We start from the raw sequence: 132,432 nt of genomic DNA on the forward strand, positions 1-132,432 counted from the left end.
AGTAAAATTGACGTTTCGGGCAAAAGCCCTTCATCAGGAATCCCTATAATATGGAAACAGGCTATTCAGCACAACAAGTCCACATCAGCCCTCCGAAGAGTAACCCACCCAGACCCATTCCCCTACCCTATTACTCTATATTTTCCCCTGACTAATGCACCTAACCTACACATCGCTGAACACTCAAGGGCAGTTTCGCATGGCCAATTCACCTAACCTGCACATCTTTGGATTGTGGGTGGAAACTGGAGCACCCAGAGGAAACCCATGCAGACATGGGGAGAATGTGCAAAATCCACACACAGTTACCTGAGGCTGGAATCGAACCCAGGACACAGATGCTGTGAGGCAGCAAAGCTAACCACAGATCCACCTTGCCGTCTTGAATGTTGAACCAGCATTCCTTATTGTTGGGAACATTAAATGAGAGAGATTGCGGACTACAGATGCTGGAGAGTTAGAGTCAATATGTTTGGCGCTAGAAAAACAAAGCAGGTCAGGCAGCACCTGAGAAGCAGAAGAGTTGATGCCCTGGCCACCAAACCCCCCACCAGGGGTGGAGGCAACTGGATAGGCGGCAGGCAGATGCAGGTGGGGGAGGGGGGGCGACTGTGATAGATCGGCAGGGAGGGTGGATTGGACAGGTGAGAAGGAAGATGGCTAGGCAGGATAGCTCAAGAGGGCAGCACCGGGCCGGATAGCCAGATGCAGGATGAGGTGGGGAGAGGGGAAACCTGGAAGCCAGCGAATTCGCATCGACACCTTTGACTAATTTGATAGAGTTCTTTTGAAGATGAAACATGTAAAATGGGTAATGATGGTCTTGTAGGTGTAAATGGATTTCCATAAGATGTTTGACAAGGTGCTGCATATAAGATTCCTACACAGTATGATCACAGAGGATTAAGGGTAGTACATAATGCTAGATAGAGGATTGGTTAATCAGAAAGAAGAGAATGAGGATAAATGGCTTTTTTTCTGGTTGGCAGGCTGTGATTAGTAGGTTCCCACAGGATTCTTTGGAGCCCCATCTATTTACAATCTATATTAATGAATTGAATGCAGGGATAGAATATACCAAAGCTAGATTTGCAGATGACATTAAAATAGGTAGGAAAGTAAGTTGCAAATAGGAAATAAGAAATTTACAAATCATATGGATAGTTTAGGTCCTTTGAGTTTAGGAGGTGGGAAGTAATCTTGAGGTTCTACAGGATATTGGTGAGTTGGTGAGGCCTCTTTTGGAATATGGTGTCCAGATCAGGTTGCCCAGTTATAGGAAGGGTACTATTAAGCTGGAGAGGGTTCAGAAGAGATTTATCAAGATGTTACTGGGTGCGGAAGGTTTGAGTTGTAAAGAAAGGCTGGATAAGCTGGGACTTCTTCCACTGTAGTATAGGAGGTTGAGAGATGACCTTGCAGAAGCTTAAAAAATAATGAGGCATATAGATACAGCTAATGCTAATTGTCTTTTCCAGGATGTCTTTTTAAGGTGAGAGGAGAGAGATTGAAAAAAGGCATGATGGGCAGTTTTTATTTAGAGGGTGGTTTGCATATGCAATGAACACACTGAGGATGTGGTTACCATTACAACGTTTAAAAGATATTGATAAGTGCACGAATGGGAACGGTCTGGAGTGACATGGACCAAGAGCTGGCAGGTGAAACTATTTATTTTCGGATTATCTTCAGCATGGACTAGTTGGACCAAAGGGTCTGTTTCCATGTTGTATGACTGTATGTCTCTGACCATGAATGGGCCAAAATTTGGCAGACTGAATTTAATGTGGTTAAGTTAGGTTATGTATTCTGGTCAAAGAATAAAAAATGCAACTTATTATCTAAATTTCAAAATGCATACATGCAGAAGGATCTCTCTGTTCCTTGTGTATGAACTACAAAAAGCCAGTGCAGAAGTACAGCAAGTACTCAGGAGAGAAAATGGGATTTTGGTATTTATTGCTAAAGGAAAGGTGTATAAATGCAGGGATGTGTTGTTGCATTGATGAAAATACATCTTGAATACTGTGTAGAGTTTGGGTATCCTGACGAAGCCTGTAATTGCTTTGAAGGAATTTGAGCAAAGATTCATTTGGTTAATTCCGGAGATTAAAGTCTTGTTTTATGATGAGACATTGAGCAATTTAGGTTATACTCACTAGAGTTTAGAAGAATGAAAAGAAATGAAACTGCCGAACATAAGATGCTAAAGGAGATGTAGAGCAGATGTTTCCCATTTTGGGGCAATCTAGAATGAGAAATTGGAGATTTAAGCTAAGGGCTGGCAGATTTAAAACAGGTAAGAAATTACTTCTCTCAAAGAAACATGAATCTGGAATTCACTGCAGAGTGCAGTGGATGCCAGGGCACCAAATAAATTTTAGAAGGGGATAGGGTTTTAATTAGTAAAAAGTTATGGGGAGCAAGCAGGAAAATGGAGTTGAGACCAAGATGAGGTCAGCCATTTATTTGGATTTCCAGAAAACTTTTGACAAGATGCTGCACAGAAGGCTTCTAAATAAGATATGAGCCCGTGGTGTTAAGAGCAAGATTCTGGTATGAATAGAGGATTGCTGATTGGTAGGAGGCAGAGGGAGACGATAAGGGGGTCTTTTTCATATGAAGCAATGAGTGGAGTTCTGCAGGGGTCGGTTTTGGGACCATGTTCTCATTATACATTAACGATCTGGATGAAGGAACATAGCATTGTTACTAAGTCTGCACATGATCTAAAGGTGGAGGGACAGGTAGTGCTGAGGTGGAGAGGCTGCAGAAGGGCTTGGACAAGCTGGGAGAGCGGACAAAGAAATAACACATGGAACGCAATGTGAAAATGGTGAAGTTATGCACTTTAGTGAGAAGAGTTGAGGCATAGACTATTTTCTAAATGGGCAAAGGCTTAGGAAATCTGAAGCACAGGGCCTTGGGAGACCTAGTTCAGGTTTCTGTTAAGGTTAGCGTGTGGATTCAGTTGACAGGTAGGCAAATGCATTGTCAGCATTAATTTGGATAGAGCTAGAATTCAAGAGCGTGGATATATTGGTGAGGCTGTATAAGGCTCTGGTCAGACCACATTTGGAATATTGTGAGCAGTTTTGGACCCCATATCTAAGGAAGGGTTTGCTGGCCTTGGAGGGATTCCAGAGAAGGCTTGCAAGAAGGTCCTAGTGAGAAAGTTCAAACTTTCACAGCACCAGCGTATAGTCAAACAGGATTATTTGTTGGACTACAGCCTGGTGTTTTGTGATTTTTAACTTTGGCCACCCTAGTCTAACAGCAGCACCTCCAAGTAAGTAAGGAAGTCTTGTCATATAGGATTGGTTGAGGAGTTGGTGTTTGCATGTGATAGAATTTAGGAGAATTGTAGGGGGGTTCTGATTGAAACTTACAGAATACCAAGAGGCCTGGATCGAATGAGCATGAAGATATTTTCAATGATAAGAGAGATTCTAGGACCCTCAGTAAAAGGACAATTCTTTAGAACTGAAGTTAGGAGTAATATCTTCAGCCGGATGGTGGTTAATCTATAGAACTCATTGCCACAGATGGCTATAGAGGCCAAGCCACTGAGCGTATTTAAATCAGATTAGTAAGGGAATCAAAAGTTATAGGGAAAAAGCAGGAAAATGGGGTTGAGAAACATCAATCATGTTTGAATGGCAGAGCAGTTTCGATGGGCTAAATGGCCTCATTCTGCTCCTATATCTTAAGGTCTTATAGTCGTATTAAATGGGAGAGCAGATTTGAAAGGCTGAAGTGCCTAACTGAATGCCATAACTCTTGCTGTCTCTAATTGAATTCCATTTCTAACTTCAGGGATGCCTCCATGATGGCCATGCGACGTCGCATTCAAGGACTAACTCCTGAGGAAATAAGAAATATCTCCAGGGATGAATTGCAGATGCCAACAACCATGGAAGATTTTGGAATGGCTCTAAAGAAAGTTTCTAAGTCTGTTTCTGCTGCAGACCTGGAGAAGTATGAGAAATGGATTGCAGAGTTTGGCTCATATTAATCCAAATGAAAAATATTTTAGTTATTACCAGCTAAATGTTATTGGAGTCACTCAGGTAAGACAGAAGATTGACTTCTTAAGTCACAGGCCAAAAATGAATACCTCCAGTGCCCTATTCAAAAGTCACTTGCTATAGAATCCATACTTCAGTCTATTGTTTACTTGCTTTTTAGAATTGGTTTTATTTACACAGGGGTATTGAAAAACCAAAGTGAAGCTGTTGGAGAATCTCCCCACCAGAATCCTTGATTTTAAAAAATAAATCAACCAGTTCAAAGAATTCTGTTTAATTCCAAAATTGCTTTTCTTTATTTATCGAAATTCATTTTTTGAATGGTTTTATTTGAGGTCCTCTGGAAAAAAAATGCCAGCATAAGTTACTATTTATTTAATGCTGAAGGTAGCTTAAGTGATAACTGTCTATTAATAATATGCAGATACAACTGTCAAGGGCTTCAGCATCAGATATACCCATTAATCAAAAGGGTCAAGGGGCTAAATTATCAACCTTATTTAGTTGAGTCAATTTTGTTTTGTCTTCAGTATTTAATTCTAGTTAGTAAATGAAGCAACTAAATATTAATCAGAATTCTTTGAATTCATAATTTTAATTGCATTTTGATGGCGGACATCTCATGTTTGTAATGATTAATTTCTAATAAACTCCTTCAGTATATGAAGTCACTTGCAGCATGCTATAGAATGAGTCAAATGGAAAGATGAAATTTCCTAACATTCTTAATTCTGATCTTGTTTATTTCCTTTAAGTGTCCTTTTTTCCTTTTTTTTAAATATTTTCTGCTTATCCTTTCCTTCCTTCATCCGTGTTGCTTCAATTCTTAATATGTGAAGTTACTCCGTAAAGAACAAAAGCCATAGCGCGCACACTTATGTGATGCAGTTGGAACTGTTGGCAGTATCCTTACTGTCATGTGTGCAAATTGACAATCTGTTCAACCCATTTTCTCATATTGAAGATTCAAATCCGCACAGCAAGGACTCTATCCTCGACCCTGGTTTTAAAATTAGTTAAGTACTTGACTGTAGAACACACCCCACCATTTGCTTGTGCAGCTTTTACATTGTTGCATCACTGCTCCAAAATTATCACTAGAGTTTATCAAGTCTGCTATCCTGCAGAAAATGATTTGACCATAAGAATAGCAGATTAATTGATTTTTATATTCACTTAAAATGCTGATTGATTCACACAATCCATGACTTTATAGTTTTGTACACTGTCAAATTTGAATAAATCTGAATAACTATAATGTTAGGTAATAGTGTCTGAATTATAGTAAATATTTTTTCACATTAAATATGAATGATTTTGAGTGTGAAGAAAAGTTAGATTGACACCTACCTTATTCCTGGGTTGATGTACAGTGTGCTATGATGTTGCCATTGACCTCATTAGATGTGATAACATACAGTACAATGAAATTGTAGCCTGGTTCCAGAATGGTCTGATTTCTTGGCTTCCATTATTTGAATGCATATATTGTCAAATGGAAAAACTTCATCCATGGGTTTCCACAGTTGCAACTTGAATCAATTGAATTAAATCAATTTAGTCCTTTTTCATCGTAACTTTTCTGCAGGAATTCTGATGTAATAGATGGCTCACCAAACCAAAGTTCTTCTCTTTAGTGTGTGCAGGTTGGACAAAATAATTAAATGATTTTAGGTAATATGATTTAATTTGGACAAGACTTGTAAGTAAATCACTACAAGATGAATATTTTGGGTGGTTTACTGGATATAACTTTTACCAAGTATGATTGTCAGATATACCATGCTTCTACTTAAGTGGCAAAGTTAATGCGCTGAGAATCTTGTATTTGTACTACTTGGCATTGTTGTCATTGTGTGGAGAAATGGGAAGAATGTCCATTTGCCTTTCCAATTATCTCCACTCTCTGACAGAAAACATGAAGATACAGTCCAGAATAACTACATTGTTAATGAGGCAGATAGTTGTTTAGAAAAAACTATATAAATGTTATTAATTTACCAGGACAAAATGGTTTGATTAACCAGAGCCTAAAGTTAATGTACATTATTATTTGTTTTCTGCTCATGCTGTTATTTATTTTGATCAAAAACTGAATGCAGGATAATTTTTTAATTATGTCCTTCCATGCACAAACAGATTGTGCACTAGGGATTAGCGATTATTCAAGAACACTAAACTGGCTTTATATCAAGCTTGTAAAGGGAAAAATGGGAAAAACTGATAAACCTAGAGTAAACTGAAAAAATGGGCATCATCCATTCCTATTTTTCTGCAAAAAAAATCCATCTGTGTATTTGACAGTCCATTACAGTAGGTGCTGCCAGGCTAGCTGAGTTTCTCCAGCACTGTGTGTTTTGTTGGTGTTGATTTTCTAGTCACCATTACATCTGTGCCAGTTAGATATTCATACTTCTAGCATTTAAAGTCTAAAAGACTTTCCATTTCCCCTAATTCAAATACATTGGCTCATGCTCTAAAGAGCAAGTAATTTATAGAATTTATGCAAAATTGAACATTTGTACTTCAGCTCTGGAAGTGCGTGTTACCTTGTAAGTAACTGACTTTAATAAAATGACACTGTTAAAATATTTTGATGTGCTTTCAATTCTCTGCTCAAGGTTTTTTAATGATTCCTTTATTTTGTAGCACCTAAGTCTGCTTGAAAATAATGTAGTCACAACCAGTACCCAGAAATACATAATTCTGTTGCCACTAATGCATTGAAGAAACAGATTGCGCAATCAAAATAAGTTATTCCAGTACAGTTATAACTGGCATCTATGTATGTCTACTTTGTCAGTCCCCTTAAACATCTTATATACAATTAGATCTCCTTTCACACTCCTAAACTCCAGACAGTATAGGCCTAAACTGCTCAATCTCTCTTCATAAAACAAATCTGTCAATGCAGTGAACCTCCTTCTGAATTGCCCCACTACATCCCCATTCAAGTGAGGAGGCCAGAATTGTACACAGTACTCCAGATACACAGCAACACTTCCCTACTTATTGTGAAAGGAATAGTGTATATAAATGCCAAAATTCCATTTACCTCCTTTATTACCTGCTGCATACTAATGTTGCACAAGTCATGCACAAAGACACACAGATTCTTCTGTATAGAAGCATTCTGAAGTTTCTCTCCATTTAGAAAATTAGTTGCCTTTCTATTCCTCTAACCAAAATGGATAATCTCATACTTATCTCCATTAAATTTGAATAAATTTTGGCCCATTCACCTAACCCATTCATATTTGTAAATGTCTTTATTGTCCAAACATGTGACACCTTATCAAATGTCTTCTGAAACTCCAGGTATACAAAAGCTGCAGGATCTCCATTAGCCACATTGCTTGTTACACCTTCAAAGAACTGTAGCAAATTAATCAAATATGATTTACTCTTGGTTATGGACCGGGCCAAACCCTATCAAAATATTTTAGGAAGTAACCTAAACCCTAACTTTTTCTAATTTTAAAGGTGGATGTTCCAGGTGTGATGCGACTGGTCAAACTACTTGGCTTTAAGCAAATCAGAATTTGTTTGAACATTTTATTTGAAACACAAACAAATTAAAGCAGAATTTAGAATAACTTAACTATTAAAGCTCTTAACCAGCCAGAAACAGCAATTTAACTAAGAAACTCAATGACCAAACCTTTTTGAGTGCAATGGCATTTTCAAACTACAGTCAGTGCTACTTACCCAGGGTGAAAATGGCTATCATGAGGGGCATAATTTTAAAGTGATTAGAGGAAGCTTTAGGGAAGATGTCAGAGGTAGGTTCTTTACACAGTGGTGGGTGCATGGAATGCACTGCCAGCAGTAGTAGTAGAATCAGATACATTAGGGACATTTAAGAGACTCTTTGTTGTGGTTCTGTTCGCCGAGCTGGGAATTTGTGTTGCAGATGTTTCGTCCCCTGTCTCGGTGACATCCTCAGTGCTTGGAAGCCTCCTGTGGAGCGCTTCTGTGATCTTTCCTTCGGCATTTGTAGTGGTTTGAATCTGCCGCTTCCGGTTGTCAGTTTCATGTTGCTTGTCACCTGCATTTGTGGCCACTAAGGATAGCTGGTCATGTCGTTTCAAAATGATGACAAGCAACATGAATTCGACTGGGACAACACTACTATTATAGGACAAGCCAAACAGAGAACAGCCAGGAAATTCCTAGAGGCATGGCACTCATCCACAGATTCAATCAATAAGCACATCGGCCTAGACCCAATATACCGACCACTGCAGCGGACAGCTGAAACTGACAACCGGAAGCGGCAGATTCAAACCACTACAAATGCCGAAGGAAAGATCACAGAAGCGCTTCACAGGAGGCTCCCAAGCGCTGAGGATGTCACTGAGACGGGACGAAACGTCTGCAACACAAATTCCCAGCTCGGCGAACAGAACCACAACAACGAGCACCCGAGCTACAAATCTTCTCCCAAACTTTGAAGAGACTCTTTGATAGGCAAATGGATGATAATGAAATGAAGGGTATTTGGGTTAGTTTGATCTTAGAGTAGGATAAAAGGTCGGCATAACATCGATATCTGAAAGACCTGTACTGTGCTGTACTGTTCCATTATAGTGACATTGCACAAATACCTTTGACAAAAAGGTAAATTCAAACACAGATTCTTAAAACAGGAGGGAACAACATCGAGATATCAAAGAAAAACAGTCAGGAATCATATAATGAAACATACAATCCTTCTGATACACTCACATCTTGTGAATGCTAGAACATGAAGTGAGTGAACTGGCCACACCCCTTCCATTGTTGAACAGTTTTTAAAAAAGAACAGCTCTGTAAACTCTTCGGCTCCCTGCCTTCCATTTACAACCTCTCCTCAAAAAAAACCCAAGACACAATAACTTACTTAAAGTGACAGCATTGTCATACCTTCCCCCCCCCCCCCCCAAAAAAAAATTCTTAACATACAAAGATGACTTTGTTTTAAAAGTCTTAGTCTTATTCTATTAGTACGCTAAAGTGCATATACGTTACATTGACTCTAACCATGCAAACATTCACTGCTGCATGTTATTCCAGTCGTTTACTCCTGCACCGAATGCCTGTGTTTCTTCATTCAAGTCAAAGCAACATGTTGGCAATGACATTTTCTTGTCCTGCCACCTGCATGATTTTCAAACTGAACGGCTGCAATTAAAGGTTCCACCTAAACAGTGTGGAACTTTTCTTCTTAAATTTCTCCAAATACTTTAAGAAGTTATGATCAGGCTATGCAATTATTTTAGACACATTACTGGCAATATAACCGTTGTAACATCAACACCAAGCTCAAGGTTTCCTTCTCAATCATGGGATACTTCTGTTGATGGGAATTCATTTTCCTGGAAAAATACCCAATAGGTCTATCTATCTTCTCGTCTTGTAATACCCACCAATACAGTGTACTTGCCTCGATAGCCACTTTGAATGGTTTTGCATAATTAGGTGTGGCTAACTCTGGGGCAGTGATCAACACAGCTTTCAGGCTATCAGAACAATTTCTGACAGTCTGCTGTACTTGAATAAGTCAGTGGAGCAACCACACTGCTAAAATTTGGTATGAATTTCCAATAAAACCCACTCAATCCCAGGAATCGTAGTACTGCTATTCTCAATGAATGGGAATCTCCCCAATAAAACTTTTGTTTTCACATTCTGTGGGGCCATCTGTCCATGTTTGATAACATGGCCCAGGAACACAAGTTGGGCTTTGGCGAATTCAATCAGCCAGGTTTATCACCTAGGAGAAAGTAAGAACTGCAGATGCTGGAGACCAGTGTCGAGAGTGTGGTACTAGAAAAGCACAGCAGGTCAGGCAGCATCCGAGAAGCAGGAGAATCGTCATTTCGGGCATAAGCCCTTCATCAGCCCTTTATCACATGGCCTGTTTCCTGAAGTTGATCAAATAATTCCAATAATTACTGCAAATGTTCCTTCCATGTGTAACTAAAAATCACCAGGACGTCTGTGTATACCATGCAATTGAGTAATTCAGAAATGACTTTATTGGTTAGTCTTTGAAAAATATACCAGCCACATTCCATACAAAATGGCATGACTTTACATTGGTATAGTCCATTCAGTGTTACAGAAGCTGAAGTTGTCTTTGCTCTTTTGGATAAAGGTACCTGCTGGTATCCTCTGAGTAATTCCAATTTAGAAATATAAGTTGCTTTTCCCACCTTCTCAGTACAGTCTTCCAAACATGGAATTGAATGTGAATCAGAATTAACTACATTGACTTTGCAATCATCTATACACAATCATTAGGTACTATCTGGTTTTGGCCGCATTATTGTGGGTGAGCATGTGCTTTTAATCTCTTTTGAACCTGTGCCAACTTTAATGGGTTAGGTCTATAAGGATGTTGCTTAATTGGAAAGCATTTCCTATATATGCATCATGCATAATTGGATCAGTACTTCCCAACTTATTCCCACTTATTAATAACTCTTTCAAGTCATTTTGATTTTCTTGAAGGTAACTCAATAATTTACCCCAATTTTTAAGGACTTCCTCATTGTCCAATCTATTTTGAGGAATGTCTGATTCAGAATCCTCTGAACTTGGTTCTTCACTGTGTTGTAACCAGTAGCACTTTTGCTTTCCTTCCCTATTCACATGTCACACAGATTTCTTTTTTTTCCCCTTTAGAAAAGGTACAGCAGGCAACAAACTGGCTATATAATTCAGCCAGTTCAGGAATCAGGTATCTCTCTTCCCCCCAAAAATAGAAACCAACAGCAACAGATTTCTTTCTATCTGTAGTCCTTATCAAATAATTCACCTCACTGAATCTCCTTTCATTTTGATAAGGTCCATTAAACCTTGCTTTTAAAGGTTCACCTATCACTGGAAGTTACACTAACATTTTATCTCCATTAGCAAAGTTACAAGTTTTTGATTTCGTCTGTTGCTTGTTTCATCATGTGCTGTGATACTTTTAAGTGCTGTCCAGCCAACTCCCCCCATTCTATTTAATTGTTCCCTAAAATTTGACATCCAATTCAAATATGTAGTCTCTGAATTCTGATTCACCAATTTCTCCTTAATTAATTTCAGTGGTCTTCTTACCTCATACTCAAAAACGAATTCAAATGGACTGAATTTCGTTGATTCATTTGGTACAAAAAATATTTACAAAATTTCTCTATCCCAATCATCTAGATCCTCTTGACTATAAGCCCTCAAATTGGCTTTAAAGTTTGCCACCAATCTAATGCTGCCTGCAATTCTGGATGGTAAGCAGTGGATTTGAATTGCTTTATTCCTAAACTGTCTGACTTCCTTGAATAATTTTGATGTAAAATTTCACCCTTGATCTGATTGTATCTCTGTGGATAGGCCATATCTAGTGAAAAGGTTGAGTAACTCCTCTACAATCCTTTTAGCTTTAATATTGCATAATGGAATGGCCTCATAAAAATATAGTGGACGCATTCATTATTGTCAACAAATATTGATTTCCACTTTGTTTTAGGTAGGGGTCCTATGCAATCAATTAAGACCTTTGCAAGATGTTCCTCAAATGCAGGAATGGATATTAAAGGTTTTATTACTGCCTGAGGTTTACTAATTATCTGATATGTCTGACAAAATTCAACTACACCCTTATGCAGTAAAAATGTTTTTGTATTTTGGTTTGAGTTTTTCTTAACCATAAATGACCGCCTACTAGTGATTCATTTGCCACCCACAGTACCACCTTCCTATAACCCACTGGTAATACATCTTGATGAACTTTTGCCCATTTCTCTCCTGCCTGAATATATGATGATCTCCATTTCTCATAACATTCGAGAATACACTCAGATTCTTTTGTGTACGCTTTTTGATACAATTGCTTCAGTTTTTAATCTTTCTGTTGTAACTCTCAGTTAATTTCTCTGAACTATAAATATCCACTTTGTCCTCCACCTGTTCTTGTTATTTCTCAACCATTTGACCAAACGTGTCTGATAATTGTACTTCAATGTTCTTATCTGTATTCTTTAATTTCTTCTCCTCCTCTTTCAATCGGTTTCAATTTGTGACCTTGTTATCACACACTCAGGAAAAGTCCCAGGATATACTTGCTGCAATACCTCAGTTGCCTGATCTTTCACTGGCTTTTCAACCACAGTAGGTAGCATTCCTACTGTGATTCAGCTATGTTGCCACCAAAGACAAGTTGTATTCCAAGAGCCATGAGTTTCTCCAAAACTCCTACCGCCACTTCCTTTTCACCGGCTACTCTAACATCACTCGATATAATGAAGCATTTCTTGGCTCACCGTGAATTCCACATACTAGCACTTTTTTCTGGCAGTTGTCCTTCTGAATTATACATCTCTTCATCTCTCAACATCAAAGATTGACATGATCCAATATCTCAATACTGTAACTTCTTTACCTGCTGCTCCTGGCCTATGTGCATAAACCTTACCTTCACAAGTAAAGGATTTAAGAAGATTTGGTACTTCCTTCTCAACAAGCCTCCTACCAGGTTGTACATTCTGGTGCAGCTTTTTAGCCTCTACTATGCTTTCCTTACTACTTTAACAAAATTTGCAGGCTTTCCCTGTTTTCCTACATCTGTCTTCCTAGTGCTTTTTCTAAACCACCAACACTGACTTCATGTGGCCTACTTTATTGCAGTGAAAACATCTGAGCTTTTTAACTTCTCTTTCATAAGAATATGAAAGAGAACAAAGGTAGAATATCTGGCCCTTTGATCATGCTCCACCATTCAATAAGATCATGGCTGACCTTTTTTGTGGTCTCAGCTCCACTTAGCCACCCTTTCATCATGACTGTTAATTTTTGAACAGTAAAGTAATTGTCTTTCACAGCTTTAAAAGTATTAACTAAGGAAGCCTCAACTATACTGGGCAGAGAATTCCATAGATTCACAACCTTCTGCGTGAAGAAGTTACTTCTCAATTCAATTCTTAAGTTCAATCCTGCTCCCCTTAAGTTTGAGGCCGTCTTGTCCTAGTTTCACCTACCAGTGGAAACTCCTCTCTACTTCTGTTTTATCTATTCCCTTCATAATTTTATTTGTTTCTTGAAGACTACCCTTTCCCATTTTTCTAAATTCCATTAATATAATCCCAGTCGACTCAACTCTCCTCATTATCCAACCCTCTGAACTCTGGAATCAACCCAGTGAACCTCCTCTGCACCCCTTCTGGTGCCAGTACATCCTTTCTCAAGTAGGGAGACCAAAACTACACGCAGTACTCCAGGTGTAGCCTCACTAGCACCTGATACAGCTGCAACATAACTTCTCTGCTTTTCAAGCTCAATCCCTTTAGCAGTGAAGGGCAAAATTCCATTTGTTGCCTTACTTGTTGCATCTGCAGACCAACCTTCTGTGATTCATGCACAAGGACCCTTGAGTCCCTTTGCACAGCAGCATACTGTAATTTCTTACCATTCAAGTAATAGTCCTTTTGACTCTTAATCCTACTGAAATGGATGACTTTACATTTATTAACATTGTACTCTATCTGCCTGACCTTTGCCCTCTCCTGTAAACTATCTATGTCCCTTTGCAAAGTTTTGCAGTCCTCTGCACTCTTTGCTTGACCACTTACCTTTAGTGTCATCCGCAAACTTTGACACACTACGCATGGTCCCCAACTCCAAATTATCTATGTAAATTGTGAATAATTGTCCCAATACTGATCCCTGAGGCTCACCACTAGTCACTGATTGCTAAACAGAATAGCACTCATTTATTCCCACTCTTTGCTTCCTCTCGTTCAACCAATTCTCTATCCAGATTCTGGATTAGAGTGGTGCTAGAAAAGCACAGCAGTTCAGGCAGCACCACTCTAATCCAGAATTTGGTTTCCAGAATCTGCAGTCATTGTTTTTACCTCATTGTTTTTACCCAATTCTCTATCGATGCTAATACATTGCCCATAATGCCTTGCATCTTTATCTTATGCTGCAGCCTTTTGTGCAGCACATTATAGATACACCATCTACTGGGTCCCCATTGTCCACCTTGTTTTGGAATTCTATTAAAACATTACAAAGATTAGTTAAGCATGACCTGCCCTTCATGTACCCATGCTGCATCTGCCCAATTGGACAATTTGTATCGTGATGACTTGCTATTTCTTCCTTGATAATAGACTCAAGCAACTTCCCACTACAGAAGTTAAGATTACTTGTCTATAATTCCTCATCTTTTGTCTACTTCCCTTGCTAAACAGTGGCATCACATTTGCTGTTTTCCAATCAGCTGGAACTGACGGAGAGTCCAGTGAATTTTGGAAAATTATCACAAGTGCATTTGCTATTCCTCCCACCATCTCTTTTAGCACCCCCGGATGCATTCCATCAGGTCTAGGAGACTTGTCTACCCTTAGCTCCATTAACTTGCCCAACACTATCTCTTTTGTGATAATGATTGTTTCCAAGTCCTCACCTACCTTTGTCTCTGTCAATTGCTGACATGTTATTGAGTCCTCCACAATGAAGACCGACACAAAATACCTATTTAATGCCTGGGCCATTTCCTCATACCCCATTACTAAATCCCCCTTCTCATCCTGTAAAGGACCAATGTTTACTTTAGCCACTCTTTTTGTTTTATGTATTTATAGAAACTTTTGCTATCTGTCTTTATATTCTGAGCTAGTATTTTCTCATGATCTATCTTTCTTTTCTTTATAGCTCTTTTTGTGGCTTTCTGTTGACCTTTAAAGCTTTTCCAAACTTCTAGTTTCCTGCTGATCTTGGCCACTTAATTTGTCTTCTCTTTCAATTTGTTAGCCTCCCTTATTTCCTTAGACACCCATGGCAGATTACCTCTTTTCCTCGGTCCGTCCTTGTAACTGATATATACTTTTGCTGAGCGCTTTGAAAATTCTCCACTTATCGTCAACTATCCCGCCATAAAGATTTTGCTTCCAGTCTACTTTAGCCAGCTCCTCCCTATCCCATTGTCATCTCCCTTGTTTAAGCACAGGACCCTGATATTCAATTTTATCTTTGCACTTTGTAGCTGTATTCTAAATTCAACCATATTGTGATCCCATTAATTATTCCTCTCATTGCACCGGAACAGGCACTTCGACCATCCAAGCCTGTGCCAATCCAGATCCTCTATCTAAACCTGTCGCCTATTTTCCAAGGATCTGTATCCCTCTTCTCCTTGCCCATTCATGTATCTGTCTAGATACATCTTAAATGACGCTATCGTGCCCGTCTCTACCAACTCCACTGGCAATGCGTTCCAGACATTCACCACCCTCTGCGTAAAGAGCTTTCTACACATATTTTCCTTAAACTTTTCCCCTCTCACTTTGAACTCGTGACTCCTAGTAATTGAATCCCCACTCTGGAGAAATCACTTCTTGCTATCCGCCCTGTCTATATCTCTCATGATTTTGTAGACCTCAATCAGGTGCCCTCTTAACCTCTGTCTTTCTAATGAAAATAATCCTAATTTACTCACCTCTTCGTAGCTAGCACCCTCCATACAAGACAACATTTTGCTGAACCTCCTCTGCACCCTCTCTAAAGCATGCACATCCTTCTAGTAATGTAGCAACCAGAACTGTATGCAGCATTCCAATTATGGCCAAACCTAAGTCCTATATGATTGTAATGTGACATGACAACTCTTATACTCAGTATTCCATCTGATGAAGGGAAGCATGTCTTATGTCGTCTTGACCACTCTATTGACCTGCATTGCCACCTTCAGGATACAATGGACCTCTCCAGATCCAGATCTCTCAACAATTTTCCCCAGGGCTTTTCGATTTACCATATAGTTCGCTCTATAATTGGATCTTCCTCACATTTGACTGGATTGAACTCCATCTGCCATTTCTTCACCCAACTCTCCAACCTCTCTATATTCTGATGCATTCTCTGACAGTCCCCTTCACTATGTCATCTGCAAACTTGCCAATTAGACCATGTATATCTTCCTCCAGATCATTTATATATATATCACAAATAAGTGATCCCATCATGGATCCCTGTGGACCACCATTGATCACAGTTCTCCATTTTGAGAAATTCCCTTGCATTGCTACTCCCTATCGCCTGTTGCCCAGCCAGTTCTCTATCCATCTAGCTAGTACACTCTGAACCCATACAACTTCACTTTCTCCATTAGCCTACCTTATCAAACACCTTACTGAAGACCATGTATATGACGTCTAGAGCCCTTCCATCATTAATCAACTTTTTTGTCATTTCCTCAAATAATTGTATTAAGTTGGTAAGTCATGACCTTCCCTGCACAAAACCATGCTACCTATCACTGATAAGCCCATTTTCTTCCAGAAGTGAATAGATCCTATCCCTCAGTACCTTCTCCAGCAGCTTCCCTACCACTGATGTCAGGCTAATCAGTCCATAATTACCTGGTTCATCTTTACCACCCTTCTTGAACAAGGGGGCATTAGCAATTCTCCAGTCCTCTGGGACCTCACCTGCGTTCAAGGATGATGCAAAAACATCTGTTAAGGCCCCAGCTATTTTCTCTCTCACTTCCTGCAGTAACCTGGGATAGATCCCATCCAGCCTTGGGGACTTGTCCACCTTAATGCCTTTTAGAATACCCAACACTTATGCCGACTTGACCTAGAGTAATCAAACTTCTATCCCTAACCTCAACATTCTTCATATCCTTCTCCTCAGTGAATACTGATGTAAAGTACTCATTAAGAATCTCAACCAATTTCTCTGACTCCACGCAGAACTTTCCTCTTTTGTCTGTGAGTGGGCCAACCCTTTCTCTAGTTACCCTCTTTCCCCTTATGCGAATAAAAAGCTTTGGGATTTTCCTTAACCCTGTTTGCTAAAGATATTTCATGACCCCTTTTAGTCTTCTTACTTCCTCATTTCAGATTGGTCCTACTTTTCAATATTCTTCCAAAGCTTTGTCTGATTTCAGTATGCTTCCATTTTCATCTTAGCTGGTCTCTCAATTTAACCTGTCATCCATAGTTCCCTAGTCTTGCCATTTCTATTCCTCATTTTCACAGGGACATGTCTGTCCTGAACTCCAACCTGTCTTTAAAAGCCTCCCATATATCAAATGTGGATTTACCTTCAAACAGCTGCTCCCAGTCCACATTCCCCAGCTCCTGCTGAATTTTGCTATAGTTGGCCTTCCCCCAGTTTAGCACTCTTCCTTTAGGACCACTCTCATCTTTGTCCATGAATATTCTAAAACTTACAGAATTGCGATCACTATTCCCAAAATAAACCCCTACTGAAACTTCAACCAGCTGGCTGGGCTCATTCCCGAGTTGGGTTATACATTATATATAAAAACCTCCAGGATGCTCCTGCAAATTCTGTTCCATCTAAACCTCTAAGTGAATCCCTGTCAATGTTAGGAAAATTAAAATCTCCATCACCACCACTGTGTTGCTCCTATACATTTCTATAATCTATTTACATATTTGTACCTCTATCTTACACTCTCTATTGGGAGACCTGTACTACAGCCCCAATATTGTTACCGCACTCTTCCTATTTCTGAGCTCCACCCATATTGCCTCACTGCTCAAGTCCTCCATACCCTCCTTCAGCACAGATATGATATCCTCTCTGACCAGTAATGCAACTCTTCCACCCCTTATACCTCCCTCTCTATCCCGCCTGAAGCATCCGTAACCTAGAAGTATTTAGTTGCCTATCTTGCCCTTCCCTCAATCAAGTCTCAGTAATACAATAACATCATACTTCCAGGTACTAATCCAAGCCCTGAGTTCATCTGCTTTACCACACTTCTCACATTAAAACAAATGCACCTCAGACCACCTGTCCCTTTGCGTTCATCATCTGCTTCCTGTCTACTCTTCTCCTTAGTCATGTTGACTTCATTATCTAGTTCCTTACAGGCTTTAGATGCTACCATCTTACTGCCCACTAACCTCATTTGGTTCCCATTCCCCTGCCACATTAGTTTAAATCCTCCCCAGCAGTGTTAGCAAAAGTACCCCCTACGACATTGGTTCCAGTCCTGCCCAGGTGTAGACTGTCCAATTTGTAATAGTCCCACCATCCCCAGAACCAATCCCAATATCCCAAAAATCTGAACCCCTCCCTCCTGCCTATTCTTTCATTTCTACTTTGACTAGCATGTGGCACTGGGTAGTGTTAAAGTAAAGATTTGAGACAGCCCAGGGAATCCCTTGTGGACACTGACCTGTAAAGGCTCTCTCCAGGTTCATCCCGGAGATCATACGCTTTGGAAGTCGGCAATAAAAATCCTCTTACAGTTTAGTTTAATTTTAGTCATTCCCTTTATTCACTAATGCCATCACTGTTCCAACATAAACTGATATCTATAAGCTAAACTAACTAGGTTCTAACAACCCAGGAGAGTACCCCAGCAGGCTACTCCGATGTACTGATACAAAGTGGCTTCCTTTATATAAAGTTTACAAAAACATCGCATGTTCTTAATTATTATCTTTCACCGTTATTCGTCTAATTATCATTTGGTGTCCTGTTCACACAGATTCACCGATGCTAAGGCAAATTTTCTTAATTGCCTTACAGCATCTTGTTATCACTTGGTGAGCCCAGCTGTCCCTATCTTCTGCATTCCTTGAATTCCCCCCTTTTGCTGAGCCTTCCTGCCTGTCTATTTTCTAGTGCAGTAAATGTGTTCTATATTTCAGCATTACATTTTAGTCTTAATGTTTAAAGACAAGTTTTAAGGCTGTAGACTTACTCAGTAGCACTCCTGAGATTACTACCTCTGAGATTCTACTTTTTAACTTGGCTCCTAAATCCCTAAATTCTGCTTGTAGAACCTCATCCCATTTATTACCTATATCATTGTTGCCTACATGCACCACGACAGCTGGCTGTTCACCCTCCCCTTTAGAATGTTCTGCAGCCAGTCTGAGAGATCCCTGACGCGTGTACCTGGTCAGTTCCATTACATACTGTTGAAGAAAACTATCCCTGATACATTCAATGATCTCCTCCTAAAAGCTGCCCTCATTGACCTGGTTCACCCAATCAACATGTAGGTTAAAATCCCTCATGATAATTGCCATACCATTTTTACAGGCATTAGTGATATCTTTGTTTATTGCCTGCTCCAATGTGATATTATTTGGTGGCCTATTGACTGCACCTATCAGTGATAACTTCTTAGAATTTCTATTTTCAATCTAAATGGATTCCAACTTATTCTCCATAGAACCTATATCATCTCTCACCACCGCCCTGATGTCATCCTTAAATATTAGAGCTACACCACCTCCCTTACCCCCGTCTGTCCTTCCGAATAGTCTGATGCCCTGGATATTTAACTCTCAGTCGTGACCATCTTGCAATGGCTACTAAATCATATTCTTTTATGATGATTTGTGCTGTTAACTTATCTACCTTGTTATGAATGCTATGAGCATTCCGGTAAAGTGCCCTTGTGCTAATTTTTGTACCCTCTTTATGAATTCCAACATAGAGTCATAGAGATGTACAGCACAGAAACCGACCCTTAGGTCCAATTCCCCCACGTCAATCAGATATCCCAACTTAATCTAGTCCTATTTGCCAGCACTTGGCCCATATCCCTCTAAACCCTTCCTACTCATACACCCATCTAGATGCCTTTTAAATGTTGTAATTGTACCAGCCTCCTCCACTTCTGATGGCAGCTCATTCCATACACGCATCATCCTCTACATGAAAAAGTTGCCCCTAAGATGTCTTTTATATCTTTCCCCTTTCACCTCAATTTATGTCCTCTAATTCTGGACTCCCCCACCCAGGGAAAAGACTTTGTCTATTTATCCTATTCATGCCACACATGATTTTATAAACCTCTATAAGGTCAGCCCTCATCCTCCAATGCTTCAGGGAAAACAGCCCCAGCCTATTCAACCTCTCCTTATAGCCCAAATCTTCCAACTCTGGCAACATCCTTGTAAATACTTTCTGAACCCTTTCAAGTTTCACATCATCCTTCCGATAGGAAGGAGACCAGAATTGCACACAATATTCCAAATGTGGCCTAACCAACATCCTGCACAGCCTCAACATAACCTCCCAATTCATATGCTCAATACTCTGACCAATAAAGGAAAACATACCAAACATCATCGTCACTATTCTATCTACCTGTGACTCTACTTTCAAGAAGCTATGAACCTGCACTCCAAGGTCTTTGTTTAGCAACACTTCCTAGGACCTTACCATTAAGTGTATATGTCCTGGTAAGATTTGCTTTCCCAAAATGCAGCACCTTGCATTTATTAAACTCCATCTGCCACTCCTCAGCCCATTGACCCATCTGATCAAGATCTCATTGTAATCTGAGATCACCTTCACTGTTCACTACACCTCCAATTTTGATGTCACCTGCAAATTTACTAACTATACTTCTTACGCTCACATCCAAATCATTTATATAAATGATAAAAAGTAGTGGACCCAGCACCGATCCTTGTAGCACTCCACTGGTCACAGGCCTCCAGTCTGAAAAACAACCCTCTACCACCACCCTCTGATTTATACCTTAAAGCCAGTTCTGTATCCAAATGGCTAGTTCTCCCCATATTCCATGAGATCTAATTTTGCTAATCAGTCTACCATGGGGAACCTTGTCGAATGCCTTACTGAAGTCCATATATATCATGTCCACCACTCATCAATCCTCATTGTTACTTCTTCAAAAAACTCTCTCAAATTCGTGAGATATGATTTCCCACGTTGATGAGGAAAGCCATGTTGAGTATCCCGAATCAGTCCTTGCCTTTTCAAATACATGTACATCCTGTCCCTCAGGATTCCCTCTAACAACTTGCCCACCACCAACATCAGGCTCACTGGTCCATAGTTCCCTGGCTTATCCTCATCACCTTTCTTAAATAGTGGTACTGCGTTAGCCAACCTCCAGTCTTCTGGCACGACACCTGTGACTATTGATGATACAAATATCTCAGCAAGGGACCCAGCAATCACTCCCCTAGCTTCCCACAGAGCTCTACGGGACACCTGATCAGGTCCTGGGGATTTATCCTCTGTAATATGGACATTTTTCAAGATCTCACCAGCTATTTCCCTCCATTCTATATCTTCCATGTCTTTCTCCACATTAATCACTGATGCAGAATGCTCGTTTGGTATGTTCCCCCATCTTCTGTGGCTCCACACAAAGTTAACCTTGCTGATCTTTGAAGGGCCTCATTCTGTCCCTAGTTACCCTTTTGTCCTTAATGTGTTCATCAAAACTCTGGATTCTCCTTAACCCGACTTGCCAAAGCTAACTCATGTCCCCTTTTTGCTCTCCTGATTTCCCTCTTAAGTACACTCCTACTCTGTTATACTCTTCTAACGTTTCACTCGATCTATCCTATCTATACCTGACATATGTTTCCTTATTTTTCAACCAAACCCTCAATTTCTCTCCTCATCCAGCATTCCCTATACCTACCAGCCTTTCCTTTCACCCTAACAGGAATATACTGTCTCTGGACTCATCTCATTTCTGAAGGCTTCCCATTTTCCAGAAATCCCTTTATCTGCTAACATCTGCCCCAATCAGCTTTTGAAGGATCTTGCCTAATACTGTCAAAAGTAGCCTTCCTCCAATTTAGAACTTCAACTTTTAGATCTGGTCTACTCCTTTCCATCACTATTTTAAAACTAACAGAATTATGGTCGCTGGCCTCAAAGTGCTCCTCCACTGATGCCTCAGTCAGCTGCCCTGCCTTATTTCCCAAGAGTAGGTCAAGTTTTGCACCTTCTCTAGTAGTACATCCACAAACTGAATCAGAAACCCTTAATAGTATGGCAGTCCCAGTCTGTGTTTGGAAACTTAAATTTCCCTACCATAATCACCCAATTATTCTTACAGATAACTGAAATCTCCTTCCAAATTTGTTTCTGTATTTCCCACTGACTATTAGGGGGCCTGTAATACAATTGTAATAAGGTGATCATCCTTTTCTTATTTCTCAGTTCCACTCAAATAACTTCCCTGGATGTATTTCTGGGAATATCCTCGGTAAGTGCAGCTGTAATGCTATCCTATATCAAAAATGCCAATCCCCCTCCTCTGTTGACTCCCTTTCTGTCCTTCCCATAGCATTTGTATATTGGAACATTCGACGGGTCAGTGTGGACTTGTAGGGCCGAAGGGCCTGTTTCCACACTGTAAGTAATCTAATCTAAGCTGCCAGACCTGTCCATCCTTGAACCACATTTCTGTAATTGCTATGATATCCCAGTCCCATGTTCCTAACCATGCCCTGAGTTCATCTGCCTTCCTGTTAGGCCTCTTGCATCGAAATAATTCAGTTTAGTTATCAGTCCTACTTTGATCTCTGCTTTATCACTACCTACCCTGTCTGTTTGATTCGCTTCATTTCTCAACTGTACCAGTCTTAGATTGATCTCATTCCTCACTATCTCCCTGGGTCGTGCCCACCCCTACCCCCCAAACCTTAGTAGTTTTAATCCTCCCGAGCAGTTCTTGCAAGCCTCCCTGCCAGTATATTAGTCCCCTTCCAATTCAGGTGCAATCCATCCTTCTTGGACAGGCCACTTCTACTTCAGAAGAGAGTCCAATGATCCAAAAATGTGAACCTGTCTCTCATAGACCAGCTCCGCAGCCACGCATTCATCTGCTCTATCTTCCTATTTCTACCCTCACTAGCTTGTAGCACTGGGAGTAATCCAGATCTTATTATCCTCGAGGATCTTTTTAAATTCCTGCCTAATGTTCTATAGTCTCCCTTCAGAATCTCATCCTTTCCCTTTCCTGTGTCATTGGTTCCACTGTGTACAATGATGGCCCCTCTCCCCTTTGAGAACATTCTTCACCCATTCTGAGACATCCTTGATCCTGGCACCAGGGGGTAACAGACTTTGGCTGGTAAATGGCAAATGACATTCCAAACAAGCGAGTCCCAAACAACAGCCACTATTATGACCCCAGTTGATGGTAATGCCAGAAAAGTCAGGTCCCAGATTCCAATCTCTTGGCATCCCAACACTATCAGCTTTATGGATGTCACTATCCCAACACACTACAGCAATTCAAGAAGACAGATTGCCATCACTGCCTTAAGGTGTTGTTTCTCATTTAATTGTATCCTTTCTATAGTAGGGTGACCAGAACTGCATGCAGTACTCCAAATGTAGCCTTACATTTGTCTTGTCCAGCTGCAACAAGTTTTGTGTCATCTGCAAACTTTAAAATTGTCCCTTGCAAGCAAGGTCCAAATCATTTAATATACATTGGGAAAAGCAACGGTCCCAATACCGACCCATGGGATACTCCACTACAAACCTTCCTCCGGCCTGAAACATATCCATTGACCATTATGCTCTGTTTCCTATCACTCAGCCAATTTTTTATTCACTGCTGGCCATAGAAACGTCTGTCTGTGTCTCTAACTAGAGAGTCCCCTAACACAATCGATCGCTTGGAACCCGATGTACCCCTCATTTCATTAGAGCCGGTCTTGACGCCAAAAACATGGCTGTTCGTGCTACATTTCCCAGAGAATCTATCACTCCCTACATTTTCCAAAACAGCATACTTGTTTGAAATGGGGATAGCCACAGAAGACTCCTGCACTACCTGCCTACCTCTCCTACCTTTCCTGGAGTTAGCCCATCTATGTGACTGTATCTGTTGCTTTTCTCCTTTCCTATAACTGCCATCGATCATACCCCCTTGCTCTTGGAAATTATTCATTGGTTCTAACTGTCATTCCAACCAGTCCATTCAATATGATGGGATTCGCAACCAACAACATTTATTGCAGATATAATCCTCAGTTTCGCATGAAACTCCCACATCCGACAAGAAGAGCATATCACTCTACTAAAGACCATTTTTGCTCCTTTCAATCTACAGACCCAGAAAATAGCACCATCTTATTGCTCTGCAAAACACTGCTTCAGGCTGACTTGAGCAAGAGATAGATCTCAATAAAAACATATAATCAAGAAAGAACCCACTCTACTCACTACTGTAGATTTACAGCAAGGCTACACTTAAGATTATAATTTATCTGTTTCTGTGCTCTGATCTTTCCCAAACAGATTCTCCAATTATATCTCCTGAGTTATTCTTCCTTTTTATTTTTTTCATTGTCTGCCTCTTAGTTAAACTCTTCTGCATGCATGCTAACCTGTTGTTTCCCTTTTTATTTCCCACCATACTTCCTGTCGTTTTCCCCTTCACAGGCCCCCCGACTCACTAGTTTAAAGTCCTAGTGACCACCATATTTATCCTTTTCGCTAGAACACTGGTTCCAGATCCCCTTCATAGGTTTCCTTTTTCCTTGTGGCAAGCTATCTTTATTATCTTCACTGAGATCTACTTTTCCCATATCACCTGAGGATTTCTCAGGTTTATATCCCTCACAGATTGAAATTGATATTGGAAGCCAAACTTTGATTTATGAACCATAATCTTCAGCCATTTCAGCTGTTGTTTTATCTCTCTGCTCTTCCACATGAGTTCTCATTACTTGAGGAAGTGAATTTTTAAACTTTTCTGAAATACTTGTCTCTTGAAGCGCATCATATGTTGGATCTAGTTTTAATGGCATTATCCATCTATCAAAGGCAATATCCAGACTTTGACTGGTAAATGGCAAATGACATTCCAAACAAGCAAGTCCCAAACAACAGCCACTATTATGACCCCAGCTGATGGTAATGCCAGGAAAGTCAGATCCCAGATTCCAATCTCTTGGCATCCCAACACTATCGGCTTTATGACTGTCACTATCCCAACACACTGCAGCAGTTCAAGAAGACAGATTACCATCACTGCCTCAAGGCGTTGTTTCTCATTTAATTGTATCCTTTCTATAGTAGGGTGACCAGAACTGCATGCAGTACTCCAAATGTAGCCTTACATTTGTCTTGTCCAGCTGCAACAAGTTTTGTGTCATCTGCAAACTTTAAAATTATCCCTTGCAAGCAAGGTCCAAATCATTTAATATACATTAGGAAAAGCAACGGTTCCAGTACCGACCCATAGGAAACTCCACTACAAACCTTCCTCCGGCCTGAAACATATCCAGTCACCATTATGCTCTGTTTCCTCTCACTCAGCCAATTTTATATTCACGGACCCACTGACCTTTTATACCATGACATTTAACATTGCTCATAAGTTTGTTGTGTGGCACACACTTTCCTGAAATCCATATATTACCAAATCAATAGTATCACCCTTATTGACCCTTTCTGCTTTATCTTCAAAGACCTCCAGCAAATTAGTTAAATGCAATTTTCCATTTAGAAATCCATGCCCATTCTTCCTGAGCAATCCACCTTTTCCATGTGACTGCTAGTCTATCCCAAATAATGGCTTCTAACAGCTTCTCCACTGCAGAAGTTAAACTGACCAGTCTGTAGTTGCTGGAATTATCCTTATGACCTTTCTTGAACAAGGCTGTCATGTTTGCTATTCTCCAGTCTTCCAGGGAGAACTGAAAGATTATAACCAGTGTCTCAGCAATTTCGTACTCTCACATCTTGATGCCTTACCAACAATCTTATACAAGGCTGATCTCTTATTGATTTTGAACCCTTTAGTAGCAATGTTTCCTCTTCTATCACCATGGCTTGGGCAGCATCTGTTTCTTTTGTAAAGACAAATGCAAAATATTCACTTAGTGTCTCAGCAATGTCCCTGTTTCTATGTAAATCCCCTTTTTTTGCCTCTAATCAGTCCTAGTCTCCAACTGTTTATATTCGTATAGAAGACAGGGAATCCCCTCTAAGTTCACTGCATAATTCTTCTTTGCTTCTTTTTTTTTGCTTTTTCACCTTTCCTCTAAACCTTGGTTGTCTTGTATTTTCTGCCTTATACCTGTCACAAGCACTTTGTAACATTAATTTCTACTTCTTTTGTCATGCAGGGAACTCTGGATTTATTTGTCCTACCTTTTTCATTAGAGGGAATATATTTTGACTGTATGGAACTGTCTCTTCTTTGAAATTGGCTCATTGTTCACTTACTGTATTCCTGCCAACCTTCAGTTCTAGTTAATTCTGCCCATTTCTGTTCTTGCTCAATGAAGTCAGCTGTCCACCAATTGATTTTCCTTACTCTGGATTGTTGCATTTCATTCTCCACCACCACCTTATGATACAATGACTACTATGTCCTAATGATCCTCCACTGACATATTGTTGTAGAAAGTTTCTTGAACACATTCTAGGAACATTAATCTCTCGCTGCTCCTGGCACTAGAAACATCTTAATACATAGTTGTAAAATTTAATTCCAATATATTAACTACATATAAAATTGGCATTTCCCTGTAATTTCCCTGCAGATTTGTTTCTTAATCCCTTTTCCACTAGTTAATGGTCATTGACTATGCTAAGCCATGCAATTGGACCCTTTTTATTTCATAGCTCTAGCCAAATTGACTCTGTTCTTAAAAAGACATTCTCTTTCTCCAGCACTGCAATGCCGTCCTTTACCAATATTACTACTCCTTCTTTCCTCCATTTTCTATCTTTCCTGAAAGACTTATAGCCAGGAATATTTAACACCCAGCCTTGTCCTTCCTTGAGCCAGGTCATAGAGTTATAGAGATGTACAGCATAGATACAGACCCTTCGGTCCAACCCGTCCATGCCGACCAAATATCCCAACCCAAACTAGTCCCACCTGCTAGCACCTGGTCCATATCCCTCCAAACCCTTCCTATTCATATACCCATCCAATTGCCTCTTAAATGTTGCAATTGTACCAGCCTCCACCACATCGTCTGGCAGTTCATTCCATACACGTACCACCCTCTGCGTGAAAACGTTGCCTCATAGGTCTCTTTTATATCTTTCCCCTCTCACCCTAAACCTATGCCCTCTAGTTCTGGACTCTCCAACCCCAGGGAAAAGACTTTGTCTATTTATCCTATCCATGCCCCTCATAATTTTGTAAACCTCTATAAGGTCACCCCTCAGCCTCCAACGCTCCAGGGAAAACAGCCCTAGCCTATTTAGCATCTCTCTGTAGCTCAGATCCTCCAACCCTGGCAACATCCTTGAAAATTTTTCTGACCCTTTCAAGTTTCACAACATCTTCCCAATAGGAAGGAGACCAGAATTGCACGCAATATTCCAACAGTGGCCTAACCAATGTCCTATTCGGCCGCAACATGACCTCCCAACTCCTGTATTCAATACTCTGACCAATAAAGGAAAGCATACCAAACGCCTTCTTCACTATCCTATCTATCTGTGACTCCATTTTAAGGATCTGTGAACCTGCACGCCAAGGTCTCTTTGTTCAGCAACACTCCCTAGGACCTTACCATTAAGTGTATAAGTCCTGCTAAGATTTGCTTTCCCAAAATGCAGCACCTTGCATTTATCTGAATTAAACTCCATCTGCCACTTCTCAGCCCATTGGCCCATCTGGTCCAGATCCTGTTGTAATCTGAGGTAACCTTCTTCGCTGTCCACTACACCTCCAATTTTGGTGTCATCTGCAAACTTACTAACTGTACCTCTTATGCTCGCATCCAAATCATTTATGTAAATGACAAAAACCGATCCTTGTGGCACTCCACTGGTCACAGGCCTCCAGTCTGAAAAACAACCCTCCACCACCACCCAGTGTCTTCTACCTTTGAGCCAGTTCTCTATCCAAATGGCTAGTTCTCCCTGTATTCCGTGAGATCTAACCTTGCTAATCAGTCTCCCACGGGGAACCTTGTCGAACGCCTTACTGAAGTCCATATAGATCACATCTACTGCTCTGCCCTCATCAATCTTCATTGTTACTTCTTCAAAAAACTCAATCAAGTTCGTGAGACATGATTTCCCACGCACAAAGCCATGCCGACTATCCGAATCAATCCTTGCCTTTCCAAATACATGTACATCCTGTCCCTCAGGATTCCCTCCAACAACTTGCCCACCATTGAAGTCAGGCTCACCAGTCTATCGTTCCCTGGCTTGTCTTTATCGCCCTTCTTAAACAGTGGCACCACGTTTGCCAATCTCCAGTCTTCCAGCACCTTACCTGTGACTACCGATGATACAAATATCTCAGCAAGGGGCCCAGCAGTCACTTCTCTAGCTTCCCACAGAGTTCTCAGGTGCACCTGATCAGGTCTTGGGAATTTATCCACCTTTAACCGTTTCAAGACATCCAGCGCTTCCTTCTCTGTAATCTGGACATTTTGCAAGATGTCACAATCTATTTCCCTACAGTCTATATCTTCCATATCCTTTTCCACAGTAAATATTGATGCAAAATATTCATGTAGTATCGCCCCCATTTTCTGTGGCTCCACACAAAGGCCACCTTGCTGATCTTTGAGGGGCCCTATTCTCTCCCTAGTTACCCTTTTGTCCTTAATATATTTGTGAAAACCCTTTGGATTCTCCTTAATTCAATTGCCAAAGCCAACTCATGTCTCCGTTTTGCCCTCCTGATTTCCCTCTTAAGTATACTCCTACTTCCTTTATACTCTAAGGATTCACTCGATCTATCCTCTCTATACCTGACATATGCTTCCTTCTTTTTCTTAACCAAACCCTCAATTTCTTTAGTCATCCAGCATTCCCTATACCTACCAGCCTGACAGGAATATACTTTTTTTTGGATTCTTGTTATCTCATTTCTGAAGGCTTCCCATTTTCCAGCCGTCCCTTTACCTGCGAACATCTGCCTCCAATCAGCTTTCAAAAGTTCTTGCCTAATACTGTCAAAATTGGCCTTTCTCCAATTTAAAACTTCAACTTTTAGATCTGGTCTATCCTTTTCCATCACTATTTTAAAACGAATAGAATTATGGTCACTGGCCACAAAATGCTCCCCCACTGACACCTCAGTCACCTGCCCTGCCTTATTTCCCAAGAGTAGGTCAAGTTTTGCACCTTCTCTAGTAGATACATCTACATACTGAATCAGAAAATTGTCTTGCACATACTTAAGAAATTCCTCTCCATCTAAACCTTTAACACTATGGCAGTCCCAGTCGATGTTTGAGTCTCTCTTACCACCGCAGCATCATATTTCCACAAAGTAATTTGCCCCTGTAATTCCTCAGTTATGTTTACTATGCTCTGCGTGTTGACAAACATGCATAGTTACTCTGTTTGGATTCCATTTCTTTATCCCAACTCCAAATTCACCTATTGATTTGCAATTCTTAAAACCTATTACATTTATGTAAACAGTTTTTATTTTCCACAAGTCCTGCCAAACTCACTTAATATTTACTGCATTTTCTTTTTATATTCCATATTCTCAGCAACCTAAGTAAAGCTTTTTCCCTGAATTCTACATTTTATTATAACTATCATATTTACAGCCCCTCATTTTGTATTTCTTCTAGAAATTGAGAAAATGGTGTAGGAGTCCTTGACAGGGAAATAACTGCAGACAATGTAGTACAAGAAACTGACACAATACTGACTAGATAGCGACTTTATTTCCATGATCTCAACCCTTCAGTAGAAATTTGCTTTAAACAATATAAAATGCAGGCCAGAGTCCAAACCAGAGGATAAAAATGACATTGAATTACTTTCACATCTTTGAATGGTTGTTAAGGTTTTGATGGATTTGACTGTAGATTCAGCAACAGCTTGTAGCAAAAGAATGAAACAAACACTATATAGAAAATAAATGAGGAAAGGGAACTCTTCTGCAGAATTCAGACAATGAGGTTAGATTAGGTTGTACGCTGTTGTAAATTTTTAAAATAAAAACCATTAATTTTGTTCTCAAATTGTTGCTGGCACACCACGAGTCTCAAAGTATTGTGCAGTATTGACTCAGCACTGGTGCACACTGGAACAGTACAGGATAGCAGTGATACACAACTAGGACAGCGCTTGCACGGTGTGGGACCCTGCTGACATTTGGCCAACACTTACAGTCTGTGGATTGGCAGAGACTGGAACAGGACTGACACACCTGCGACCTCCCCAAGCTCTGGATAAATTTAAAAGTCACACACAACATCAGGCTATAGTCCAACAGATTTATTTGGAAGCACTAGCTTTTGGAGAGCTGCTCCTTCATCAGGTGGTTAACCACCTGATTTTTAACTTTGTACACCTCAGTCCAACACCGGCATCTTCAAATCATAACCTCCAGATACATAACATCATCCTCCACCATTTCCGCCACCTGCAAACAGACCCCATCACCAGGCATATATTTCCTCCCCACTCCTATCTGTGTTTCAGAGCGACCATTCCCTCTGTACAGACTGAGACATCACTGGCAAAGCAAATGGTTAGCACTGTTCCGTCTGGATCAGTATTGGCATACACTGGAGCAAAGGTTTTGGCCCAAAACATTGACTTTCCTGTCCCTCAGATGTTGTCTGACCTACTGTGCTTTTCCAGCTTCATATTTATTGACTCTGGCTTCCATATCTGCAGTCCTTACTGTCTCAAGTATTAGCAACTTCCGAAACAGTACTGAAACTGTACTGGCACTGTCTAAGTTAATACTGGCATAAACTGGTACAGGTTTGGCACATTCTGAGATAGTCCAGATCAGTATTAGCACACACTGGTACATTCTTGGCAGATCCTACTCTGTCTGTGATAAAGAAGCAACACCCAGTGATTAAATTAGATTGCATTAAATTTGGAATATATTGAGTGAGGTGGGAGGGGAGCAGAAAGAAATTGCTATATTTGGATTACGAATTAACATATAAAATCAAAATGCCTCTTAACTATGCTGTAACATTGCTACATTTTCTTTTTATGTTCCTATTCTTCAAATCTCCTCACTATTGTTTCTAATATGAAGAGTATTTTCATTATTTCTCTTTGAGTCTGGATCTTGCTGTTTCTGTGTTGTTGATTGCCGTTTTGTATGAAATGGCTTAAAGGCAAATCTTGGTTCTTCTAATGGAAAATTCCTCTCCAGCAGCATAAAATGGAGGGGAGAGGGAATCAATTTTCATCATTTTAAAAACAATACTGTCATTCTTGAAGTCCTGTTCATTTCATTCTGAGAGTTTCTGTAACAGTATAAACTGGCAGTAAATCAGTAGATTATGCACCATTGAATTCAGGAAATGTTGCAGGACTTGGAGAGACCTACATTGTACCTTCACAAAATCCCAGGTCAATTGAACAGAAACCAAAAAGTACGACTGGTGTATGTTATAAGACATTGTACAATATCAATACTATCTGATGTATCTGGAAACATGTTCCTAAACTGATTCTCAGCACAGAAAACCATATTTGCCACTGATGATAAATTCTTTGAATTAAAAATCCCCCAGAAATTACACAGTTATATAAAATTACTCAGGTTCAGGTGTCTTGATACCCAACACGGATATTCCTTACTTCTGCACATATTTATCTAGCTTCCCTTGAAAAACAATATTGCATGGTTTCTTTCCTTAACCTTTCAACCACATAATCTTGGTTATTCATGGGTAAACAATTAATGATAGAATGATCTATGCTGTTAACCAAAATGAAAATACTAAGTAAGGCAAAAGGTTGGATTCATCAAACTTGTAATCAGATATCATGGTCCATGAATTAATGTACTTGAGGGATGAACTTTAATGTGTGAGTTAAAATGCTTGTAGAGCAGTCTTCAGTTGGTGAGTTAAGGTGCAATATGGATAGATTTCAGTGGGAGAATAGAGCACAAAAGGGTTGTACCCTGAATGGGATACTCTTTATCTAGAATTACAGAAGTTACCATACAGAAACCCATCATTTGGTCCAGAATAGTCTGCATCAGCATTTACTGTCCAGACAAGCTGTCCTATCTTATTTATTGAACGGTGCTCATTTCCTTTCATTCACTTTTCCTCTGTTACTAACCAATACAATATGGCAGATTCTACCTAAACCACTAGCCCTGGAAGTGGCCTCAACCTCAAAAGAGCTGACTTCAAACAGAGGATTAGGGTTCTGGAGGAGAGTTCATACACCAGAGGCTTGAAGTTTGATGGGAGATTAATTATCATGAGGGATGGGTTTTGATGAAAATACAAAAAAGATCAAGATAAAACAATTAACATACTAGACAGATGGGCTTCAAGAGAAGATTTGATGTAAAAAATGAGAGTTTAGGTATCAAGGGATTGGATATGATGTTTTTTTTCCTCTTCCCTTGGGGAATGGGACACTGTTGTGCTAAGGACTGTTGTACTCTCAGAACATATAATATGTGAAATATTTACAAACAGTGGTCTCAGAACAGAGGAATAACAAAGCAGATAATATCCCTAAAGCAAAATTGTCAGTAACCAGGAATAGTCTTCAAAACACCTCCACAAGGACAAGCAGATATACCAAAGTACAGTAAAACAAACTGAACAGTTCAAAGAAATAAGACCTCATTCTGTTACATATTGTATCCCCGTAAATGCTGAAATTAAGATCATTTGGTGAAAAGCACTGAAGTCTGATGATCTCAAGTTCCATCTTCAAATATTCATTGTCATGTAGAGCCACTGTTTGAAAAGCACAATACCATTAGTTAAACAGAGTTCTAAATTAAGTAGATCCTGATTTTTGCATCAAACAAGTAAACTATCAGCAGCTAAAATTAATAAAGTTAGAAGCAATCTAAGATGAGAAGATATTGCAGTGGCAGAAGAGAAGGACAGTGGGCACTGAGACAATCTACTCACTGGGCATGAGAAGCAGGGACCTGACTGGATGCGCTAATACAGTGAAATTTAAAAAGTGCCATTTACATTGAGATCCTGCACATCAGAGAGATAAAAATGTATGTCGCTTTGCACAGTTCTTCAAACACTGGGATCACTCTCTTGTTTGAAGAGGTTGAGAGAGGGGGGTGGATTGTAAAAGGAGCCCCCACCATAAGCAACTCCTTCAGGAGGGAGGAATTGAAGTGGTCAAGGAATTAAACTCGATTAGGGTCTTCAGACATCCAGTGAGATTGGTTGTCTCTTTTCGCAGCTGCAGAATGATCACTGGTAGATCATTTTGAAAAAAGAATTATGTTAAGAAAATAACAACCTAACAAATAGCCCTGTTAAATCTTTTTTAGCTATAAATTTGAAATAGTGTCACTGTGCATCTCAGTGAGATCCATGCCAGATGCCAGCATTGTGGTTCAGTAGAAAGTACCTCAGAATCAGCAGATTCAAGTTCCATAAGAGAAACTTGAGTTCAAATTCTAGGCTGACATTTCAGTGAAGCACTGAGGGCATGCTGCACTGTTGGGAGTCCTGTATTTTGGATAAGTTGTTAAACAAATATTGATTACTTAAAGATACAAAATCAATCAAGAAGTGCTTCTGATATGTACCTGAATGAAATTAAACAGCTGTTGGGAAACAGGGTCTGTTAGAATCTGTTGTTTGCAGATTTCCCTCACATGAGTCAAGACTATCCCAAGGTTCACCTTGTATTGTTAAACACATTGATATCTGGACACATAGTGTGTTTGTCATTTCTGTTCCCATATGCAAATGACCCTGACAGTGTTCCAGGGTCTGAGGATACTGCCCCTGGTGGGCGTGATTGGGCATATAGATCTGCATTAAACGTTGGTTAGCTGAAATTTTCTTATCTAGTCAAGTTCTTACCTGCATTAAATTCAGTGTCACCTCACCAGTCTGTCGGGTGTCACATGCTTTGAATGACCCTGTTTTTAAAACAAAATCTACAGTAAATACTACAGAGCATATCATTCTAATTATTTAATTAAGATCACCTCAGAGAACAGGTTCGCAATGACTGGTGAGGCCAGAACCAGGGGTTAGTCTGAGGATTCAGGGTCCACCATTTAGAACTGAGGCGAGGAGAAATGTTTTTATCCAGAAAGTGTTGAACCTGTAGACTCTTGGGCATGGTTGAGGCAAAAAAATTAATGTTTTCAAGAAGGGTTAGCTACAGTTCTTAGGGCTAAACGGATGATGGAATGAGAAGAAGGCATAAGAAGGAAGACATAAGGAAGTTCCAGTGAATATAAGCAGTTGAAGTTATTGGTAGAAATCTGGCAGGTGGAGTACAATGTGAGGAAACGTGAAATTGTTCACTTTGGCAAAGGTTACCCTTACAGGACAGAGTTGAGGAGGATTATTTTCTTTCAAAAGCTTGTAAAACTTCGGACTCTCCACCTCGGAAGGCAGTGTAGATTGGGTCATCAAATATTTTTAAGACGGAGATAGATAGATTCTTGGAGAAAGTGAGGACTGCAGATGCTGGAGATCAGAGCTGAAAAATGTGTTGCTGGAAAAGCGCAGCAGGTCAGGCAGCATCCAAGGAGCAGGAGAATCGACATTTCGGGCATAAGCCCTGAAGAAGGGAATCAAAGGTAGAAGGGAATGTGGAATTCAAAACACAAACAGATCAGCCATGATCTTATTGAATGGCAGAGCAGGTTTAAGGAGCGGAACGGGCTGCATCTGTTCCTATTTTGTATGTTCATATGTATGTATCCTCTGACCACCAAAACTCATGCTACATATAACTGAAGTTCTTTCTGCCTGGTACCATTCTGGTAGTATCTTTCTCTGAGGTTTAATGTATCTATAGTGAATAAAGTGCAGAGAGATGAAGTAATTCTCATGTAAAGTGGATTGGGTTCAGGAGAGAAGCTCTACAATAAGACTGAAAATACCTTGACAGTGATAATGCTTTGCAGATTGGGTAAGCAGGACTTTGCAGCAACAAGATCCCCACAAGGTGGCAGCACATTTACACTTCTTGAGAACCTGGATACTTTCAGCAACTAAACAGATTCTCAACATCCCAGGGCACATCCCAATTTCATCAGCCAAACTTTGACACCAAACCACAGCAGGAAATATTAGGCCTGGTGATCAAAAGACTTGGTTAATGAGATATATTCGAGTAAAAAATGAGGTCTGCAGATGCTGGAGATCACAGCTGCAAATGTGTTGCTGGTCAAAGCACAGCAGGTTAGGCAGCATCTCAGGAATAGATTCCTGATGAAGGGCTTATGCTCGAAACGTCGAATTCTCTATTCCTGAGATGCTGCCTAACCTGCTGTGCTTTGACCAGCAACACATTTGCAGCAGTAATGAGATATATTTTCAGTAATGATTTAAAGGAGGATGAAGATATGGAGCAATTTGGAGAAGAAATTCCTGAGCTTAGGGCCCAAGCATCTATAGGCATTACTGCTAATAATGGAATGATGGAAATAGGAGGTTGAGAGGCCAGAATTGGAGAAATGTAGAGATCTTGGAGGATTATAGAGCTATAAAAATACAGAAGGGTGAGGGCATGGAAACAAGGATGAGGATCATAAAATCAGCATATTGCAAACTGGGAACCAGCAAGGACAGAGTGTGTTGAATGAATGGTACTTTGTATAAGTTAAGATACGGACAACAGAGTTTTGGAAGACCTGAAATCTATGAAGGATGGCTGATGGGAGACTAGTTAACAGAACATTGAATATAGTCACTGGGTCAAAATCAGAACTTCTTTAACAGCACTGTGGTTATTGTCTTACCGGAAGTTTACTGTGCTCAAATTAAACAAACAAGAAGCTGGAAGAATCACAGCCATCCAGGCAGCAACAGGAGGTGAAGTCAACGTTTCTGGTATGACCTTTCATCAGTACTATACTTGAGAGTAGGGGGAGCTACAGATAAAGGGGGGAAGGTTGGGCGGGGAGAGTAGCAGAAGGGTAAGGTAGTGATAGGTGAGCGCAGGTAATGGGTACAACTGGTTGATCATAGGGAGGGATGAATCCAGTTGGTAGCTGGAAGGAAGGGTCAGTCTTTGGAATGGAAGAGAGGAGGCGAAGGTGGAAAGTGCGCCAGAGCGTAGGTGGGAAGATTATTTGAAATTTGAGCTCAAATGTTAAGCCTTCACGGATGTAGGCTGCCCAGGTGGAAGATGAGGTATTATTCTTCAAATTTGCAGTCTGATTCACTGAGGCACTGGAGGAAGCTGAGGATGGACATGTCAGAGAGGGAGTGGGAGGAGGAATTGAAATGGGCGGTGATGGGGAGGTCAAGCTGGCTGTTTCAGGACCAACGAAGATGTTCGGTGAAATGGATACTTAGTCTACATTGGGTCTCATTAATGTAGAGAAGACCACATCGGAAGCACCGGATGGAGTAGACTAGATTGGTGAAGATGAAGGCAAACTTCTATCTTGCCTGGAAGAACTGTTTGGGGCCCTGGATGGAAGTGAGGGAAGTGGCATATGAGCAGGGGTTGCATCTTTTCTGGTTTCAGGAGAAGATATGTTGCGGGAGGGGTGGTGGAGTGGTTGGTGGAAATCATACCCACTATTTATCAGTTAACGTATCAGTATCTTACCCTCCACTACTCCCAACTCCACCCCCACCCCCCTTTATCTGGAGCTCCCCTTACCCCATATCTAGTCCTGAAGAAGGGTTACACTCGAAACATTGATTTTTCCATCTCCAGATGCTGTCTGGCTTGCTGTGTTCTTCCAGCCTCCTGTTTGTCTACTTCGGATTCCAGCATCTGCAGTTTTTTTGTCTCTAACTGTGCTTAAATTAGCTGCCATGTTGTCGCCACTACAAGTAACTATGCTGCAAAAAGTAATTCATTTGCTCAAAAGCACCTTGGGATGCCCAGAACCCAATAACTGTGACTTACAAATGCAAGTCTTTCTGTTGATCTATCAGGAGGCTAAGCTGGTTTGTGCCAGGTAGTGTTGTCTAGTTTGATAGTTAATAATTACTCACTGAATGCAGTCTCCAATCGAACCATGCAACGGAGGAAGTTATCAAAATCAATTTGAAGGTACGCATCTGAGTATCGGATGACCATAAGCTGCAGTAACTGATTGTTGACCTGAAACCCTGGGGATCAAAGGGTGCAGTTTAATTACTAATCAAATTTAATTGCAAACCCAAAAACCATTCAGAATCTTACAACTGCAATTTCAGTCCAGTGCATTAGGCAAAGAAGGGAATTGGACAAAAAAAAAACAAGAAGCAGGGATCTTGTGCCCATTTTTTGCCAATGTGTTGTCACCCCAAGATTTCCATCTAACGTAATCGCTTAGCATTCTAAAGCAAAGTCCTCAATAACATCTTCTGTGGATGTGACCAAGCTATTTTTTTCTTAGGTTCCACCCCTAAATGTCTCTTATCATGAACACTGAATTTACAGCAAGGCTTCCCAAATCGTGATTTCTGAGACAAGATGTTGGGATCACATGCTCAAGTCAGCAATGGCTACAATGGAGCACAGTTTGAATATTAACAGTTGTGATGCCCTTTTGGAGGCTGACGTTTCTATCTAATGGTGGTTGTGGCCTAATGGACAGAAATTTGAGGCATGATTGCTGCTGCAAAAATAAACTGATGAAAAGGTAGACGTTTTTTGAAAAGAAAACAGTGACCCTGCCCTCCCCTCCTCTTCCACTTTGGGACAATAAAACAGGATCAAACCGAGAAAAGATTTGTGAAGCCCTGATTAGAATGTCCAGGTAATTATGTCCACATAGTATCAGATTCTAGGACTTCTACCTGTGTTTAAAGGAATCCCTTAATCAGATCTGTAATGCTGGAACCCCTTTGCCAAATCTCTGTAATGCTGAAATCTATTTGCCAGATCTGTAATGTTGGAATCTCTTTGCTGGATCCCTGTAACACTGAAATTCCTTCATTACATCCCATGCTGGAATCCCTTCACTGTTGGTGGGTGTAGTACTCCAGATTACAGTAATGCTGAAATCACATCCCGAAACGCTTGGATTTGTACTCCAGATTCCACCTGTGCTAGAACTACTATTCCAGATCATAAAGGTAATGGGATCATTTCCCCAGCTCCTCAAATTGATGGAAAAATTTCTCCATCCAGATTCCACAGGTGCCAAACTCACAGAGATCATACTTCCAAAGCTCATGTTTTACTTTCAAGCCCTGAGTTCTCTGTAATTATTTTATCAGCACATTGTATTTTATAAGAGTAACACCACAGAACACACCAGATGGCCTCCTTCTTTAAAGACCAAAATTTTCCCTTCCATGCGGTTAAAGATACCCTCCAACACATCTCATCCACGTCCCACACCTCCGGTGTTCCTGGTGTCTTGGCCAATATTTATCCCTCAATCAACATTATTAAAACAGATAATTTGGGTTTTTTTTTACAGGAACTTTCCATGCATAAATTGGTTGCTGCAATCCTTTGAAATACTGTACAATACCTTGTTAGATGTAAAACAATTTGGCACATACTGAATTGTGAAAACTATGATATGAATGCCAGTTCTTTCAGTCTTATTTTGATTTTTGACACTAGTGCTTGACCCAGTTCCTTACCTATGTTCTTTACAGCAGTCCGGAGTTCGTGAGCTGATATGGTCCCTGATTTGTCATGGTCACAGCTCAGGAAAGCACGCTGCAAAAGAAGGAAGTTGGGCAGCAAAATTAAGACCAGATGGATAAATAACAGGGAGTGACTGCAGCCTTTTATTATTACTCTTTTATTGTGTGATCGAGAAGAAGGTCAAGAACTATCCTCAGGCTTAGGCTTCGTTACAACACTGTTTATGACCAAATGCTGTCTCCATAGTAATGTGAGATATATCTGGCTGTAATCTTACTGTTACATTATAGAATGACAATTGCATAAATTCTACCACCTAATACTAGTTGGTCTACTTCACATGTTTCTCTACAGGTATTTCTCATATTCACACGACTGGACTTCAGGCTTCTACTCCTCCCCTTCAACTTCACCCACATTACTATTTATGCCCAGTGATGAGCAGCTCTGTGACATCATTGCACAGTTGCTGAAGAGTCCTGAAGTCTTACACAACAATTATTGATTCCTTTACCGTCCACAGCTTCATTCGGCTCCAGAAGATCTTGAATTCATCAAACCCAAGTCCTTCAGCATTGTCTTTCTGTGTTGAAGGTGTAGTCAAGGATTAATTCTCAATTTTGTAATCCTTTATATTATTTTCTGCTAGCACATCTCTGTTGGTTGCAAAAGGCAAAAATATCTTGTTGCAGTTTGAACTGAGATGAGGAGACGTTTCTTCACAGAGAAAGTGATATGTCTGTGGAATTCTCTTTCCTAAAGTTTTGAGGGCTAAAGGAATCAAATGATATGGGGAGAAAATGGAAACTGGGTATTAAGTTGGATGATCAGCCATGATCACATTGAACGGTGGAACAGGCTCGAAGGGCTGTAGGTCCCATTTCTCTTATTTCCTATGTGTCTATATGCTTGATACACTGGTTGCCTTGTGCTTGTGGATGAATACTCAGATATTTGGATGAAAGTTATATATTTGATAGGGAGCAATGTTTCCTCAAAATTTAAGATGATTTGATTTGGCCGTCCGGAGGACTGCTATGTGGCTCAGTGGGTACTACTTTAATCTCCAGCCTCGCACTAAAGATTTGAGCACCAAATTAAAGCTTGTATTCATGTTGTACCCAGTGAAAGTAGTATTGCTGTTTGCTACATTATATGTAGAGGTTTTTTTTTATCTTCTAGTTTTATAAGCATTCATGTACGGTATTCTATGCATGTGTAGAACATATCCAAATTCAAAGACACAGAATTTTCAGATTTGCAGTTTATAGAAATTGAACAAAAACATGCCTTAATGTATAATGCAATTTGCAGAAGCTTATGGCCTCCTAACTCTGAGTTTTTTCATTTTAATACTAAGGAGAAAATTCTTCAATGTGTAGCCAATTCTTTCACAATCACTTCAGAGTGACAACATCGGTATTTTTTATCGTCACAGTGACCCCTAAGGGTCAGGATACTTAAACTAAGTGACCCCTAATTTAATAGATATTAATTTGATGCTCATGGCAACTCATACTTTTGCAGATCAGTAAATGTTGACTGAGTTTGAAGGAGGAAATAAATCACAGGATACATTATAGAGAGACACAATACTGCGACAAGTCTCAATGTCAAAACTTTCCATCGCTACTTCCTTTCCTGTAAAACAAAGACAGGTAAATAATAAATTAAATACCCACTCCCTGAGCAGAAGAATGACAGTCAGTTTATGAAGAGTCATTACGCTTAAACAGAGAATCCATTAGTTACATATCCCTTCTATTATGGCCTGGTTTTGTTGTTTTAGGCCAGAGTTGCTCAGATCTTGCACTACGCAGGAAACAAAGGGTTCCATCAGACTTGGAAGTATTTTTATATATTTCATCCAAAGGAACAGGAGCTACCCACCCAAGGCCCACTCAAATAATTTGGATCTTCCTTAGATCTTAACATACATAGCCTATACAATTGCAAATTCTTTCACCCCACAAGCTACTAAATGCTGACCACACTGGCCGCATTTTAGAATCTGCATCCAGGACTCCCTGAGTTCTTGCAGCTTACCTGTCAATTTATCTGCAGTTAAGTCCTCAGTCATAGGTAAGGGAAAGAAACTGGGCAATTAACAACTGGAAATGGGTGTCTGCCCAGTGAACTCCAAATATACAGCATTAAAATTCAACACAGGAAGAACTCCCAATAAAACCAAAAAGTGCACGTGGTATTTAAGTACTGATGAGAACAGAAGGGTCAGGTTTTCCCTTTATAAGTTGGTGTTCTTGCATCTGTCCTGATGGTATCAGCCATGATTCAATTGGGAGCACTTTCTGAACCACACGGTCTCAGTTTCACAGACCCACTCCAGGGCTTGAGCACATTTAAAACCAAGGCTGATATTCCACTGCAGTGCTGAGTGAACATTGAGTTGTCAGATGTGCTCTCATTTGCATAAGATGTTAAACCAAGGCTATATTTTAGTCCAGCTAAGTGTAGAAGATCCCAGGACACTATTTTGAAGAAGAGCAAGTGAGTTATTTCTGGTGTCCTGATGAATATCTACTCCTTAGTTAATATTACAAGTCAAATAGCATAGAAGATAGAATGAAATGAAAAACTTTATGAAATTACAAGTATGAAGATGCAGTGCCAAATAATTGATGAAACTGTGAACTGATAAATTTCCCAATTCATGTGGACTTCATCCGAGGCTTTTTTAAAATCAAAAGTAGCTAATGAAATAATAGATTTCTGTTAATTTTCCAAAATGTCTATATCAAGAAATGACTGGACATTTATAAATCCTCTATTCAGGAAGAGAGGGAGGCAGAAAACAGGAAACAATAGGCCAGTTAGTTTGATATCTGTAATGGAGAGGATGTTACATTTGATCATTAAAAAGATCATAACTATGCACACAGAAAAATTCAATGTAATCAAGAAGATTACATGGTTTTGTGAAAGGAAAATCATGTTTAATTTATTAAAGTTCTTTGAGTGAGTAATACGTGCTGTGGTAAAGGGGAGACTGTATGTGTAATATATTTGGATTTCCAGAAGGCATTTAATAAGGTGCCACATCAAAAGTTATTACGAAAAGTAAGAGTTTGTAGTGTAGGGGATAACATTTCAGCACAGATAGGAGATTGGCTGGCTGGCTGGTTGAAAACAGAGTATGCAAGAATGGGTCTTTTTTGATTGGCAGGACAACCGGGTCTCAATGTCCTACAATTTACATCGATGACTTAGATAAAGGAGGTCAAGGTGGTAGCCACATATGCAGCTGACACAAAAAATAGGTAGGAAAATGTTTTGTGAAGATGACTTAAGGAGTTGGCAGACAAGATAAATAGATAGTTTGAGTGAGCAAAAATGATGGAATATAATGTAAGAAAATGTTAACTTGTTCTCTCTGGCAGGAAGAACAAAAAGCAGAGTATTATTTAAACAAAAAAACAACTGAGGATTTCAGAGGTGCTGAGGAATAAGCATGTTCTAGTGCATGAATTACAAAAATGTTTGTGTACAGGTATAGCAGATAATTAAGGCAGCTAATGGGATGCTATCCTATATTTTAAAAGAAGAATTGGATATAAAAATAAAGAAGTTATATCTCAGTTATTCAAGCCATTGGTGAGACCAATTCTTGAATATTGTGTACAATTTTGGTCTCCTTATTTAAAGAAGATGTGGTGTTTCAGAAAAGGTTTACTAAATTGATATCTTATCATGTCTTATGACAATGTGTGAGACAGGCTGTGCTTGTTTCCACTGGAGTTTAGAAGAGTGAGAGATCACTTGGTTGAAGTGTGTAAGATCCTGAATAGTCTTGACAAAGTGGATGTGGAAAGGATGTTTCCTCTTACAGGTCACTCCAGAACTTTAGGGGTATTGCTTTAAAATTAGGGATCGTCCTTTTAGAGCTGAGATGAGGAGGATTTTTTTTCTGTCAGAGGACTGTACAAATTTGGAACTCTGTGCTCAGAAGATGCTGGAGTTTGGATTATTAATTTTTTTTAGGCAGAGTTATATGGAATCTTGTTAGGCAGGAGAATTAAAGGGAATGTGAAATTTGAAACATAGATGAGCCACAATCCTACCGAATGGCAAAACAGACTTGAGTGGCCAAGTGGTCTAGTTCCTATTATGGATGTCTCAAATCAAATCTTTATTACATTGTTAACCATATTCGTAAATGTTGTCAAAATACAGATATCAATCTGTGATGCCAACACAACCGAAGTAAAAGAAGGAGCCGCATGAAATATAGGAAGCTTTTTCAGCTTGTCTATATTTTTAGCAATACTCAACACCGTAGGCAATGAACTCACTTTTAGCAAAGATAGTATTTAAAATGTCCTGTAGTTCATAAGCATTGATCACCAGATCCTGAAAATGAAGAGAGTAAAAAATAAGATTTAATCATTGAACATCATATCACAACTGTACATTTTCAAAATGATCAATGGTTCATTTTATTATGTGGAACTACAACACATGTCCAGGCCATTCAGCCCAACTGCTTTGTGCTAACATTTATAATCTACACTTGCTTACTCCCATCCTTTCTGATTTAACGATACTGGAAAACCAAAAAGCACACAACCACCTTCTTCTATGAACATCAAGAAGTAACATGAAAGGGAATGGCCTAAACCATTGAGTATTTTTCCAACACCTGATTGACTCTGAGCAGGACCTTTGAAATCTATATGCAGGTTAGGATTTGCCTGGGAACAACCTACCCACATTCTCATTCTGGAACCTCCTCATTCTCACTTTGTAACTTGCCGTATCCTTACTCTGGAACCTAACTGCATTCTCACAATGAAACCTTCCCATGTTCTCACTCTGGAACCTCCTCATATTCTCACTCCTGAATCTCCCATGCCCCACTCTTGGAACTCTTGTGATCTCACATCTGAACCTCACGTGTTCTTACTCCTGAACCTCACGTGTTCTCATTCATGAACCTCTCATTTTTCACTCCTGAACCTGCAGCATTCTCATTCCTGAATCACTATTTTCTTACTCCGAAAGCTCACGTGTTCTCACTTCTTCCTAAGTTACTATGAATTTTCCATGTGCTTAGAGATTATTTGATGAAAGGTACCACTCACCTTCCCTGAGATCTGTTCAAACATTGAGCGGAACTGCTTTTCCTCTTGATTTTCTTCCTGGGGGTTAACTGTTGGTTTGGGAGGCTGTAGAAACAAGTTTCTTTTCAGATTTCAATGTAAAAAAAAACAATTTTTATAACTTTACAAGTTTTAATGTAATTTTCCTCAGGATCAATAATTGTGCAAGCCAACCAATGGAGAGTGACCCAGATTGGGATCACTGCATATTTTTAGATATCAGCTATAGCTCAGAGGACTACACACTTCTCTCTAAGTCAGAAGTTTAGATTCAAGACTTGCTCTAGAGGCTTGAGCACAAAAATCCAAAAAGGCACTCCAGTGCAATACAGTGGGAATGTCACTGTGGGAGATGCTATCTACCAAATGAAACATTAAACTGAAGCTGTCCTCTATGTAAAATCACCATTAGTCTATTTAAAGAAAAGCTGAGTTTTCTCTAGTGTCATTTATTTATCAAGCATTGGCGATTAAGACTTGCTGGTTGTTGGAGCTTGCTGTATGTAAATTAGCTACTGCATTTCCTGCATGACAACAATGACTACACTTCAAAAAGCACATAGTTCGGGCTTTAAAGCACTTTGAGACAACCTGAGACAGTGAAGGGTACTACATAAATGCAAGTTCTTTCTTTCCTACAGAGATTCTAGATTTTATGACTAGGTAAAGAGGGATTAGAAGGTTAATTCATGGTCGTGAACAATTTGACCACTGGATAAGGTAAATGCTGGGATGGGTTTAAGATAAATTGGAGCTATGAATAAACACAGCTTACAAGACATTCACAATCCAAGAATGACTGAAAGGGTCATGTAAGTTTGCAGGAAGGCATGGACCACACACAGTCCTCATATGAGTAGTTCTCTCTAAAGCAAATGTAGACACATTTGACACAACTTCAATAATAGGAGTTCAAATCCAGACACATTTTTTGGTTGAACAATCAAACGACAGCTAGGAAGTGTTGGCTCCTCAAATATCCCCACCTCCTGAGATTCCCTGCATCTCAGATCTTCAGTGAATTTTCTCAATATGAAATCAAGAAACGACTGAAAGCACTGGACACGGCAAAGTCTCTGGGAATGCTTCCCTATACCTTCCTGGTAATTCTCATTAACACCTTTTGTTTCATGTGGTTCTAACATGAAAGATTGGGTGTTTGAGAGCTGCTGAGGGAAGGAGCTGGGTTGGGGTGAAGACAAACTCACCAGTTGTTGAGTTGGAGTTTGGATGAATAATTTTGATTGTTGAACTGTGGGAGCAGACCAGAGATGGAACCTTCAGTTGTTCAGAAGCTTCAGCTCTGTTGGCAGCTTGAAGATACAGGCACATACATACAAAATTTTCCCCAGAGTAGGAGAGTCCAGAATTAGACGGCATAGGTTTAAAGTGAGAGGGGCAAGATTTAAGAGGAATCCAAGAGGCAACTTTTTCACACAGAATGCGGTGCGAATATGGAACAAACTACTGAAGGAAGTGGTAGGAGAAGGAACAATTACAACACTTAAAAGACATTTGGGCAGATTCGTGAATAGGAAAGGTTTAAAGGAATATGAGCCAAATGCAGACAAATGGGACTAGTTCAGTTTAGGAACCCTGTTTGGCATGGACAAGTTGGACTAAAAGGTCTGTTTCTGTTCTGTGTGATTCTAAGTGGTCTTTGGCCTCACAAGCCTGTTCTACCATTCAAAAATGTTATGACTGATATGGTTGAGAAATTCTACATTGCCACCAATCTCGATAATGTTTGATTCTTTTGCCTAACCAGAAGCTATCTACCTCTGCTTATAATAATACTGCCCGCACTATCTTCTAAAATATAGAGTTCTAAAGTCACATCACTCTCTCAGAGAAAAAAAACTTCTCCTAAAAGTTGACCCCTAACTTGTTGGCATTGCTACAAAGCAACACGAATAAAGGAATAACCTGCTCATTTACACTTAGTTTGAGTTCCGTCAGGGCCACTTGTCTTCTGATCTTATTGCTGCCTCGGTTTAAATATGGATTTTAAAAAAGCTGAATTCCAGAGGTGAATGATTGCTCTTGACACCAAGGTAACAATCGACTGAATGTGGCATCAAGAAACCTTAGTAAAACTGGAATCACTGGGAATCAGGTGACACCCCAAAGCTGACCCATCATTACAGGGTCCAAGTTAGAAGTGCATTGAACTACCCTTTACTTAGGTGGATGAGTGCAGATCTAACAAACACAAGATGCTCATCATCATCTACGCGAAAGTAGCCCACGTATTTGGCACTTGATAATCACTTTAAACATCATTCTCTCCATCACCGATGCACAGTGGTGGCAGCAATATGCACCAGCAACACAAGACACTGCACAGCTTATAAAGCATTCTTCAACAGCACCTTCCAACCCCAAGTCCTCTATTATCTGGAAGAACAAGGGCAGCAGATACATGGAAACACCGTCATCTGCAAATTCTCCTCCCAGCACTAGCTATCCTGACTTGGAAATATATCACTGATCCTTCAGGAGGACTAAGTCAAATCCTCATAACGGCATTAAGGGTTTACCTATACCATGTGGACTGCAGTAGTTCAATTGATGACAGAACACAGCCTTTTCAAAGGCCTTGATAGCAAGGCCCCCATCCCAAAATTACTATTCACTTCAGTTGAGTTGTCACCCAATTCTATCCACTTTGGTTCTCTTATCTTTAATACATTGCCTTACAAAAATCCTCCAATGTCAGTTATCATTTCCTTTTTTAACTTTGTTGCTGTTGAAGGAGAAAATCTGAATTCAAAGGCAGAAGAGGAGGGCATACCTCCTAAATCTGAGCTACCCACTAGGAAGCAATGCTTGACTGCGAGTAGCCAGCGTAAATATCAGCCAATTCATGGGACTGTCAACTATTCACTTAGTTCACAAATCAGTATTTTAGGCCACGAGGTCCGTTCAGAGATCCTTATATCTGCATTTCTCAATTCCTTCCAAGGAGCAAAATCACAGTCAGGGGAGCAGCAATGTGTCCACTACAGACTGGGCTTTCAGTGCAGAGTGCAAACTAACACCACTGACAATAATACGCCTAGAGTGACACTGAACATTTTACTCCAAAGTGAAATAAAAAGCACTCACCTCTGGTAGATCGGCACCAATTTTATCCCCCAATTCGCTGCAAATGAAAGATAAATATTACTAAGAACATAATCACTTTGCATTAAATGTTGCACTGTAAGGAATATGATAGTGTAAACTGGCCTACAGTTGGATATATGATAAATAGAGAACAGTTGGTGATGATGCTGGTGTTTGAGGGGTGGTTAATGATAATGGGAGCAATTACTTACAAGATTTGCAATAGTTCGTGGGATAGTTAGTGATAGTGGAAGTGGTTAGTTATGAGGTTTGTGAAAGTTTAAGGGGTGGATGGTGATGATTGATTAGAGGGGAAATGATATTTGGCTTGCACGTTATGAACGAAGTGGAGAACTTTTCTTACGTTGACCTAAGCAGGAAGTGCAAACAAATGCAACAACAGCAAGTAAAAGAAAATTGGATAAATACTTGAAAATAAAATGCAGCACCACAGGAAAAGGAGTGGAGCAAGAGCTAGCACAGACACATTTGACCAAATGACTTTCTCCTGTATGATTCAAATCAACAGCAACTTGTTTTTCATCTTACAGGCTCTTTGTTTTCTTCTCTGTAAAAAGTCGAATGAGAAAATCGGCCTCTTCTTCTGGTTGAAAAGTGGTAGGTACAATAACATAGTCTCCTGGTGGAAGTTTAAACCTTTCAGAGTTCTCCCGTATGTTAATGTACGTCTTACTCTTTGCTTTTGAAGCATGAAATCGGAAGAACTCTTTCGGCAGATGGTCAATGCCACCTTCAGCCTGGAAAACAAATTTCATCCTTCAGCCTCATCATAGCAGCACAGTACTCACTGCAGAGCCATGACAAATATCACAGAGAAAGTAACATATAATTATTTGAGGCTTATCCTCCTAAAACTACATTAAAGCTCAATCCTCTATTACCTCAAATGTTCCATTGAACCCCTCTTGTAATACTGTAAGCATGCCATTGCAGAACAACTTTATACTACCTCAAATGTCTGATTGAAATCCATCACTTCATTGCCCTATCCACCACCTTGAAGTTCATCCTACTAATTCCCTAATTCTCCAAATGAAGCACAGCAGTCTAGCACACAACTTCCCCATTGAAGCCCATTTTCTGATTCCCCAAGCATTTTGATTGAGTGCTGTATAGGAGACAGCCAATGTTCAGGTAGCACCCTTGGCTCAGTATCAGAACACTATGCATTCAATTCTGAATCTGGAGACTCTCACCAACAAATTCTGCTATATTCACCTTTGCACGATAACCCTCTAATGGGTTATCTTATGGACTAACAGAAAAATAGTTAAACTTCTTCTTTAAATTTTTTGATTTCTGTGACTTTGTATTTACAAATCAGAATTAAAACATGAAATGCACCTCATAAATGGCGAATCCAATGGTCAGCAAATCAGCTCCTTCTTTCCGTAGTTTGCGTCTATTTTTTTGCATGAGAGCAACCATCATTGTGCATTCATCTTTTCCATCATCTTGCTCTTCATCAGCTTCTAGTAGCTTTACTTTATATTGTGGATTGACCCAGAAAGTGTCTGCACACAAACAGTCATAGTATATTAAAGTTTGAAACACTGAGTTCCAATTTTTTTCCTATGATAATCAATTAACTTTCCAAATTATTGCATATTTTAACTAATACAAGAACAGAATCATTTAGTCTTAGTGCCTCCTCTTGATTATGAAAGAAGAAAAACGTTGTATTTACATAGTGTTTTTCACAACCTCAGAATATTTCAAGGCACTGCACAGTCAGTTATGTTTCTTTATAGTAGGTTTGTTTAAATTTTAGATTAGTTTAGATTAGGTAGTGTTTAAGGCAGGAATTACCAACATATCAACGGATAACTCGCTAACTGCCAATGTGTAGTACACATTAAGATTTGAAAATAACCAACAGATGACAGAATTCAAGTCACAGAGTTAATCTCCTGCCACAAACTAGCTAACTAAAATTCCAGAACTGATTGCTGCCAACCCCAACCCCAATATCCTAAAGCTGGCAGCACAGGGCAGCAACATATATCATCCACAAGAGACACTGCAGAAACATGTAAATGCTCTTTAAGCGGTACCTTCTGAATCTTTGATCACTATCACCTAGAAAATGGCCATCACCACCAACAGCAGTGGTAGCAAAAAGAGGAGCCTGGGCGGGAAGAAGATGTCATGTGGGCAGAAACACTGCCAGAAACAGAAATCTGAGGAAGATTGCCTAGAGAACCCAGAGTGTAGACAGTCCCAGAATGGGTCCATGTGGCCTGGAAGGCAAAAGTGAGGACTGCAGATGCTGGAGATCAGAGTCAAGATTAGAGTGGTGCTGGAAAAGCACAGCAGGTCAGGCAGCATCCGAGGAGCAGGAAAATCGACATTTCAGGCAAAAGCCCTTCATCAGAAATGTGGCCTGGAAAGCAGCCGAGGAGCCATGGCAGGTGCTGAAGCAACTGGCAGACAGGAAGCCCCAAGAGGCAAGTGCCTGAGGGCCCCGGATTGCAAAGCAATGTGGGCAGAAAACTGAGTGAAAGGTATTAATTGACCTAAGAAACGCTCAACTAGTTTGCCAGCTCTATCATAAGTGTACCATTGCTATAACATTGTAAGCTTGTCTCATAGCTATCCAAATTAATCTACCCTTGTTAAAATCATGAATGTAGAGGCAGGTTCATCCAAGGAAAAACAGAAGACACCGTATCCATGAAGAGTGGGAGAATGATTTTTAGTTTGATTGTATGAAAGACAAGCCTGTCTCTTAAATTTACAGAAAAAAAGAGCAATGTCAAGAGGCACTTTGCAAATGCACACGTGCATTTGAGAGGGACTTTCCTACAGGAAGCAATCTGAGGTCTTAAAAGTAAATAAATTGATATGTGCATTGCAAAGACAGTTAGGCATATGTATCTCGGAGTGTCAGGCAAGTAGCCATGGTATAGAAGAAACCATAGGCATTGCTCCTGGCTAGACAGAGAGAAAGAAAGAGAGAGCGCGAGAGAAAGCACTGTTCTGCATCAATCAGGGGACACAGCGAAAAGATAACCTATGTGAAGTATCATTACCCCTCCAGATTACCAATGAAACATTTTAAACTAGATAATGGAGGCTAGGTTTAGATGTGTGGAAAATTCAAAGATCAAAGATAAAGGAGAAGATAGGATTGCAAGTTAGTGACAGAGCTGATTATTACCAGAAAATTAAAGGCAGGGATAGATTGTATGAATACTATATTGTACCAAGCAATCATATAAGTGTAGGGAAGTTTGATAGTAGAGCAGATTGAAAAGCTTTGTTACTTAAAGCACGAATCATTTCGAATAAGATTAGATTAGATTCCCTACAGTGCGGAAACAGGCCCTTCAGCCCAACCAGTCCACACTGATCCCCCGAAGAGTAAGCCACTCTGACCCATTTTCCATTTCCCTCTGACTAATGCACCTGGCACTATGGGCAATTTAGCATGGCCAATCCATCTAACCTGCACATCTTTGGACTGTGGGAGTAAACCAGAGCACCCAGAGTAAACCCATGCAGACACGGGGAGAATGTGCAAACTCCACACAGATAGTCACCTGAGGCTGGAATTGAACCTGGAACCCTGGGCTGCTGTACCACCCCATAGGTAGTTGAACTGACACGTAAATGAGTATGATCTCATGGCCATTATGGAAACATTGTTACAAAGTGATCAAAATTGGGAACTTAACATTCAGGGAAATTTGACCTTTCAGAGAGACAGGAAGGATGGAAAAGGTGGTAGGGTAGTATTATTAATAAGAGATGAAACAAGGACAGTTGTGAGATGTGATCTGGGCTCAGATAATGTACAGTCCTTTTGAGCAGAAGTAAAAAAAAACAGCACGAGAAAGAAGACAATGGTGTAGAGACCCCACTCCCGCCCCCCCCCCCCCCCCGCCCCAAAAAAATACAATAGCCACTCTATGGTAAGGCTATAATAAACAAATATAGAGAGAGGAGGAGAACTTCTTCAAGGTAGGATTCCTTGGAAGAGAATTCACAGTGAGGTTAAAATCAACTAGGCAAAAGTGAGGACTGCAGATGCTGGAGATTAGAGTCGAGACTGTGGTGCTGGAAAAGCACAGCGGGTCAGGCAGCATCCAAGAAGCACGAAAATCGACATTTCGGGCAAAAATCCTTCATCAGGAATTCACAAAATAGTGATTATAACATGATAGAATTTAATATTCAGTTCTAGAGTGAGAAACTTGGGTCAGAAACAACTGTGGTTTAACTTTAACAAGGAGAACTACAATGGGATGAGGATAGTGTTAGCTAAAGTGCACTGGGTAGATAGCAGGAATGACAGTAAACAAGCATTGACAGACATTTAAGGAGGTAATTCAAGACTCAGCAAAATATATTAAGGAGGAAAGATCCTATAAGAGGATTAAACTAACCATGGCTAGTGAAGGAAATTAAGCAGTTATTAACTTGAAAGAAGAAGCATATAAGGAGGCAAATTCCGTGATAGACTGGGATACATTCAGAATCCCGCAAATGAGGACTAAAAAGATAATAAAGATAGAGAAAGTAAACTACAAGGACAAACTATCAAAGAATATAAAAGGTGACAATAACAACATCTTTAAATATATAAAAAGGAAGAGAGATGTCAAATTGAACACTGGCCCCTTTCAAAATGAATCTGGAGCGACAGATTTTGGGAACAAGGACATGTTGGAGTAGTTAAACTGATATTTTGCATCAGTCTTTACAATGGAAGATACTTCAAACATCCCATAAATTCTAAAGAACAAAGGGAAGGAATTAAGTACCATCACGATCACCAGAGAAATAGTGATCATTAGATAAACTAATGAAGCTGAAAGCAGATAAGTCCCAAGGCCCCAGGATGTAAAAGTAGCTGCAGAGATAGTGGATGCATTAGTTGTAATTTTCCATAAATTACTGGATTCTGTAGATGTACCAGAGGATTAGAAAACTGTCAATGTGACATCCTATGCAAAAAGAAAGGGAGGCATAAAACAAGTAACTGTAGACCGATGAGCCTAACATCAATTGTTGGAAAAGTATTGGAGTGAATCATTAAGGAAGTAATAGCAGAATATTTGGAAAATCATAACCTAATCAAATAGAGCCAGCATGGCTTCTTGAAATTCATTAGTTTTTCGAGGAAGCTTCAACCAGAGTGGATAGAGGGGAACCAGTTAATGTGTTTTATTTGGACTATCAGAAGGCATTCAACAATGTACCTCACAAAAGTTGTCATAGTCCATAATGTTGGAGATAGTATATTAGCACAGATAGAAAATTGGCTAATAAGGAGGAAACAATGAATGGGGAAAGGGGGCTTTTATTCAAGTTGGCAACCTGTGGCTAGTGAAGCTCCAGGGATCAATGCTGGGACCACAACTGTTTACAATGTATATTAATGACTTGCAAGAAGAAAGTGAACAAAATGTAGCCAAATTTGCAGACAACACAAAAATAGGTGAAAAGGCAGGTTGTGAAAAGGAGAAAAACAGTTAAGAGAAAGATATTGATAGGTTAAGGAAGTGGACAAAAAGTTGGAAATTGGAATATAATGAGGGAAAATGTGAAGTTGTTCATTTTGGAAGGGAGAACAAAGGAACAGAATATTATTTAAATGGGGAAAAACTGCAGAAAGCTACAACACAAAGGAACTTGTGCATAAAATAAAGAAAGCTAGCACACAGATGCAGCAGGTAACCAGGAAGGCTAATGGAATGTTAGTCCTTATTTCAAGGGAGTTGGAGATGAGGGAAGTAACTGCTAAAAGTGCTGGTCAAAAAAAAATGGAGTACTTAAGCAGTTCTGATTGCCTTGTTCAACGAAATACATCATTTCATTGGAGGCAATTCAGAGACGATTCACTCGGATAATCCCTCATTTGGAGGAACTGTCTTATGAGCTAAGATTAAACACCTTGGGCCTCTATTTACTGGAGTTTAAAAGAATAAGAGGAGATCTCATTGGAACGTACAGGATTCTTAAGGGGGCCTAACAGGGTAAAAGCTGAGAGGATGTTTCCCGTTATGGGAGTTTAGGACCAGATTCCATAGTCTCATAATTTAAGTCTAAGATGAAGAGGAATTTCTTCAGTGAGTTGAGGATCTTTGGAACTCCATGCCTTGGAGACTGTGAGGGCAACGTCCTTGTACATATTTAAAATTGAGATGGATAGTTTTTCAATCAGTAAGGGAATCAAGGGTTTTGGGGAAAGTGCAGGAAAGTAGACATGATGAAAATGGGATCATCCATGGTCCTATTGAATCGTAGAGGCTCAAAAGGCCAAACAACGTACTCCTGTTCCTATTTGTTATATTCTTATGGACAAAGACACTGAGATAACATAGGAGAATAATAAAACAGGATGTTGGCACAGACATGTATGCATCCAGTAATCTGTTTGATACTTCAGAATTATAAATTATGGAAGAAAGTTAAATAGTAAGAAATAGATGGTGTCCTAGTTTTAACAAAAATAGAAATTGTGGAAAAAAACAGGTCCAGCAGCATCTATGGAGTTCAGTGACCCTTCTTCAGAACAGCACTGTCCTTGTTTTGCTTGTTTGTGAAAAATAATCAAATTAATCAAAGGGGAACATAGCACACTGAGTTAGAATCTTCAGCTCCCTTTGTGTTGATGCACCGGAAATGGCATTTCAGTCATAGAGATGTATCACATGGAATCAGAGCCTTCAGACCAATTTGTCCATGTTGACCAGATATCCTAACCTAATCTAGTCCGATTTGCCATCACTTGGCCTATATCCCTCTAAACCCTTCCTATTCATATACTCATCCAGATGCCTTTTAAATGTTGTAATTGTACCAGGCTCCACCACCTCCTCTGGAAGCTCATTCCAAACACACACCAACCTCTACGTGAAAAAGTTGACTCTTAGGTCCCTTTTAAATTTTTTTTCTCTCACTCTAAACCTATGCCCTCTAATTCTGGACTACTCTGCCCCAGGGAGAAAACCTTATTTACCCTATCCATCTTCCTCATGATTTTATAAACCTCTAAGGTAATCCCTCAGTCTCTAATGCTCCAGGGAAAACAGCCCCAGCTTATTCTGCCTCTCCCTATAGCTCAAACTTCCAATCCTGGCAAGATCCTTGTAAATCTTTTCTGACCCCTTTTCAGTTTCACAGCATCTTTTCTATACAAGAAAGACCAGAATTGCACACAATATTCCAAAAGTGGCTTAACCAATCTACTGTACAGCTGCAATATGACCTCCCAACTCCTATACTCAATGCTCTGACCAACAAAGGAAAGTATACCAAACATTATCTTGACTATCCTATCTACCTATGATTTCACTTTCAATGAACTATGAACGTGCACTCCAAGGTCTCTTTGTTCAGCAACTCCCCAAGTCCTTTCCATTAAGTCCTGCTCTGATTTGCCTTTTCAAAATGCAGCACGTCACATTTATTTAAATTAAACTCTATCTGCCAGTCCTCAGCTCATTGGCCCTTCTGATCACGATCCCATTGTACTCTGGGGTAACCTTCTCCGCTGTCCACTCGATATATAATCACTCACGATTCCTTTTACATATACATTTCTGGATGTAGGAATGCATTTCAGTTTCTACATATGATTTTACTTTGAATGTTTTGAACAATAAATGAACAATATTGCCAGATTTATTATTATCTTCACCTTTCACAGATCTGTGGTCAAAAGGATATTTTTTTAATATAATTCTTGCATGCGCTGTTGTTATCACAAACCAAGCCTGCCATTTTTTGTCTATCCCTAATTGCCATTAAACAGATTATCTCTCTCACCATTTCTAAGGGCAGTTAAGAACAGTCACTCTGCTGTAGGTCTAAGTCACATGTCGACCAAATGAAATGAGAATGGCTGATTTCCTTCCTGAAAGAGCATTAGTGAACCAGATAGGTTTCATGACAATGTAACTAGATTTAAATTCCAGATTGCATTGATTCCAAATTTTACCATCTGCTATCATGGATTTCAAACTCATGTCCCCAGAACATTAGCCTAGCATTTTGGAATTACCAATCAAGTAGCATTACCACGACACCACTTCCCTGAAGTAAAGCTGAGGTACAATTGTACAAATGAAATGTTTGTTTATCCTTCCACCATACATTCATTTAAATCACATAGAAACGCAAAAATTGCCAAACTTTTTCAAATGAAGATGAGGAACTTTTATTGTACCGAATGTAAAAAACAATATCACAGGGCGTACTGAGGCACATAGCATGGATATATTTAAGAGGAAGCAAGATAAACAGAAGAGGGAAAAGGAAAGAGGAAGATAAGCTGATAGGGAGAGTTGAAGAGGGGTGGGTCGAGTGTTGATGTAAAGTCATCTTCACCTACTGCAGCTTTTTGTAAGCTTCAAGTACCTTGGAAATTTCTGCAGCCTCCAGCTGTACAACCTTTGATCCAAGTCCCTTCAAAAACAGTCACTTCCCATTTGTGAAAAGAATCGTCATCCAGGGAGTCTGGGGTAAGATTACAGACTTCTACTTTATCATAATGCCTCTTAAAATCATCAAATGACATCCTATAAAAAAAGGGAGAAAATGCATGTATAAGTGATTCAATATTGCTTGGAATGCATTGCCTGGAAGAGCACTGAAAGCAGATTCGGTAAAATATTCAAAAAGAATCGATAAATATTAAAAGTAAAATTTAAGGCTTTGGGGAAAGATTGGAAGGAGTGGAATTAATTAGACATTAGACTTTCAAAGGGCTGGGAAATCATTGCTACTCTAGAAAATAGGTATATTAATGCAACTGTAAGCTATCAACATTGGTGTAACTCTTGCAATAGAAATTACAAGATTATCTGGATAATGTAAAAATACTCATTAAGATATAGGAGACTTTGAGATTGATGCAATAATTTTTCTATCACAAATAAATAGGAGGTCTAAAAAACACGCTCTGTGGAAATCACAACACAATAGAAGCTTATTTAGCCTATTTGCCTCTGTCTGGGGCTTTCTACTCTAATCCAATATTTCACCCTAAGAACTTAGCTCAAAGGATGTGGAACTTGGGGGCGGTCAGGGTAAAAGAGACAGTGTGGTTTAGCTAGTGTTTTGGAACCGTTCCTGAGAATATTCAGCAAGCCTTCTCATTTTCCAAAGGCCTACTCCATCGTGAATTCCCTTTTCTAGTCTTTCTTTTCAAAGGCCATATCAAATTCCCTAGTATTAGACTCTGACTCAACAGGTTGTAGGTTGTTCTTAACTTTTCACTCTCCCAATTCTCATCTTGTTGTGCATCCATGATCTCCAACACTCCACCAGCAGCTGTGCCTTCAGCTGTCTCAGCCCTAAGCTCTGAAACTTTCAGTCTAGACTTCTCTGCCTCACTACCCACTTGTCTCCCTGAGCACAATTTTGATCATGTGTTCTGATATCTCTTCCTGTGACCCAGTGACAAATGATGACGCCCCTATGAAGTACTCTGGGAGGTTTACTCAGTTAGTTGTGCTATGTAAACGTGGGCTGTTGTTCTATTGGTCTGCTTGGTGAAAATATTTATTTCATCATTCGTCCTCAACTTGTGTTCTCTTGTTGCCAATGCACCAATCAATGCAGGTATCACATCACTATTTATCTTTGGAAAATTTCAGAATTATGAAAATCTGTACTGATCTTCCCTTAACCTTCTTTGTTCCATTCATTTTCCTGTTATTGGCCTAATGAAGTTCTGCTTTCTGAAATCCCCCTTTCCATGGCTCCCATAAGCTTCCTATAATGAGGTGACCAGAAGTTCAATAGAATTACATGGATGTCTTGTATGAATTCAACATAAGTTTCCTTGAAAAAATATGAATAAGAGTGGACACTACAGCCCTTCAAGCCTGATCCACCATTCAATGAGCTCATGACTGATCTTCTACTTCAATACTATTTCCCTACATTATCTCTGTGTCTTTTGACGGTTTCAACATCAAGAAATTTTATCGATTTCTGCCATGAACATACTCAACAACTGAACCTTCATAGCTCTCTGGGACATAGAGTTCAAAAGATTCACCAGCTTCTGCCAGAAATCCCCTCTGACCTCAGTCCTAACTGACTTGCCCTTTATTCTGAAAGTGTGTTCCCTGGTTCTAGACATTTCCCACCCTACCCCACCCCACCCTCCAGACAAGGGAACTACCCTTCCTTCATTGACTTTGTCAATCCTTATAAGAATGTTTATACGTTTGAATGAGGTCACTTTTCATTCTTCTAAGTTACAAAGAATTAAATATCAGTTTACTTTATCTTTCCTCATAGAACAATCCCTCCATCCCAGGAATTAGATTAGTAAACCCTCGTACTAACTCTATGAATAATATTTCTGTAGGTAAGGAGACCAAAATTGCAAAAGTGTGGTCTGACCATATGATTAAAGTAAGATGTCTTTACTAATATACTCAAATATTTACCCATTTACTTATTTACTAATATATTCAAATTCTCTTTAATAAAGTCCAACATACCATTTGCCTCCTTAATTGCTTGATGTATCTGAATGTTAACTCCAAATGAACCATGAACAAGGACATCCAAGTCCCTTTGAAATTCAACATGTCCAAACTCTAAGCGTTTAGAAATTCTCCATATTTTTGTTTTTCATACTAAGATAGATAATCTCATATTTTTCTGGCCCAGTGACCTTCCTCAGAACTCACTGGACCCGAAACATTAACGCTGATTTGTCTTCACAGATGCTACAAGACTTGCTGAGTTTTTCCCAACATCAAACTTCCATTTTTTGTTTCTGATTTACAGCTTCCATTTTTATTCAGGATATAGGCTTGGCTTTCTATACTCAACATTTTAAATACATAAATCACAACAAATACTTTAGAAGACATTCATCCACAATTGCCTGCACCCAAATATAGATGCATCATCATCTTCTGGCACAGACTAGGAAATGTATGATGGGGGCAAAGTACAGGATATGGGTGAGTAGGCACCTAGAGCACACACCTCTAACATACTTCTGTTCTCTAGCACTAGATCCATCTCAAAAGTCCAGTGATTTTCATGTTTAGTCCTAGAGCTACAGTACTCCTTGCAGTTATGGTCATAGAGAGTAATACTGCATAGACACAGACTCCTCGCCATTGCAGACTCCAGTCCATGCTGACATAATCCCAAACTAAACTAGTCCCACCTGCCTGCACTTGGACCATATCCCTCCTACCATTTTTTATGCATGTACTTAACTAAATGTCTTTTAATTGTTGTAACTGTACTCGCATTCACCACTTCATCTGGAAGTTCATTCCATACACAAACGTCTGCCTGTGTAATGAAGTTGCCCCTCATATCTTTTTAAAATATTTTTCCTCTCACCTTAAAAATATGCCCGCTAGTCTTGAAATCCCCGACCCTAGGAAAAAGACACTTACCATTATACCCCTCATAATTTAATAAACCTCTATAAGGTCACCTCTCAAGCTTCTACACTCCTGTGGAAAAGTCCCAGCCCATCCAGCCTCTCCTTATGATTCAAATTCTCCATTCCTGGCAAATTCCAGGTAAATCTTTTCTGAACCCTCTCCAGTTTAATAATATCTTTCTGACAATAGGGCGACCTGAACATGACACAGTAGTCCAGAAGAGGCTTCACCAATGTTCTGTACAGCATTATGTCCCAATTCTTCTACTCAAATGTCTGAGCAAAAAAGGCAAGTGTGCTAAAGATGTGATTGCACTGGGTACGTCCAGTGAAGGATGTTACTGAAAAATTGTAGTTGTGAAGCAAGACTGGACAGGTTAGAATTATTTTCTTGAAACTAAAGAAGTTGAGGGGAAATCAAATGACCTGAAATTATGAGGTCTATTTGGAATGGATGTGTGTCAATGAATTCCAATAATGGTATTGACAAAACATGCCACCAGATGTGACTGAAACACATCAAACAATTTCCAATATTCAAAATGATAAAAGAAAGTTGAACTGCTTCTTATACGTTAGCAGTACATTACCAAAACTCGCCATCATCTTTGGCAATATTGTTCAGCCTCCGATAATCACTTGCATCCACTGTCTTCCATTCAGGAGAGCTGTAAAACAGAAAAGGGAAGTTAGCTATAATCTCACCTTATTTCTAAGCATCCCAAGGCTGTATTGTGGGGTGCTATTGTAATCACAGGTCAGATTACCAACTTTATGTTATGATCTTGTTAGGGACAGGTAACTTTTTAGTTTGAAGTAGACAAAAGGTGAGATCCAGGGAACTCACCAAGTGAATAAAACTACAGGATTTTATGGATTTGAACAAACACCAAAACTTTATAATACAAATTAGAATAGTAATACAATCTACAATACATGTACAACTTATTTCTAATTCCCAGAATTAACTTGCAGTACACATGGGTAAAAAGACTGTCATCAAATACCGGGAGAAAGTGAGGACTGCAGATGCTGGAGACCAGAGTTGAAAAGTGTGGTGCTGGAAAAACACAGCAAGCCAGGCAGCATCCGAGGAGCAGGAGAATCGATCTTTTGGGCATAAATACCCCAAAGCACACATCAAATAGCAAATGTGATCAGCACAGATCTCACATTTCTCAGTAACTTTCTGCTATACATTAATGATTCAGTGGGTCATCAAATCTCATTCAGCCTCACAAGGGAATACAATTCTTCACCTTCACCGATTTATCCCTCAAATTCCCTCTCAAGAACCCCACCATTCTGGACTGCCTCAACAACTGCTCCTGTTCTGGTATTGTCCCCTTAGATTCTGAAAACTGCACTCCAGTTTGCATTCATAGGCAGTTTTTGCCCTTAGCCAAATTCACCAAGCTAGATATGGATTTTCCCTGAGCTATGACGTTGCTCAGATGTATGAAGCAAATACTCCTTATGGGCTTTTCAACCCAATTTAGGAATATGAAGCATTATATTTATATAATATGTAACACACGAGTTATGAACCAAATATCCTGTTGATGAGTTTTGAACCCTACATAATCTTAACTCTTCAGGATTAAAACCCCAATAAATCTATAAGGTATTGGATTGTGCTGTGATGATTTGATTTTTCTTGTTCTACTCTCCAGCTTTTCCATCACCTACTTGTCACTCCAGGGGCCGTTCCATTCCACTTGACCCCAGGGATTTCTGACACGAATGAGTTGCACTCGTCGACCTCTGGAGTTCACCTTCAAAAGAAAACACATTGTGAGAAAAGACAGCCAATCAATATTCATAGTCTGCCACAATAGCACCCGAAAAGATTAATCTAACACAACTGGATGGGAGTTCAGCTTAAAAACAGGTTCATAAACATCAGTCTCTTTGATTCTATTTGAGTTCCTGGAACTCTAGGTATGAGACTGGGCTCATGGGGTTGAAACAGTTATAACTCCATGCACAAAATGTTATTTCTTGCATCATTAGATAAATCAGGGATGGGAAATTATGGCTCCAGGGCCCATCAAGCTCATGGGAGCTTTTGATCAGGTCGGGTCATTCAGTAACCACAGAAAGTAGTTTCAGTTAAGTTTTCCAACAATTGTAGCCAAGGGAGTGGAGCTTCTTGAGGAATGCCACCACCATGTGAGAGAGCATCAGTGTATGTGGAGAAAAACTGAGAGTTGCACAATATAGATACTCTCAGTCTGGTCAAACGTGGTTGGTGAACAGCAATCGTGCTGAGGGATGCAAATCAATTGTTTGGACTTCAATATATAATGCGGACTGGCACAGGTGAAAGATAGGAGAGATGCAGAGTAGACAGTACTGTTAAAGTCATTAATGTCAATAATTATAGTATAATATCTATTCCTCTCTAGCCTTACAGAGGGAGGAATTTCAATTGGCATACAGAAAGGAAGGAGGAATACATGCTCATTCAATGCCTTGTGAGGTTCTGTTAGACTCCCTAATGATTAGTTTGGTAGTTTCATACCTCTTACATGGTTTCCAAGCTATACTGTAGTGGATCCAACCTGACCTTTCAGAGAGTTTTATGAGTAATTCATTATAGAAACAGATATTTCTTGAGGAGTGGAGCTGCCATATTAAGGTTTGACGGGGCACATGTGGAGGAAGATTGAGAGCAACACAGTGTATAAGTAAACTCTCTACCTTGTTGCAATTTGTAGAGAATAGTTGCTCAAGGAAAAGTCATATTGTTGACATGGACGTGATTGACAGTTGCACTGGATGTAATGGTCTACATTATAAAATAATTTAATCTGATCAAATCAGGAATGACTTGGGAGGGAAAGGATACACAAATATCCTATTTCTAGCCCTAACAATCAAAGGCGGTTCAGCTTGATAATGATGTATAAATTGGCCTTTTGGAAAGGTAATGCAAATTTGTTTGAAATTTGCAATGTGAAATATTTTTAAAAGCCAATTAGCATGAAGTACTAGGCTCTAAAATAATATCATTGGAGATCTGTATAAAAATACTGCAGTTTAGGTGTCTGCCACTATTCTCCAAAACTGCAAAATTACATTTGAGTCACTACAAGTAATTACATACCTATCTTGGCAAATAACTTCTACATATATATAAGTTCAGATAGTTGATTAGATCAGAATATCAAATACTTTTTTTCACTGACATGTATTGAAATGATGTAATGGACAAAATCATTTTTTTTAACATTTTAAGTTGGCTGTCTCAATGATTAGTTGTAGATACATTTTTGATCATTAAAGTTGAAAAAACATCTTCTATTTCCACCAGAAATTCAACTAAAGTTTAGATTTTTCGAAGAACTTGGAGTTTGAGGGCTTGGTATTTTGAGAAAAATTGAAAAATGGGAAGGTGTTCTCTGACTGACTTACGAGTCAGGTGGTCTTGGTAGCTCCTCTTTTAAAATGTGTCTGGGAGTTTAATGATTCTCCATACAATCTCCATTGCCAGATGTGGTGTTCAGGCTGAAATGTTTTCTCACCTCTCAGATAAAGCGTTCTGAACTTACATTTAAATCTCCATGTTTCATCACGAAAGCTGAGCTACACTATCCAGGAAGGTGTTCAATTTCATCCCGGGGTCTCTGTTCAGTCAGCTCGGATTTTACCTGATCGAGGGGCATGAATGTTGTATTTGGCCTCAGTACCAAATCAGCCTTTCTCCCTCCCTCCCTCCCCAGCTACCCTTGTTGGAAATAGATGAGTGCAAAGGTACCAGCCAGACACATACATGAGTTAACCATGCACTTAGGTTGAAATGAGCTCACTAATACTCAAAGCCAAAACTGAACTTGAAGAATCAACACAAAGACGAAATGTCTGAAACCCACACGCCTGAGGAGGAAATAATGTATTCCAAAAGGAAATACACACAGTACAAAAAGGAAAGGTAGTGATTAGAATCTATCAAGACAACAAACAGGAAGTACAAAGCAGAGAGCTCACCTCCTCCAAACCAGTAACAGAATATGCATGTCCTTTGACAAGTCCTGTGGTGGTGCGAGCTTCAGTTTCAGCTGCACTTGTAATCTGCAAAATGAAAAGGTACACACTGTCTGTTATAATTTTTAACAGTTTATAGGTCCCACCATATATAGTGAGCCCTTTGACAGTAGTATAATTGATTGTTTATGTGTAGTTTTCTTTTCTACATATTCATTTGTGGACAAAAACAATGTTTACCCTTCCCTGAAATTATCAAACATAAGAAAATTCCAATATCTTCAAAAATTCACCACTGCATCTTTCAAACAGTTTGACTGAACACCCATCTCTGCTGAAATAAATCTGCACAGCAAACCTACTAGGTGATTAACACCTTTGTAATTAGCAGTCACACTACTGGACCCATTTGAAATGTGCAAGTTTATATTCTATAGTATAGGTTCGATGGGCTTCAGATTGATTTCACAGGTTGGTGTAACATCGAGGGCTGAAGGGCCTGTACTGCAATGTCATGTTCTATGTTCCAAATGGACTGCATTATAAAATCCCTTGGAATGGAAATCCTTATGTATGATTTTGAATACTTACATCAATGGAACATCCCAACATGCTGCCTCGTTTCAGTGCCTTTTGAAGGAGGGAATACAGATTTGGGGGTGCCTCTTTCAAATTGAATGTCTCTCCCATGCCACCTGTAAAGTCTTCCATGGCCTCTAATGTGCTTCCCCCTTTCAGTGATTCATAGCTGCCATATAGCCTGTTAAGACATAATGATAGATTAACATCAAAATTAACATCCACTTTGCTCATTCTGTTGCTAAGAATGTTATATAGTCTGTTCAGCTTTTATGCTGATCTCAGGAATACTAATGTCAGGGCTTCTATCCTTCATCCAATCAGTTTAGATTAGATTAGATTACTTACAGTGTGGAAACAGGCTCTTTGGCCCAACAAGTCCACACCGACCTGCCGAAGCGCAACCCACCCAGATCCACTCTCCTACATTTACCCCTAACATTATGGGCAATTTAGCACAGCCAATTCACCTAACCTGCACATTTTTGGATTGTAGGAGGAAACCAGAGCACCCGGAGGAAACCCACGCAGATGCGGGGAGAACGTGCAAACTCCACACAGTCAGTCGTTTGAGGCGGGAATTGAACCCGGGTTTCTGGCGCTGTGAGGCAACAGTGCTAACCACTGTGCCACCATAACGCCCAGTTGAACAGACGCTGGTGAAATAAAAGAGCTCTTGCTCTTCTGCCTGATGGAAATTACATTCCAGTCACTGCAATTTAGCAGCTTACATTATCTTTCATAGTCAGGAAAGCTTCCAGTGCCCTGTACAACTTCAAGATGTCCCAAAGTACCTAAAAGCTACTGAAATACTTTTGAAATATATTCACTGTTGTGATATAGGGAACATGGCAGCTAATTTGCACAGTCTGCCACAGACAGGTATGTGCTAATGATCAGCAAAAGTAATTTTTGTTGCATTGACTGATAGATCAATATTGACAAAGACACTGGGGAGAGCTCTGTTGCTTTTCTTTCATCAGGAAATATCATGGGATCTTTTACATTTCTGAGGGAGAAGACAGGGCTTCAGTTTAAAGTCTCAACTGAAAAACAGCACCTTAGGCCAGAACTTCCCAAATTGCGGGTCACGAAACAAGATTCTGTGATCGTGACATCTAAGGCAGCCATCGCTGCTGTGGAACTTGGACCTCGTGTTAACAGTTGTGTGATCCTCTTAATTCCTCTCTTTTTTCATGATGGGCATGATGTTTGATATCCATTTCCTGTTCCAAGTAATGAACAGGTGGGTTTTTAAAATTGCGTGTTGCCTGGCCTCCTATTTGCACAGCTCCCCCTCACTCTCTGGTCTTACAGTTCTCACTCAGGGGTTGTGACCATTTTCAAGCCATAAATTGGGGTCACAGTTGGAAAGCACTGCCTTAGACAATGCAACACTCCCTTCAATACTGCACAGTAAACTTGAATTGTATGCTTGAGGCTCGAGAGTGGGATGTTAAATGATGACTCAGAGGTGAAACATGCAACCCCACTAAGACATATTTGACACTGAGAACAACGTCTCTGACAGTTTCCATTGAGGAAGTTAGTCCACTCATTCCAGAGAACATTCAGTTGGCTGACAGCAAACACTTGGATCATTCCAAAGAAAATGGTAACTTGACAAGAAGCTACAAGGGAAAACACAACGAAACAAGAGGAAATCTCTGGTTGGTTTTGTTTTCGTTATTGAACTGGCAGGTCAGAGAATACGAGTTCAGTATTTCACCGTAGCACTTTGCAAAATTTTCACTCAGTTTAAAAATATCCAAACATAAAAAGCTGGTATCAATAAAAGGGACTGTGGAGCTGTCAAGCTGTCTTAAAAAAAACAAACTGCAAGTCTGATACCTCCTGAGGATGGAAACCTGCTCATGTGTGACTCCAGTTCCACTATTAATGTGGTTCAATGTTGCCAATCAGGAATTAGAGATTAATGTCCAGAATACTGTTGCCATAGAGATACCCATTGAGGGACTAAATTGCTCCTTAATATTTTAATTTATTTACTTTGAGATATTTGAGGAGGGGAATAAGAGGCTATTTGACTGGGTTAGAAGTGAGATGTCTGGTCAAGAATTCTCCAGGAATGTGGCCAGAGTTGGCAAAGGCTTAGTTTTGTTTGACTCTTATCCACCAACGTAAGGGTCTACCACCACATCTTCAGAATAAATATGCCCACATCACAAGAATAAATAATCAGAATTATCTTTGCAAGACTTTGAAATCTCAGAGGCAGATTGCCAAAGGTAAAAAGAATACACATACATTAGAGTCTGCATTAAGAGATTATAGACAATGATAATGTTTGCACTCACTTAGCATAGGCCTTTTCCAGCAAGGCACTCCAGAACTCATCATTACTGGCAGAGTGTAAAAACACCAGACGGTTTCTAAAGGTTGGCAAACGGTCATCAATTATTACATCCACCCACTCGTTATATTGCCAAAACTAGGGGAAAATAGAAAAATGTTATTCACTTTACAAGGTTGTGTTTTAAACCCAGAAACTAAAATTCAGGTCATAGCTTCAAGTCAACATGATACAGGGGATTTCAATATGGTGGAGATGTTCTTTTATTCTTTCACAGATTACGGGCATCAGTAAGCCATCTTCCTGAAGTCGATGTGTTTTAGGTGCTGTTAGGAAGGGGGTTCTAGCATTTTGACCCTGCAACACTGAAGGAACAGTGATACATTTCTAAATCAGGATGGTGTGTGATTTGGAAGGAAACTTGCAGGTAGTGGTACTTCCATCTGTCTACTGTGTCTTTTTGGGTGGTAGTAGTTACACATTTGGAAGATGCTGTCGAATGAGCCTTGTTCTTTTGCTATAGTGCATCTTGCATTTGATACATAATGCTGCCACCATGCATCAGTTAGCAGGGAGTAAATGTTCAGGTTGGTGGATGTCATACTGATCAAGTGGACTGCAATTTCTTGCATGGTATTGGGCTCTTGAATGTTATTAGATCCTCAATTGTCCAAACAATTTGAGAATATCTTATCAGACTTTTGATTTGTGCCTTTTAGATGGTAGGCAGCCTTTAGGAAGTCAGGAGGTATGTTACTCACCATAAAAGTTCCAGCTGCTGAACTGCCTTTGTAACTACAATATTGATTTGGCTAGACAGTTGAGTTTCCGGTCAATGGTAACTCCCAGAATATTGATGGTGGCAGATATTCAGCTGGGGAGATGCTATTGGTCATCATGGGAAGATGGTTGGATTCTGTCTTGTTGGAGATGGTCATTGTCTGGCACTAGTATGGCATGAATGTTACTTACTACTTATCAGTGAAGCCTGGATATTGTCCAGGTCTTGCTGCGTTTGGACTTTGACTTCTTCAGTAACTGAGGACTTGGAAAGCTCATTTTATTCTCCTTAGAGCAGACACAAGTAAGCAAAGCTTTAAAAGAGTTGTTGAAAATAAACAGGGGTTTCAGTAGAGGAAATAAAGGGAAACTATTTCCAATGCCAGAAAATTCAGGAATCAGAGTTCATACCTTTAGATAATGGATGCAAACAATTGTGTTTTTTTAAATCTTTCACTCTCCTTTAAACCTCGTTAACCCTTCCCCCTTCCTTCATCCTTCTTTCCCTCCTTGATCTCTCCTTCCCCTCCTTCAACTCTTAACCCCCTTTCTATCCTTCATCCCCCATACTCTCATGCCTCCCTCCTACCTTCCAATCTTCCTTCTTCCCTTCTTTATCCCTCCCTCATCCTTTTTTATGCTCTGTCTGTGCTAACTTATTTTTCTCAATCCCCTTGTTTCTGTTCCATTTCAGCTCTTGAAACTGTAGCATTGCTAATTTGTGGTATCATTTTGCTCTCTCCCTTGTTAAAATTGAACGTAAATTATTTGGTACATAGCTCATTGCTATTTGCAGATTTATGTACAAATTAACTGCTACATTTATTGCATTCCAGTGGTGGCAATAATTCAAAATAATTCATTAGCCACAAAGTGGTTTGACACAATCTTGAAATGCATTAATAATGCAATTTTTTTTTAATCCTTTCACTTTTCTTTCATTTTCAGCTCTCTGCTTTCCTTCATCCTATCCCTTGTACTGTCTTCTTCAAATTTGGTTCTCCCGGATCCTCTAACTTCTTCCATTTTTTGCTTTATGTTATGATTTGGAGGCCACAATCGCCTGCTGAAAGAGCAATGCGCCAAAAGCCAGAACTTCCAATTAAACCTGTTGGACTATAACCTGGTGTTGTGGACTATAACCTGGTGTTGTGTGATTTTTAACTTTACTTTATGTTGGTCTGTGTTTCATCATTTTCTCTTCCTTCTCCTCCACTCATTCCCTTGTCCTTACTCCTCCCTGACTGATTTATCTCCTACTTGAATCGTTATTTGCATAACTTGTGAAGGAGAGCATTTATCAATATTGACCATGGTTCTGTTCTTCAGGATGTCAAGGGTCATACCCGAAAGTGAAAGATTCCAGCATAATTGCGGTCAAAGGACTGATCCAGAGGAACAACTTGGCACATTATTTTCTGATTAAGAGTCAGTGAAGCAACAGCAGCAAGAAACCAGCAATCTCCTAGTAAAAGAAAGCAAATCAGGTGTTAACAAACTCAACTATAGGTCAGCATCAGAAATACTCTTGGCTATGAAGGAACCTGGTGGTTTGATAAAAGGCATTAATTCCAAAAGTAAGGCAGTTCCCACAATGTAGGAACAAATTACTGAAGATGCTGAAATCTGAACTGAAAACACAAAATTCTGGAGATCACAGCAGGTCGGGCAGTATCCATGGAGAGAAAGCAAGCTAATGTTTTGAGTCTATAACTCTGTTGAAGAGTCATCTAGACTCAAAACATTAGCTTGCTTTCTCTCCATGGATGCTGCCTGATCTGCTGTTATCTCCAGCATTTTTTGTTTTTAGTTCCCACAATTTCATGTGTTAGCAGCAGTTCGATGTCATGGATTCAAGTCCCCTCTCCAAAGTTTTGACCTGCATAATCCAAGCTGTTTTTTTTTCATTTCTTCCTTGTGGGAGCTGCTGGCTGGACCAGTATTCATTGTTCAGCCCTATTGTCCTTAAAAAAGAAAATGGTGAGTTGCCTTCGTGAAACGCTGCAGTTCATTTGGTGTAGGTACAGAGAGTTCCAGGAGTTTGATCCATATCTCCAACACAATACTTAGGAAGTGCTGCATCTGTCAGAGATACTACATTGAGAAAACCCTGTCTGCTCTCTCAGGTGGACAGAAAGATCCCACAATATTATTCAAAGCTGTTATCCCTGGTGTCCTTCTCAATGGCCTGGGTTATCAGGTATGTCATTGTACTAAAGTGTAGTCTTCTGGGTGCTGCTGACATATTACCCCAACTGCTCCAGATATCATTGCCTGCATTACGTTTGATTGATCAGATGATTTCTTGCCTGACAATTCCAGTTTGTTTTTTATTTGCTCTCTGTATTGTATGTTCTCTATATTGGTCACTACCTAAACTGAATACAGTCAAGGAAACTGGCCTCTCCGGTGTTAACCCTTTGTTTGTGCTCCACCAAAACTAAATGTCAATGATGCACTTTGTCTCCAGAGATGCTTGGGTCACAATGATTGGAATGGTATTATTGCCAAAAAGACCACCTTGACCAGCAGCTTTGAAATAGGCTGCTACAGGCACAAAATAATAAGAGATCATAGAGTCATACAGCATGGAAACAAACTCTTCTGTCCAACACATCCATGCCAACCAGGTTTCCAAATTAGTCCCATTTGCCTATGTTTGGCCCATAACCCTGTAAACCTTTCCCTGTTAACGTACCTGTCCTTGATGCGTACTTATTAGCTGCTGCATTTACCATACTTTACAATAGTGACTACATTCCAAAAGTACTTTTTTTCCGTGGAGCGTAGGAAGTTGAGGGGTGACTTTTTAGAGGTTTAAAAAGTCATGAAGAGCATGGATAAGGTGAATGGCAAAGGTCTTTTCCCTAGAATAGGCAAGTTCAAACCTAAAGGGCAGAGATTTAAGGTGAGAGGGGAAAGATTTAAAAGGGACCTGCGTGGCAACATTTTCACACAGAAGATGGTGCATATATGGAATGAACTGCTACAGGACATGATAGTTACAGTTACAACATTTAAAAATCATGTGAATGCCAAATAGATGGTAATCCACTCAACACCCCTAACACCTCCCCATACCGCTGGATCAAATATTCAGTTCACAACTGGAGGAGAATTGGGGCCAATTCTTGCCTGTAGCTGACAACCTCACCATCCACATTTGCTACTTCAAAAACATTTTTTGTAAGCCCCCCCTTGTAATTACTCATTAAAACTCCTTACCCAGATCTCCTTGGCAGATATCAGTCCTTGATGCTCCATCAATAACAAACTCTGGGTTCCTCGAAATCTCCTGCAAGCAAATTGATAAGTTAGAACATTTTACAAATGGGCAATCCATGACTGATTTTCCACAGAGCTCTGTCATATTTCCTGATTTCACAAATTTATCAAACTTCCTTTTGAAAGTTATGATTGAATCTGCTTCCATAATCATTTCAGACCATAACTTCTAGATTAGAGAAACTCATGAGGCAAAAACAAATTTGCTTCATTACCCCTCTAGTTATATAAAATCACGTGGAATTTACATCTCAGGCCATTCATGCTGCAACTTCTCTCCTTCCCATCCATCAGCAAAACTTTATATTCGTTCCTCCTTTATTTACCACGCATCAGTGCTATTCACTTCAATCTATCTTTGTGGTAGCAAGTTCCACATTCTCACTACTCTGAGTAAAGATATTTCTCCTCGATTTCTTATCAGATTAAGTAGTTAATACTTTATACTTATGAACCCTAGTTTTATATTCTTAGTGGAAACATTTTCTGTCCACAAACTCTATCAAGTGCTTTCATAACCTTTCATTTTCTTTATTGAATCGTGTCTCAGTCATTTTTTCTGATAAAAGCCTCAGCCCATTCCATTAAGCTGGATCATTACAACATCTCAGTTTTAGTATCATAATTTGTAAATCTCTTTTGGATCTCCCCATGTGCGTCAACAGGCAATCATTGGTTAAACTTTTTGCTATGTTCCTGAAAATTATGAGTTCAAATGAAATTAGCTTACGCAAAATATTAGTTCCTGTTAGTTTGCTGAAGACCAGAGCTGTTCACAGTGCAGGCTAAATTGGAATTTGTACATGTTTACCATAATGTTATGAGAGATGTATAATATATATATATTATATTTTAGGCTTTGGATTTCAAAATGCAAACAGATGGACAGGGATCAGCTCTATGAAATTTTTTTAAATGTCAGAAGGTCATATGAAAATGCATCAGTTCTAAGGATGCATGTGAGACAGATAGATTCCTGGGAAAACCTTTTTAAAATAAATGTTTATGCGATTTGTGTTTTTGACAGGCAAAGTGGAGACTAGTATGATTGTAACATTTAAAAGGCATCTGGATGGGTATATGAATAGGAAGGGTTTGGAGGGATAAGGGGCGGGTGGATGGCAGGTGGGACTAGATTGGGTTGGGATATCTGGTCGGCATGGACAGTTTGGACCCAAGGGTCTATTTCTGATCTGTACATCTCTATGACTCCTATGACTAGTTTTGACTTCAGAACAGAAAATTCAGAGTTTTAGTTGAAAACCTAAAGTTTTAATTCAGATGAGTTGCTTTGCCTAGCCAGAGAACCAAGTCAGTTCAGGAAAACCAGTGACCTCAGCAGAAAAGATTGCTAGTCCATGGAGCTTCTAGGTCAGGAGAGTCTGGATAGAAATCTTCAACTTATTGAAACTCATAAAATTTAGGTCATAAAAATTGTGAAAGGTTCTTATCAAAGGAATTGTAAAATGATCACCACAGCTCAAAAAAAGGAAACTGGGGCAAGCCATGTGAGTAAAAACTAAGATATAAGTAATATTTCTGTGGAATTGAGACTGTAATGGATGGTATTGGAAAACATGCTGAAATTTTGTTTTGATGTCTGTGTTAAGATATTTCTAACTGTCTTGCTAAGTATAAAGCTAATTCACTCATTCATTCATTCATTCATTTATTATATAGGCATAGCTTTGCTTGCTTTTTTTTTGCATAATAAGATTTGTTGCCTTGTGTGAATACATTTAAATGACTAACACAATGACCAATTTCAAAAATTAATCATATGATCTATCAAGCCAGGTTTCTTTCTGGTACCTAACTTGTCTAGTATTACCATCATAAAAACCACACAACTCCAGGTTTTAGTCCAACAGGTTTATTTGGAAGTAATAGCTTTCGGCGCATTGCTCCTTCATCAGGTAACTGTGGAGCAGAATCATAAGACGCGGAATTCATAGCAAAAGATCACAGTGTCATGCATGCAATTGATACAATATATTGAACAAACCTAGTTTGCTGTTAAGTCTTTTCTCTATTAGCACAATTCTGATGGCCTTCCACTTAAAGCTCCCTTGACTTCTCTGACCCCATGGATTACAACCTTATCTTCAATCTTCCTTTCCTCTCCAAAAGTATTGAACACATTGTTCATTCCCAAATCTGTGCCAAGCTTTCCCAGAAGTCCACGTTAGGATCCCTCCATTCAGATTTCTGCCCCTGCCACAGAACTGAAATGACTCTTCTCACAGTCATGAATGACATCCTATTGGACCAAGGTAAAGGTAACCGCCTCTGTTTATTCATCTCCAGTCTTTGATATGATTGACCACACCACACATGTCTCCATTATCATCCTGCAAGTGGGACTGTTCTCACCTAGTTCTGTTCTTATCTGTCTTATCATAACCAGCGAATCAAAGACAATGGATTCTCTTCTAGCTGTTACTACTGATGATCACCAAAAATTCAGCCTTGAATCCCTTCCATTTCTCTTTTACTTGCTCAGGGACACCATCTGAGAACAGAGTATTAGTTTGCACTTGTACTCATGCCACCCAACCCCACCACAATCTCCATCTATCTCTATCTGTCTCTGAATTGGCAAAGTGTTCATCCAGTACAGGAGGGGCAAAACATTCCTCCAACTAAATACTTGGAAAGCTGAACCATTGTCTTTGGTCTGCATCACAAACTCTGCTCCCCAGTTACAATCACCATAGCTTTTCCTTGAAACAGAGTGGGGATAAACCAGACTGTTCACAACTTTGGTGAGACTTTTGACTTCAGCTTTTGATCTCATATTCACACTATCACTAGGATTGTCAATTTCCACCATTATAACTACAACGAACTTGGTCATTATTATCTCAACACATCTGCTCATGGAGGCCTCTTCTATGCCTCTATTAGTTCCAAATTTGACTGTTTCCAATGCACTTTTGGATGGGCTTCCACATTATAACATCCAAATATTCTACATTGCATGAAGCCATATTCTCTATCACTTCTGAGCTCTCTGATGTACAGTCTGTATTTCTCTGTCTTAATATCTATTTATGTGAGCTTTGTAGAAATTTTACTTGCTGTCCCTATGAAGCACCTTGTGATATTTATACTATTTTACAGTAGGCTATATAATTATGATATGTTGTTCTTCATGTTGCATCCCCTTTCAACTTTCATCCAGGTGCTTCACAAAATGGCTAACATTTGAGAATGAAAACCAGAATTGACAGCATGGATTTGAATAATACCTCAAACCTGAGGACAAAATTGCAGCTAAACCGGTTCTCAAACAAGTAATGACTGGCTGAGAAAGAATGGCAGATTAGTCATCACCCCACCTAGAAAGTTAAACTCAGGTAGGGCTATTTCTGTATCTTTCATCCTCTCCCACATACATCCCCCCAAATCCCACCACACCCTCATCACAGGTCATTTCGCTGATACATTACACCCAAAAAAAAAAGGTGAGTTGTATAATGAGGGGCCTCAATGGGACATGTATAGAACACAATTGGCTTTATTAGTTTGTCACCAGCACAAAACAAATGCCCATTGTTCACATACCTGATCAAATATGACAGATAAGGAAAGAACTTGCATTTCTGAACCACAGCCAAAGAAGTATTTTAAAAATTTAGTCACTGTTTGTAAAAGATGAGGTGGCAAGTGAAGGGTGAAGAGGGGTCAGCAGCAAGGGCAAGGGGCTGGCTTTCAAACCCACCCCACCCTCTTAGAATGCCAGGTCTCCCAATCAGCTTCTGAATGCCTTTGAATGAGATGCACCCCCAGTGAAACTTGCAGTTTTATTGCTATGTATCCCCTTTCGCACCTCCTGTTCATCTTTAGCTTAACAAGAACATTAATTTCTCACTTAAGAGCCTCAATTGATGGTAAGGTGGGAAGGTAGCCCAAGGATCTTCCTGGTACAGATTTAAATGGGACAGAGATGGAATAATGCCATGGTCTGCATCCCTTGTATAATTAAATTTATCCCCCCAGCCCCATCATCAAACCAACCTGGGGAGAACACAAGATTCCTGACCTGGATTGGACCTAACCTCACACGTCTACCTCTAAGAAAAGAGCCAGACCAGTTAAACTACAGTAACACTTCAACTATGAATAGATAACCATAAGAACAAAATAATCCAATACCTCTGAAGCAGTTATTTTCAATAGTACTGTAAGGAAACGTCATATATTCAGTGCCATCTCATGTTATCCCCTGTGGCCTTTACAACTGGAAGTTTACAATTCTAAACCATTACCTGAACATACAATAGTGTGACCAGAGATGATGGATGTGGTGGAGATTATGGGAATGGAGTGATTGTAACCAAGACAATGCCAGGGAGAATGGAGGTGTAACTGCAGACAGTGATGGGAAGTATTACAAGAAGATTGGACAGGGTACAACTGTTGTAGAATGGGGATAAATAGGGGTGTTGATGTAACAGTAACATCCTTATGTTGCATCGACTGGACACTATCATCTTCTATGAATCTGCCAGGCAAAATTACATCAGGACTGTGGAGCCTCAAATATATGAGCAGAGGGAAGTGGTTAGAGATCAATTTAATAGAGATCTGCCAAATTATAAATGGCTCTGATACAATAAATAAGAAGAAATCATCCTCCCCAGTGCCAGGAGGGTTGTAATATGAGGACGCATATTTAAAATCCTGAGCAGAAGAATAAGAGAGTGGATCAGGAGAGTTTTTTAAGCAGCAAAATGTTCTGGTCTGGAATGTGCACTGATTGAAAGGGATGTAGATTCAATATTAACTTTCAAAAGTTAATTAGATAAGTACTTGAAACATTTGCAGGGAACGGGGAATGAGCAGGGGAGTGGGACTAATTGGATAACTCTTTACAAGACCTGGCACAGGTATAATGGGCCAAACGATTACCTCTGTGCTGTAAGATTTTGTGATCTCCCAATGCTAACTCTGCTGCAAATACTTTAAATATTTTGGACTCACTTTAAACTTACAATGAATATCAATCAGACCAAAGTCTGATGCATAAGCAAATATGCCTATATTGGATAAAAATAGAGCCTGTGTTTTTTGATTATGCATCACGGTATTAATGAATCAAACTGAAATATGTTTGGATACATAAACACAAGGTCTGGGACAGTACATCCACCTAACCAACAACAACCTGCATTTATGTAGCTATTTCAATTTAGCAAAAACATCTCAAGGTTCTGCATAGGATGGTTATGAAGTAGAATTTCACACCAAGACATGAAAGAGATATTAATGAAGAGAAGTGAATGCTTAGTCTAAGGGGTAGATTATAAGAAGCATTTTAAAGAAAGGGAGAGTGTGGAGAGAGATTGTTGGATAATGGAAAAATAATCCTTGCTGCAGCTCTTAATCATGATGATGAGACAAATTCAAACCAGTAATTCATGAGATTGTCTATAACTATCATAATAAAACTAAAAAGTATAAATTAATAAAAGGATTGCACTCTGTTTAAATTTCAACACTAGCATCTTTTGTTAACCTTAATTTTATTTGCTCTACTATTGCTGACTAAGCTCAAAGCTTTCCCTAAACTCGCAACCTCTCTCTAGCCTTCTTTTAGATGCTGCTTAAAGGCTCTTTCAGCCAAGCTTTTGATCAGTGTCCAAATATCCCCTTATGTGGCTCAGTATCAAATTTTCATCAGAATGCATCCTTGCAAAGTACCCTGGAATGTTTTCACTGTGTTTTAAGGTATTGCATAAATGCAAATTGCTGCTGTTGATTAATTGCATCTCTTTCGGAAGAGCTGGCACCATTGCAAAATGCCAAATGGTTTCCTTTTGTGCCATAAGATTGTGAGTATTAGGGAAGATGAAGTTCCTACTGGCTTTGATCACTTCTTTCCAGTGTTACCTCTGGTGAGTGCCTACATGGCACCTTGTGTTTGCATTGTAGCTCTTTTGGTAGCACTTACCTCTGAATCACACGACTCTGGATTCTAAGTCATGAGGGCAACAATAGAACTTAGAACATGGAACCAATCTGAAGTCTATCTATCCTACTCTATTCTATTTTCATCCATATGTTTATCCAATGACCACTTAAATACCCTTAAAGCTGGTGAATCTACTATAGTTGCAGGCAGGGTGTTCCACGCCTCTACTACGGAGTAAATAAACTACCTCTGACATCTGTCCTACAACTATCACCCCTCAATTTAAAGCCATCACCATCTGAGCAAAAAGGCTCTCACTGACCACTCTAACTCTTTGGTTATCTTATATGTCTCAATTAAGTCACTCTCAACCTTCTTCTCTCTAATGAAAACAGCCCCGAGACCCTCAGCCTTTCCTCATAAGACCTTCCCTCCATACCAGGCAACATCTTGGTAAATCTCCTCTGAACCCTTTCCAAAGCATCCACATCCTTCCTATAATGCAGTGACCAAAACTTGATGCAATACCCCCAGTGTGGCCGCACCAGAGTTTTGTACAGCTGCAACATGACCACATGGCTCTGAACCTCAATACCTCTACCAATAAAAACTAAGTTAAAAATCACACAACACCAGGTTATAGTCCAACAGGTTTAATTGGAAGCACACTAGCTTTCGGAGCATCGCTCCTTCATCAGGTGGTAGTGGAGGGCTCAATCCTAACACACAGGATTTATAGCAAAAATTTACAGTGTGATGTAACTGAAATTATACATTGAAAAATTGATTGTCTGTTAAGCCTTTCATCTGTTAGAATACTGTGCAAGTTTCACTTCTTTCATGTGTAAATCGCAAAACCTTTTTTTAAAAAAAGTTGCATTCTCGGGTTAGCTGTTAACAATGGTGATAGCTAAACAATATTTTGAAGGTGTTAGCCCCCTGTGTTCTCTGTCTATGCCATGATTGATTCTAATCTAAAAAGTCAGATAATGGAGTTTTACATGAATGCATGCAGTTTTTGAGCAAAGTACAATGTAACCCTACAAGTACAAATTCACCCCATAAAGTATATGTGTGCATGTGGGTCTTTGTCTGTCTGTGTGTGTGTGTCTGTCTGGGATCGGCGTTGTGAGTGTGAGAAAGTGTATGTGTGTGTGTAGTGAGTGCAGAGTGCCTTAAGTCTGTGAGGGAGTGCATGTGCGAGTGTGGGAGTGTGTGTGTTTGTAAGGATGTGTGTGGGTGTCTGTGTGCGCACCTGTGTATATATGTGTATATGTGTGTATAGGAGTGTCTATGTGTGTGTGAGAGTGTGTGTTGGAGTATCTGTGTGTGTGTATAGTGCAATGGTGGCCACCTGTAATGTGACATGAACCCAAGGTCCCAGTTGAGGCCCTTCCTATGGGTACAGAACTTAGCTATCAGCCTCTGCTCGGTAGAGTGTGGACATAGATACCACCATTACACGTGGGGACACCTCCCACTATGTACGTGGCAGGTACTTATGTGACTCAGCCAACGTTGTCTATCTTATACGTTGCAGGCAAGGATGCCCTGAGGCATGTACATTGGGGAAACCAAGCAAAGGCTATGACAACGGATGAATGTGCACCCGCACAACAATCAACAGACAGGAGGGTTCCATCCCAGTTGGGGAACACTTCAGTGGTCCAGGGCACTCGACTTCGGACCTTCGGGTGACCATCCTCCAAGGTGGACTTCGGGACAGGCAGCAGTGAAAAGTGGCCGAGCAGAGGCTGATAGCTAAGTTCCATACCCATAGGGAGGGCCTCAACTGGGACCTTGGGTTCATGTCACATTACAGGTGACCACCATTGCACTATACACACACACACACACTCTCTCTCTCACACACACACACACAGGCACTCCTATACGCACATTCACACGGACACACATATACACAGACGCGCACACAGACACCCACAAACACCCTTACAGACACACACACTTACATATGCACCCCCTCACAGACTTAAGACACTCTGCACTGACTACACACACACATACACTTTCTCACACTCACAACCCCCAACCCAGACAGACACACACACCCAGACAGACAAAGACCCACATGCACACATATATTTTATGGGGTGAATTTGTACTTGCAGGGTTACATTGTACTTTGCTCAAAAACTGCATACATTCATGTAGAATTCTGAGCTCAAAAACTGCATGAATTCATGTAAAACTCCATTATCCCACTTTTTTGATTAGAATCAATCTAAACATCATGGCATTGACAGAGAACACAGGGGGCTAACACCTTCAACATATTGTCTAGCTATCACCAATGTTAACAGCTAACCCAAGAATGCAACTTTTAAAAAAAAGGTTTTGTGATTTAAACATGAAAGGAGTGAAACTTTCACGGTATTCTAACAAATGAAAGCCTGAACAGACAATCAATTTTTCAATGTATAATTTCAGTTACATCACAATGTAAATTTTTGCTATAAATTCTGTGTGTTAGGATTGAGCCCTCCACTACCACCTGATGAAGGAGCAATGCTCCGAAAGCTAGTGTGCTTCCAATTAAACCTGTTGGACTATAACCTGGTGTTGTGTGATTTTTAACTTTGTACACCCCAGTCCAACACCGGCATCTCCAAATCATGAATAAAAACTCACACTCTGTATATCTTCTTAACAATCCGATCAACCTGGGTGGCAACTTTCAGGGATCTATGTACATGGACACCGAGATCTCTCTGCTCATCTACATTACCATGAACCTTACCATTAGCTCAGTCCTCTTTATTCCTGTTACTCCTTCCAAAGTGAATTAACTCACACTTTTCTGCATTAAATTCCATTTGCCACCTCTCAGCCTAGCTCTGCGGCATATCTGTGTCCCTCTGTAACCTGCAGCATTCTTCAGCACTATCCACAACTCCACTGACCTTACAGTCATCTGCAAATTTACTAACCCATCCTCTACGTCCTCATCTGGGTCATTTATAAAAATGACAAACAGCAATGGTCCCAAAACAGATCCTTGCGGTACACAATCGTAAGTGAACTCCAAGGTGAACATTTCCTATCAATTACCATCCTCTGTCTCCTTTAAGCTAGCTAATTTCTGATCCAAACTGCTAAATCACCCTAAATCCCATGCCTCCGTACTTTCTGCAATGGCCGACCATAGGGATCCTTATCAAACACCTTACTGAAATCCATGTACACCATATCAACCGCTTTACCCTCATCCACCTGTTTGGTCACCATCTCAAAGAACTCAATAAGGTTTGTGAGGCACAACCTATCCTTCACAAAACTGTGTTGACTATACCTAATCAAATGATTCCTCTCTAGATGATTATAAATCCTATCTCTTATAAACTTTTCCAAAGCTTTAGCCACAACCAAAGTAAAGCTCACTGGTCGATAATTGCCAGCATTGTCTCTACTCCTCTTCTTGAACAAGGGGACAACATTTGTTATCCTCCAATCTCCAGCAGTATTCCTGTACACAATGACGATGTAAAGATCAAAGCCAAAGGCTCTGCAATTTCTTCCCTGACTTCCCAGAGAATCCGAGGATAAATCCCATCCAGCCCAAGGGATATATCTATTGTTACACTTTCCAGAATTGTTAACACCTCCTCCTTGTGAACCTCAATCCCATCTAGTCTTGTAGCCTATATCTCGGTACTGTCCTTGACATCATTGTCTTTTTCCAGTGTGAATACTGACAGAAAATATTCATTTGGCACTTCCCCTATCTCCTCAGACTCCACTACTATACTTGATTGGCCCGATTCTTTCTCTAGTCATTCTTTTATTCATGATATACCTATAGAAAGCTTTAGGGTTTTCCTTGATCCTATCTACCAACTATCTTAGGTCTCTCTTTGGGTCTTTCCTGGCCAACTTGTAACTCTCAAGTGCCCTAACTGAGCCTTCACATTTCACCTAATATAAGCCTTATTAAAGGATTCAACTCCTTTAGTAAACCATGGCTCCCTTGCTTGACCATTTCTTCCCTGCCTGACAGGTACGTACTCATCAAGGACACGCAGTACCTGTTCCTTGAATAAGCTCCACATTTCAATTGTGCCCATCCCCTGTAGTTTCCTTCCCCATCCTATACATCCTAAATCTTGTTTAATTACATCATAATTGCCTTTCCCCTGGCAATAACTCTTGCACTGCGATATATACCTATCCCTCTCCGTCACTAAAGTAAACATAACTGAATTGTGGTCACTACCACCAAAGTGCTCACCGACCTCCAAATCTCATACCTGGCCAGGTTCATTACCTAGTACCAAATCCACTGTGGCCTCTTGTTGGCTTGTCTACATCCTGTACATTTTGCACAAAAACAGAACCATCTAAAGTACTTGAACTATAGTACTTCCAGTCAATATTTGGAAAGTTAAAGCCCCCATAACAACCACCCTGTTACTCTCACTTCTATCCAGAATTATCTTTTCTATCCTTTCCTCTACATCTCTGGAACTATTTGGAGGCCAATAAAAAACTCCCAACAGGGTGACCTCTCCTTCCCTATTTCTAACCTCAGCTCATATTACCTCAGTAGACAAGTCCTCAAACATTGTTTCTGCCACCGTAATACTATCCTTGACTAACAATGCCACGCCTCCCCCTCTTTTAACATCTTAGAGTCATGGAGATGTACAGTATGGAAACAGACCCTTTGATCCAACTTATCCATGCCAGCCAGATATCCTAACCCAATCTAGTCCCACCTGCCAGCACCCGGTCCAAACCCTTCCTATTCATATACCTATCCAGATGCCTTTTAAATTTTGCAATTGTACTAGCCTCCACCACTTTCTCTGGCAGCTAATTCCATATACGTACCACTCTCTGCGTGAAAAAGTTCTCCCTTAGGTCTCTTTTATATTTTTTGCTTCTTACTCTAAATCTATGCCCACTAGTGGGCGGCACGGTGGCACAGTGGTTAGCACTGCTGCCTCACAGCGCCTGTAGACCCGGGTTCAATTCCCGACTCAGGCGACTGACTGTGTGGAGTTTGCACGTTCTCCCCGTGTCTGCGTGGGTTTCCTCCGGGTGCTCTGGTTTCCTCCCACAGTCCAAAGAGGTGCGGGTCAGGTGAATTGGCCAAGCTAAATTGCCCGTAGTGTTAGGTAAGGGGTAAATGTAGGGGTATGGGTGGGTTGCGCTTCGGCGGGTCGGTGTGGACTTGTTGGGCCGAAGGGCCTGTTTCCACACTGTAAGTCTAATCTAATCTAGTTCAGGACTACCCCAACCCAGAGAAAAGACTTTGTCAATTTATCCTATCCATGCCCCTCATGATTTTATAAACCTCTATAAGGTCACCCCTCAGTCTCTGATGGTCCAGGGAAATCAGCCCTAGCCTATTCAACCTATCCCTATAGCTCAAATCCTCCAAGCCTGGCAACATCCTTGTAAATCTTTTCTGAACCCTTTCCAGTTTCACAACATCTGGAGACCACAATTGCATGCAATATTCCAAAAGTGGCCTAACCAATGTCCTGTGCAACCGCAATATGATCTCCCAACTCCTGTATTCAATACTCTGAAGAAGATTCCTGAAGAAGGGCTCATGCCCGAAACGATTCTCCTGCTCCTTGGATGCTGCCTGACCTGCTGCGCCTTTCCAGCAACACATTTTCAGCTTCAATACTCTGACCAATAAAGGAAAACATACCAAACTCTGCCTTCACTAACCTATCTACCTGCGACTCCACTTTCAAGGAGCTATGAAATTGCACTCCAATGTCTCTTTATTCATAAAGATGGCACTAGCAGCCTTCATTCTAAGTGTATAAGTCTTGCTAAGGTTTGCTATCCCAAAATGCAGCACCTCGCATTTATCTAAATTAAACTGCAGCTGCCACTCCTCAGCCCATTGGCTCATCTGATCAAGATCCTGTTGTAATCTGAGGTAACCTTCTTCATTGTCCACTGCACCTCCAATTTTGGTGTCATCTGCAAACTTACTAACTATACCTCTTACACTCACATCCAAATCATTTATATAGATGATGAAAAGTAGTGGACCCAGTACCGATCCTTGTGCCACTCCACTGGTCACAGGCCTCCAGTCTGAAAAACAACCCTCCACCACCACCCTCTCTCTTCTACCTTTGAGCCAGTTCTGTATCCAAATGGCTAGTTCTCCCTGTATTCCATGAGATCTAACCTTGCTAACGAGTCTCCCATGGGGAACCTTGTCAAATGCTTTACTGAAGTCCATATAGATCACGTCTACCACTCTGCCCACATCAATCCTCTTTGTTACTTCTTCAAAAAACTCAATCAAGTTTGTGAGACATGATTTCCCATGCACAAAGCCATGTTGACTATCCCTAATCAGTCCTTGCCTTTCCAAATATATGTACATCTTGTCCCTCAGAATTCCCTCCAGCAACTTCGTGGGCGGCACGGTGGCACAGTGGTTAGCACTGCTGCCTCACAGCGCCTGAGACTCGGGTTCATTTCCCGACTCAGGCGATTGACTGTGTGGAGTTTGCACATTCTCCCCGTGTCTGCGTGGGTTTCCTCCGGGTGCTCCGGTTTCCTCCCACAGTCCAAAGATGTGCGGGTCAGGTGAATTGGTCATGCTAAATTGCCCGTATTGTTAGGTAAGGGGTAAATGTAGGGGTATGGGTGGGTTGCGCTTCGGCGGGTCGGTGTGGACTTGTTGGGCCGAAGGGCCTGTTTCCACACTGTAAGTAATCTAATCTAAAGTAATCTAATCTAAAACTTGCCCACCACTAATGTCAGGCTCACCATTCTATATTTCTCTGGATTGTCTTTCTTAAGTAATGGCACCAGGTGAGCCAACCTCAAGTCTTCCAGCACCTCACCTGTGACTATCAATGATACAAATATCTCAGTAAGAGGCCCAGCAATCGCTTCCCTAGCTTCCCATAGAGTTCTAGGATACACCTGATCAGGTCCTGGGAATTTATCCACTTTTATGCATTTCAAGATATCTAAAACTTCCTCCTCTGTAATATGGACATTTTTCAAGATGTCACCATTTATTTCTCTACATTCTATATCTTGCATGTCCTTTTCCACATTAAACACTGATGCAAAAAACTAATTTAGTATCTCCCCCATCTCCTGTGACTCCACACAAAGGCCGCCTTGCTGATCTTTGAGGGGTCCCATTGTCTCTCTAGTTACTTTTTGTACTTGTAAAAAATGTACTTGTAAAAACCCTTAGGATTCTCCTTAACTCTACTTGCCAAAACTATCTCAAGTCCCATTTTACCCCTTCTGATTTCCCTCTTAAGTATACTCCTACTGCCTTTATACTCTATCCTGTCTATACTTGACATATGCTTCCTTCTTTTTCTAAACCAAAACCTCAATTTCTTTAGTCATCAGCATTCCCTACACTACTAGCCTTTCCTTTCACCCTAACAGGATGAGTCCACTGTCTCTAGACTCTTGTTATCTCCTTTCTGAAGGCTTCCCATTTTCCAGCCGTCCCTTTACCTACGGACGTCTGTCCCCAATCAGCTTTTGAAAGTTCTTGTCTAATATCGTCAAAATTAGCCTTCCTCCAATTTAGAATTTCAACTTTTAGATCTGGTCTATCCTTTTCCATCACTATTTTAAAACTATTAGATTTATGGTCGCTGGCCCCAAAGTGCTCCTCCACTGACACTTCAGTCACCTGCTCTGCCTTATTTCCTAAGAGTAGGTCAAGTTTTGAACCTTCTCTAGTAGGTACATCCACAAACTTAATCAGAAAATGTTCTTGTACACAGTGAACAAATTTCTCTCCATCCAACACTATGGCAGTCCCAGTCTATGTTTGGAAAATTAAAATCCCCTCCCATAACCATCCTATTATTCTTACAGATAACTGAGATCTCCTTACAAGTTTGTTTCTCAATTTCCCGCTGACTATTAAGGGTCTATAATACAACCCCAATAATCTTCTCTGTTCTTACTGAAACATCTAAACACAGGAACCTGCAACAACCATTCCTGTCCCTGCTCTATCCATGTCTCCAAAATGGCCACAACATTGAAGTCCCAGGTACCAACCCATGCTGCAAGTTTTAGATTAGATTAGATTACTTACAGTGTGGAAACAGGCCCAACAAGTCCACACCGACCCGCCGAAGCGCAACCCACCCATACCCCTACATATACCCCTTACCTAACACTACAGGCAATTTAGCATGGCCAATCCACCTGACCTGCACATCTTTGGACTGTGGGAGGAAACCGGAGCACCCGGAGGAAACCCACGCAGACACAGGGAGAACGTGCAAACTCCACACAGTCAGTCGCCTGAGGCGGGAATTGAACCCAGGTCCCTGGCGCTGTGAGGCAGCAGTGCTAACCACTGTGCCACTGTGCCGCCCTTATCCACCTTATTCCGGATGTACCTAGCGTTGAAATAGATTCACTTCAAGTCACCTTTCTGCTTGTTGGTGAACTCTTACAACCTTGGTACCTCATTTCTGATCTCATTGTTGTCAACCTCCTGGACACTGGAACTACAATTTAGGTTCCCACGCCCCTGCTGAATTAGTTTAAACCCTCCTGAAGAGCATTAGCAAATTTCTCCCCAGGATATTGGTACCCCTTTGGTTCAGGTGAAGATTGTCCTGTTTGTAGAGGTCCCACCTCCCTCAGAATAAGCCCCAATTATCCAGGTATCCAAAACACTCCCGCCCTCACCATCCCTGTAGCCATATGTTCAACTCCTCTCTCCCCCTATTTCTTGCCTCATTAGCACGTGGCATGGGCAACAAACCAGAAATAACAACTCTGTTTGTTCTCGCACTAGCTCCCTGAATTACTGCCTTAAGCCCCCATCCTTTTTCCTACTTATGTTGTTAGTGCTTATATGGACCATGACTTACGGCTGCTCCCCCTCCCCCTCAAGGATCCCAAAAATATGATCCAAGACATCACAAACCCTGCACCTGGAAGGCAAAACACCTACCATGAATCTCATTCGTTCCCACAGAACCTCCTATCTCCTAACTATGGAGTTCCCAATGACTAATGCTCAAGCAAGACTGACATGCCAGTGTAGTGATAAGGAGGTGCTGCCCTGTCAGATGCTCCATCTTTTGGATAAGATGTTAAACCGAGATTCTATTAGCTTGTTAGTGTGAATGTAAAAGATTCCATCACACTATATGACGGATGCCAATGGAGTTCTCCTTCATATCCTTGCCAATATTTATGTCAACCAACATTATGAGAGAAACAGGAGACTCATAGGAGAACTGGAGAAATGCATTAGAATTTCTCAAAGATTCCCTGAAGAAATAATTGGCAAAAGAAGCAATGTCAATGAGTAAACTATTTTTTAAACAGCAAGTGATTAGGATTTTGAGTGCATTGTATTTCAGTGTGTGTGAAGACACAATGGGTCAAATGGCTGTATATACTGTAATTATTCGAAGGCTCTATCTGATCATTACCACTTTGGTTATGAGAGTTGGCTGTGCCCAGATTGGCTGTCACATTACAACACTTTAAAAAATAGCTCACTGGCTCTAAAGCACTTTGAAACATACAATGGTTGTTAAATAATTCTATAAATGTAAGTCTTTTACTGCTGTTTAAGCAGAGCACACACGCAGAGACCTGTATATTTACACGACTGTGCTCCAATAGGAGGATCCAATTTCAGACAAAAGAGAGAGGACAAAGGCAGTTTATTCATTGAGAAAAGCTGTAAATTCAGTGCAAAATGGAACATGAGTATAAGACAAAGCTAATCCAGCAGGTTGGCGCTATATTCTGATGCAATGGTTGAAAAACACTTCCAGTGGTTACACCCCAATAACTGAGGAAATATTTGCATTTATATAACACCTCTCATAATCTCAAGATTTCCCAAAATACTTTACAGAAAGTGTTTTTTTTAAGTTTAATTACTGCTGCAATGCTGCAATATTTATGCAGCATTCAGAAGCTAATGGTCAGATCATCTTTAAAATTTGTTTGTAGAATATGGGTGTTACTGGCTGGCCAGCATTTATTCCCTGTCCCTAGTTGTCCTTAAGGAGATGGTGATGAGCTGCCTTCTTGAATCGCTGCATTCCACCTGCTGTAGGTTGATGGATTCAGGAGGGAATTCTAGGATTTTGACTCAGAGACAATGAAGAGACAGTGATATAGTTCCAAGTCAGGATGGTGAGTGACTTGGAGGGAATATTACAGGTGGTGGTGGTCCCATGTATTTGCCGTGTTTTAGTGATGCTGGTTCAGGGATAGATCTTGGCCAAAACATCAGAACGAACTGCTCTTTTAAAAATAGCACCATAGGGTCTTTCATACTTAGCTCCGGCCTCAGTTCAGGAACTCAAATGACAGCTTCAATGGTCTGTAGTACTGAGCTGGATTATCTGCCGAGAGAGGATCCTGAGGTCTCTGGAGGGGGTTTTGAACCCAGAGATTTGTAGTGCACAGGTTGGAAGTTACATCTGATAAAAAAAAATACACTCTTTAATTAGCTGATTCAATGATGTAGAATGAAGGCTCGACAAAAATGCTGACTGTGTCCAGTTCCCACCCTCACTCCACCCACAAACCTCAGCTATAGAATGCAGTAATTCTGGATCAGTGTACATTCCAGTGACAGCTGACACACACCCACTACTCATTCTGTTTTGTGGACTTAAGCTAGCTGTATACAGCAACTCTGAGAATCAATGTTTTTTATTGCAATCTGTGATAGGCTAACTGTGGATCTGATTGAGGATAATAGGATCCCTACTGAAATGAGGGGTATAATTCTCAACTCTCCAAGATTGCGCTGCACTCTCTAAGAATCAATGATTAATCTCTTGCTCCTTTGCCACAAGATAACCCATAAGAAAATTCATTGGAACATTGAAACAAGTTGTTTATTTTCATTTTCTTCCAACATTTCTGCTAACAAGATTTGGAATGCAGGGGGATCGGTAAATGGTTCTGTTGGTCAAAAATGGTCCAATCAATTGGCCATGATTTTACAGATGACTGGGTTTCCCTGCAAAGTCAGAGTGAACTCATCTCCACCAATCATAGCAACCTTTCAGCCATGTGGAAATCTTGACCAATTACATTAGCAGCAGCTCTAAAGTCCCAGCAGCACTGGAAGCAGTAGTGCCTACTACAATCCGGGACTGGTGAGTGTCTGTTGGGGTCTGGGGGTCTCACAATGGCAAACAGTATCCACTGAAGATCCTTTAGATTACTTATAGTGTGGAAACAGGCCCTTCAGCCCAATAAGTCCACACCGACCCTCCGAGAGCAACCCACCCAGACCCATTCCCTAACATGTACCCCTTCACCCAACACTATGGGCAATTTAGCATGGCCAATTCACCTGACCTGCACATATTTGGACGTGGGAAGAAACCGGAGCACCTGGAGGTGGACCCACACAGACGCGAGGAGAATGTGCAAACTCCACACAGACAGTTGCCTGAGGCAGGAATTGAACCCAGGTCTCAGGCGCTGTGTGGCAGCAATGCTAACCACTGTGCCACCATGCCGCCCAGGCAGACTAACTCACGCATCCCCATCTGCTTCTAAACTCCTTAATCAGTGTTAAGACCATAAGAATTGGAGCAGAAATTAGGCCAGTCAGCCCAACAAATCTGTTTTGCCATTCAATCATGGCTGATAAGTTTCTCAACTCCATTCTCCCACTTTTTCCACATAATCCTTGATACTCAAGAACCTATCTATTTCAGACTTAAATATACTCAGTGATCTGGCCTCCACAGCCTTCTGTGGCAATAAAATCCATAGATTCACCACTCTCTGGCTGAAGACATTTCTCCTTATGTCCATTCTAAAAGGTCTTCCCTTTACTCTGAGGCTATGCTTTTGGGTCCTAGATATTGAAATTCCCCATGATCACTGTAACTTTGCCTTTCCTACATATCTTTTCTATCTCCTGGCGTACCTTGAACCCCAGCACCATTTCAATCCATTTAAAATATGCTTCTGTCCTCTAATGCTGCAACTATTGTTGTCAAACAGATGCAAGGACAATTTGTGTACACAGATAGGTTCCCAGCTCATGGATTTGACCAGGCTGCATTTCTGGGCTGCTTGCTTACTCTCCTAGCGCTCACTCACTTTGTGCCTGACTGGGTGTTCAAAGCATCCCAGTTTGCTTTGCCTTGCCTTTTTAGCGCATTATCCCCTCTGCCAGAGCTAACAGGTTCATAATACCTTTTGTCTTTACTTGCCTATTAGCCCAGACACAAAATCAGGCAGTTTATCAGCCATCCTCAGTCAAGAGGCATGGACGTGTCACTGTATCACGTATTGTTAATCTCACATCTGCCACCAGGTGTCAGCAGCATATGTGGCAAACCACATTGCACGTGCTTCAACCGAATGGCCATGTCTCAAAATCTAAGGGGAGTTGTTCTCAGTCGATGGAGGCACTTTTCAGTCAGGGGCCTTACACAGTAAGTCAAGGGTTATACCCGGTATCAGTCCAGCGCTGTCATTCAGCTGCTTGAGATGGTCAAGGTCAAGATCCTGTCTTTGTAAAGGGTAAGAAACCACATGCCAGGAACCCTACTACCTATTTTGTCTCTTTCTGCCCTACTGTGGGACATTTTCTCCTAAAATGAGAGAAAGGGATGGATTATGGGAGATGAAAGCGGGTTGCACAGCTGTTTGTACTGGTGCAGGCGAGGGAAAGATGATAAGGTGTCCTGAGTAAGTGATTGGGCAAGGCACATAGCGTTAGTGATGTGGGGAACTGGGTGAGTAAGAGCAAATGGGGAAGACGTTGCAGGCAATAGTGAGAGAATGACACAGCATGAGGCTTGGTGGAAGGTTGTGCAGTAGCAGAAACAGATTGATTACGAGATATGGGCGGCACGGTGGCACAGTGGTTAGCACTGCTGCCTCACAGCGCCTGTAGACCCGGGTTCAATTCCCGACTCAGGCGACTGACTGTGTGGAGTTTGCACGTTCTCCCCGTGTCTGCGTGGGTTTCCTCCGGGTGCTCCGGTTTCCTCCCACAGTCCAAAGATGTGCGGGTCAGGTGAATTGGCCAAGCTAAATTGCCCGTAGTGTTAGGTAAGGGATAAATGTAGGGGTATGGGTGGGTTGCGCTTCAGCGGGTCGGTGTGGACTTGTTGGGCCGAAGGGCCTGTTTCCACACTGTAAGTCTAATCTAAAAAAAATATCAGAGACAAAAATGGTGAAACTCATTGACCTTATTCCTACATTGGGTCATAGTAGAAATTAACGTTGAACAAAAATCTCAACAGGCCATATGGAGAGAAGTCCTCCATGAAACTTGACAGAAAAGAACATTTTGCCACAATATGATAAGATTCAGTGCAATTTCTTTGTTAAATTGATTATTCTTCAAGCATGTTGAGCTGCTGCTCCACATTGGCTTGTGAATATTTCACAATCCATCATAGCATGCTCTCAGTTCTTTATCAGGAGTGCTGCTAACAATATCATATAAGCAATGTACATCTGTTTCAGTTGTTTATGTGTCACATCCAGACAATATTTATGGAACTGGAGTAACATTCTTTGCAGGTTTTTTGGAACAGATGACTTGAGGAGAATGTTTTTAAGTGGCTTGTCATCAAACGCAACTATCACTATCAGTAGATACTGATCACAAGCAAAGACAATGCCCTGGTGGTCTTCCTTGATCTGAGTGTAGCATTATTCTCTGACATAAATGCCTAGATGTTTGTCCTTGCTAATTGGGGTTTCTCCAAATCCTGTCTCACTGCAGGATGACTTCATCATTTAGATTGGATAAGATTAGATTAGATTTTCTACAGTGTGGAAACAGGCCCTTCGGCCCAACCAGTCCACACCGTCCCTCCAAAGAGTAATCCACCCAGACCCATTTCCCTCTGACTAATGCTGCTAACACCACGGGCAATTTAACAGGGCCAATTCACCCTACCTGCACATTTTTGGACTGTGGGAGGAAACCGGAGCATCCGGAGGAAACCTACGCAGATACGACGAGAACGTGCAAATTCCACACAGTCATCAAAATGGTTCCACACTGGTGTTGACCTCTCAAGGTTATTGATTTTACTTACTCTTGTTCTTGTTGTCCTTGACTGTGAGTTAATGTATAGGTCACACTCCTCAGACAAAATAGGCAAGAAATTTGTTAACCGTAGTTGACAAATCCAATTACTCATTGCACTAACTTTACACCTGTTGATCACCACATCACTCAGCTCTCCCCTCTTCAAGATCTAGGCAAAGACCTTTTGCTGTCAGTACATGATCCATACACTCAACTTGGGTATCTTTAATTGCAATTTTTTCTTGTTCAGGTTCATCTGGCAAGGTATGTCTAGAAGTCGCATTAGATTTTGATTGTGGTGGGCAGTAGCTTCTTCCATTGTGATTCCGTATCCATAAACTAGCATAATATCTACCATGCTTTCTATTTTTGGAAGACCACTGATTATATCATGTTGCCTGCATTCATACCCTGGAGCCATGGAAATGCTAAACACCATGCACAAACATCAGTATTTCACAAACCCATGTCCAGAATGGCAGAATGGATAGCATGGCGGCTCAATGGTTAGCATTGCTACCTCACGGGGCCAGGGACCTGGGTTCGATCCCAGCCTCAGGCGACTATGTGGAATTTGCACATCCTCCCTGTGTCTGCATGGGTTTTCTCCCACAGTCCAAAGATGTTTAGGCTAGGTGGATTAGCCATGGAAATACAGGGTTAGGCCAGGGTTGAGTAATCTGTCCTTTTGGCACAAATATACAAGTACTGCTATCACATAACCTCAACCTTACTTTTGAGATCTTCATTTTTGGATCATCGTGTTCAGCCACTTTGCATAGGTCTGTAAAGGACATGATGTTGTAAAGAGATAACAGTGTCTATCTGACATTTCACATAACCTTGGTGTTCTCTTTCTGCAGTCCTCATTCCACAGTCACAAACCATTTATCACCTATCACCCTGATTGAACAAACATATTATATGGTAAAGAGTGAATCTTCAGCTGTTCTCTCTCCAGTCGCCATCTGTACTTACGTGCTCATGATTTTTTTCTGGCCAAAGAATTATACTCAAAATGATTCCACTTCTTACAGTGAGAACACTGCTTTCCCCACACTGAACATGACTTCTTTTCCTTAATGTGATATCCTCCTCAGTATTTGCATCCTGCTGTTTATCAATGATGTTTCTGTCCTTTTGACCTGAAATGTCTGTCAGCATAATACAAGACTTGGTATATTCTTCCATGAGTATGTTCCAGTTGCTAATTGATAACCTTAGTGCTTCCGCACATGTTGATCATTTTGCTGACAGTACTTTTCACTTCTCTGTGAACATGCTCTCACTGCAGAGTTTCTTATACCTAATACAATGTTATTTTCAATTAGACCATATTCTAGTTGTGCAGATTCACAGGATTCTGAGAGCTGTTAATATACTCACATATTGATGAACGAACTCTTTTTCACCTATGATCCTAACACATAGCATTCATAAGTTGTCCTCACTTGGGATTAAAATAACACATTCAAAGCTTTCTAAATTTCTGCAGTCTGTTTTTCCCAATCTTTGTAGAGATTTAGGGGAATACATTTTGAAACAGTCTCTCCCCAACAGTGATGCAAATTATAGCTACTCATAGCTGCTCTAAATTGTTAAATAAATCTGTCACAATCTTGTAGATTTGTTACTGTAAGTGGAAAAATTGAGAGTTCCGTTTCAGTCACCTCTAATTTCAACTGATGTTGGGAGAGAAAGAAATGCTGCCGCTCTGTTTTAACCAGTGCTTTCCACAGCACTCTACTTTCTAAAAATTCATTTTCTGCAGCATGTAGCAGCTTTCAGCAGTCCTGCACATTCTAGTTTTAATTAAATAATTTAACAACTTTTACTTTTCTATATCTCTTCAAAAATCAGTCTTAGTTCCAGTCCAACAGTATTTTACAGTTTGCAGGACAACAGTCTCACTTGTACCGTGTCTTTATTGCACTGATTCCAACTTGGATATTTGCAGTGAGTGCCTCATAGAAAAGGTCACTTGACTACACCAAGCTGGGAAGCAATTTGTACAGTTTGATTCCAAACAGGACACTAATGTAATCAGACTGCTTTCTTGTTCCGTTTCCTTTTGTTATTCAAAGACATCAGATTCAACAGAATAATATAATTTTCTTTAATAAGTTCATATTATGCAATTCAACATTCAATACCGATTAAATCACTCAACACAATCCCATTCGCACAAACTCTTATTAGTGAGTTCACAATTCAATGCTGAACTCAGGTACTATGTTTCACCATGCCAGACCAACTACAGCAAACATTAGTTTGTTCAAACACTTATAACAATTCCAACATTTGATGTACACATTCCATGCGTACTACAGTAAAATTCACATTAGCTGGGACATGGCAACCGGAATGCTCTACCAACCAAAATCTCTGGTAATCATCCCCACCCCACAATGGCCATGAACCATGTATATGTTAAACTTTTTCATTTTCCTTCGAGGGTGATATTCGAGATTTAAAACTATTTATTCAAAGTTTCCTGAATTATGGTGCTTCCCCCTTCTTTAGAGAGAGGGTGTGTTCACAAAATGCAGCAATGCATCTCAGTAATAGCTAGGAAGTGGTGCATTGGACCAAATCAGCACAAAAAGCGTTAAGTGTTTCATGTCATCCATCCCTTTCCCTGCTATTCATAGTGATTTAATTACTGCCTTCTTTACAAAGCTTTATAAAGGTTGTCTTTATTGTCTAGTTCTTCCTATCTGAGGCATTCAAAAGTATAACTATGCAAGGCAATGCGTATTTTATCAACATCTCCATTGTTACTATTAGGCAACTCCCTAATAACCGGCATTTTTATTTACTAGCACCACCCATTCTTAGTGTGTGCACCGAATAACGCACATTTTACAGTAATACCTATTTACAATATTCTAAAAGACACAAAATGCAGCCTTCAGATTAAATGGAACCAATATGCATTTGCTCATTAATCTTTCACAATGATTTTATCGTGTAGTTTCAGATCCCCTCAAGCTCTGTATTAATTTATTATCATTAAGTGATCAAACGCTTCAACCTGAATGGGCAACTTTCCTTCTTTTTCAATATCTTCCTTGGCTTACATGTTACTCCAAACCCACAGCAATGTGAATGAATTTTAACTGCTTCTGAAATAGCCTACGGAGCCACTTGTTTCAGGGACAATTAGGGATAGGCAATAAATGCTGACTCTACCAGCAACACCGATGTCCCATGTGTAGTGACAGTAACAAAGGAAGGTCAGCCAGTTGAACATCATAAAATATGCATTCCCTGATTTAGGCTGTTAATCTGGTCCAATCAGGGAGACCTTGCTGATGTAAAAGAATGAATCTCAGGGATATTGAGATGCTGAATGCCTGACTCAATGAGAGGCAGTGCTATTGTGTAAGGCTACGCATTTGTAAATAAAGCATTATTGATGATGGGATGCTGGTCTCTGAAGTGTTATTTCACCATGAAAGTTTTTATTTTAAAAATAAGGTCCTTCCTATCACTCTGTATAGGCTATTTATAATCTTATGCACCCTAATTAAAATCCCCTGTGCTTCCTTTGTTCCATCCAAAACAGCCCCAGCTGGTCCAGTCTTTCTCGTTGCTGAAGTTCCTCATTTCTGACAACATGCCTGGCTCTAAAATCATTGAATATTAACACCAAGTGAAGGGGATTCTACAGAAAGGTTGACAGCTGATGACTGGTTGAGGATGAGTCAGCAATGGGTGTGAGCCATGCCCTCTGGTACATCACCATACCGGCCATTTTAAACAAGGAATAGTTGAGGTGGAAGCCATATTGGACGTTCTGCTATAATGCATGTTTCGTCAGCACAAATTGACTGTAACGCGATTGATGAATTGTGGATGTTGTTTGGATAACACAAACTTTCTACTAAACAGGTATGGTGATTTTCTATTAGCGATCTTCTACAGCGCGAGGTTACAGAGTGATCCAACAAGTATTTAAAGTTATGAAAGATTTTGAAAGTGTAGAGACATTATTAGATTAGATACCCTACAGTACAGTACCTAACTGGAAGCCATCAAGATAAGATGGTCACCAAAAAATCCCATAGGGATTCTCTTCATCAAGAGAGTAATGAGAATGTGGAACTCCCAAACTCATGGTGTAGTTAAGGGAAATGGAAGTACATAACATTAATAACAATAGATGTATATGAAAGAGTTCAGTGGGGGTGGGGGGGGTGGGAGGTTGTAATAGGAAGTTCTGGTAATAGAATTAGATTGAGGGACTTCGGTGAAGTATACATGAAACATGGTCTAATTGTAATGAACAGCATGTTTCTGTGCTGTATGTTCCATATAATCTAATTGAATAAATTAACTATGCAGTTTGAGCATCCTTTTAAAACATTATGAACGTTTGGAACGCTCTCCCTGCAAAGGCCATGGAAGTAGAGTCTCGATATTTTCAAGGCAGAGATGATGGATTTTTGAAGGCAAAGAGTGTGAACGGTTATCAGGGTAACCTGGATTTATGATTGTACTCAGCTTAACCATCGTCTTATCAAAAGGTTCTGAAGAAGTCTGAAACGCCGACTTCTCCACTGCTTGATGCTGCCTGGCTTGTTGTGTTCTTCCAGCCTCCTGCCTGGCTACTTATCAAGAGGTGAAGCAAGTTTGAAGGACTGAATGGTCCAGTCCTATTCCTTGTTTGTAAGTACAAACCTGCTTTAAAAAAAACACAAAGGTGAACTTTGAGCTGCTTCTTGAAAGTTGTTGGAACCTGTAATGTCAAAGAAACCAAATCTTTCTGACTCATCTTTTTCTGGTTTGCACAACAGAAATGTCATTAATTACTGTGGGCAGGGCAGCATTTGGAGCTGTTCATTTACTTCATAATTTACAAGAACAGTATCAAAGCTGAGAAGTTACATCAATCTGGATAGACTGAACAGGCAGGGAGGCTTCCTTCATGGTCAAAGAACAGGTTTGGGGGAAGCAGAGGGGTGAAAGTATTTGATGTAGAAAAATGTTTTTACTGTCTAAAACTTAGAGCGATAAATATAGGTAAATCACTAATAAATGCAAACACTGACTTCAGGGGATACGTTTTTACCCAGAGAGTGGTGGGAATGTGGAACTTGGAGTAATTGAAACAAGTAATCAGTGCATTTAAAGGAAAACTAGATAGGTGCAAAAGGGAAAAGCAATTTTGATGCAGTGAGATGGAGGTTGGTGGGAAGAGGTACATGTATGTGAAGGATAAAATACCAACACTGACCAGTTGAGCTAAATGGCCTGGTTCTGAACTGTTAATTCCATGTAAATCCACATAATCCACCTGGTCAACATTTTCAGTCAGACTAGCCAAATAGATGTCTTCCAAATGACAGGTTCTGAGGAAATTCTTTTTTTCCCCAACAAGGCGAATCAACATCACTTAAATCATTGAAGCTAAAATAAAGCCTCCCTTATCAGAGCATGGTCACACCCTTCAATGGGCTGGGCAGTGCACCTCTGCATTTTTGTCACTGTTGATGAATGCAAAGTATGTGTGTATTCTGCGGATGATAAAATCTGTATCTTCAGTAACAATGATTAGAATAGGAACTCTGGCTTACTTTACCTGACAGAGCACAGGAATGCTGAGATCATTGTACAAGCTCCTTCGTAACATAACCTGGTCTGGTTTTCAGACCATCACACATTGCAAAGTCCAGGGAGAGAAGCTAAGCAATGGGTGTGGAGAATAAATGATCACAACAGGAGAGAATGGATCTGGAATGGCATCAAAACCTCCCTTTAGTTATTAGCATTGTAAGCAATCTGTTGTTTGCATGATGAGTCCAAATCAAGTCGAATTAAAAGAGCCACGAACTTAAGTAGAACACAGTGGGGTCATTATTTTTAAAAAAACACTTCCTTAGATTGTTGGTACTGCCAGCATGGCCAACATCCGTTGCCCCCTCTTATGAATAGAAATAGTTCTGAATAAGTGTCACTGGACCCAAACGTTAACTCTGCTTTTTCTCCACAGATGCTGCCAGACCTGTTGAGTTTCTGCATCAATTTCTGGTTTTGTTTCAGATTTCCATCATCACATTATTCACTTTTTTTTGCTAAAATGTAGAGTTATATGCACTATCGATAGCTTTCCAAAATTAGATTATCCACTAGCCTCTTCCTAAACATCAACTTGTTGGCCTCGATCAGTCATGGACAGCAGAGAATATCCCTCTATTCAACCAAGCTTCACATTTATCTGTGAGTGTTCATGATATTCATCAAGGTGACAATATTTTTAAGGGGTTCTTTTAAAAGAAGATGTTCCTTATTCCCCTCATTCTGTTTTGAAATGTAATTAATGTCTCTTTGCTTTAAGTGACATGCAACATAGTGATCTTTTTTAAATTCTTAGGCCATCACTGGCAAGCTCATTATTTACTGCCCATTCATATGTGAGGAGGAACTTTTGGGTTTGACAGAGCTGGGTGGGCCTTTGTCATGTCCAAGTATGGTGCCACAGTTGACGTTGAGTGTTCCATCCAATTTATTCTCATTTTAATTTTCTTTAGCAGTTTGATATAATTGGTGATTTATTCGGCGGTGAAAAATTAAACATAATCTGGAATTACATTCAATAAGATTGAGTAAGAATGATAGATTTCCTCCCTTAAAGGAAATTAGTGAACCAAATGGCTCTTTAATGGCAATCTAGCAATTTCATAATCACTATATTTGACTTAATCAATTAACTAAAATTTGAATTCACCAACTGCCACGTTGATATTTGAACTCATGTCATACCAGATGATTAGTCCTTGCTGTGTGACAGTATGTGTCCAGGGACTATAATGACATGCTACCTTTTCTGTGTGTGTGTGCAGTATCAGATGCTGTGTGTTCACAAAATCATGGACTTGTCCAATGCCTTTTGAAGGTTGTGACTATTGAAGTCACAATAGATATTACTTCTGTAGACCAAACATTTGCTCTTCTGCAAAATAAAAAGTTTGCCTTTCCTCCTCTTAACACTTTTAAAATAAAGAATTCCAGCACTTATAGAAATCAGGTATATGTGCCAGTGGATTGATTCTTGAAGCATGCACATACTCTGGAAATCAATCCAGCAAACTCTATATACAGGATACTCAATTCCCCCTACTGCCTCTTCACACATTTCTTTATGTATACACATGGTGACCATATAATTGGGATCACACTGCACAAATAGGTTTTAACATTCAAATCACAATGGAGACTTCATTCCCTTGTCAGTCAGTAACCTCGATTCCCGTGTTTGCAGCTCCCAATTTCTTTTGGTGATTTACATGGGATGTGTTGCCAGTGTTACAGCAATGAGCTTAAGTCTTTGCTGCCTAGCAAGTCACTAAATTGATAAGGCATTTTAGCCATCCTTGAGAAGATGATGGTGAGCTGCCTTCTTGAACTGCTGTAGTCAATGTGTTGAAAGACCTCCCAGAGGGGCCATAGGCATCCCTTTCTGTTAGACAGAAAAAAGTAGTTTTATAGCTTGAGAAACACTACAATCAGAACTGGGGTAAGACAAAGAAGGAGCCATCAATGATCTACCACAGCAATATGGCATTAAATCCATTGATGTTGACATCATCCAGCAACAAAATTTAGCCACCTAGCCACCGAGCTGACTCACTCAGTGAAGGAATGGTGGTATATTTCCAAGTCAGGATGGTGAGTGGCTTGAAGGGGAACTTGCAGGTGGTGGTGTTCCAATGGATCAGCTGCCCTTGTCTTTCCAGGCCTTGGATTTGGAAGATGCTATTCAACAGCCCTTGATAAGTTACTGTCATGCATCTTATAGAAAACAACTCTGCTACCAGTGCATCGTGCTGGATGGAGTGAATGTTGGGATGGTAGTGGATAAGATACCTATCAAGTGGGCTGTTTGGCCTGGATGGTGTCAAGCCTTTTGAGTGTTGTTGGAGCTGCACATATCAAGGCGAGTGGGGGTATTCCAACATACTCTTGACATGTGGCTTCTGGAGGTGCTCTAGGAGACAGAAAATGAGTTTCTTGCTGCATGATTCCTAGCCTCTGATCTTCTGTGGCAGCCACTGTATATGGCTAGTCCAGTGGAATGTCTGGTCAATGGTAACCTACAGGATGCAGGGTGTGGGATTATGTATGCAGCCTTCAGCCTCCATGTGCACAGCCATCAGTTACTAAATGCACAGCCCTCAATTACTGAGAATGCAGAATTCAATTTTCATGTACAAGGTCTTCAATCACTCTGTATGCAACCCTCAATCCCCATGTACACAGCTGTCCATGTGTAAGTAGCATTTAATCACCATTTACGCAACCCAGTCCCTGTGTATATAACCTTCACTTCCTATGTATGAAACCCTGAGTCCCAGTGTATATAACCCTACGTCCCTGTGTACACATCCCTAAGTCTCTTGTGTGCAGTCCTCAGTCATGGTATGCAGCTTTAAGACAATATCTCAGTTGCCATTTACAGAATCCTCAGCCCCTGTACAGCCAGCCATCTGTTAATGATAAAACGTCACATACAGAGCTAACAGTCAGGATGGTGAGTGGCTTGAAGGTAGTGGTCTCATTGCCAATCCCAAAACTGACACACCCTCATCAAATATCTCCTGTTTAGACAGTCTGCTTCCCCTGGAACTTACTGCAGCTCAGCCATCCTTGGTTGTCCAAGCCGTTCTTACCCATCATTATCCCTTGACCTTCACTGGCTCCCAGCCTGACATACCTCAAAACACAGCTCTCAGTCCCTGTATAACCTCAGTTCCAGTACGTACACAGCTCTCAGTCCCTGTAATAACCTGAGTTCCAGCGTGTACACAGCTCAGTCTTGTATAACCTCAGTTCCAGCGTGTACACAGCTCTCAGTCCCTGTAATAACCTCAGTCCCAGCGTGTACACAACTCTCAGTCCCTGTAATAACCTCAGTCCCAGCGTGTACACAACTCTCAGTCCCTGTAATAACCTGAGTTCCAGTGTGTACACAGCTCAGTCTTGTATAACCTCAGTTCCAGCGTGTACACAGCTCTCAGTCCCTGTAATAACCTCAGTCCCAGCGTGTACACAACTCTCAGTCCCTGTAATAACCTCAGTCCCAGCGTGTACACAGCTCTCAGTCCCTGTAATAACCTCAGTCCCAGCGTGTACACAACTCTCAGTCCCTGTAATAACCTCAGTCCCAGCGTGTACACAGCTCTCAGTCCCTGTATTAACCTCAGTCCCAGCGTGTACACAGCTGTCAGCCCATCATAACCCCAGTTCCAGCGTGTACACAGCTCTCAGCCCCTGTATAACCTCAGTCCCAGTGTGTGCACAACTCTCAGTCACTGTAATAACCCCAGTTCCAGCATGTACACAGCTCTCAGCCCCTGTCATAACCCCAGTTCCAGCGTGTACACAGCTCTCAGCCCCTATCATAACCCCAATTCCAGTGTGTACACAGCCATCAGCTCATAACCCCAGTTCCAGCTTGTACACAGCCGTCATCCCCTGTAATTACCCCAGTTCCAGCATGTACACAGCTGTCAGCCCCTGTCATAACCCCAGTTCCAGCGTGTACACAGCTCTCAATCCGTCATAACTCCAGTTCCAGCCTGTACACAGCCATCAGCCCCTGTCGTAACCCCAGGTCCAGCTGTGTACACAGCTCTCAGCCCCTGTAATAACCCCAGTTCCAGCGTGTACACAGCTCTCAGCCCCTGTCATAACCCCAGTTCCAGTGGGTACACAGCTCTCAGCCCCTGTAATAACCCCAGTTCCAGCATGTACACAGCTCAGTCTTGTATAACCTCAGTTCCAGCGTGTACACAGCTCTCAGTCCCTGTAATAACCTCAGTCCCAGCGTGTACACAACTCTCAGTCCCTGTAATAACCTCAGTCCCAGCGTGTACACAGCTCTCAGTCCCTGTAATAACCTCAGTCCCAGCGTGTACACAACTCTCAGTCCCTGTAATAACCTCAGTCCCAGCGTGTACACAGCTCTCAGTCCCTGTATTAACCTCAGTCCCAGTGTGTACACAGCTGTCAGCCCATCATAACCCCAGTTCCAGCGTGTACACAGCTCTCAGCCCCTGTATAACCTCAGTCCCAGTGTGTGCACAACTCTCAGTCACTGTAATAACCCCAGTTCCAGCATGTACACAGCTCTCAGCCCCTATCATAACCCCAATTCCAGTGTGTACACAGCCATCAGCTCATAACCCCAGTTCCAGCTTGTACACAAACGTCATCCCCTGTAAATTACCCCAGTTCCAGCTTGTACACAGCTGTCAGCCCCTGTCATAACCCCAGTTCCAGCGTGTACACAGCTCTCAGTCTGTCATAACTCCAGTTCCAGCCTGTACACAGCCATCAGCCCCTGTCATAACCCCAGTTCCAGTGTGTACACAGCTCTCATCCCCTGCAATAACCCCAGTTCCAGTGTGTACACAGCTCTCAGCCCCTGTAATAACCCCAGTTCCAGCGTGTACACAGCTCTCAGCCCCTGCAATAACCCCAGTTCCAGCGTGTACACAGCTCTCAGCCCCCGTCATAACCCCAGTTCCAGCGTGTACACAGCTCTCAGCCCGTCATAACCCCAGTTCCAGTGTGTACAGCTGTCAGCCGCTGCAATAACCTCAGCCCCGAAGTGTACGCAGCTCTCAGTCTTTGTATACTCAACGCCAATCACGTGTACACATAGAGCCAGCACTTACTTTCGGCCGTTTCCACTCAAAACTAACCGCCGGCTTCTCGCTGTAAAACAGGGAAGATTCATCCGCTGGGAATTCTGGATCCTCGTATAAAACCCCCTGAGTTAAGCACAGATTTTTCAGCTCCTGGTAGGTGGCCTTTCTCGCCTTCACCCCGATGGTCCCTCGGTCTTTCACTGCCTTCTTTTTTTGGGATCCCCCACTCACCGAGCTGAACACATAAGGCATGTTTGGCAGGTAACAAGTGAAGCCGAGACAACAACTGCAGGAACTGAAGAGAGTCCCTGGGTAAGGTGTTGGTTTACCTGTCTGTGCAGTTTCACCTGTTGTGGAATCTCCTGTAGAACTCCACCTCACTGCACATTAACTCCACCTCTCCTCAGAGAACTTTCCTCTCACTTCTATTGTCATTGCCAGTCCCAAAACTGACACACCCTCATCAAACATCTCAGTAACTCCTATTTAGACCAGTCTGCTTCCCCTGGAACTTTACTGCAGCTCAGCCAACCTTGGTTGTTCAAGCCTTTCTTACACCCGGACTCAAATATTTCAGCATTCTCCTGGCTAGCCTCTTGTCTTTTATTCCCTACAGCCTATATCCTAACTCACACCAACTCCTGTTCACCCATCATTATCCCTTGATCTTCACTGGCTCCCAGTCTGACAATACCTCAAAACTAAACTTCTCATCCTTTTCTTCAAATTCCTCCCTTCCGTGACCTAGTCCACCCCTCTGCAATCTCCTCCAGCAGTCTAGCCTCTGGGATAACAGTGTGCTACCAATTCTGACTCGAGACTTTTACATGCATGTTTCAGATTGTGGATGGTCATGGTAGGGGGTACCATCGCTTGGCTGACCAGGATGGTCTTAATACCTGCCATTGTCATATGGAGGAAAGATTCACAGGTTAATGTACAACTTGTTCAGCCATGTATGACTCAGCTTCTCCGGCTGCTAAATCCTAAACCAGGACTTGAACTCAGAGGCAGAAACACTATCACTGCAACACTATCTTAAGCAAAAATCATAAATTTCCAGAGCAACATAGTAGGTCTGGCAGAATCTGTGGAGTGAAATCAGACTTAATGTTCCAAGTCAGAACGGTTCTGAAGAACGGTCATTGGACCTGAAACATTAAAGCTGCTTACTCTCCACAGATGCTGCCAGACCCACTATGTTTCTCCAGCAAATTATGTTTTTGTTTCAGATTTCCAGTGTCTGCAGTTCTTTATTTTATTTTAGACCTATATCCTAACTATGTGTATATAACTGGTCTGCACATTCTGTAGTAGGACAGCAGCATGGTCTTTAGTGTTCAGGTGAAACTTTTTATCCACATGCTTTCAGCAGAGATGTAAGTCTGATTTAAATAAGTCTACTAGTTACCAGAACTGGACACATGAAAATTTGTTGTGAATGCATTGCCTGCACATGCTATTATCTCGCAACACTGCTGCATAGGAATACTGCACATCCAGGAATGATTCACAGACAGGTTATAATAGGGAGGGCCTTTGATTATACCTTACATGTTGTGCCATTAGGAAATAAAAACGAGTTCAACCGGGCCATGTAGAACAACTTGCTGTGGCCCCTCAGATTTGGGAGTGCCTAGTAATGCAAGACACTTGAAAGAATTACCACTGTTTCTGTGAAACTATTTTGTCCTGAACACCTCAAAACTATTTATTCATTTCATTCCTTTCTCTCAAGATTTCTAGTGAACACCCAATGACACAAGAGGGAAGAAGCTAACTTTCTTCCACAGTATATCTAGTCAATGAGCTGAGGTTTTGTTTCGCAGTAAGTGCATGAGGAAGTTACATTTTGCAGTGAGTCGGTAGCAAAAACTTTGGGAAGTCAAAAGTATCACTTCATTATTGCTAAAGTCTCTAATATCTACTCCAGTGTTGATTTTATGAGAGCCAAAGAAACTTACAGCCTAGAAAAAGGTGCTTAGGCCCATCACATTCATACTGGTCAAAAACAACCACCTAACTATTCTGATGCCATTTTCTAGCACTTGCCCATAGCCTGTATGCCTGGGCATCCCAGGTGCATATATGAGTACTATTTAAATGTAATGCAGGTTTCTGCCTGTACCACCCTTGGAGACAGTGCATTCCAGATTCCCATCACTGTCTAGGTGAAAATGTTTTTCCTCACATGTCCTCTGAACCTTCTGCCCCTTACCTTAAATCTGTGTCACTATTCATTAAGTTAAAAATCACACAACACCAGGTTATAGTCCACCAGATTTATTTCAAAGTACAAGCTGTTGGAGTTCTGCTACTTCATCAGGTAGCTAGTCCTGACTAGCTACCTGAAAAAGGAGCAAAGCTCTGAAATCTTGTACTTTGAAATAAACCTGTTGGACTGTAACCTGGTGTTGTGTGATTTTTAACTTTGTCGACCCCAGTCCAACACCAGCACCTCCACATCATAAGTATTCATTGATTCATGTCCCATCAAGGGAAAATGTATCTTCCAGTCTACCCATCTATGCTCCTCATAATTTTATACAACTCAATCATGACCCCTCTTAATCTCTTCTGCTTTAAGGAAAACATCAGCAGTCTATCCAATCTCTCTTCATAACTGAAGCTCTCCAACCCAGGCAACATCTGTGTAAATGTTTTTTGCACCCTCTTCAAGGCTATTACAATCCTCCTATAATGTGGATTCCATAACAATACTCTAGGCGTGACCTAAGCAATGTTTATACAGTTCCACTATAACCTCCCACCTTATTATCCACTTTATTCAACTGTCTTGATAGTTCACTCAGCAGCCCATTTTTTTCAACCTTTTCCAGTTCTCAGATACTGTAGCAGTCCATGTCCAATTGCAGCAAGACCTGGAAAATGTCCAGGTTTGGGCTGACAAGTAGTAGTTCACATTCCTTGTCACACAAGTGTCAGGCAATGACCATCTCCAATAAGACAGAATATATGACATGCCTTAACATTCAATTGTATTACTATTGCTGAATTCCCCACTACCAATGACCTGAGGGTTACCATTGACCAGAAAGTGAACCAGACTCACCATAAAAATATAATAGCTACAAGAGCAGGTCAGACCCTAGGCATCTTGAAGCAAGTAATTCATCTCGTGACTCTTTGAAGTCCATCATCTATAAGGCACAAGAGTGTGATGAAATACTTCCCACTTGTCTGGATGAATATGCTTCCATCAACACTCAAAAAGCTTAAGATCATCCAGGACAAAGCAGCCCACTTGATCAGCACAGCATTCTCAAACATCTACTCCCTCCACCTACAAAGCTCAGTGGCATCAATGTGTACCATCTGCAAAATAAACAGAAATTTGCGCAAGGTCCTTAGGCAGAACCTTCCAAACCCATAACTGCTACAACTTAGGAAGACAAGGATAGCAGATGGGTGGGAGCACCATGACCTGCAGGTTTCCTCTAGGTCACTCACTATCCTGACTTGGAAAAGATATCACCAGCTAAACTTCGTATCCCCAAAGTGAGGCCCAATAGGAGTCAGGCTGTGCGCAGTGGTGGTTTCACAGATTTCAACATCGTATCTCTGTTCTGTGGATCCAACCTCTCTTTCTGTCACACATCTTTCTTACTTCTGATGACTAGCAGAAGGAGCTATCTGCCACTTCAAAATTAGAATGGAACGTGTCAATGATGTTGAACTTATTAATGTCAGAAATATATGAAAAACTTACAGCATACCTTTATCTCAAACTCCTTTTTAAAATTAATTTTCCCTAATGGAGTTCTAGTCAGAATCTGTGCCTTATGTACAGGTTTTCCAATGAGACACAACTGATACTCTTGTGCCTTCTCATTATGCCATTAGCATTATTCTGAAGAACAGAATGGAAGTTCTCTCCAATTCCTTGGCCAATATTCATCCCTCAACCAACATCACAAAAATATAGACGGTCCGATCACATTGGTTTTGGGAGCTTTCTGTGTATATTGAATGCTTCAGCTCCTAAACAGTGACCAGATTTTGAGGAATATAGAATATAGGAGGCATGGTTAGTAAGTTTGTAGGTGACACCAAAATTGGAGATATAATGAACAGTGAAGAAGGTTATCTAAGATTACAAAGAGATCTTGATCAATTGGTTCAATGGGCTGAAAAGTTTTGGTAAAACAAACAAGGGCAGGACTTATACAATTAAAAGTTGGGCTTTGGGTAGTGTTGTAGAACAAGAGACCGAGGGGTTCAGGTATATAATTCTTTGAAGTTTATATCACATATCAATAGGGTGGTTAAGAAGGCATTTAGTATGCTTGCCTTCCTTGTTCAGACCTTTGAATATAAGAGTTGGGACGTTATGTTGACATTGTACAAGATGTTGGTGAGGCCTCTTCTGGAGTATTGTGTGCAGTTCTGCTCACCCTGTTGTAGGAAGGATATTATTAAGCTGGAGAGGGTTCAGAAGAGATTGACTAGGATGTTGGCGAGAATGGAGGGTTTGAGTTATAAGAGGAGGCTGGATAGGCTGGGGCTTTTTTTCACAGGAGTGTAGGACATTGAGGGGTGAACTTATAGAGTCATAGAACCGTACTGCATGGAAACAGATCTTTCAATCTAAATTGTTCATGCCAACCAGATATCCAAAATTAATTTAGTTCCATTTGCCAGTGTTTAGCCCATATCGTTCTAAACCTGTTTATTCATGTACCCATCCAGATACCTTTTAAATGTTGTAATTGCACCAGCCTCCACCACTTCCTCTGGCAGCTCGAACTCTTGAGGGTTATATATAAAGTGAATGGTAGGTGTCTTTTCCCTAGGTTGGGGGATTTCATAAATGGAGATCATGTTTTAAAGGTGAAAGGAGAAAGATTTTAAAAAGACAGGAAAGGTTTTTTTTAACACGGAGATTGGTTCTTTTGTGGAATTAACTTTCAAAAAAAAAGGTGAATGTGGTTATAGTTACAACTTTTAAAAGACATTTGGGTAAGTACATTGTTAAGAAATGTTTGAAGGGATATGGGTCAGGTGCAGACAGGTGAGACTAGATAGTTTGAGATTATGGTCAGCATGGACTAATTGGACCAAAGAGTATGTTTCTGTGCTGTAGGCTTCTGACTCTCCAAATACTTCTTTCGCTGTAAAGTTCATAAGATCATAAAACATAGGAGCAGAAATAGGCCATTCGGCCTATCGAATATGCTCTGTCATTCATTGAGATCATGGCTGATCTGATAATCCTCAACTTCATTTTCCTGCCTTTCCCCATAACTCTTGATTCCCCCTACTGATGAAAATTCTGTCTGTCTCAGAGTACTTTTGAACAACCTGAGGTTGGGTAAGATGCAACTCAAATGAAAGTTTATTTTCTCTCATAACAAGAAAGAAATAATTCTGTTATTTCAGGAGTCGATATGGTTAACAGGATGATTCTCAAAAAATCTACCCTGGAATCTTGGAACCAATTGGGAGTTTTATCAAATGGTTTTGTTTATCCTGGACAGCTACCTAGTTAATATTTAACTGGGAAGAGAAAACAGAACAGCATTTTATAAGCAATGGACCTGGACTAATCAAATCAAAGTGCACTATTTCAGAAGAGGTAAGTAAATCTGCAAATGAAAGGTAATAAATTTACGGGTGTAGTTGTTCAAAGTAAGGCTCATTGTATTATAGATCCTTAAAATAGATATATTTATTTTATGAAACAAGACTTTTGTTTTGGTTGATTTTTGATCATTCATTGGTGATATGGATATGTTCAACCTGTCGTGGAGACAAATCCAGATGCTAGTTAATCTTAACTGTGACAAATTACAGTCTATCTGGTTGGTCTTCAGCTCAGTGCTAGTATCCCCACCTCTGAGTCAGAAGGTAGCATGTTCTAACCTCAATCTAACTGAAAATCATCCTTGGATTTTAGTTGACACCCACTGGAATACTTGTCCGTGTGGATGATCCTGTCTCTCACTGTATGATTTTGGAGCCTGGGAAAAGCCTTCCCTGTCTAGATGACTGATTCTCTGACCCTCATCAACTGGGCTTTGGGTGGAGACATCCACAGATACTGTGGATTCTCAGACTGTTAAACAGCCTGTGAAACTTCTCCAACAAAAAGTGTGATGATATAGTAACAACTTTCTGGTGTGAAAATTATATTTCAGAAGTGTGAGTAGTTTTAATAGTTCGCATATTTTAATTATGCCTGGTGGAAACCATTACAATTTGATATCAAGGTTAACAATCAACTTCAGCTAATGCAATGTGAATGATTGTGACACTGCCACATCTAGGTCTCTTGCAGAGCTTCAGATTGTGGGCAATTATCTACCCGGATCACCACAATTCCAATTTGAGGTTTTTCTCATGTTCCTGTGGCCATATGTTCCCTGACCACCCTCAAACAGTTAAGGGTTGTCCAGGTTTTCCCCGGAAGGTTAGAATCTGGAGTTTTGCCATTCATGTAATTAATTAGATTTGAGATTGATGATGTTCAACCATGAGATATGCCATCATGAGATACCACTGTCATCAGGCAATGGAGTTATGTTCCAGTAGGGACTGTATGATTTCAAACCTGTGTGTAAAGTGTTTTCTCTGTCAATGAGGGTGCTTTGTTAATTAACATCCAATGGTAGATAAGGATAAACACTTTCCAGTAGAAACAATAGAAGGCCCGAGAGTCAGGTGCCACAAATTGAAGGTGATTTGGCAAATGAACCAGAGGTGACACACGGAAGCATTCTTTTATAAAGTGAGTTGTTGGGAAAAGGTGATGGTAACAGTTTTGGTCATAACTTCTGAAAGGGAAATACTCAAAGGAAAAACATTTTCATGGGTGTGAAGAATTTAGATTCTTCACACCCAAGTATTTAGAACAAATGGAACAGCTTTACGAAAGGTTTAGTACAGAAACTATGGGCTAATGGTCTTTTTTTGTGTTGGATCATTTGAAAATATCCATCACAGATTAGTCTTTTAAAGCTTTCAAAGTTAGTAGCAGTGGAGGGGTTGTGATGTAAGGAGTTACTGGCTGCAAATTGCCTATCCCAATTTCCATGCCTTTGCCATTTGTGGTCAGGCCTTCGCTGCCTCTGTCTGCTCTGCAGTTCTCCACAAAACCTCTCCACCTCACTTCTGCCATAAGAACAAAAAAAGGAAGGAGCAGAAGAAGGCCATATGATACTTTGAGACTGTTATACCAGTCAATAGCACCACAGCTGATCTGATTGTGGCCTCATCTACACTTTCCTGCCTGTCCATCAGAACCTCTGGATCCCCTTGTCAGACCATTGAAAGTATGTCTACACTAGCCCTGAATATAGTCAGTGACCAATGTTTCTTCTAAGCAGCTCTGCCACTCACAAGGTCCACATACAGTGAATGGTATTTGGATGCATCAACCTTCAGTTCTGTAAGTCACTGCTGCACACAGACCTCGGAGATCCATACAGTGGCAGCACAAATGAGAGAGAACATAGTCACTGAGCCATGCAACCTCCATTCTTCTCTGTAGAAAAGAATTCCCTAGACTAAAAACCAACCCTCTGACAGAAGAAATTCAGCCTCAACTCTATCTTAAATGGAAGACTCTTTATTTGAAAACTTTGACACGAGGAGAGACATCCTCTCAGTATCCAACCTGTCAAGCCCCTCAGAATTTATATCTTTCAATAAGACTGTCTCTCATGTAAAATGCTCTATGAAACCTACCTCCTTGACCCAGCCTTTGATCACTGTCCTAATATCTCCGTACATGGCTCTGGGTTGAGTTTTATTTCTTAATGCTCCTATTAAAAACTTTTGGAAGCCTTACTACATTTAAATGCAAGTTATCACAAGATAGCAGGTTAGTCTGTTAACTGATGGTTGTTCTCCCTGTCTGATTCCAGCGTTGGGTTGAAAAGTGTTGAGCATGAAGCAGATCTTCTCCCTGCTCTGGATGGGAACACTCCTGCAATGGGGGACAACAAACCGGCCCTACATTCATCCTTTCCATCTATTTACCTGCAATCAAACTGTTGTCCAGGAGGAAATGGACCAAAACAACAGCTTCCTTCTTGACCTGAGTGGGGTCGATGTCACGAGTCCTGTGAATGGGTCTGAACAGAGGTGGGAGGATAAGGTACAATGGAATGTCAGCCGCAGCAAGATTCTCTCCTTAATCACTATCCAGAAAGATCTGGGCAACCTCTGGTTCCCCAGGCTGAGCCCACTGGAAGGGTCAGGGGTAGTGTTGATGGCCCCCTTCCATCTGTACGGGAGCCTGGCCGCTCTGTCTTTGGGGACTGGGGGGATCACTGCTGAAAACTTCCGTGACCACCTGGGACTTGTGGACCACGGATGCATTGGTGATCGGCATTCCTGGGTCATGCGTTGGCAAGGCAGGCTGCTCGAACAGGAAATCTTATCTCAACAAGGAGGCTTGCTGGACACTGGCACCTGGTTAGTTGTCAGGAAGGGCCTACACCTCCGCCAAGCCTTCCTGTGGGAACTCCAGTGGTTCCACCCCAGCGTGCAACTGAAAACAGCCAACACTAGCCAGCCCTACATGGCTGAGGAGATGATCAACAGCCTCATCCGCAACGCAACTGCTGGAAGGGTCAGCAGCCTGGTGAATGGCCTGAGTCCAAGCACAAATCTGGTGTTGGCCAGTTACATTCACTTTAAAGGTAAGAGCCATATTAATGAGCAGAAAAAGTCAAAGGATTGAAATGGCTTATCAGACATCATCCCCATATCCCCAACAAACACCAATCTTAGGAGGAAACCTTAAGGAATTTCTACCTTCCCAGTGTTGGGTTCGGTGGATTGATCCTGGTTGGTTTTGTGAGGCTCACCAATATACAGACAGGTAGCATGGACTAGGGTTATGTTCCTTTGGACTTAGGATCCTAATGGGTGACCTAGCTGAGGTCCAGAATTTGGGTGCAGGCATGAATTGCGCCAGTTTTGAGAAGTGCCTTTTTGTGCCAAGTTTATGTTCAAACTTATTTTCTGTTTACCAAATGCAAAATCTGCCACAGAACAGTACAGTCAGGCAATGCCGTAGAATGCACTTTATTTAAAATTTTATATTCAAAATGGTTCCTTAATTCTATTTGTGTGTTGAAAGGGTTGGGGGTAATGTAGAGGAGCCTGGCTGCTCTATCTCTGGGGGCTGGAGGTACACTGCTCAGAACTTTCATGATCACCTGGGACTCATGGACTGTGGATGCACCGGTGATCTGACTCCTGGTTCGTTCATTGGCAAGGCATGCTGCTCAAACACGACATCTTATCTCGGCCAGAGGCTTGCTGGACATTGGCACCTGGTTAGTTGTCAGGAAGGGCCTGGAACTCTGTGAAAGCTAGTGCAATTCTATTAAGAAAGCTGAAAATATGCTTATCACAATACAAACACCAGGAAGAACCTAATATAAAATGACTGAAAATGATATTTAAAACTATCCAGAATCATTTCCTCCTTGTGATATGAAAAGCAAATTAAAGCATTGAATATGTCAAAGGTGATGGACCCTGACACTAGTAATTGTACTGAAGACCTGTTCTAGAACTTCCCACACCACTAGTAAGTTATTCCAGTACAGCTTCAATATTGGCATCTACCTGACAATGTGGAACATTGCCCAGTTATGTCTGTCCATAAAAAGTAGAACACGGCCAACCCTGCCAATTAGTGCACGATCAATCCATTTGCGATCATCGGTTGCATTAGCAATGCTCATTTTGACCCAGCTATCTTCAGACATTTCATCAATGGCCATCCCTCCATCATAAGGGCAGATGGGGGAAAACATCATAAACATCACCACTCGATGACACAAACAGCAGAAAGAAATGTGACAAGAAGTACCAACCTGTGTGTAAAATGTTGCAGCTACACAATCAAATAAAAAGAGTACATTTTATTCTCTCCTAGCAGCTTCCTTCTCTCTCCAGCTTCTCCTGCGGCCGCCCAATCCTCCCTGTAGCCTTTGTGTCATTCTGTAGCAAAAAGGAGGCTGACACCCAGTGCAGGCCTCCCTTGCCCCTGCTACAGGCTGCCCTCACCCTTCTCCTCCCACTACTGGCCTTTAAGCCACTCCTGTTGGAGCCGTAGGTTCTGCCACCCCTTCCTGGCCCACACACAAGCAAAGCACGTGTTGATTATGGGGCCATAGCATACGGAATGTGTTGATATCATTAGTACATGTGCAGATGCTTCTACAGACCTGCCTTGTCGCAGCCAGGAGATTTCACTGGCCATGTCAACTCACGTGCAGCCACCACATTGCACTATGGAGAATCACTCAGTTTCAAAGAACAGTCTAGAAGTTCAAAAACATCCAGACAAGTAGTATGCTTGATTGGCATTCCATCAAACACCTTCAACATTTATCCCCCTTTCACCACCGACCTATAGAGGCAGCAATGTGTACCATAAATAAGATGCACTGCAGCAACTGAAAAGGACTCCTGTAACAACATCTTCCAAACCATGAACTTTCCAATATAGAGGGATAAGGTCCGTCAGTGCCTGGGAAGACCATCACCTCTAGGTTCTACTCCAGATTTGGAACTATATTGTCGTTTCTTCCTTATCACCTGGTAAAAATCCTGGAATTTTCTTTTGGGGAAGTGGTGGTGTAGTGGTAATGTTACTAGACTAGCAATCCAAAGCCAGCCAGTGCTTTGGGGACATGGATTCAAATCCCACCATGGTAGATGGTGATGTTTGAAATTAATTTAAAAATATCTGAAACACAGAGTTGGTCCACTGTTGACATGTAGCCATTGTTCAAAAAATATATGTAATAATTGTTAGGGAAGGAAACTGCTATCCTTACCCGGTCTGGCTTACATGTGATTCCAGACTCAAAGCAATGTGATTATTTCTTAATTGCTTCTCTGGGCAACTATGTTCACTTCCCATGAGCCCATGCCCTTTGTATTACTAGCCCAGTGACAGTGCTGCTACACCACCACCACTTCCAACCTATTCCTGCTCCTATCTTATATAGTCTTATGTAGAAACTGAGGTTAATGCAAAGCTCTGAAGTTATTTTTTAATATGAGGAAAGGTTGAAGCAAACTAGGCCTACCCTCATCAGAATTTAGAGTGAAAAGTAATGTTATTGAAATGTATAAGATTCTGATGAGCCTTGGCAGGATAGATGTTGGGAAGATTCATAATTACAGTTCCAAAACAAGAGTCCCCGCACCCCATTTTAAGATGGCAGTGAAGAGGAATTTCTTCTTTCAAACAGTCGTGAAGCTTTGGAACTTGCCACCCAAGACAGGCATGGAGGCTGGATCACTGACCATATTCAAGGCTGAGCTTGGCAGATTTCTGAACTGCAAGGCAGTCAAAGGTTATATGGAAAGGCAGGAAAATGGAGTTGAAGCCACATCCTCAGTCATTATCAGACTGAATGGTGGAACAGGGATAAGAAGCCAAATGGCCGACACCTGTTGCTATTTTCTACACTCTAATGCATGGGGAAAAAGGGGAAAGTGGTAAAATTTGTACAAAATATGTTAAGGAATATACTCCTCCTTTCCCCTGTGATCCCTCCCCTTCCCCCCCCACCTCCTCACGCGCCAAAATTGTGGTGAACAGCTGTACTAGGATGGAAGCTTTTCAAGGTTCAGTCCTAGAAGCACTGCTCTATTTGATAATCCTTAATGACTGGATTTTGAGGTATAGAGCACAAAGTTGAAATTTGCAGATGACATAATACTTGGAATATCAGAAACATTGAGGAATGAAGAGTTACAATGCAAGCTAAATGATACTATTTTATAGGGGCACATGAATAGAGATACTTGGGAATGGGATGTTTGTTCAAAATCTTTTAAGGTGTTTACAAAGCAGTTAATAATATATAAGGGATCCTGGTTAGTATAAGTAAAGGCAGAGAATACAAATGTTGAGTAGTTACAGGAAGGCAATGTGGCTTTAAGAGGTTATTTTGTCCTGTGTTTTTTTAAAGGGAGGTTTTAAGACAGAGGTACCAAGTGGCTAATGAAGACCCATAAAGTAAACTGCTTGGGAGGCCTTGGGTATTTAAAACATTTGGAAGAATAGAAGCAGCCTGGATTGGTGTGGCCAGCCCTCATAAACAGGATTTGTAGTTTTTAGTTTTTTAGCTTTAAGCAGTTACTGTTGAAGTCTCAAGTGGGCAGAAATTGTTGGAATTTTGAAGAAGTAGAAGCTTTCCTATCAGAAAGATGTTTTGAAACTTGAAAGGGTTCAGAAAAGATTTACAAGGATGTTGCCTGGGTTGGAGGATTTGAACTATAGGGAGAGGCTGAACAGGCTGGAGCTGTTTGCCCTGGAGTGTCGGAGGCTGAGGGGTGACCTTATAGAGGTTTACAAAATTATGAGGGACATGGATAGGATAAATAGGCAAAGTCTTTTCCCTGGGGTCGGGAAGTCCAGAACTAGAGGGCATAGGTTTAGGGTGAGAGGGGAAAGATATAAAAGAGACTTACGGGGCAACTTTTTCACACAGAGGGTGGTACGTGTATGGAATGAGCTGCCAGAGGAAGTGGTGGACACTGGTACAATTGCAACATTTGAGAAGCATTTGGATGAGTATATGAATAGAAAGGGATTAAAGGGATATGAGCCAGGTGGTGGCAAGTGGGACTAGATTGGGTTGGGATATCTTGTCGGCATGGACGGGTTGGACCAAAGGGTATGTTTCCATGCTGTACATCTCTGACTCTATCTTTTCCCTCTCTTGGTTACAGCTAAAAGTCGCCTGAGTCCCGACTCAGGCGACTGACTGTGTGGAGTTTGCACGTTCTCCCCGTGTCTGCGTGGGTTTCCTCCAGGTGCTCCAGTTTCCTCCCACAGTCCAAAGATGTGCAGGTCAGGTGAATTGGCCATGCTAAATTGCCCGTAGTGTTCGGTAGGGGTAAATGTAGGGGTACGGGTGGGTTGCGCTTCGGCGGGTCGGTATGGACTTGGGCCGAAGGGCCTGTTTCCATACTGTAAATCTAATCTAATCTAATCTAAAAGCTGGGGTTTCTCTCTGATACTAGGTTACCTGTGAGATAAATCTATCTTTCTGAATTTAAGTTTTAGCCAGAGGGTGTGTTTATGGGATGTTACTACATTGGTACAGTTAATTAATTATAGTTACTGTTCTGTAATTCTGTTTAAGTTTTCTGATTTGTTATTATAAATTCCTCTTTCTTTGGATGTATTTTAACGATAGTATTTAAATAAATTGTGTTTTGCTTAATGTTGAGTCGTTTGACAGTGGCATTGCATCTGAACACAGCACATTATATTTCTTTTTAAAATATAAAAAAGTTAAAATCTAGGCTACCTCCATATTACATTTTGAGGGGGTCTGGTCTGGTCCATAACAAGTGGCATAGTTGTAATGTCACTGGAATAGTAATCCAGGCCAAGCCAGTGGCATCCATATTCCATGAACAAATAAAATAAATGCTAATGGGAAATTGGTTCAAGTCCCACCTTACCAGCTAGTGGAGATAAAATACAATCAATTAATAAATCAAAGTGACCACTGAACTAACAGCAATTGTTGTAAAAACCATTGGGTTCATTAACATTCTTTAGGGAAGACTATCTGCCATCCTTACCTGGTCTGTCCATATGTTGTTGTAGATTCACAGCTGCTGGCTTTTAACTTCCCTTGAAATGGCTGAGCAATCTATTCAATTCAAAGGCAGTTGGGGAATGTCAACAAATGTTGGTAATCTTGCCAGTGACACCCACATCCCATAACAATAATACTGAAAATACTGATTTAGCCCCAATTAGTGTACAATTATTCAATAGATAAACATTGGAATCTTATGTTGATTAATTGTGCAGGGCTGTGAATCTATAATCTTACATCTTCTGGCTGTGACATCACTCCAAGGTCACTCATCCTTACTCAGGTGGGTATAAAAGTTCTTCACTGGAAGAGAAGAGCAGGTGAGTTTCCCAGTTACTGCTCAACATTTACCACTCAAGATTTGGAAGATGATTTAAAGTGCAGCTGTGTCCTTCTTTCAAATTATTTAGATTATTTCCAGACTGGGAGGTTAGCTTTGAATTTGTGATGAGCCCTAAGTGAGGGCAGAAACTACACCTTGAGAGATGCAATCAATGTCTAAGCATGTTGGTTGTGTGTACATTCAGAAGGCTTTTGATAAAGTTTCTCATGAGAGTCTGTTAGCTGAAACTCATGGGACTGCAACCAAATTAGTCAGGAAATTAGCTGAGAGATTGTTGATACATTATTTCTGTCACGACTTGTGCAAATATTACCTTTACTTCTCAGGAAAGTGGAAGACTAGATCGCAATGTCATGGATCAGAATTTCAAGATTTCTTCGATGATGGAGAGGATAAGGTCCAAGTCTCTATGACAACTTGGTGTGGCAAGTTGGAGTATAAGATTGATCCTACATACACGATGATTAAGCTCCCAGTGACTGGAACAGCAGACATCATGCTTGTCCAGCCAGTCCAACCAGACACGTTGGAGAGTATTGAATCCTCCCTCGAAGTTAACAGGATTGCACTTCAGTCTGGGTAATTATAAAAGTAGTTATTTAATTATTTTGAGGCATTGAATCTACAGAATGGAGATGGGCCTATTCACCCAAATGATCTATGCTGGTGTTTGTGCTTCACACCCTTCTTCACCTCATTCCTTCAGCACATCCTCCTGTTCTTTTCTCCCATTTGTGCTTTTCTAGCTTCATATTTATCTCTGGAACTTACATTTCTCAGAAAGTGTCTAAGTATATTGGTTATGTGTACATTCAGAAGGCTTTTGATAAAGTTTCTCGTGAGAGTCTGTTAGCTAAAGCTCATGGGATCGCAACCAAATTAGTCAGGAAATTAGCTGAGAGGCAGGAGACGGAGTAGGGATAATGGACAGGTACTACAATTGGCAGAATGGGACTAAAGAAGTCCCATGGGAATCTATGTTGGAAATCAACTATTCACTGTAATCATTTACAACTTAGATAATGTGATAAAAAGCCACAATTACAAACTTAGTAAAGGACAAAGAAAGGCAGTAATTGTGAGTAGTGTCAGTGAAAGCATAATTACAAAGAGATGTTAATAAATTAAATGAATAGATAATGTGGTGCTCACTGCCCATGAGGGTAGTGGAAACAGACACATTCGATGAATTCAAAAGGAAATTGGATGGGCAGTGAAGGATATAGGGTTGCTAGTTCATGGGAATGGGATAAAGAGATTGGTCCACAGAGATCTGATTATGAATTTGTCAAGCTGAATGAGCTCTTTCTCTGTCTTGAATGACTGTATGAGTCAGGTCTTTTGTTGGAGACATGGTGTATGACCACAGTGTTACATTAAGACCCCACAGAGGTTCTCACTCACTGACTCCATAGGAACTCCCTGGAAAGTTTGAAATTCTGTCGTTCCTCTTTGGGACCTTTCAAACAAAATTCAAATATTTCTAACTTCCTTATCTGGATTATTACTGAGGAAATGTTTGACACATTAAGACCATGTTCGACTCCTTGGTAACTATATAACCAACTCCAGTCCATAAAGCCTGAAACCAAACACCCCCTGACTACCCTGCCAAACCTGGACTACCCCTGACCTATCCGACTTCAGCTACACCACCTGACCAGTATCCAAGCTGGCCTGATTAACCCCCCAACATGACAACCTTGTCTGATCCATCAAGCCTATTCCCTGAACCACTTATCCACTTACCCACTTATTCACCTTCCACTCTTCCCATTTATGACTCTGCCAATCTATCCTACTCCCTTATGAAGCCTCACCCACCATGCACCTTTGCTCACTTTACTGACGAACCAGACACCTTTACCCATTTAGTCCATCGCCTACCAATAAAATCATCCACACTAATCTTTACCCATTTGCCTCACCCCATTGCCCTCTTACCTCATTCACACATATTCATGAACACACTGAAAAGTTCCTAAGTTATTTGGCATGTTTGTGAATGAATTACCAGAATACATTCAAAAACAGTGGGTCTGTCTTTCTTCCTTTGAAGATCCAGCGCTATGATGAAAGACTCAATTTCAGAGATATTCTATATTTCTGAAGAGACTTGCATCCAAGATCCATGCCAGAAATGTGGATCCATCAGGACAGAAAAAATAAGAGTGAGAGTGATCATCCAACAATAAATGAAGCTCCTAGATGCTCCTGAGTTGCATCTCTAAAACTAAGGTGAATTGATTTCGATGTAAGCGAATGTTAAGTCACCCACTTGGCACCTAAAACGAAAAGAATAGGGCACTCTCTAAATAATGAAAATTTAGGAAGAGCAGAGGTCCAAAGAAACCCAGGGTCCAGATACATGTCAATGAAATGTCAAGAACAGGTACAGAAAATGAGCAAAAAAGCTATTGGAATGTTTGCCTTTACATCTGGAGGACAAGCGTATAAGAGAGTAGGAATCATGCTTTGGCTACATAGAGCTCTGGTTAGACCACTCCAGTTCTGCAATCAGTTCTGGGCAACATACCTTAGGAAGGATGCCCTGACCTTGAGTTGCAGTATACATTTACAAGATTTATACCTGCAATCCTAGAATTGTATGCTATAAAAACCCAAATTAGAATGATTTTGTCAAGACGTTAAAGGGGAACAGCTAATTAGGTTGGGATTAGAGTCAAAATTTTCAGAAGTGATGTTAGAAAACACTTCTGCTGTAGAAATTTGGAATTCTATTCCACAAACATTGTAAATGTATACTGCAACTCAAGGTCAGGGCATCCTTCCCTGACCCAGTTATAAAGGCAAGCATTCCAATAGCTTTTTTGATTATGTTCTGTACCTGTTCTTGGCATTTCATTGACGTGTACCTGGACCCCTGGGTTTCTTTCGACCTCTGCTCTTTCTAGATTTTCATTATTTAGAGAGTGTCCTATTCTTTTCTTTTTAGGTGTCAAGTGGGTGACTTAACATTTGCTTACATTGAAATCAATTTGCCTTGGTTTTAGAGTTTGATGCAATATTAATTGTTAATTTTAAGATTGAGGTTTATGGATTTCTTTGTTAGCTAGTGGTACTAAGGGATTGGAGAAAAGGTAGATTCATGAAGTTTGGTCACAGGTCAGCTACAATATAATTGAATCTGAAACAGGCGCAAGGGACTGAGTGGCCAATTCCTGTTCCACTCTTCCTGTACAGAGTCCCAGTCTGTTCAATTTACCCTGATCGCTACAACTTTCTAGTTTCTATGAATATGATAATTTTCTTTTTACATCTAATTTGCATAAATAGCCTTTTAATTTAAAGACAGACAATTTATACTACCCGAAGTAACATCCTGTCAGGGTAGAATTTTAATACAGTTTTTGCTTTTCAATTCTGATTTTCCAGAAGTGAATCCCATTATTCGATTTACACATTGCCCTAATTAACTGTATTGCTACTACTCATGCTTTGTGTATGTGTACCCCAAGATCAAATTTGGATCTCTACTCTTTTTTCATTGTTATTTTCCAAAGAGTATGTGGTTTCTTATCTTTCTGCCAAAATACTTTTAACGTTTATTTAAAAGTAGTTACATAAAGACAATTCCTATTACAAAGTGGAGAGGAAATTGGACATGGCGGGGAGGGGTAGAATAAAGTGGGAATCTCGTTTACAGCCTATGTTTAGAAAAGGCCTGATCATCAGTTCTGATAAAGTTGGTGGAATTCAGTATCCAGCAGTATGATAGACAGTGTCTTGTTTTTCATACTGAACTTTGAGGAAGACAGTGTAGAACTTCAAAGTTACATTGACAAGTTGGTGGAGTAGACAGACAATAGCAAATGAAGTTCAATGCAGGGAACATGAAGTGATTTATTTTGGAAGGAAATGTGTGATTGACAAATTACAAGCTGTAAAGGGTGTGCAGGAGCAGAGAGACCTGCATGTATACGTGCATAAGCCTTACTGTCTTTCTTACATCCTGAACCATATCCTATTTCACCTCCAGAAAGTTTCTCTGAACATGCTGTCATTTGTATTTTTGACAATGGGGGCAATGTATTTTTTTCTTCTTGCTATCACCCCACAGGATTGTAAGGCTTGTCTTGCCACGGTTCAAATGGAACAGTACATATGATGTAAAGGAACTTTACCACAGGATGCAACTGCCAAATATGTTGAGCGGTCAAGCTAATTTCTCCAGATTAAATAATGTCCAAAACCTAACACCAGACCAGGTAAGGAAACAGTTTGATTAATAGGTGACCAAATGGTACATTTGTTAGTGTTCATGTTAATGAACCAAACATAAAGTCACCTCTGACATGACAATCTAATTCTGGGCTACAACCTGGTAAGCTAAACCTCCTCCCCAGCCACTAAACTCAGGCTAAACTAGTCTGTTCTCATCATCTGGGTTCAACCTGACCCTAAGATAAGCTTCTGACCCCATGTAATTTCCATTATCAAAGCAGCCTATTTCCATTTCTATAACTTTGCCTGTCTGAACTTATTAGTTGCCAAAACACTCGTCCACGCCTTTGTTACCTTTAGACCAATGTTCACTCTAAGCTGTAGAAGTGCTTGGCCATACAGCAATTGGTCATACACAGGGTTAAAAACAGGCCACATGCTGACAATTAAATAACTGATGTTCCTTTTAAAATAATGTATGAGTACTTGTTGACCTATATTGGCTCCCTACCCATCCAGCAGGGTAGAATCACAGAACTGTTACAGGACAGGAGGAGGATTCTTGGCCCACCAGCTTTCCAAATCCTGACCAGTTGGTCCATTTCTTCTGTCTTCCCCTTGTCATCCTGCCCCTTCTTCACTTTCAAAAAGGAGCCTCATTCTTAATTTCAAAAGTTTTAACTGAAACTGCTTTCATCGCAGTTCAAGCAGTACATTCCAGACCGTAACCTCTCACAACACGAAAAAACATTTTCTCATGTTGCCTGTTTTTCTTTTACCAATTATTTTAAAAGTTTGAATACCTCAATCAAATCTCTTCTCAACCTTATTTTCTTTGAGGAAAACAGTTCTAACTTAATATGAGAACTAGGAGCAGAAGTAGGCCATTCAGCCCTTCGTGCCTGCTCCACCATTCAATACATCATTGCAGATTTCATCTTGGCTTCAACTAAACTTTCCTGCCTGCTTGCCATAATCCTTTAACCCATTACTAATTAAGAACCTGTCAGTCTCCTCAAATTTATTCAGTGTTCCGGTATTACCGCATTCTGAGATAGTGAACTTCTCAAACTGTCTATGTAAATGAAGATCCTCACCTCTGGAATCATTTTCATGAATTTTTTTTGCTCTGTCTCCAAACTCTATTGTTTTTCCTAAAGTGTGATGCACAATACTCTAGTTCAGGCCAAACTAGTGTCTGACACAAGTCAACATAACCTGCTTGAACTTCTATTCTATACCTCTATTGTTAAAGCTTAAAATTTTGCATACTTTATTAACTGCCTTCTCAATTTGTCCTAACACCTTTAAAGGCTTATGTACATATACATGTAGGTCTCTCTGCTCCTGCACACCCTTTACAGCTTGTAAATTGTCCATCACACATTTCCTTCCAAAATAAATCACTTCATGTTCCCTGCATTGAGCTTCATCTGCTATTGTCTGTCTACTCCACCAACTTGTCAATGTAACTTTGAAGTTGTGCACTGTCTTCCTCAAAGTTCACAAGTTTTGTACTGTCCACAGAACCAAAGGCTAGGTCAAAAATATACATGTCAGAGAGCAATGGTTCCAGCATTGACCCTTGGGTGAGTCCATTAAAAATATTCCCCCATCTCCAAAAAAATCAATTTATTTCCTGGTTCAAAAAGATGGTTCATTATCACCTTTTCAATTGGAGATGGGCATAAAATATTGACCTTGCTACTGAGACTCAGATGGCACAAACAAATGAAAAAAATCTTTCGAAACTACCTTTTAAAAACAAACTTTTGGCTATCTGTGGCTGAGTGTTGAATGTTTTCTAATGTTACTGTGAAACAACTTTTAATATTTTGACTAAGTTATAGAAAGACAATTTTTAAAAAGTTGTATCTTTGAGCTTCCTCACTAAAATTCTTACTTTTATATTGTTTTAGATAATACAACATGTTATTTTTGAAGTGATGGAAGATGGAGAGAAGCCAACCCCTCCAGGACATATTCCATTCAGTAATACAACCATCACAATGGAGATTCGGATAGATAAACCTTTCTTTTTCCAGGTCTATAGTAGAACATTGAATAATCTGCTGTTTCTTGGCAGAGTAAAAAAACTTCACTGAAATCCAGAATTTAAAATATTTTTATGTATGCTCACAGGGTGACTTACCAGTTTTAATTAAATTTTCTAGGAAGGGCAGGACTAGGAGTAAATGGGAATAGAGTAGACATTCCTGTAGAAGGGATAGAAGCAACAACAATGCAAAATTGAGGAGCTAAGTGGCCTCCTTTTAGGAGTATTTTTCACTATTGTAATTTTGAATCAGAATACAACATAGCAATCTATAAATAATTACTCCATTTAGAAAATAGCTGAAAGTGTTGCTGGAAAAGCACAGCAGGTCAGGCAGCATCCAAGGAGCAGGAGAATTGACGTTTCGGACATGAGCCCTTCTTCAGGAGCCCTTCCTGAAGAAGGGCTCATGCCCGAAACGTCAATTCTCCTGCTCCTTGGATGCTGCCTGACCTGCTGTGCTTTTCCAGCAACACATTTTCAGCTCTGATCTCCAGCATCTGCAGTCCTCACTTCCTCCATTTAGAAAATAATCATGTCACAAAGGTATTCTCAAAATTGTATACATTGATAATGTCTTAAAAATTTTATCAGCATGACTTCCTTGGAACCTTTACTATTCTAACTGGAATTGTTCTCATGCATAAAAAAAGTTTCGATGAGAACTGGTCAGGTGCAATTGCACCCTCCCTCCAGCTGGGTGATCTAAGAGAGCCTCAAGGACCCCAACCTCATCCTAGATCCAGTGGGAAAACACTATTTCTAATGCAGAAAGTAGCCCTGGTCGTGAAGAGTTATAAATTGAATTGATCTTCTTTCTCTATCCACTTGAGGGATTGTAACCCAGGTCATATCTTTTGATGGGGACAAAGTGGAAAGTGAAGCTGATGTAACCCAAACTAATCCAGAACAATAGGGAAGGTTTATTACCACCAACCTAGAGCTCAGCCCTTCAGGAGGTGATGTCAAGGAGCAGTTCTTCACACAAAGATGGTGAAAATTGTTGAAATTGGGAGGTGGTGTTAATAATGGAAATTTTTATAAAACACGTGTGATAGATTTTTGTTACACGTGATAGAGAGTCAAGGTGAGGATGTGGCGTTAAAACACAGATCAATGTCAATCTAAATTAGTCTTGGAATGTGCTCAAGCAGCTGAATATAGTCTGCTGTGATCTTATTTTTTAAATTTGTCCATGGGATATGGGTACTGCTGGCTGGAGCAGCCTTTATTGATGAGAAGGTGCTGCTGTGTGCCTTCTTGAACTACTGCAGTCTGTTGGATATGGAGGAGGGAGTTCCAGGATTTTGACCTTGTGATAAGGAAGGAATGGTGTGAAAGGAACTTGTGGTGTTCTCATGCATCTGACACCCTTCTCCTTCTAGGTGTAGAAGTCCTGGGTTTGGAATGTGTTGTCAAAAGAGCTTTGCTGGTGTACTGCAGTGTAGTTTATAGATAGTACAGATCATTGCCACTGTGCATTAGTGATGAAGAGAGTGAATGTTGAAGGTGGTGGATGAGGTGCCAATCAAATGGGCTGCTTTGTTTTGGATGGTTGTGGAGACATGCAGCAGGGAAACGGACCCTTTGGTCCAACCAGTCCATGCCAAACAAAATCCTAAACTAAAGTAGTCCCACCTGTCTGGTCCTGGTTCATACCCCTCCAAATCTTTCCTCTCCTCTTCATATACTTACCCAACTGTACTTTGAATATTATATTTGTACCCACATTCACCACTTCCTCAGGAAGCTCATTCCACACACGAACCACCCTCTGTATAAAAAACTTGGCCCCTCGTCTTTTTTAAATCTCCCTCTTCTCACTTTAAAAATGTATCTCCTGGTCTTGACTACCCCCATCCTAGGGCAAAGACAGCTACAATTAACTATCTATCCCCCTCATTATTTTATAAATTTCTAAGCTTCTTGACTGTTGTTAGGGCTACACCAGATCTGTCAAATGGAAAGTATCCCATCACACTCCTAACTAGGGCCTAGTAAATGATAGTTGAAAATGTGTTGCTGGTTAAAGCACAGCAGGTTAGGCAGCATCCAAGGAATAGGAAATTCGACGTTTCGGGCATAAGCCCTTCATTGGGCTTATGCCCGAAACGTCGAATTTCCTATTCCTTGGATGCTGCCTAACCTGCTGTGCTTTAACCAGCAACACATTTTCAACTGTGATCTCCAGCATCTGCAGACCTCATTTTTTTACCCCTAGTAAATGATAGCTAGACTTTGTGGGGTCAGGCCTTTGACGTGCACTTATATACGCAATATTTATATAGCTATTGCAGTTCAGTTTCTGGTCGATGGTAGTCCAAGAATGTCAATAGTGGGGAATTCAGTGATGCAGGTGTTATTGAATGTCAAAGGTCACTGGTCAAATTCTCTTTTGTTGGAAATGATCATTGCCTGGCATTTGAGTGGCAAAAATGTTGCTTGCCACTTATCACCCCAAGCCTGCGTATTGTCTAGGTTTTCCTGAGTATGAACACAAACTGCTTCAGTATTTGAAGAGTTGCAAATCATGGTGAACATTGTGCAATTGTCAGTAAACATTCCCTACTCTAGCAGAGAAAGGATCATAGATCAAGCAGCTAAAGATAGCCGGACCTAGGACATTACCCTGAGGAACTGCTGCAGAGATGTCCTGGAGTTGAGATAACTAACCTCCAACAACAACCATCTTCCTACGTGGCAGGTATGCCTCCAATCAGTAGAGAGTTTTGCCCCAATTCCCATTGACTTCAGTTTTGCTACCGTTCTTTGATGCTGATCAAAAGCTGCTTTGATGTCAAAGACAGTCGCCCTCACTTTATCTCTAGAGTTCAGCATTTTAATCCATTTTTGGACCAAGGCAGTAACGAAGGCAGGCTCTGCGTGTCCTTGCTGAAACCCAACTGAGAATCAGTGAGCAGGTTATTACTGAGCAATTGTCGCTCGAAAGTGCTGATGATAGCACTTTTCATCTTCTTGCTTATGATCAAGAGTAGACAGCTAGGGCATTAATTGATTGGATTAGATATGTCCAGAGAATACTGCAGCCAGCGGTCTGAATCAGTATACAATGAAGAGTACTAATCCAGCACAGTGTCTGAGTCAGCATACCATGCAGTATACTAAGTCTGCAACAGTATACCATGTATCATGCTAACTCAGCATGGTCTGAATCAATGTAACATGCTTCACTTTGCACTCTCATGAGTCACCTGTACTTGTGACAGAAGTGCCATGGATGAAGTAAAGTTAATGTTAACTGCTAATTCTTGCGGTCCATCTCACAGGTAGGATCAGCACTTTCTCGGAACGCTAGCTTCTCTCGGATGAACAGTATGTAATCCCTCTATACATTCAGTGTTGGCAGAATTGGTGCTAGTCCACATCGTTCCACCCCCCACCCCACCCCACCCCAATAATGTTAGACCATTTGAAAAAACAGATTAAGAACATATCCAGGAGCAAATAATACCAAGTCTGTCCAGGTATATTCTGGACTAAACGTTGTGTTGCCTGTCACATAATTTTCTCAAAACGAATTTGCTGAAAAATAAACGTTGCATCTTCAAATCAATTGACATGCTGAGTCATTCTGCTTTCTAAATGTAATCCTTACCAATTGATTCAGCTCTTTAATTCAACTATACTTTGCAGTGAGTGTTCACAGATACGTTTGTTAATGTTTTGTGGGATAAGGGCATTCCAAAAAAAAGCACTCATAAGCTGCCCCAAATGATTTTTTACTTAGTTCTTGGGATGCAAGTGTTGTTAATAAGGCCAGTTTCATCGACCATTGCTAATTATTGAGGCAGGATTAAGCCACCTTGAATTGCTGCAGTCCTTATGCTTTTCAGGATAGAGTTCCACAGGTTTGGCTCAGTGACAGTGAAGAATGATGTCCTGTGAAAGTGGTGTTACTAATCTGAATTTACCAGAGCCTAGCATCTCAAATGCCATTTTGTTGCCACAACAGCGAGTAGTTTGATGCAACTTGTGGCTTATGTGGCTATTTCAGAGGCGAGTTAAAGATTAACCATAGTGGTGTGGAACTGAAGTTACATATAGACCCAGACAGGGTAAAAATTGTGGGTTTCCTTCCCGAGAAGAAGTTGGGTTTCATTGACAATCTGTACCAATGTCTGTTTTTAAACATTACTTTATATCTTAAGGCAGCAAATGGAATCTACGATTAACACCTCGTTTGGAAGACAGACCACTGACAATGCACCATTCCCTCAGCAATGCCTGGAGTGTCTGCATGGCTTGTGTGTGTCAGTTCCACAAGCTTTTGATAGATTTGTGTGACCTACAAAAATCAGTATATTGATCTCTTAGAATTTTTGGACTTCACAACATTCTATATTTCATGTTCATTAAAAGAATATTCAGGTTTACCCTTTTATGATTAGCAATATCATCTCAGATCAACTTAGAATATGTAGATAAACTCCAGTTGATTGCAAGGGCTTTCACCCGAACTCATTGCAATCCAAACAGAAGCATTCAGAGTCAACAATGGTTTCTTCAGTGTACAAACAATCTGTTGGGCATGTTAATTCAAAGGCCAAAGGTAATCTAGCTCAAGAGCATCAATTCTGTTCGTCTTTACTTTAAAGTATTTTATGATTTGAACAAATTGAATTCTAAATTTTCCTCCATGGACAGAGTTTATGCACAAGTGGTCATGCTTATAAATTTAGAACATCAGAAGAAAAAGGAACGCAGGAGTAACGTTTGCTAAAATGTGATATCACTGTGTCGGACAGATGGAAATAAATAGGTTTTTGTCAACAAGTAAATGTTCCAATACAATAAAGTGAATATATGGGTCAATGTTATTTCTTTTGTCTTGCTATCTTATAGCTCGGAATTTCCTAAAATAGCATAAACAGAAAGCTACACCAAATCTTCCAGTAATGAGTTACACAAGAATTTCCTAATATGGCATAACCTGAAAGCTATTTTGATCCCTCCTATTAGCAAGAACTCCAGACTTTCCTCAGCACATCTAAACTGGAAACAACGGCATAGAAAAGTACCCTACAACAATCAAAAATCAAAATGTGGGCCCAGAGGAAAGCACCAAAATAATGGCAGTTTTGAATCATAGAATCCCTGAGGTGTAGAGCAGGCTATTCAGCCCATCCAGTCCACACTGACCCTCCAAACAGCATCCCACCTAGACCCGCCTCCTTATCCTATCCCTGTAACCCTACATTTCTCATCATCAATCAACCAAGCCTGTACATCCCTGGACTCCTATGGGCAATTGGGCACAGTCAATCCGCCTAACCCTTGGACTGTGGGAGGAAAGCCACACAGAGCGTCACCTGAAGCAGGAATTGAAACTGGGCCCTTGACACTGTGAGGCAGCAGTACTAACCACTGAGCCACCATGCCGCCCCATATGCACTGTGCTGCTTTGTCAAACTTAAGAAAAGTCAGGTCATCACCATTCTACATGACAGAGAAAGTGGAATTTTGGCAGTTTCCCTACAATGAATATTTATCAGTTTGATATTTTAAAGGTGCATTCAAAATTAGGTAAGGGAATAGATTTTGGGGACTATCCAAGGAGACAGTCCTTTGGATGGCTTGATAGCCTGTTCTTCAGGCAGTGACAAGATCTCACTGATTTAAAGACCCCAGACATTCATATATTCAGCTCATTAGCTGTAGGGAGCTCAAGTTGCATCGGAGTACAGTTTTCAGATCAACAGCCAGGGCTGTCTGTTTTAAGATTATGATTTGTGTCTTGGGCATCAGCATCCTGGGTAGCACAGCCCCAAATTCATACTGGGAGGCCTAAAGGACCACTCTGGATACCTGGCACATTGACCAAGCATGTGGATGAGGGTAGAGCAGTGGATGTAGTGTACATGGATTTTAGTAAGGCTTTGATAAGGTTCCCCATGGTAGGCTTATGCGGAAAGTCAGGAGGCATGGGATAGAGGGAAATTTGGCCAATTGGATAGAAAACTGGCTAACCGGTCGAAGTCAGAGAGTGGTGGTAGATGGTAAATATTCAGCCTGGAGCCCAGTTACGAGTGGAGTTCCGCAGGGATCAGTTCTGGGTCCTCTGCTGTTTGTAATTTTTATTAATGACTTGGATGAGGGAGTCGAAGGGTGGGTCAGTAAATTTGCAGATGATATGAAGATTGGTGGAGTTGTGGACAGTGTGGAGGGCTGTTGTCGGCTGCAAAGGGACTTAGATATGATGCAGAGCTGGGCTGAGGAGTGGCAGATGGAGTTCAACCCTGCCAAGTATGAGGTTGTCCATTTTGGAAGAACAAATAAGAATGCGGAATACAGGGTTAACGGTAGGGTTCTTAGTCAGGTGGAGGAACAGAGGGATCTTGGGGTCTATGTACATAGATCTTTGAAAGTTGTCACTCAGGTGGATAGAGCTTGTAAGAAGGCCTATGGTGTATTAGCGTTCATTAGCAGAGGGGTTGAATTCAGGAGTCGTGAAGTGATGTTGCAGCTGTACAGGACTTCGGTTAGGCCACATTTGGAGTACTGTGTGCAGTTCTGGTCGCCTCACTTTAGGAAAGATGTGGAAGCTTTGGAGAGGGTGCAGAGAAGATTTACCAGGATGTTGCCTGGAATGGAGAATAGGTCGTACAAGGATAGGTTGAGAGTTCTCGGCCTTTTCTTGTTGGAACGGCGAAGGATGAGGGGTGACTTGATAGAGGTTTATAAGATGATCAGAGGAATATATAGAGTAGACAGTCAGAAACTTTTTCCCCGGGTACAACAGAGTGTTACAAGGGGACATAAATTTAAGGTGAAGGGTGGAAGGTATAGGGGAGATGTCAGGGGTGGGTTCTTTACCCAGAGAGTGGTGGTGGCATGGAATGCGCTGCCCGTGGGAGTGGTAGAGTCAGAATCATTGGCGACCTTTAAGCGGCAATTGGATAGGTACATGGATGGGTGCTTAATCTTGGATAGATGTTCGGCACAACATCGTGGGCCGAAGGGCCTGTTCTGTACTGTATTGTTCTATGTTCTATTGCCACGTTCTCACTGTAAGCTATGTTAACAGGTCAGGGAAGGCTATTGACCCTCATTTTAAGGCTGTTACCAATTTGCAGAATGGCCACTTAACGAGAATTTTTTTTAACAAATGACAAATGCTTAAAAAAAACCCTTAAAGTTTCCTTCCAAGTCACACACCATCTTTGCTCCATCACTGACCAAAGTAATAAATGCCAGGGATGTTCATATTCCATGACTGAAAAAAATAGAATGACCTTGGATCATTGGCACCTTGACTTTGTGTTTTCCTTTAACATTTGGTATCAATTTAAGAAAATTAATAAACTTTATTTTTCACAGAGCTTTATTACATATGATTGACAGAACAGAATCACTCTTACACACTTACCTGGTTTACCTGGCTAACTAAATCCATACTACTTGCCTTATGTACTTCTGTGCTATCAAGGTCAAATCACACTCGGTGAAATTGTTTCTCATGAATTCCTTATCACCTTTCTTAATGACTATCATCAATGAGTGACAGAGATTCAGATGCTTCGATGGGTCAGTTGTGACAGAACAGTAGCTCTCCCCGAGTCAAAAGTTGGAGGTTCAAGCTTCCTCTCCAAATACTTGAGCACAAAACACAAAGTTGGGCTTTCAGTGAAGTTTGGTGGAAGCTGCGATGTTAAATCAAGGTCTTTGCCACCTTCACAGGTGAACACAAAGATCTCATGGCTCTACTTCAAGAAGGAGCAGGGCAGTTCCAATTTCCTGAACAGTATTTATCCCTCAACCAACATCTTTAAAAATAGATAATCACTACACTCCATAAGTTGGCTGTGAAATGCAGTTGGACACTGTGGATGTAAAAGAGATATATTAATTCAACATCTTTATTTGTTTAAAGATGCTGATCTGGAATTGCATGAAAGGAGTTCAGAAAGATATTGGAATAATCCTGTCTTAAGCTGCTCCATTCCTCAGTTTCAGCTTTCTGGCCTTAGTGAAGGAACTGGAGGTTGGGGGTGGGTGGGGGAGAAAACAAGATTCCATTTAAACCTTGAGAATGCAATGAACGCATATCATTAATTTAAGAAGATTTTTAATGTAATCTCAATGAGTTATGAGATTTCACGATGGGAAACAATAACAGTTATAATCAATATTGCTCATATTGTTCAGTGTACACCACAAAAAGCTGAAAGTAGAATTACAAAGGGCAGTGTACATATACTATGATTGGGACAAAGGAATATGCTGATAATCAAGCCTCACTATTCTGTAAGTCACATTATTGGAGTAAATCTGTTGATTCAATTACCAAAATGGTCCATTGCTTTTGTTTAGTATGGACAAGGAATGTCCACTAGGTTTCTCCATTGAACTTAACATGATTGTTTTGTTATGAACAAGCAGTGCACTCTGTTAACCCCAAATGTATGATCCCAAATTAAAACTATATCCCCTTAATTCCACAGATACACAACCAAAACAAACCACATCATTGTAAAGATGATGGATTTATTAAGAAAACAATGGCAAAAAGGGAAGAAACAACTCCTGTGAGCCAGTGTTTGGAAACCAAGGATAAAATATAGAACATAGAACATAGTACAGCACGGGACAGGCCCTTTGGCTCACGATGTTGTGCCGAGATTTAGTCCTAATGTAAAATATAGTAACTTAATGCACCCCTCAACTCACCACTATCCATGTGCATGTTCAGCAGCCACTTAAAAGTACCCAATGACTCTGCTTCCACCACCACAGCTGGCAATGCATTCCATGCATTCACAACTCTCTACATAAAGAACCTACCTCTGATATCTCCTTTATACCTTCCTCCTAATACCTTCAAACTATGACTTCCCGTACCAGTCAATCCTGCCCTGGGGTAAAGTCTCTGGCTATTGACTCTATCTATTCCTCTCATTATTTTGTACACCTTGATCAGGTCTCCTCTCTTCCTCCTTCTCTCCAGAGAGAAAAGTCCAGGCTTATTCAACCTTTCTTCATATGTCAAGCCCTCCAGTCCAGGCAGCATCTTGGTAAACCTTCTTTGCTGCCTTTCCAAAGCCTCTGTATTTTTCCTATAGTAGGGTGACCAGAACTGGACACAATATTTTAAGTGTGGTCTCACCAGGGACTTGTAGAGCTGCAGCGAAAATCTCACTGTCTTAAACTCGACTCCCGTTAATGAAAGCCAAAATGCCATATGCTTTCTTGACAACCCTATCCACTTGGGTGGCAACTTTGAGGAATCTATGTACTCGCACATCCAGATCCCTCTGTTCCTCCACACTGCCAAGAATCCTGTCTTTAATCCTATATTCAGCATTCGAGTTCAACCTTCCAAAATGCATTACTTCGCATTTATCCAGTTTGAACTCCATCTGCCATTTCTCAGCCCAGCTCTGCATCCTATGTCGCGCTGCAGCCTGCAGTAGCCCTCTATACTATTGACACCTCCAATCTTTGTGTCATCTGCAATTTACTAACCCACCCCTCAACCTCCTCATCTAAGTCAGTTATAAAAACTACAAAGAGCAGAGGCCCAAGGACACAGCCCTGCAGGACCCCGCTCAACACTGTCCTCCAGGCAGAATATTTTCCATCTACAACCACTCTCTGCTTTCTCTCAGCCAGCTAATTCTGAATCCAGATTGCCAAATCTCCCTGTATCCCATACTTCCTGACTTTATGAATGAGCCTACCACGGGGAACCGTATCAAATGCCTTGCTGAAGTCCATATACACCACGACCACTACTCGACTGTCGCCGACCTGTCTTGACACCCCCTCAATGAACTCAATAAGATTTGTGAGGCATGACCTGCCCTCACAAAGCCATGCTGACTACCTTTAATCACACTATGCTTTACCAAATAGTCATAAATCCTATCCTACAGAATTTTTTCCAAATACGATTTCTTCAGATCGTTGAATATCCTGAATTATGACAGCTGTAGGTTGGTGATAGGTCCAGATCTAATTCCAATCAACTAGGATTCATTTTATTGAGAATTGTTCAAACTTCACTACTTCAGATTTATCAGGGAGAGTTTCAAAGTACCATTACTGCTATTAATCAGATTCCCAGGCACACATTCTAAGGAACAGGATTTCAGGATAAAGATCTCAGCTTTTTGAGTGTCTTTTTTTACATTGGCTGCTAAATCTACAGAATAGAATTCTAAAACTAGACAGGGTATCAAGGCAAACATTAGCATTAGCTCCAGTCCTCTCAAAACCAGTCTGTTTTAAAAATCAGTAATTATGGCAACAACGCCATCTCGGAGGTCGTTACAAGCTTTGCTTAGCAACTTAAAAGTCACCTGATTTACAGCAAAAACAAATCATAGAATCTCCAGTGTGCAAGTAGGCCATTTAGCCCCATGAAACCTCCAAAGAGCATTCCACTCAGACCTATCCCCCCTGCTCTATCCCTGTAACCTTGCTTTTTCCATGGCTAATCCACCTAGCCTGCACATCCCTGGACACTATGGGCAATTTAGCATTGCCAGTCCACCTGACCTGCACATCTTTGGACTGTGGGAGGAAACTGGAGCACCCCAAGGAAACGCACGCAGGCACAGGGAGAATGTGTAAAGTCCAATTGCCTAATGATACAGTTGAAACGGGATCCCTCGCACTTTGAGGCAGCAGTGCTAACTACTGAGCCATCATATCTCCCCTAAGAGGATGGCTGACAGCAAGAACACTTAAAAATTTTGCCTTCATTACTCAGAAATCGTATCATTTCAGTCCAGAAAATGTCCAAGTTGTTCAGTAGCAGTTTGAAGGCCTCAGAGATGCAAACTTGAATATTTGTGGTCAGCATTCATTATAGGCATTAAAACTAATGAGAAATGCATATATTGCTTATGATGCAAACATAATTGAATTTGAAATCATTGTGATTCCTATGTTTCTAAGATCAGGTATTGGGGAAAGAGGAGAATCTTCAATCAAGAGCATTTGTTTCCATGCTGTACAACTCTAAATGTGTGAAAGGTACAATCGAGAAATGAAATTCAGTTCACACAGTTACTCTGCAGTCTGTGGAGGGAGAAGGTCTTGCAGAAGGACCATATATCTGAATAGTTAATGTATTTCTGTACTTTTTGGGGATTGCATTCAGATGTGAATCATTTAGAATTGGAATAGGAAAAGAATTGTGCAATACTTTATAATCAATCTGCTCAGAGATGTTATTACATACCTGGTCTGCTGGTCAATTATATCATGGCTAATCTGTATTTTACTACATCTACTCACCTTGGTTCCATAACCTAAAATTCTTCTCCACAAGGACCCAATCTGTTTTAATATTTGCAATTGACCCCCAAACACAGCAGCTTACTGAAGAAATAGTTCCAGACTTCCTCTTCCCTTTGCGTAAAGATGTGCTTCCTGACATTACCCGTAAATGGCCTGCCTCTAATCTCAATTGAGGATTACTCCAATTGGAATTAAACCTGAACTCTGTACCGGCATTAAATAAATTTCATCCCTTTTAGATCTTGCTCCCCAAACACTTAAATACCCACAATTTTTCCCATCAAATTACAGACTTTACCCCAGGTAAATCCAGGGCTTTGTGCTCAGGGATGGATTGTACATGGTCCCTCCTAGTCTTCTCTCCCAAATGTTGTTCTTCAAATGCAAAACTGGACTATGTCAGCACAAACACATGGCAGGGACACCAAATGTAAGGTTAGTGCCAGTCTCCCAATTTGTTGGCAAACCTGCACTTCCTATCAGGAACCCCATTTAGTGAACAGGGATCAGCAGTGCTGCAGAGGTTGCTTATTGCCATTCATGGGCTGTTGACACTATGAATCATGATACTGTCCCAGCCGGATAAGATAATACGTTAATTTGACTATATGACCCTGTCTCACTTAAGGCCATGCACAAAGTACACAGTAACTAGGACAGCACCTGTCCAACTTCAGAGGCATCAGGCAAAGTCTGCATTGTTTCACATGTAATTTCAGAACATCTTTGTTTCATCAGACTTGGAAATTGAAGCTTTATTTGATAGAATTACATAATGTACAGAATGCCCACTGCTAGATGGAGAAAGAAGATGGCACCAGGCAAAGAAGCCAGGGTTTAAGTATGTTTAAGAAAGATCTTCAGGAGCAGAGATGGAGCAAGAAATTGGGATATACCAGGTCTGGTGGTGGTATCTTGCTGCTAATGGCTTTACGTGGAACAACAGAAATTAAATGTAAATTAAGCAAAACGGCACATTCAGATCATTTGGTCAAAGTATCAATGCTAGCTTTATGCTCCACATAGTCTCATTCTGTTTCTCTCTCCGAGTTGGATTACACAAGGTGCCAGAACATAGCTGCCCAATAGCTATAGGTTGTGAGGAGGCTAGAGGCTAGATTTCATCACTCAGTATGAGGAGGTCCCACCTCAGAACTGCTAGCCAGAGGTCGACAATTCTGCACAGTAGAGAAACGTAGTCCAGATCAGGACAGGGATAAAAAAATTGGGAAATATGCTGTACGTCAATCTGGTTATTTAGCACAGGCATGTCCCACCAATGGTTAAATCCTAGTGGTGGAAGGCTACCTGGCACTATTCTTCGAAGGTGTTGAGGAAAGCAGTGGCTGGGTAAGTAGTGGGGAGATTCCCACTGGATTTAACAAGCTGCCCCCACCACCAGTCTTTAAACCAACCAGCAGGGAAGTGTAAAATCCAACTCCATATGATTCTCTGGTTTAATTTCTCTAATGCAATGCTACATAGATTTTAAATAAGA

General features: G+C 40.7%; 3 protein-coding genes across 3 annotated transcripts in view; 2 read left to right on the top strand and 1 right to left on the bottom strand.

Annotated features, from left to right (window-relative positions):
• LOC132833745 (katanin p60 ATPase-containing subunit A1-like) overlaps positions 1 to 6,598 on the top strand; it is a 47,137-nt gene extending 40,539 nt beyond the window's left edge. Inside the window, exon 11 of the mRNA XM_060852276.1 lies at positions 3,817 to 6,598. Coding sequence (XP_060708259.1) covers positions 3,817 to 4,015 — 199 coding nt within the window. The 3' untranslated portion in view covers positions 4,016 to 6,598. The remainder of the gene's footprint in view (positions 1 to 3,816) is intronic.
• A 22,835-nt stretch (positions 6,599 to 29,433) lies between these two features.
• Positions 29,434 to 99,836, bottom strand: capn9 (calpain 9). Its single transcript, XM_060852300.1, has 20 exons — positions 99,497 to 99,836; positions 68,788 to 68,857; positions 66,909 to 67,027; positions 64,787 to 64,920; positions 62,481 to 62,649; positions 61,893 to 61,976; positions 59,592 to 59,677; positions 58,493 to 58,570; positions 54,893 to 55,053; positions 47,870 to 48,039; positions 47,054 to 47,262; positions 46,505 to 46,541; positions 43,379 to 43,462; positions 42,590 to 42,647; positions 39,856 to 39,920; positions 38,794 to 38,862; positions 38,273 to 38,351; positions 36,686 to 36,802; positions 33,575 to 33,633; positions 29,434 to 32,470 (listed from the first exon to the last, which is right to left on the bottom strand). The coding sequence occupies exons 1-20, from the start codon at positions 99,719 to 99,721 to the stop codon at positions 32,444 to 32,446; spliced, it is 2,100 nt and encodes a 699-aa protein (XP_060708283.1). The 5' UTR covers positions 99,722 to 99,836; the 3' UTR covers positions 29,434 to 32,443.
• Positions 99,837 to 104,989: 5,153 nt separating this feature from the next.
• Positions 104,990 to 119,718, top strand: agt (angiotensinogen). The gene is made up of 5 exons (XM_060821381.1): positions 104,990 to 105,065; positions 107,356 to 108,135; positions 113,755 to 114,007; positions 117,510 to 117,657; positions 119,533 to 119,718. The coding sequence occupies exons 2-5, from the start codon at positions 107,379 to 107,381 to the stop codon at positions 119,716 to 119,718; spliced, it is 1,344 nt and encodes a 447-aa protein (XP_060677364.1). The 5' UTR covers positions 104,990 to 105,065; positions 107,356 to 107,378.
• Positions 119,719 to 132,432: the final 12,714 nt, after the last annotated feature.

Source organism: Hemiscyllium ocellatum, chromosome 3 (genome assembly GCF_020745735.1).
Source record: "Hemiscyllium ocellatum isolate sHemOce1 chromosome 3, sHemOce1.pat.X.cur, whole genome shotgun sequence".
Classification (NCBI taxonomy): domain Eukaryota; kingdom Metazoa; phylum Chordata; class Chondrichthyes; order Orectolobiformes; family Hemiscylliidae; genus Hemiscyllium; species Hemiscyllium ocellatum.

Bases quoted from the DNA above. Each gene is read 5' to 3' on its own strand.
- capn9 (XM_060852300.1), bottom strand. From the start codon at position 99,721: ATGCCTTATGTGTTCAGCTCGGTGAGTGGGGGATCCCAAAAAAAGAAG. The intron at 62,650-64,786 runs GTGAGTGCAAAC...ATGTCTTAACAG, and splicing joins CTGGAAAAGGCCTATGCTAA to GCTATATGGCAGCTATGAAT. The intron at 33,634-36,685 runs GTGAGTAATTAT...TTTTAAAAACAG, and splicing joins TCGATTGGAGACTGCATTCA to GGTCATTCAAAGCATGTGAC.
- agt (XM_060821381.1), top strand. From the start codon at position 107,379: ATGAAGCAGATCTTCTCCCTGCTCTGGATGGGAACACTCCTGCAATGG. The intron at 108,136-113,754 runs GTAAGAGCCATA...TTTACTTCTCAG, and splicing joins CAGTTACATTCACTTTAAAG to GAAAGTGGAAGACTAGATCG. The intron at 117,658-119,532 runs GTAAGGAAACAG...ATATTGTTTTAG, and splicing joins AAAACCTAACACCAGACCAG to ATAATACAACATGTTATTTT.